Here is a 144,179-nt window from a genome sequence, read left to right as displayed (position 1 = left end):
ATCAAATAAAACGATATGTTTGCTTCTGATCATTTCCTGCTCCTGAATGTCAGAGATTTTGACTATCTGTGTCAAAAGTGTCTCTTGAAAGGTGCTAATTAGTTACCAAAAAAGGGAACAAACACATATTCCAAGTAATATGGAATAACAATAACCAAATCTGTAGATGTCTACATTGATCATAAATAACAAAAGCTATTTAATAAAATTATTAAAATAAACTAGAATAAATTTTTGCTATGATGAAAAAATATAGATGGATTTTATAGAAAAACTAAATTAGAATTTTTCTATCAAAACCATGTAATAATCCATACTAAAAATCATGAAAAATTTGTGCTGTGGAGGCTTACCTGGGCCATGCCAATGACCTTTTTTAGCCCAGGGAGCTTTGCCACCCGAGGAGGTGGGTGCCTGCAAACCATAAGAGCCCTAGGAGAGTTTGATATCCTTGCTCAGGGTGGTTGGGGACCTGTCTTGCGTGCAGCCACACTAGACTGGGCTCAGTGGGTTGGGGCCTGCCTGGAGCATGCTTGGTGGCTTCTTTCAGTTTGAGGAGCTTCGCTGCCAGAGGGTTGAGCTGTGCTGCTCAAGGAGGCTTTAGGCCTGCCTGAGCCATGCCTGGTAACCTTCTTTTAGTCTGGGGGCCTCGCTGCGCAAGGAGGGAGCTATGCTGCCAAAGGAGTTCCAGGAGCTCAAAATAAAGGAGACAATTTACAAGACACTCAGGGGAAGTTTTGGAACAAAATTGGAAACAGAGAAATACAAGAAAATGACAAAACCAAAGACCAAAATGCAATCTCAAACATTCACCCCATCCCAAGAAAGAATAGGAGCCATGTATATAGAAGAAAATATATGCCATACACCTGAAATATTGGACATGATAGCAACTGAAATAAAAAAGCAACTCCAGGAAGCTTTAAAGCAATTCAAACTAGAAATAATCTCCTAGGTAAAAGAAGAAATGATAAAAACAATGAAAGAGATGCTGAACACATTTAAAGAAGACACAGTTAAAAAATTAGAGAAACAAAACAAAAAGAATCCCTGGATGAACAATATAACAAACAAACAGAATACATAAAGCAGGTTCAAAGAGACATACAGGAAGTCAAAATTCCAATGAAAGTTTTCAAAACCACCTCAACAAAAGTGAAGATAGAGTTTCAGATCTTGAAGACAAGATTGCAGCTAATGAACACGAAAGGAAAGATCTCTTAAAAATAACAAGGGATCAGGAAATAACATTTCAACAGCTGCAAGATGAATCAAAGAAAAACAACGTAAGTTTGATAGGGATAAATAAAAAGAAGGGTATAGTACAAATGATATTAAGAGGCTATTTACGGAACTAATAGTTGAAAATTTCCCAAAGATGACAATGGAAAATGACATTATGATTAGTGAAGCACATAGAACTCCAAACAGCCATAACCAAAATAAAACAACACAGAGACATATAATAATCACCATCCCAGAAATCCAACATAAAAGTAGAATATTACAAGCTTTTAGAGAGAAGAGACAGATCACCTATAAAGGAAAGCCTATCAGAATCACAGCAGACTTCTAAAACAATGAAGTCAACAAGAGCATCGAGTGAAGTATTTCAGATCATAAAGGAAAATGATTTCCAACCTAGACTGATGTACAGTGAAAAACTGTCCCTCAAAATGGATGGAGAAATAAGATACTTCCATGACAAAAGAAGGGCTGAAGAACTTCATGATCACCAAGCCAACTCTGTGAAGAATATTGAAAGACAGTTTAGATACACATAGGAAAAAAAACACTAAATAATGCAGACAATTAAACAGAATGGAAAGATAAAGATGCAGCAGCAAAAAGATAACATGTCAACAATAAACCAATATGTAACAGTTATAACCATTAATGTAAATGGTCTCAATTCACCAATTTAAGAAACAGACTGGCAGAATGGATTATGAAACAACATTCAACCATATACTGTCTACAAGAAACCCATCTAACACAAAAGGAAACTCACAGACTGAAAGTCAAAGGTTGGAAAACAATACTTCAAGCAACAAGAACCCCCCCCCAAAAAAGTGGGGGTAGCTATTCTGTTTGCAGACAATGTGAGCTTCAAACCAAGAATGATCCTAAGAGATAAAGAAAGTCACTACATACTGGTTAGGAGAAAACTTCAAGAGGAAGAGATAACAATCTTAAATATATATGCACCAAATTCCAGAACATCCAGTTATACAAAGCAAATATTAATAGAAATGAAAAATCAAATTAGCAATAAAACAATTATAACAGGAGACCTTAACACACCCCGGACACCAAGGGACAGATCAACCAGACAGAAAATCAGCAAAGAAATAACAGAATTGAATCACACCTGTGAATAAATAGACTTGATAGATATCAGAATATACATTCTTCTCAGTGGTAAATGGGACATTCTCTGAAATAGATCACAGATTAACCCACAGAACATATTTAAATAAATGGAAAAGAGTTAAAATTATCCCATACATGTTATCAGATCATGGTGCCATGAAACTAGAAATTAATGATAAAAGAAACTGCAAAAACCCCACAAACACATGGAATTTGAGCAATCAGTGGGTCACAGGGGAAATTAAAGAAGAAATTAAACAATAACTACAAGCTAATGAAAATACAAATACAACTTACCAGAATCTTGGGATGCAATGAAAGCAGTTCTCAGAGAAAAATTTATTGCACTGAGTTCCCACATCAGAAAAAGAGAATGAATACAAAAAAAAATAACCTGATGCTACACCTCAAACATCTAGAAAAAGCAAAGCAAGTAAAGTCCAAAGCCAAAAGAAGAGAGGAAATTATAAAAATCAGAGCAGAAATTAATGCAATAGAGACTAAGAAAATAATCCAAGGAATCCATGAATTAAAGTGTTGGTTCTTTGAAAGAATAAATAAAATTTGTAAGGCCCTAGCCAACCTAATTTTAAAAAGGAAAGAAAAAACTAAAATTCATGCAATAAGGAACAAAAAATGCAAAATCACTACAGACTGTGAAAATACAAAAGATCATCAACTCCTGTTTCAAAAACCTCTACTCTCATAGATTTGATAACACAGAAAAATGGACAGAGTCCTAGAAACGTATAAAGTATCAAAGCTGGGTCAAGAAGATATAAAACCGCTGTATAACCCTATTTCTATTAACAAAATTGACAGTGTAATTAAGTCCTTACCTACAAAGAAGAGCCCAGGCCCATACAGGTTCACTGCAGAATTTTACAAGAAATACAAAGTAGATTTAGTGCTGACACTCCTCAAACTCTTCAATGAAATGGAAAGGGAATCAACTCTTTCTTACTCGTTCCTGGAGGCAAACATTACTCTAGTACCAAAACCTGAGAAATACTCAACTAAAAAAGAGAACTGCATGCCAATCTCCCTAATGAACACAGGTGCAAAAATCCTCAATAAAATGTTGCAAATAGGATGCAACAAATCATTAAGAAGATTATACACCATTACCAAGTGGGATTCATCCCAGTCATGGAGGGATGGTTTAACATACATAAATCAATAAATGTAATCCACCAGATCCATAAAACCAAAAAAGAATCACATGATCATTTCTATAGATGCAGAAAAAGCTTTTGAGAAGGTCCAATATTCATTTATGATAAGAACCTTAGAGAAAATTGGGATAAATGGTCTTTACCTCAATATAATAAATGCCATCTATGAAAAACCAACAGCCAGTATCATACTACATGGCTAAAAATTGAAGGCCTTTACTTTAAAATCTGGCACAAGACAAGGATGTCCCCTATCACTGCTCCTATTTAATATAGTGTTGGAAATACTAGCCAGAGCAATTAGAAAAGAGAGAGAAATAAAAGGGGTAAAGATAAGAAAAGAAGAAGTTAAATTATCATTAATTGCAGATTACATGATACTGTACATAGAAGACCCACAAAATTCCATTGAAAGACTCCTATATATAATAAATAAATTCAGCAATGTAACTGGATACAAAATCAATGCTCAAAAATCAATAGCATTTCTATACACTAACAACAAAATTATAGACATGGAAATCAGAGAAGCCACACAATTCACACTAACATCCAAAGAAATGAAATACTTATGAATTAATCTCATGAAGTAAATATCTATACAGAGAAAATTATAATACACTGAAAAAGAAATTGAAGATGATCTCAGAAAATGGAAAGACATCCCTTGTTCGTGGATAGGGAGAACAAATATTGTGAAAATGGCCATTCTCCCAAAATTGTTATACAGATTCGATGCAATCCCAATGATAATACCATCAAATGCCTCATAGACCTGGAGAAATCACTCCTAAAATTCACGTGGAACCATAGGAGACCTAGAATAGCAAAGTCAATTCTAAGCCGCAAAGGCAAGGCAGGAGGCATTACAGTCACTGACTTGAAATTATACTACAAAGCAATTGTAATAAAATCAACACGGTATTGGAATAAAAACAGATCTGAAGATCAATGGAATAGATTAGAAGATACAACCACAACTACAAACACATTCAACCACCTTATCTTTGATAAAGAGGCCAAACATGTATACTGCAGAAATGACAGATTCTTTAATAAATGCTGCTGAAAAAACTGGCTCTCCATATGCTGAAAACTAAATCTAGATCCATGCCTGTCACCATATACTAAACTAAAATCTAAATGGATCAAACATCTGAATATTAAAAAAGAAACACTAAATCTGTTGAAAGACAAAGTAGTTAAAAACCTTGAAAACATAGGGGTAGGTAGAGAATCCATGAACAGCAATCAAACCACATGGGAACTACTTCCCAGAATCAATAACTGGGATCACATCCTGTTAAAAAATTTTTGCATGTCAAAAGAAATCTACAGCATAGTGAAAAGAAAACCCATAAACTGGGAAAAAAATCTTAGTGAATTGTCCCTCAGACAAAGAACGTCTGTCTAAAACATATAAAGAATTTTAAAAAATGCAGCCCCCAAAATTCAAGGACCCAATCCAAAAATGGACATCTGAGATGAGTATACAAGTCTTAGATGAAGAAATACAAATGGCAAATAAATACATTAAAAATGTTCATTATCATTAGCCATTAGAGAAATGCAAATTAAAACAACACTGAGATTCCGTTCACTCCAGAAAGAATAGCAAGGATCAAGAAATCTACCAACAACAAATGCTGGAGGGGCTATAGGGAAAAAGAAACTCTCCTACAGTGTGGGTGGAAGTATAGACTGATGCAACCACTGTGGAAGTCAGTCTGGAGATTCCTCAAAAAACTGGTATTGGAGGTCCCATTAAACCTAGCTGTTCTGCTTCTTGGCATATTCCAAGAAGAACTGAAAACATCATACCACAGTGATATATGTGCACCAATGGTTATAGCAGCACAATTCGTAATAGCCAGATCATGGAAACAACCTAAGTGTCCATCAACTGAGGAATGGATAATAAAGTTGCGGTATTTTAATACAATGGAGTACAACTCAGCTATAAAGAATGATCACATTGAAATATTTACTAATAAATGGGCTCAACTTGAGACCATACTCATAAGCAAAATAAATCAAACTCACATGTACAAACACTGTATAGTCTCCCTACTGTAAGAAATAGTCAGAGTACCTAAGAGTTTATTGTAATCATGATTCCCCATTACATTGCTCTGAAGCCTTATAATGATTGCATTCAGTGGTTGAAATGGCTTTATCCTGGTATGTTTGAATTTTTTAATCTGTGATGGTATAAACAGCCATTTTGAAGAAAACAAGTCATTATAATAGCCCGTACTGATATAATATCATCTTACTCTAAAGTCCTACCATGCTTTTGCTCTTCTGTTTCCATTGGCTGGCTCAATCATGTTGTATCTTATTGGACTGTATTACGTGTGATAGCATAAACAAATTTTCTATGGAAAATGAGATAACATAGTAACTGTTGTAGTCAGGGGTTGTACACAGAGAACAATTAGCATTAGACATGGAGTTTATAATATTTTTATAATGGTCACCGAAAGTTAACACAGGAAATCTATCTGCAACACCAAAGACATAGATTATTTAGTTAAGAGCCTAAAACCCACACCAGGGCCCCCATGAGTGCAGATAAAAACCCAGAGCTCAGGACAATGCCTCCCATGAGTCCAACTGGAGGTCCACAGCCCACAAGAAGGACTCACACCAGTCTCTTCTACAGATCTATGCCAGAAAGACCCAAGAGTCATTGGTGGAAGCCAGAAAATCTACACCAGCAGGATGAAGGAGCTGTGCTAGTGGGATGAGGGTTCTATGCTGGAGACGAGAAGTCACACTCACAACAAAGACCAGGGCTATCCTGAAAGGCACCACAGCTGTCCTCAGCAACACGGAGGCCCCATGGGTTCCTTCGACGACAAGCACAGTCAGGTACGTGTCAGGAAGCAGCATGACGAGTTCATCCTGGAGACCAAGCAGCATATATCTTTCCCTCCGGAGCCAGAAAGCAATGCTCGATATGAGGACCAGAGCCTCTCCAGGAGAACCAACAGCTCAGACAACAACTTGTAGGAGAACCCATAATGCCTCCTTGACGCCTGGACCCTCAACACCTACCTTCTCCACCTATTTATCCTGGCAACTTTCCTCAGGTGGAGCATCTTCGCTCAATGCCTTGCTGATGTAATCCAGATGGCATTAAGTTGACCACCAGTTCTTAATCCATAACAGTAGCCATTGTTTGTTTTCTGTTATTTAGTTCAGAATTCCTTGTAATACCCTCATTCTCTTGAATGGTTTTATACTATTTTGTTATGTTTGATACAATTGTGTTTGATGTTATGCTCAACTATTTCAAAGAAAGAGACATTGTGGTAGTTACTGTTAATTACAGGCTGTCTTCTGGTAAAATAGTGTGTTGCTTACATTGTTCTGTTGTGATTTGCTTTGTTATGTCCTGTTTTGTCTTAATCTCTTTAAAATAAGAAAAGTCATGAAAAACCATAAAATTGGATAAATACTCATAAATTTGGCAATGATTGTTTACAATTGTGAAATATAATTAATAATAGAATTTTCCTCTGCATAATTTATTGTATGAGCAAGAAAACATTTTTAATTAAAGTCTGGATTTCCTTTATTTTAAGGGGAGATAAGAGATGCTGTATTTGAGGGTCAAAGAACCATTGGAGGAAAGGAAGACAGAAAAGCTTAAGTTGCTTAGAAATATCAATGACCAGCTTGGCTTTAGAAGAGGCCAGATAAATTGGAAAAATAAATATACCAAGTGAAAAGTAAGTCATACTGTGGGGTTCTGAATGTAAAGGTGACATGGTTTTTCTTGTTTTCATAGCTTCTAAAGCACTAACAAGTAGGGAATTGCTATTTAGGAAAAATTATGTGGCAGCAGCTCTTACAAAGATTTTCTGTGAGGAAAGCAGCATCTATGCAATTACAGAACAAACCAGAACTTGAGAGGAATAATTAATATCTGGGATGCAGAAATGTAAGTAGGGAAAAGATAGGAATTATGAGGTTTTTAAAATAAGCAGTGAGGGAATAGGAAGGGATGAAGAGCAAACAGTAGGTGACATGAGGTCAAATAAAAATCTTAGTTTGGGTTTCAGCCTAATAAGCCACTCACTCTGGATTGGACATTAAGTGGTTTCCTTCTGCCTAGCAAATTTTGAACTTCATTGCCAATGATTCCAGAGTTTCAATCCTGACCACCTCAGTGGCCACATAACACAGGCAGATCCTGTCCACAGGTTTCTCTGAAATCAGTAGGTGGTGTTCAAAGAATTTCTTCACGTATGGAATAGAACTTCTACAGTGGAACTAATGTCCAGCAGAAAAAGAAAATGAATTGTATTTAATGATCAGCTTGGCCTTAAAAAAACTTAGGCCTACTGCTCTTTAGTGATGTGAGTTGCTCATATTTTTTATGTCTATATACTAATACATTTCCTTATGAAAGTGTAATTTTAACATCTGCTGTTACTAGGAGAAGTTTCCTCAAACACTAAGTGGATGGAGCATTCTATGCATTCCTACAGTTGTTGCAAAGCTCAAGTAGAAACCAGTCACTAAACTATAAAATGCTCTTCAAAAAAAATCCTCTACTCTCAGTAGATGTTCATTCACTTAACAACAATTACTTGGAGATTTGTAGATGCACATGGTGGGTTTTATTTTGTTTTGTTGTTTTGGGGTATTAGGGATTGAACTCACAACCTCGTGCTGCTGAGCTAAACTCCAGTTTCTTTTTTTAAGGCCTTAATGTGCCTGATATAAAAGACTAAGATTGGTAATGATAGTGATGTATAGAGCTAGTTTTTATTTGCACAAAGTTTTATGAGAACATGCGGCTAAGACCTGGAACAGCTAGCACGGAAACTGAGGATGTTTAACCACAGCATCACGCGATTCAACCACCTTCAGATGCTCAGGTGTCTCTTTTCTTGTACATCCTGACTATATCATATAAATATGGCTCTACAGTCTACAGATTCGGTTCCTTAGAGATTAAAACAATTCTTATGTTTATGAGAAAAAGTTTATGGCAAATGGGGAAATAGCCTATTAATCAGTTTTCCAAACTGTTCTGGTATTTTGCAAGTAGGGGAGTCAGTTGGAGATTTAGCTATCTTAAGTCAATCTACTTTTTCTTTCCATATAAGAAGTTCCTTTACTAAGTATAAGAGATCAAAACATGGAAAATGGAATTTAAAATAGAATTTAATTAATCTAACATTGTACAAAACATTTTATTTAGAAGTGCAGGGAAGTCACCTTTTACACTTGTACTATCTAAATTTAGAGGACACAACTTTTTCTATTTGGTGAGTTTATAAAAAACTGTAGTGGGAAAAATAAACATTTTTCTCTTAATTTTGGAGCTTGCTTTGAGATCTAAGATAAGAGTTTTGATCAAATAGATATAAACTGTTGTATAGTCATAGTCCAAATTCAATAGAAGTATAATTTTTTTCAATCAAACATTAAAGCTCTTGTCTTTTATTCATTTACATGCTTGCACAGGCAAGAAAATTATGAAATATTATTTGAATTGCTAATATAGGCCAAGTAATTGCACTAAAAAGAACAAATCCAGTCCGATGGCAATTATTCATGTGAAAAATTAGTTTTCTTAGGAAATGGCATTGTGCAATTTGGCTTCCAATTGGTGTATGGTACCAATTAGTGTCTAACAATGTATCTAGTAATGAAAAAAATTATTGAAAATAAGTAAAGTGAAATGCTTTAGTAGAACAGAATAATGACACTGTTTGTGTCTTGCTCTTTTAAAAACAGGTACATCTTCCTTTTCCTCCAACCTGCTTAACGGTTACTTGTATTTTCTTCTGGATCTATCTTACTTACTTTCCCGCTCTGGTTTTCTAACTCTGGTCAATGAAGAATTAATAAGCACTCATCTGTGCTTCCCCCTGTAATGTGCTACATTAGGCAGTGAGGCTGAAAGCGGTTTTGTCAATATGTATTATTGTTGTGATGCTTCACAGTTTCAAACGTGATGTCTCTTTTTTACAGAAACTGTCTCTACCCAACTTCCTATAGTTAGTTCAGTTTTAATGTTTCCACATCAACTTACATGTTTATGTTTTGATGATGATGGTGGTGGTGGTGGTTGTGGTGTTGCCTCATACTCATTTTTAAAAGGTTTATTGTGTATCTGCTTTTTTTTTAAAATAACTTTACACATTATAACCTATTTCATCTTTATAAACTTGTTAAGGATTATTTTCACATCCTTACTCTGGAAAACTGTGACATTGGAAAGATTTGGTCCTTTCCTCAATAAAGGGTGAGAACCACATGTCGAACACAAAGTGTCTCCCGGAGGTGTCTTCTCTATGATGCTTTCCTCTGGTTCCTTCCCTTAACCAGTCTCCACCTAACTGGCTCAATACATACGTTTCAAAAGAATATACAAGAATATCAAAAACTATCACTTCCATGAGAATATAAATTATCACTAGTTCTTTAGAAAGGAAAACAAAGTGATTGATAAAAATATGCTGTAAAATTACAGTGAAGTAACTAAAACTGATGTGAAACTGAAGAATCATACTGAAAAATGCCAATTAACTGCATTTTTATTTTAATCTGAAGTGAAATATATCAAATGTAAGCTATACCTTAAAATATAGATCACTATAAAAGTATATTTATATAAAGATGAATATATTTATACATATATTGTTAAATATACATTTAAATATAATGTACATATATATTATGTATAATTTTTATATTATATATATCTTTTAATAAAAATAACACCTTTCTGGAAAATATCAGCTTTGAAAACAATAGATCAAAAATGTAAGCTCTAATGATATTATCTTTGCCTTAATACCATTACTATTTTCTGGTTCAGAAGCTGTTCTGTAAGGCAGGTATGCTGGACTGAACTGAACTGAATTAGCATGGTTCTGGGCCCAGAAGGCCCATCTGAGGGTTTCTGCCAACAGCATAAAAGAGAGAACTGGAGAGGAAGGTGGTGTGCTGTTGATGCTTGTGGGGAAACTTGTCACTCTGGTGTTCCTGATATGAACTCAGATGCTCTCATCACTGGAGGTGCTCAGGTCCTCATTGTCACAGGATGGCTGTGGTTCTATTCAGGGAAACTCTGGTCCTTACCTTGAGCATCACTTTCTGGCTCCAGTGCAGATCTCTCACGCTGGTGGCACAGATCCTTTATCCTGCTGGTGCAGACTTTTAGCTTCCACTGCTGAGTTTTGGACCTGCTGGGGGCAGATTTTCATGAAACAATGCCCTGGGATACAGGGCACTATACTGATCGCTCACAGGCCAATGTTGTGGGGTCCAGGACCTCAGATGGACTCTTGCACATGGACAGATTCCTTCATTCCTCTGCATTTGACTTTTTGGGTGAATATTATAAAATAATGCTGTAAACTATGTGCCCTATTTCAATCTGTTCCTTTACAAACCCTGACCACAACATCAGGTAAAACAACAATAGGCTGATTTGGTGTGGCTTTTAATATCTAGTCTTCGTGCTGATTATTTTTCAGCTAGGTCTTGTTGTTGAGGAGGCAACATGTTAGGTACACATCTTGGTTTTCTGAATATCTTCCTTAACCAAAATTTTATTCAATAACTGAGCTCTTATCCTGATAAAACCGACTAACAGTGTTCTCAACTTTTTTAAAGCTATCTGCTTGTATCTTTGCCCTCTAGGACTCCAAACTGCTCATTTTGTATCATGACCAGAATGGTACTTATATGTGATGCTAAGAAAAGAGTTCTTGGAAGGGTAAATGTGAGGATGGATGTTCTTTTTGTGGCTGAATAATATTCCATCATTTATATATACCACATTTTCTTTATCCATTTTCTGTTGATTGGCACCTAGTTTACTTATGTATCTTAACCATTGTGAACAATACTAATTACCATGGTTTTATGATTACACAGTGACCACACATACAGAAATATCTTACTGTGCACCAGAAATACATGCAATTATTATCTGTTAAATCTGTTAAAAATAATTTATTATGTGCATTTACAATTAAATACATTTTACTGAAAACAAAAGTACCAAATACTCAACATGTATCACTTCTTATTTTACTATATGTTTCTATTACTTGTATTCTTAAAATTATCTATTTTTAATAGTATAGGTACTGAATAATTATACACATGGCCTTATCAGTGGAAATTTATGTGAAATTCAGACAGGATCAGGCACATTTAAGGTGCCATATATTTTTTGCAGAAATCAATAAATGCTACAAATGAATCTTTGGGTTTATTTTTGTTTTAATCACCTCATTTCAGACACTCAGTTGTTAAACACTTTTTAGCACTTATCCACTTTTACATAGGAGACATTGTTTTAGCTTAGGAATTTACAGAAAATGAATTCAGAAGGAACACTATTGTAACATTAGGCAAAGTTGCAAGTACTCTGAAAATGAGAACATTGTTCATGGTATCTTTAAAGTTTCAATGGAAAGTGTAAGAGTAATAAGATACCTGATGCTTAAGCTTAATAAAACTTAATAAGTTAAATGCTAATAATGAGTGTGATAAAAATGAATCAAACACAATTTCAACATTGATTGACACTTGAAAACAGAAGCCCAGATTTGCTCATGATTACAGTTAAATGATAATGAAGATAGTATGAATTTTAAAAATTGAAATGAATCAAAAATAATTTGTGAAGCAGAAGGGTGATGTGAATTTAGTTTCCAAGCCACTATCTTTTCCCAGCATCTCATATTTGGTCTTTTGTCTAAATGGATGTTGCAATATAGTATTTTTATTTTGAGGAAAAAAATCAATATTGCTTTTGGACACATAATTTATTTCATTTCTATTTTCATACATCTTAACTTAGACATCTTATCTGTCAAGTTAAGGAATAAACTAAAACAGTGTTGTCTGAAATGTCTAGACATCCAGAGCTTCAGAACAAAAGTAATATAAATGTTTCTAAATAAAAACACTTGCGTTGAGATTCAGAATAAACTGTCCAGATTCAGAGATGTGTGACTAATGTTTTACATTTTATTTTCTTTAACAGAGAGACGAGTCACTGTTAGACTGATTCTCAGATTTTAGCTTGTAACACCTCTGTAATCTTCCTTGAAATTCTGAAAATAAAATTCACTTCATCTCCATTTAAAAAATACAGCACTTTTAGGGCAAATATAACTGGTAAAATAAGCACCTATTTTATTTGAATATTGAATAACCTAAATAACCTCCCTCAGTGTCAGAATTAAGGCTAGCAAAACAGTTAATGGATTCCTTCTAATTAGACCTACTTTGTCCCATGGCTTCTTCCTAAACCTCCAATTTCTCCCTGGATAAATCCAAATGTAAAGCAGTAGTGGTCTCTAGAGTCATGATATTCTAAGACCAGAAGCATCAGCTAATTGTTTAAAACACAGATTCTTGTCCCTGAACTCAGAAAAATTGAACCGGAAGTCTTAAAGACAGAATACAGCAATATACAGTAGAACAGTCCCCTGGGTTATATTGTCTCATGATAGAGAATAAGAACTATTGCTTGAATATTTAAAAATCTGATGGAATCTAAGAAATGAACTAAGAACTTGGAATCTTCCAAGAATGTGCTATTGCATAAGAAACAGGCATAACTTGGATCTGTTTTCTATGTAATGTATATTAGATAGCTATATAGATATATGATGATAATGTATTATATATTATATATATAATATAGATATATATGTATATTTCTGTGTCATATATACAGAAAAGTAGTAAACTAAACAATCCTTATGCTGCTAAGCACTTGTTTCTAAATATCCAGTTGTTCAGTTACCCTTAATTGGATAGTGTACACATATAGAAGGTGACATGGACTTTTGTTCTAAGAATTTCCTTCTTGTTCACCTGTTCATTGCAAAATCTACAACTATGTATATCCTGTGAGTGCTTGGTCAGAAGACAATCTTTTTTGAGAACTATGTAAAATTCTTGAGTACAAAAGATATGGTGGACTATAGGTAGCTCTCATACTTTTGCTTTCCTCTAGTTGACCTAAACTTAAAGATTCACAGAATTTCTACCCCATCACCTCTCAGCCCACTCTCTAACTTGGTCCCCATTGTACATCGGTGCTTACCAACCTTCATTCATTATCAAGCTTTCTTACTAAATTCTGTTTTTCCCTACAAATGACTCCAAATATGCAAGATGTTTTTTAGGAAAATCTATTAAGCAATACTAACTCTGTGTACTTGGGCATACTAAAGGTATAATGGAGAGGTCAACCCAAAGTTCTGATCAATACAAGTGATCGCTATTTCCCTAGCAATTTCTTTTGTAATTACAGATTTCTGTAGCCACTTCACGAATATATTTAATGTTAAGATAATTCCACTAGGTACTCAGAGTTCTTCCCCAGTCATTTTTCTTCCATTCTTACTATCTTCTCAACCACAGCATACTTAGGGTCTCAGACTATCATGCTCTGATCTTTGTCTCCTGTTCAAATCTACAGTAACCTCTTTCTGAAATATATACACTGAACTAAGAGAGGAATTCCCCACTTTCATTCACTGCAAGTCATAACAGGGCACTCAAATAATTATTTTCCTGCAGATCAATACTTTCAAGTACTGTGATAACTCCTTCTTACCTAATATGATCTCATAATCTCAAAAGAAATGTATCATTCTTCTTGTAATTGGGTTGACAGAATCTTGGGTAAGTATGCTTTTTAACTCAATTGCATAAGGCTTATATTTCTTAGCAAACAAAGTGAAGATCCTTTCAGAACTAAGAAAGCTTTTCTCCCTAACCTCATGTCCCTCACTAATCTCTTTCTGTCTCCTCTAATTCCCAACTATTTGGGCTTTTTTCTAGTTCTTAGACAGGTTTTCTACTTCTTACTTCAGGACACTTGTTCATGAACTACTCCCTACCAAAATCTTCTTCCTGACCTCTTTACATATTAATTATTGTTGATGTGTAATTCTCAGTCCAAATACCTTTTCTAGAGACATTTCTCTAAATTGTCTTTTCTTTACAGCGTCAAGAATATTTAAGTTGATGAAAGCATTGTCTTTTATTACTTTACTTTTTCTTCCTTACAAACTGTATTGTTATACTTATGTATTTATTTAACAAATCATTCTCTTCCAGAATTCAAGCTCTATGAAAGCACACCAAAAAAAAAATTCTAATATTTTACTCTATTTGTAACACCAGTATCTACCATGTAATCCAGGCAATAATAGGGCTCATTGTACATTAATTGAATGAATAGTTTCAGGGAAGTAGTAATTCTTGAGTAAATTCATATTGCAAATAGTTTCTTCCTTGAAAGCTGATCCTAGCCTAAAGTGATATGTACAACACCACTATTTCTCCATTGTGTCACTTCACGTGAGGATCTTTAGTGACATGAGGAGATAATCATAAAGATACCTAGGTAGAATTGATGAAGTACATTTTTATGACCAGAAGTTTGGCCTGAAACCTGTAAAAAAGGCATGTCAGAATAGTTTTCAGTCCTCTGTCCCATCCATATATCCTTCTCATCAGTCCTTGATGAGGAAGGAGATATGAAAACAATAACACATTAAATAGCACATTCAAATTATTAAAGACAATTTACAGTAAAGGCAACAGTGATGATAACAATAGCTTGTGGCTCTAGTAGCTGTTACTGAATCTATTTAACATGTGCTTACAATACACTTATGAGCTAAGTCCTATCTTAGTGTAGTTTATGCATGCTTCATTCTGAAAATTATAGGTATCCACCTAGTTTAGGAGACATAATGTAGTAAGAATTTATTCTAGACTTGAACAGGAGGTAGAGACTGGACATAATTGTATATGAGCCTTAGCATATTTTGAAGGAGGAGAAAGTAAGCAGTGAAGATTGATTAGGAAATGACTCCTGAGTACCACCTGAAAAGCTTGTAGGAGGGAAGAGATTCTTTTGTACCACACTTTAGGTGTTCTTTTATACCATAGTCTCAGAAAGTTGTCAGCTCCAGGAGGATGAGGATCATTCTTGCAATAGTTGTACTAGCATTAACTACCAGATTCTGTAAAAGAAAAGGAGACACACACTCACTCACGTGCACACGTACATTAGAAGGAAAATGAGCTAACTTACATACCATATACTCCTCAAGAAAGTTTCTAAAAGGCTGTTATTTTCATTTTTGTATAATATTAATAATTTTTTGAGTAAAACCAAAAATTACTGGAATATATATTTTGGTCAAATTTTATGTATCACTATTTATAAAATTCATTTAATATTTAGTTGACATATAATTGTACATAATTATGGCATATTGTGGGATATTTCAAACATGTATACAATGTGTAATGGTCAAATATGGGTGATTAGTATATTCATCACTTTAGATATTATATCTTTTTGTTGGGAATATGCCACTATTTGATTTATTAATATAAATAATTTGCTGTTGTGATTGTTTGTTTTGTTTTTGTATTAATTCCTTAGTTCCAAGAGCCCTTTATATCTATAGAATATATATAGGATATATATTCTATAGATATATCCTGAACATAACTGATTGTAAAAGAATGGTGCTGAGTCATTAAATCCATGCTTAATTTAAAGTACAGTTTAGGTTATGCTTGAATAGCAGCAAAAAGGATGAGAGTAAAGAGAATTCAAGTTCATTTAAATAATGCTGCACTTGAAAAGGTGAAGTTTTGCAGCGGATTTTATTTTTCATGCACTCAATCATGCATTCCATAAATATTCTGTACATAAATGTACAGAATGCCAACTCAGCTAAGGACTTCCAGGGAAAAACAAGTGAGACTTTAGTGGCCTTAGAGAATACATAATTTCTTGGATATCTACTGTTCGATCTACCCTGAATCATTTTTTTCTAACACAGTGCAGTGGTCTTTTGGAAAAATATCCCACCGCCACAACTACTACCAGTTGTACTCCTCCCAAATTCTTTGTGAAGTGCTGAGTGTTCTACAGATGCAAAAACGCAACCTAAGTCTCTCTAATGGTTAAAAACACACTTATCACACAGCAGAAACAACTGCTTCAGGACAGCAAAGCATCTAAACTAATGTATTCATAATGAATCCCACATCTATTACACACCATCGTGAAACTTGTTATTAAAAACTAACCCCAAAATGTGTAAAGATTTAAAAACTGTAAGTTATTTGTCAAGCCAAGTCTCAAAAATTATCCGTGGTCCTTCCCAAAGTTTGGATGCAGATCAGGCTCCATCCCTTGTTGAGGATTTGAATCCTTGTTTCCTATGCCATCCTGTGCGTCTCACTTCTCCTTACAGGCTCTGAACTATGAACCCACCGATGGAAACAGAGGTGTAAATGTAGCCTGTTCAAGGGGTCAAGAAGTGAAAGAATTGAATTTAGAAAACATCTAACCAGTCTTCAAAACAGACATTTTTCTAGATTTCCTGGGAATGAGGAACTTTTTGGACAGAGATACAGAGTTAGAAAGGATACATTCGAAGCCACCCCTAGCCATTGTCGTCATGTCTGCAGAAATGAGTTATTATCGGGCCTGAATGGAATATTCTTAGAAAATCATCCTGCAACATTAGCCCTCAGGAACTGGAAAACTATTGCACCTGGTAACTTAGATTTCAGAGGTCCCTACCACCTTAAAAGCTGGTTTGCTGTATTGTAACTATTTAAATAACCAATGGGGTTAAATAAACAATGCCCTACCTAGAATTATTTTCCTCTGAATTTTGTTGCATACCAGGCAGATGATACTTATGTGAACAGACCCCAATCAAATCTAAGGCATCAGGTCTTTAATAAGTTTCCTTAGTAGACAGGTTTAATACAAATTGTTGCAACTTGTTGCTATAGGAAATAAATGCATCCTAAGTGTCTGTACTTCAGAGGATTCTTGGCAATCAGAGGATAACTTGGACATTCTTATACCCCACCAAGTGAGAAGAGCCTTCCTGTGGTAAAAGCTAGCACACTGGAAAAGAAGAGGAATAAAGAGGCTGGTTTCTGATTGAATTTTTTTGGTAGACCCAGATCAAACTTGCAGTTGAAGATAAACAATTTCAGTTGTCTAAGCCAATAAATATTTTTTTTGTGTGCTCAAGTCAGCATGATGTGAGTTTTCCTTTATATGTAATAATGAACAGGATTGACTTATACAGAGGTTATATAGCACCATCTCTTAACATTTAAATTGTGGTTATTGGCTTTACTTAGCAGAAACAGACGTAAAGATACTAGAGCTCCCTGGAGCAGAGGCGTAGAAAAGCCCTGCAAGACAAGTTATATTTGTGGTAATGGAGAAAAAGATCAAGAACAGTTACAGAAAAATGAAGTCACTAAACATTGGAAGAATAGGAATTAACAATCAAAATCAAATCATACCAAAGCAAGCAAACAGGAGATGATCCCAGGGATTTGGGTAATTTATATATACATTATCTGAGAAACAAAGCTAAATTCACGAAACTATAAAGTTCTTTGAAGGCAGAAATGCTGATTTATTTTATTAGTACGTTTAACCCAATTGCCTAAAAGAGTGCATCCTACATACTAGGCATTCATTAACCATTCTGTATTTAAATAAATACGGAAAGCAGAATCTAATAAAACATGTAATTCCTTACTTACTTTGAAATCAGGAATTTATAGCTACCTGTTAATTGTCTAACGTTTTCAATGATAAAAATATCAGGTAATATCTAAACTACAGAGTTAGAATTACTTTTGAAATAGTTATTTAGGAAATAATAAAAGTGCAGAACAAATATGTGGTAAGAGAGAAGTCAATGTAATATGGGAATAAAGAATAATAAACCACTATCACTAGCTGTGTCTAGCTCCTTGAAATCAAAGCATGGCAAATGGTTTTATCAGTGAAATAAACCACTGAAATAATCTAATCCAGCAATTCCCAAATCAGAACACTCTCAGAACACTAAAAGAAAAAGTTGCAGGTATTTCTTGTTACATTTAATTAGTGGAATTTTCAGTTCTATGTTTTGTTCCTTTATTTAGAGCCTAATTTACTTGTCATAAGAACACATGTGCTCATGCATTTATTGACTGTGCTAAAAGCCTTGGAACCATTTGTCTGAGAATATTCCATTTCTTCTTCATAATTCACAAAGCTCTTGGATAAAATAAGGGACCCTTCACTCCTCAGTTTTGTATTTATGACCCATATCTGAGACAACATTCACATCCATCCAAAGTCATTTATAGTTGATGTATTTTCATATTCCATTGAGATTCCAATGTGATTTCTGATTCATCACTTACTATCTGCAAAATACATATTATAATGTGCTGTGTTATAATATTCTCATTATTTCACGTCTTTTTGTTTTGTTTTTTTATTTTTTGGCTCTAAGTAAATTTTAAACTCCTTGAGGACAACAAGTATTACTCTGACTCCTTTTCTAGATTCAGGCAAGTGCATTACACATATTAAAATGCCACTAGTTATTGTGTTCAAGTTCTATATTGATCTAGTTATTCACTGATTGAACAAACATTTTCTCAGCCAACTAAGAAGCAGGTTCTATTGTAAATCACTGGTTCTCAAATATCACCTAGGACTTCTGTGAAAATAATGATACTGAATAGTACTTCTGGATGAGTGCTTCAGCAAATAGTTTATGGGTCACACTTTGAATCCCAAGAAATTAGGTCAGAATGTGGCAAACATTTCCTATAAACAGTCAGAGATAATATTTCAAACTTATTAGGCTATATGTTTATAGGACAAAAACAAACATAACTAGTAAGTTAATGAATGAATCTGTGTTCTAATAAAACTTTACAAAAAATATTTACCTCAAGTCAGGGATTTAGCTCAGTGCCTAAGCACTTCCCTGGCAAAATGCAAGGTCGTGATTTTGATCCATGGTACACACACACACACACACACACACAGAAAAAATAGTAGTCACCCCAGAAATGGATATTAGGCAATAATTTGCCTACCTTTGACCTGTACAATATGTCCACATTAGCCATGGGTTTTATGCAGTTCAAGTAGAAAATGTCTATAAATACAATCACAAGTTTTCATACAAGAAAATACAGATTATTGGGGCACCTGAAGATTTTAATCTTGTCAGATAATTGGTAATTTGCTTCAGATTAGCAATTTATCTGCTGTAACTTAGCAGAATTGATCTCTCTCTGGTTCAATAGACTAGTGAAACAGAAAATTGATAATTGTCCAGTGTACCCAATCTATGATATAGCCAGCCCATGTTAGGTCATGTTAGATTTTGCCTTGTGATTGCTTTTAGTATTTTTTTTTTGTTGTTGTTATTTTGCTTTATTTTGTTATATAAATTAACATTTCTTTGACTCACCTATTACAAGAAGCTGTCTGATAGAATTGAGAAGATTCTGTGTTTTTTTCTGGTTCAGTTACTATACAATAAATTAGCTAAGAATCCAACTGGCTTGTTATCCTTTATTTTGTTCCTTGCCTTTTGCCATTTTTTCCAGATGATTTTTTCCCCTTTGAATCACATTTTCTAAAAACCCAGCAAGTGAATGTCAATACTAGTTCATATCTCTCTATTTCCTTATTGTGACAGTTTCCTAAACAATAATCAAATATGTAGATGGAAAATAATCTGAAGAAATGTTTTGCAAATAGGTAAAATTGTCCCTTAATATCCATTACTGATACTTGTTGCACTCATATATTTTCACAACGAATGACCATTAGAGACACACTACCCCTTAGGAGCACAGGACAGAGATAAAACCCATCAAATTAAGCACACCTGTATTCGCTTTAATTTCCCAATAACTACAAATTATTTACCTATCAGGGTGTAGCTGATGTTAGCGCCTTCCCCGGCACTTTGAACTGTCCTTACACAGCAATCTGTTTTGTCCTAACAGGTCTGATCATAACTCTGACTTCCAGCTCTTTCCTCTTACCACTCAGTCCATCTCACAATTTCTATCAGATGGTTCTATTTTCTGTTTAATCTGTTTTGACAAGAGTTTTCCTTGAATTCCTCAAACATCCTTCATGTGCGTAAAAGTTGTCAAAAATAAATAAGCATGCTAACAAAGGCAAAGGGTTTTGGTGTTTGGTGTTCTGACTGAGTATGTAGGGAGTTTTTGCTTCCAACTACCACCATTTAGATAATTTCATGTACCCTGTTTCTCTTTTAATTTGTTAAAACATTTAACTCATCATCAAATTTTATGTTTAAAACTAAACTAAAACTTTTTAAGTTTCTAAGTCTTTTCAAAGAAGACAGTGGATCATCCACAGATAAATTCCACGCAATAAGAAATTGGTGTTCTTTTTTTTTTTTAATTTTACTTTTTGTCTTTTTCTTTTTTATCAGTACTAGGGATCGAACTCACCACCACACACTTGCAAGTCAGTCGCTTATGCCACTGAGCTAAATCCCCAGCCCCAGCACCGGTATTCTTGATGTTGGAAGTGATATTTGAAATTCTTAGCATTTGAAAAAGATGGCACATAGATATGCAGCAGAATACAGAGGTTTCCTGAGACAGACAACTCAGATGCTGGAATAAACATTGTGAGGAGGTCTGTACAAAGGGAGATGTATTCTCTCGACACAGGAAGAAACTAAAGGGAAAAAAACTGTTCCAACATGCATCCCCAGGGCTACCATTGGAGCAGCTAGGTTAGTGGCCATGGTGCTCTTGCCACAGTGCCCGAACTCACATGGATGTGACCTGCCAAGCTGTCCAAACTCCTGCTACTTTGACTGAGCTGACTGAACTGCTGCTGCTGCAACTCACTGGAATCATGGTCCTGCTAAAGTCAGAGATTGGCACATCCAGTGGAGCAAGAAGCTGGCAAGGGACCTGCTTACCTGCGGTTAGTGCTGGGAATAAGATGCTCCCACAGGAAAGGAGCAACCAATTGGATGACATGTTGGAATCAAGCAGGATGGGCAAGAAAAAGTAACAGCAGTGACTTCAGTCAGTTGTTCCATTCCCAGACCAGATTGGTGGGATATGCTGGGCCTGGGTCACGCCCCTGGTTGAGACCCAATAAGTCGCCCCAAACCAATTCCTTATGTGTGGTGCACACTAATTCAGTGAAGGCCCCAGCAAGTTGACTGACCAGAGGGAAAGGCCTGCATATGCCACCCCTGCTTGCACCAGAATGACCAATAGTAAACTAGAGAGGGCTGAAAACACTAGCCAGTGCACTTCAGAAGAACCATGACCAACAAGGAAAGGGGCTGGGACCTCCTCTATACATCTGTTTGGGAGAAAACAAAAACATGACAAGAGAAAGAAGCAAGAAAAAGTCCCCAGCCCCAAGCTCTGAGAACACTGATAGAGGAGAGGTAAATACAGAAGAGACTGAGAGTAGCAAGCATGCAATATCAGACACAGCATCAGTGGACATAAAAAGATATTCTTGGGACCTCAAAGACAAGCTCAAAAATTAAATATTTAATCAAGTAAAATAAGACATAAGTATGTTAATGAAAGAAATGCTAAGCACCTCTCAAGAAGACACAGAAGGAAGAATGGAGGAATACAAAAAAAGAGAAACATTTGATGAAGAATATAAAGAAAACCTAGAATCATGAAGCAGGTTCAAAGAGATTACCAGGAAATAAAAAACTCCATGAAAAACTGGCAAAACTGCTTGAAAGAAACTAATGATAGACTATCAAAACATGAAGACAGGTTTGCAATATGTGATCATGAAAGATCTCTTAAAAATAACAAAGAAACAGGCAGTAACAATACAAAGGCTGGAAGACAAGAAGAAGATCTATAACTTAAGAATAAAAAATGTGAATGAAGAAGCAGGAGTAAAAACAAAGGAAATACAAAAGCTATTCACAGAAATAATCAAGGAAAAATTTACAAGCATAGGAAAAGAAAATTATATTCAGATGGATGAGCCATATAGAACTCCAACAACCTATAATCAAAACAGAAATATACCCAGACAAATAATAATCAAGAACCCAGAAATTCAATATAAGAACAGAATATTAAAAGTTGTCAGAGAAAAGAAACAGATCACCTATAAAGGAAAATTCATTAAAATCATGGCAGACATCTCAATATAGACCATCAAATCAAGAAGAGCTTGGAGTAAAGTATTTCAAGCCATAAAGAAAATAACATCCAGCCCAGATTGCTGTACCCTGAAAAACTGTCTCTAGAAATTAATGAAGAAACAAGATGCTTCCATGACAAAAAGGATCTGGGGGAATTTGTGACCACCAATCCAACCCTACACAGAATACTAAAGGACATTCTAGAGAGAGAGAAAAATATCAGGACATCCAGAACAGTGGCAGAGAGGTCTCAATGAATGGGGCAGACAGTGAAATGAAGGAGAAAAGTAGACAACCAAGGCAGAAAAATAACATAGCATAAATGAGGCAGAGAAGATTGGCTATAATCTCTAACATAGATGGCCTTGATATACTAAAAAGAAAGAAAAGAAAAAAAGAAACACAGGCTGAATAGATCAGGAGGCAGGATCCACCAAGATGCTCCATATAGGAAATATAATTAACCTGAAATAAAGTTTACAGACTCTGAAAAAGAGTTTACAGACCAAAAATCAAATATGAGAAAACAATGCTCACATAGTGACAGGGAACCAGAGAGTAATAGGGGCAACTAGACCAGCACCTGAAGATGGGTTGGAAAGCCAGGTTTTTTAGGTAAAGGAATACAACTTGAGATCATGTCCAGGAGTGAGAAGGTTGGAACCACTTAGGTAAATAGCAGGTTACCCTCTCAACCTAACAACTGATGGAGTTAGTGGGACCAAAAAATGCACAGTGCACCCTGGGGGAGTGAAAGGGGAGGAATAATCTAAAAAGAGAAGGCAGAGGATATTGTTAATAGTGTATCAGGATTTAAAACCCACATTACTCTCACTGCTCTGTTTAGACAGATTATGTTCTGTCCAAGATTGTCTACTTGTACTAGATCTGAGGGCACAGACAGCTATCCCCAAAACAGCAGGATATGGTAAAGTAATCATCCTTGATTCCCTATTAACTTAATCTGTATAACTTACATTGTTTTATCATGACTGATCTTAGTTGAATCTAGTTTGTTAGATTGCTGTTTGGCATCGATGAATTTTATTCAAAACTGTTATGATTGACAGTACCATGTCTGAGAGTATAGGGAACTACACTGAAGATGGCAAGATTCACTGCAATGCCCATTCTGGTTTGATTGTTACCTGCTTTTGAACTTTTATACTATCTACAATGTTTTGTTTTTATTAATATTGTTATGTACTGCCATATTGAATTATACTGTGCCTCATGATATAGATAATTCTATTGAAGATAACAAGAGACAACACAGTAACCACTGTAGAATGCCTTGTACTGTGATTTTTATATGGCTTTTTCATTTCCTGTTCATAGGAATATGTTTTTTTTTTTTTGTCTTGCTTTGCTTTGTTTCTCCCTCTTATATAGAAAGGATAGAAATACATGTAGAGACTCATGCATGCATAGAACCTATAAACAGTTTATGAGAACTGATCTTATAATACATGATCAAATGAACAAATACTGTGAAGAGAAAGACACTACAGTACCCAGTGCTGATCCCATAGTGTCATGATGTATCCAGCAATACTATTATTCTATGTTCAGAGTGATTTTAGCTTACTTTCATTTATTTAATCTTAACATACATGAAGATATGGATAACTCCATGTATGTTACTAAGTGTATAGGATTTTTAACCATATTACTAAGTTTTTGTTGGTTAGTGGAATAGAACTGTTTGCAGTCTTGCTGTTTGAATGTCTACTTTGTATGCTTCACTTTTGTAACTTGAACAACTATTTATAAGTGGACAATATGTAATTATCAACTAGTGATTTCTTACTGTTTATGTTTTCTTTGAAATTATATATTATTTCTACCATTTTTCTGTTTCGTTTATTCATTCTTTAAATAAAATTTTAAAAAAAGAAATTCTTAGCATTTGAAGCAAAGCATGATGGCAGTCTTCATTAGTTGATCCATTTGCTAATTCTCTAGCTGATCTTTTGTGCTGATTCTCTTACCAAAGCTGAGGGTACTCTGTAGTTGTTTTTAGAAAAGTCATATACATTAAAGAAGTCCAATAGAGGAGTATCTGTAAGTATGTGTTTTTTAAGCTGGGGACATTTGTTACATTCAATCCACAAAAATATGGAAATACTCACTGTTTAGATACCAGCTAGTGTACAAATATGATCTTAGTGATTTTCAGATATTAAACACATCCTGTTTCTCACACATCATGTTAGGAAACACAAGATTTTCTTAGATAATATCTTTCAGAAAAGACAGCAACTTTTGTTTCTCAAAGTTCCACTGACAATACAATAGAAATTGTCAATTTCTGAGTAGAGACAAGCCTCACGATACCTCTGTGTAGCAGGAGGGCAAAAGGCAATGTTATTTGCTTTAGCTTTTCTGAAAGAAAATAAAAAGTCACCCTGTATTTCACCTAGCTTTCAGGATAGTGTGGGTGAAAAGAGATAGCAACAGTCTACCTGTCATGATGGCCTGGGCAACAGAATCTTGTATTCATGACTGAGGAATTATTCTGTATTCTGCAAAGGGTGCAGTGTCAAAATAATGTCACTGGGCACAGAGACATAAGTTCTGCTCAGATATACCCTCACTGCTATATACAAGTTTCTAGGAGACTCTAATTAATCTACAATTGCTCATTTCAAAATACCTGCATTAAAAGCAAATTATGAAAGGGTTGGAAGACATTTCTTAGAAACCATAAATCAGAGCTTTAGATCACAGTTTGAATTATTCAACTGATTTTGAGTTTCAATTTTAACACATCTTTGTCTAGTAAGACGTGTGTGTGTGTGTGTGTGTGTGTGTGTGTGTGTGTGACCAACCAATATGCTATTCCAGTCAACACGTAGGAATCAAAAATAAGACAATTCAGTTAATATGGTAAATTCAAGAAAACTCATATTTGGCAAAAATGTAAATAGTCTTTGATGATAGAGAAAAAAATGCAAATTGTCATTCAATTACATAAATACTGGCAATTCCTGGTACTCTGATTCAAATAGTACATCATATAAAAGCAATTTATGCTTCCACTCATTGTTTCTTAAAGTGAATATCATGACTACTTTATCCTACTACCTATACCTTCTTAAGCTCAGGAAAACAATGAAGAATTAAAATCATCTTCCATTGGAAATTAGTAGTAAGGTTTCTACTTATTAGATAATCTACTTATAGAAAATCAGGAGACAATTTTATACGTTATTTAGCACATCAGAAGATTAAATACAAGCTCTTTTTAAAAATCTAATATATGCCCAGTTAAGAAGAAAAGCTGAAAGTGCATGAGTCTAAGCACCATAGTTTTTAGGGAAAAAATAAAGTATAATACTAATTGTCTTTATGGTTATAAAATGTGTTAAATTCATTTAATTTAAAACACTGAAAAAATTGTCATCAAAAAAGAATCACATAGTAGGCATTTAAAGTTATTTAAATTTATAATTGAATATCCATCTAAATAGAATTTAAAGTTTTACAGTGCTGCGTGTCAGAATGAAATACAAAAAATTATAAGATTTAGTCTTCTAAGTACCATAGGCTACAAAATGTGTTATTTGAATATACTGCTGGTTCTGAATTTGGAAGTTTTATTAACATTTTATGTTATTCACTGTGAACAGACCAATAATTTATATAGAACAAAGAACTTAAAGTGAGTCGTGTTCAAATGACTGCTTTAAGAATGCACTAAAGAAACAACATGCTCATATAAACATTCATATGTCTTTAAGGGATGCTTCCCATAACAACTCAGAGCTTCCTTTCATTATATTTTAACTTCATTCAATTAATCTAGCTTTAATTCTAAGTCATATTTTCTGTGTTGCTCAGAACTATTATATTGGGCACTGTTCCTTTATTTTTAACTTACACTGTTACCTGATTCTGAAATAGGCTTATTTGGATTAAGACTTCTTTATGCAAACCACGATGATGTTTTGGTAGCCACTCAGGAGCAATGAGGGAAATAAATGGTCAGGTTTCTAAGGTGATAAGCTCGGCTTTGCTTAACTTCTGCCAAAGCAAAAGTGGGAGTGACTGAGGATATAAATGAATTTGTAAGAAGTTCAAAAATGGTTTCAGTTGAGGTGGAATACATTTTCATTTTTAAGAGGTCGATATTCTCAAAGGCAGTATTGCTAGTATCAGTCAGATTTCAATGTTTTCTCAATCATTTGAAAATGAACCACTTGGGAACCAGCATAGCACTCAAGATTTGGCCTAGTTTCCAAGCAATCTGGCTTTGAATCCATAAGAACTACATGTGAACTCCTCAAGCTTCATTATTGACAGAGTGGGAATATAAATGGTACTTGACTCAGAAGATTTTTATGAAGATTAAATGTGGAAATGCATGTTAACATATTTAGCAACATGATTGGCACATATTTTAGTATCTAATAAATCTATGCTTATTTCAGAGTGTGCATAATCAATGAACTCTTTTAGATTTTATGTGACATATTTTGTACTATCACAAGGCTGTATTTCTTTTGCTCCAAATGTATGAGATATTATGTACTTAAAGACTAACAAATACAAATTAACCTGAATTATGTAAGGCAATGGTGGCAAAGCTATGATGCACATGCTACAGTGAGCTGTTTGTATCATTGTAAGCTCCAAAGGGTTCACAATCATTGGTATAAGCTGTTAATACTGTTGCCAAAATAGTAGTCATAAAATTCATTTAAAATAAAAGAAAGTGGATTCTAGAATAATCCTTATCTTATTAACTGTTAACCACAGCCATTAACTCCCATAGGAAATTGATAATACCACATTTCAACAGATATTCAGGCACATTTGACCCTGAGGGCAAAGACCGCTCAGCGCTATAGCACGCCCCTGTCTGACAAGAGCTCACCGATCTAGTGGAGTGCAGAGAGACCAATAAACTAGTAGTTGCATCCAGATAAGGGAGCAGTGAATGTGAGAGAGAAGTTAGGATTAGGAAGCTACTTTTAGAGAAAAGCACCAGGATACAAACACTGAGCTTTTTCTGAGTTTTTTGTTAACCCTTGGCATATAGACAGGTGGAGGGCAACTGTAGAAGCTTAAGGATTTATGTTTCCTGATGCTGACTGTGTCTGAATGAGCCAAATGTAGATGCTGACTGAAACAGACACTGGATCGGGAGTGGACACTTTCTATAAATCCTTTATTATAGCTGGCCATTATAAATCTTTTCTGGGAAGATGAATTAAAGAAACACAACAGGCACTGTGGATATCCATCAGCTGCACAAGCAGAGGAAAATAACAAAAGCCCTTCTGAGAAGGAAGAATGAAGAGCAGGGCTGACATGGGTGCAGAGAATTGGAAAGGAATCAACCTTTTGCCCCCAAGCCCCTGTTTCTTCTTCCTGACTGACAAGGGAACCATCCTCTCTCTTGTGTTGGTCTATTGGAGCAGCCTTAATTCCTTGCCAGAATTCACCCCCTCTTTTTTCCCCAGAACAATCTAAGTAAGTTACTATTTCAAGTTACAGAGAGAAGCTCATTGTTCATGCCACTTTTCCTTGTCTCCTGCTAGTTCTTGAAGATGCTTCCTTCTTTAAGCTCTTAGCTTCTCAGTCTCAGTCAGAATAAATTATGCTTTAGTTCCTACATAAAAAATCCAATGACTACTTTTACAAAAGAGAATAATGGTGACATGTCTGTAATCTGTGAGGAGAAAGGAGAAATATTGAGAAAGGAGAATAATTTGAGGCCTGGCCTAGGCAATTTAGCAAGACTTTGTCTCAAAATAAATGTTGTTGAAGGGCTGAGGAAGTATTTCAGTGACAGAGCACTTGTCTATCATGTGTGAGGCTCAGACATTGATCTCCAGAACAGTAAACAAAACAAAGAAGTACAAAAGAAAACAAGAGAGAGAAAAAAGAAAGAAGTGTGAATACCTGAGGGAGGGTTAGCCATTTGGTAACCACAGTAAAGAAGGGTGTAAAAAAATAGTACAATATACATGTAAATTTTTCCTTATTTTAAAATTTGGAAAAAATATATCACAAAAGAAAATTTATATAACCTGAAAATATGCAGGTTTATTATAGTGTGTCTCTTATTTATTACAGGTGACCATCATAATGACCTTAGAATGCACAACTTTTATACTTAATATAAGGAGGACAGAGGAAGACAAGTGAAGAGTCCAAAGTCATACATCAAATACATCTTATGTCATGAACGTGATTACAAAGGATGTGTCTTTGAACCTCAGTAGTTTCATTTTATGCTATTGTTTTCTCTCTTTCCCAAAATATAAAATGCATTCCATATATTTTACATGGGTTATTCTATAGTCCATTAAGTTTAGCAACTATTAAATATGCACTACTCTTTTTAGAGATTTACAGTATAAATCCTTGTATTTTATGCATAGCCTGTAAAGAAATGCATTCAACTTTAACACAAGTTTTAACAGTGTTTGAGGGATCATTTTAAAGCATTACTGAACTTGTGATGCCCAGAGATATTATTAAAGCTATTATTAAATCATCACTTGATTAAACATAGGAAAATACTTAAAACAATTTTGCACTTTTCTCATGTATAGCTGACATTTCTTCTTTTTTTAACTAAATAATTTTTTTAATGAATAAGGGAGAGATTGAGATAAAAGAGGACATAACAATATAACAATACAGGTCAAAGCATGACTGTTTCAGCAACCTAGTGCTTCATCACCAAATAACCCGACTTAATAGTTAGTTACCATAGTGTCTGTCTTTTTCCTTGAAATATTTGAATAAAACTTCATATACTATAGCTTCAAATATTTCCATATCAATAAGCCCAGAATAAAGCCTTTCCAATTAATAAGTGAAAACTTTATAAGGCTTCAAAGCCACATAATGGGGAATCATGATTACCACATATTTTTATGTATTTGAATCATTACTTACATTAGGGAAACTATTCGGTATTCACACATGCGAGATTGATTTATTTCACTTATGAGTATGGTCTCAAGCTGCGCCTCTGTTCTAACTGAAAAAACAGTGAAAGTACATTACAAAGAAAAATTAAAATCACCTAAAATTCAATGATTTTATGATAAATATTATCAACATTTCATTGACCATACTCTCATGTATCTTATTCATATAAACATGCAATTAAATAATTTTGCATACATATACTGACAGTATGATTTATCATGACTTCTTCCTGTGCTGTCTTACTCTAGCTCTACCTGAACAGTACTCGCCCGCAGATAACTAGTGTTAATTTTGGTGTATAGTATTTCATGGTTAGATAGATTGATTACAGGGTTGAGCAGAGTTGGACATTCATCATGTTGCAAATAATGGAATCCTAATGTATATATTATTCTGGATCTTTACTTTCAAATTTAACAATAAAAGTAAAAATTTTCTAATTTACTAGTCTAAAATTAAAAATAAAATAGTTTATTTGAAGGACTTCCCAAGCAATGTGCATTTTTTTCGTGAACTTTTTGCCTACCCCTGTCTTCATGATTTCTGCCTACCTTATCTTCCTTTAGATTTAGTGTTTCGGTTTTAATATTTAGATCTTTGATGCATTTAGACTTTAGTTTAGTACATGGTAATAGGCCTGGGTCTAGTTTCAGTCTTTGGCATACGGAGAGCCAATTTTTCCAGTGTCATTTATTAAAGAGGCTATCTTTCTTCTAGTGAATATGTTTAGTCTCTATATGCAGTACATTAACTAGTGTTAAATTATTACTATTTCTTGAAATTTTCTGTATTATTTTTATCCTTTCCTTCTGTTTTGCTTTTTAAAATAAATGAAAAAATTGGTTTATACACCCTAATAACCCAGGATATAATAAAGTGGCTATAGCAATAACTATCTTTCCTTTGTAGAATGATACTTTCCTTTGATCACTTTTCTTCTGAGGAAAGCAAAGTATAGTTATCACAACCCCACAACAACTTCTCTGCTGATTTAACATTCCCTAAATTTTCGTTCTGATTTTTCTGCTTGGACTGACTTAGTTCACTTATTTAACTCTCAACCAATCCATAGCATTAAAAAACTTTATGTAAGAATTGTGTCTTTGGATTGGAGTTTCAAGTTTCCCAAAATTAATAGATTAAGATGAAGATGATTCATCGTCAGTAAAATTGAGGGAGCAGGGGTTTACCCAGTAGTAGAGTAAATAAACACTAGGTTCCCAAAATTAACTAAGTCCTATAAACATACCAAAAGATGAAAGCCAAAATCGGAAAAGATAATGTTCTACTGAACATGAAGAATGCGTAGAATGGTTAAGCTTTTTATCTTTAGAGAGTATACTTTAACTCAGAATATTGAGACTAAATATAACTACTGGCCAAATTCTGTTCATGGATGTCTGGCAGAGTCATTATGTGACTGTAAGGAGCAGAAGGTATTTCAAGTTAGAGGGCATGTTCTGGTAGCAGGTGTGATTTGGTCTCACATTTGAATTGGAGTTTCTCAAGGAAATGGTCTAAAATTTTGCAGTCATCTATCTTTACTTGTGTCTTAGTATCTCTACCATTTTCTTCTGTGGTGGTCAACGTTTGCTCCATTTCTAGAAAATATTTACTCTCCTTTTGAAAAAATGAGCCTCTATCCTCTGTTATTCTATGTTTTAAATTGTTGTTGGAACTCTACTTACTTTCTGATACTTCTCCCTCCCTAAAATGTGCTTTTTAAAGTGACTTTCACTTACAAATATAGTGGATGTAACTCCGTGCCACATAATCTCAGAATGTCTGTTTTTTTTAAGTTATAAATTTATGACCATGAGAAGTAGAGTGGGACACAGCAAGTCAAGTACAGTGTTCCCAGTAAGGGAAATGGATACAGGGAAGGGCACAGGTAACACGGTGATGGAGAAGGGAAAGCTAGAGAAGAATGCTGTGGTGTGGCTGATCATTTCACATGGCTGTGTGCAGATGTTAGGGAACTAATCACTCTCAGACTGTATCTTGAGGCAGTGTGGCTAAGGCTGCTGGCACTGAAAAGAAAAAAAAAAAAACATTGCCTAAGTTTGAAGGTTGGGAAAATCACCTATTAACTTTGTGAATTTGGGAAATTCACTTAATTTCATCTCTAAAGTAGGCATAAGAATAACACTTATCTCATGAGGTTGCTTTGAGTAATAAAAACGCTATTAAAAGTTAAAACTCTTAGACCCTTGCTGGGCACACAGTAAACACTAAATAAACATTAACTCTCCTTAAAATGAGAGTCCACAGGCTCTGTGACCAAAGTGACATTTTTAGACAAGAACTCAGTTGATACTTTGAGTGCAATATAGAGCGACAGCTGCATAATTACATTACCCACTACCTCAGGTCTTAATAACAAGAAGGACAGGATCTGCAGACTGAATCTGTCATATACGTCACAGTTCTCTGGTCCCCACATTTATGAGCCCCTCGCTGCCCAAACTGCTGCCACTTTTTGCACTGGGAAAGCCTACTCTATACTGAAATAGATTTTTTTTTCAATATTCCTCTACTAAGGTAATGAGGCTTTTGTTTGATCAACTTTATATGGAATGAGAACCTGCCTCTTGAAAACTGGTTGGTGAATGAAACCCTACGTGGCCTGTTCTCATTAAGGTGTTGAGCAGGAGGTAATAAAGGCAATTATAGCAGCCTGAGGTCTTTTGGCAAGTACTGGCATCAAGGGCTGCCAACAACTTTGCCTCAGGGGACCAGATAATCACTTCAGAATCAGAACTTGGACAGCCAGTCAGGCTCAGCTTCTGCTTCATAGTGCAGGAATATGAAAGACAATTCCTTTCAGAAAAGCAAAAATATCATGAAAGCAGCTGGGAGATGGACAGTTTAATAGGTATGTCTTCCTGATAGGAAGGTGTTGAGGAAAATGGTCTCAGGTTGCTCATTAAATGTTACCAAGATGCTGAGGCAGAGATGGCACAGAAGGCCAAAGTAAAGCAGAAACACTGTGCATGGCTGGAACAAATGGGTGGGTTTTATGAGAACAAATTCTACTAACTCACGAAAGAGTCAGTGATCCAAGCACAGAACTGTTTTGAGATGAACCTATAAGGAAAATAAACAGGAATTCAATAAATTCACAAATTAGAAAACTTGGGCTCCACTTTCACTGAGTCTGTGGTCCTGCTTCCCAGAGGTTAATGATAATAAATTTTGCTCCTGATATAGAACATGTTATGGTTTATGTTCCAATGAGTAATCTTTCAAAAACCCACCAACCCAAAGGAACCAAATGATAATTTAAATAAAATATCAAACAACACCTGACATATTGTATCTATTCAACAGGTCTCTCTCTCTCTCCCTTCTGGAGTGTGATTATTTGTTTATTTATATTTATTTGAAATATATTTGACATAATTATATGCCAATATATGTCAAGCAATATTACCAGTAAGTCATTAAATCCTTACTGCAAATACATAGGATGTAATATTAGATTCCTTCCAAAAAATAGGAAGTTGAGTTTAGTGATATAAGAAATTAATAAATAGTGAAGCCAGTATCTGACACATAAAACAAGTGTTTTAGTTTCTAATGGTGGGCTCTTTCACAAAAGCAGAGGTTGTATATTTATTTCTGCTTTATCCAAATACAAGCAGTTTCTAACAAAGAAGAGACATGTTTTGTATAAGCTAATGAACTTCATGAAGAGCCAGTAATACACTTTCCTAAGTCCCTGATGCCTATCTTTACACTAGCCACTAAGGGGACATGGACTGCCATTTTAGGAACTTAGTAGAGAAGAAGGGGACAGGGATATAGCTCAGAGGTGCAGCACATACTTGACAATGGTAGGTCCTGTGTTCGAGTCCTGATTACCAGCCCCCCCCAAAACACTAGCGGTGGAAGAAATTCAGGGGAAAAGTAGCCTCTTGCCTTCCTGTTCCACAAATTCAGATGGAGACTGGAGAATCAGTACAATCACAGAAACCTGCAGAGACAAACATTCTGAAGCTCTGCATTCAAGCTACCAGATACAGGCATGTAAAACTGATCTAACAATGGAATTTCCCTTTAAGCACTTTGTTTCCTTTCCTGTTTCTTTGAGGATAACAATATGCAATACAACAACCATTGTTAATTCCTATCATCTTGTTTTGAAATCCTATATAAGCCATTGATTTTTTTATTGTTATTATTATTTTGCTTTTCTTTTCATTGTTGTTTTGTTGGATTTTTTTATTCTTGATTTTTAAAGTTATTTTCCTCCTTAAAATAAAATGTTCTATATTCAGTTATTCTTGTGAATCCTTAGACTGCTTCTTGCTTTGTTTTAGTTCCTGTTTCTGCCATAATAAGACAAAAATCACTTCAAATAGGATGATGTGTTTTCATGAGTGGATTAGTTACAAGGAAGTGATTCAATGTCAGCTGAATTTGGGGTTAGAATTCTGCTATCAGTATTTAAATATCCTTTCACCTTTCACAAAAACTTTTTAAATTCTGGATGAATTAACTGATTCCTCTGTCCAAAAGTAAAATGGCTTTATCAAATCAGGATTTTACATTTTCTCAGCTGTGGAAACCATAAGAATGATAGGTTTCTCAAAAATTTTAGCTGAAGATTTTTTTTTATTTTGTAAGTTTGGATTAGATTATATATCACGTATGAAAAAATCAAGATAATTGCTTTGAGTAAGAGGAATCTGATGTACTGATTGATTTAGACCAGGGCTGGGTGCTTTTCCTCTGGATAAAGGCATATAAATGGTTATATGCACAGACAAGTGCTACATAGCATAGACTTCAGAAATGTTCTTGCAGATGAAAGCAATTTTACATACACAAATTTAAGATCAATTTAAATGAATTTTGAAGAATTATAAAACAATTTTTTTTTCTCATCTTCTCCCTCCTCTAACTCCTCAAGGTTCATCTTAAGAACACTTACATTTGACTTTAAACTTGCCATTAACAGAAAATCTAATTGCCACAGGCAGAATCTTGAGACACAAGTAAAAGGATGTAGTTCTATCATCTTAAAATAATAATTATCCAAAGCCTGTTCTGTGAACTACTCAAAGCATGTTCTCTTTCTTCCAAAGCATCAAAATGAAATAATCTCCAGACAGAGATAACTACAATTGCCTCTTTGTTATACTCAAAGCTAAATCTCTTGATGGATTTTCCACTCCCACAGAAGAAAGAGACATTAAAGGAGTTGTCCTTGGGATGTCAGCTTGGGAAAGGATAAGAAATTATTATTGTATATGAGAAAAACTGAGCAGATATAAAAAACACTTGAACAGAAAAATTATTTATTCAAATGTTTAGGGATGAAATGATGCTGATTCAACATTTGTTACCCAACATATAGTCCAAAAAATGCTAACATTTACTTTGAATTGTTTCATGTGTCTCTCCTAGCCAATTCTTTTGGCCAGTTTCTGTTATTTTAATATTACCACATGCTGCTATCCTTCAATAATATATTAATTTGTATTTGTGGGTTAAAAGCTCACTTAATGAAACCTATACAATTATACTGTATAATTGTTCTGGCTCATTTTTTTCTGGTCATCCATTTGTATAGATTTATGCATAGTCATAGTTCATTCATTTTTACTAATGTACTCAGTCACTCAGTAAATCAGGGTTTACTCAGTCTACTCTTGATGGACACCTGTGCCGTTTTCATTATTTAACATTTACCAAAAACTCTTACATATGAGTCCTGACAGAAGAGTACAATCATCTCAGAGTCTGAATTTCCCCGTTATAGGTTTTGTCTATCTTCAACTTTATTAAATAGTACTAAGTTCTTGGCCAGGTTGGCTGAAACAATGTATATTCTCACCTACTCTGTGTGTGCACTGATAATCAAATACTTTTGTATATTAAATTTGTATTTTGTAACAGAAGTAAAGTGCCAATATGAAAGATACATGTTATCAATGTAACTTATCATTGTTGATAGGAACCTTGATCACTTGCCTGAGGTGGTGTTTGCTAGGCTTATTTTCTTTGAAGTTTCTATTCTGTTCTCACTCTCTATGCCGTTCTTCTTGTAAGTCATCCTAGTGCAGAGTATTCCTGTAGTACAGTTCATTCTTAAAAAGCATTGAAATACTCTCCATTTCATTAAGGGTGAAATACATACATGTTATTTGGAATTCAGTTATTTGGGAGATTTATCTAATCTGCTATTGACATATTTAATAAAATGTTGACCAAGATCTATATGGATTCTGTTATAACTTGAGCCCCGGTATAAAATCCAAGGAGGCAAGAGACCGAAAATTTAGTGGCAAAGGCTTTATTTTCAGGCCTGGCGACCAGTCTCCGGGAGCCAATTTGGAGACTGTCCCCTAGAAGCTGCAGGGAGGACTTTAAAAAGGGGCTGGAGGAAAGGGCGGGGGGAGAGAAACAAAGAAACCTGTAGAGCCATCAAACTTGTTGACCCGAGTCTGGAAACTGTATTGCTGTCCACTTAGCTCTGACAATCTAGGGAGTTTCTGGTGTTTTTTAAAAATTATTTTCATCCTGCAGACTGACATTATCTCAGAGTGGCACGTCTGCAGCAATATTTGGAGAAGAAAGTGGACAGTTAATTATCTCAGGACAGCTTGTCTTCGCTAGTGAGTGCGAAGGGGTCACAAGTTATGAGACGCTGGAACTTAAGTTTTACGAAGACCTGATATCTAACTCATTTGATATATACAGAACAAAAGGAAAGCACCGATTGGGGTTTGGGCCATAGTATTACCCGGTAATTTGTTTAAGCTAAGCAGTTCTTAAAATTGGGGCTGGCTCATTTTACAACAGATCATCACCGGGTCAGGGGGAGGTCACCAGAAACCCAAATTCTTTATGGCCTAGATAGATAGGTGAGGGGAGAGGGAGGCAATAAGGCGCCATACAGAACAGAAAACGGCGGTAATGTGTCAAGGTCAGGGTAAAGGGTTAAACTCACACGCAAATCTCTCTGCACACAAGCAGATTACTTTAAACAAATGTAAATTAATTGCCATTCTAGTTTTCCTTAGCTCTTTAGCGGAGAATAGAGGCTCCTAGCAGTGATTAACAACCCTTGTTAGCTTGTTTTAGCACAGCTTCTGTAGTTTGTAGAGAGCAACAATGGTTAACATATCAATTAGGTGAGATTTTTGCAATTCTTTACAGAGGAGAGTGTTGCTCAACAGATCAATTAGGTCCCTTAACATATCAGTTAGGGAAAAAGGATAAAACAAACACATTTAGTAAGCCCCTATACAGGTTTGCTATAATACACATATAACAAAGCTATTTTCTTAGGGTACAACAGATTCATAGATATTTATTTTATTTTTTAATGATAATTTATTTTGTTGCTTAAATTATTTCATGTTTGACTACTGGGAACCTCTGAAAGATTGGTTGGAAACATTTGCTATCTCCTTAGGGTTCCAATATGCATTTTGGTCATCTCTACTCCAAAAACTGGCTTTTACAGATTTCCCATTGGCATGAATTTTTCTCATTGATTTTTCTTTTATTATAATGGACACGTTTTTGTTTATTATGAATGTTGGAGATTTATAGGGATTCAGCTTGAAATAACAACATCTTAAATTATAACTTGAGTAATTCTGGTCAGTTTTCCTCCTATTTTCTCAGCACACTACCAAAAACCACAACCATTAAAGTGCTATGTGATCCTTAAGGTCTGGATCCTGGGCCTTCATTCAGCACCAGGACATCCTTGACATTAGCTTAGGATAAACCAGGTATTTTACAACTTGGACAAGATCACCTTTATCCTGACCATTATATCTGCCCTCTGCTTCAAACCATGGGCATCCACTGACTGTGACAATGCTTGTGACTACACTTCTGTCAATCAGTCCCCAGTCCATAGAGTCTGGTTTGCCTGCTTCTGTACAATATCACAACACCTTGTGATGGTTCACATACACGGGGGCCAGGATTTTCAGGAGCAGATACACTGTCTTACAAATATTGGCTCCTCTTGTGTTTATAGTCAATTGATAGAATAAAGCTTTCAGTATTACCAGGAATAAATATAGATCTCTTTGTGCTGAGAAACACTGAGCAATTATATAATAAATTCTTCACTTGATATCCTACAAGACATTCTTCCACAATTGCAGTTTCACCTAAGTAAAATTTCTTTTTGCATACAGTGTGAGGTTCAATTTCTTTTTGTCCTGTATAGATAAATTATATTTTAGCATCACTTATTGAAAAGTACATATTTCAATGATGATCTAAAATATTTGGATATGTTATCAACTGAGTCCACATGTGTAGGAGTTCATGTCAGGGATTTCTATTCTATTGCCTACTTCAATTGTCCATTGGAACATTACATGGCATCAATTAATAATTTTTTAAAAAATTATGTAGTAAAAAGTCCTCCACACTTGTTTTATTTTATTTTTTTCACGAGTAATTTGGATTAGTTTGGTCATTTAGTTTATCATATAAATTATATTATCTTTTTGTTAAGTTTTAAAAAAATAAGCTGAATGGAATAAACATAACAAAATTTAACTAAATTTATGAATCAGCTGGGGAAGAATTTATCTCAGAACAATATCCTACTCTTTACAATATTCTAATCCATGTAAATGGCATACTTCTGTACTAACTTAGTGTGTTCTGGTTTATGACAGAACTGTGGGGGACCAGCGGCGGCAGAAAAGATAAGAAGTATGAAATATAAATGACCTTCATTTTGAGAATGCGGGAAGAGACAACCCAGATCCCCTGGGGCGTGGCATCTCCACCCCGGGTTCAGCAATCTCTCAGTGGAACACGTGGAGTGGGGACCTATAAATAGCTTAGGTTAGGGTGGTGCCTGAGGGGGCATTAGGGATGCACAGGTAGCCCATTGGCACTAGTTTGGTGCCAGAAGTAGATTCCTAGGGGTGGGGAAGATAGAGCCCCTTGGCTTTACTGGCTACAGTGTCCTGTCTGGGCCAAAACTCTTTCAGTTTATATCAGAATTTTCCCCCAAAGTCTCACATACTGGTAGGTAGGACTTTTGGAAAGTGATTAGATCACCAGGCAAATGTTCAATTTGTTGTCTAAGTCATAATACTGTGTTCCATGGAAAAAAGAAAGTGAACGAAAAACAAGGAAACAAAATTTTGTAAAGAAGGGGAAAAGAAAGGTTGAAGTGAGGGGAGAGGAATGGGAAAAAAAGAAGAATCAAGATATACTCCCAAGAATTGGCCATGATGGGGCTGGGGGATCCAACAAGAAGCCAACTAACCTGCCTTTCTGGTGAACTGTGTAAGCCGCGCGGCTCCCAGGAAGAAAAAATTCCGCACCTACCATGAGCCTATCAGCACATGGGCTGAGGATCAAACATCCGCGATGCCACCAGCCCCAAGTAACCTGCTGGTTCAAAGGACAGGCTGAGTTGAGGTACATAAAGCAACTAAATGCTTGTATTGTCTGGTTGATCTTGCAAGCCTGAGGGGAGCAGTCTGACAACTCCCGGGATAGCATTGAGTGAATTATGGGGTGTTTCCTTCTCTCTTGTCTTTGACAAGAGAGTATTGTTCTCACCGTTTTTTTGCTTTGTTGTGATTGTTTTGATTTACTCAATATTCTGCTTTGATTGATTTTAGTTTGCTTTGTTTTTTATTTGATTTTGCTATATCTGATGGAATGGACAACTATTGTGAAGATAACAAGATATACTAAGGTAGCTACTGTTATTTTCCTAGTATCTTGCTTCAAAGTTCTGCACCAATTTTGCTGCTTTGTTTTGATTGCCTTTGTTCTGTTTTGTTTTGTTGGATTTTACTAGAAAAAAAGATATAGTATGTACAGAGTTTACTTCTCTATGTTGAATGTGACTCTTGTAATCCACACATGAGCCCCCAAACTTGAGTTTAAAAAATGAGGAAAAAACATGTTTTTAAAAGCAGCGCTGATTTATTTGACCCTGGGCCCAGCAACACAGTGCATTAGGAGACTGCAAAAGCTGTGTCCTTCCTCCTCACTTGTCGCCCCCCAGTACCTATCACCACTCACAAAGTAAAGGTCATGGGCGTGGATCAGGAGATAGGCTAATGGGGAAGATCCTGTTTTCCTCAGCAGAGAATAGAGAAGTCTAGCAGCAATTAACAACCTTTGTTTCCCTTCCGAGAGGACAGGGAAGTCTCTCAGGAATTTACAAATCTTTACAGAGGAGAGCATTGATTAACATATCAATTAGGTCACCCTCAAAAGGGGGAAGGGAAACATACATACAGTATGGCCACAGTAGATATTTTGCTATAATGTGAATATAACAGAGTTCTTTTTTCTAGGGTACAACAGTGACCACTATGCATACCAAAAATATATCAGTAAAAATAATTTAAAAAAAATAAATACAAAAAATTAAAAAGAAAAGAAAGTTGTTTGAAGAACAGAAAATGCTTTCATATAAAACATGCAACTTGGCTGATTCATTATCCCTGACTAGTATTTTAACACAAACACACTTAGTATAGTATCCATTGGAAATTCTTAATTAATGGATTTTTCAAATTCATTTTAATAATATGTATGCTTCCTCATTCACTCAATACTCACCTGGCATTACTAACCAGAATTAGACTAAGTATCTTTTATTCTCTCCAGGTTTTGCTCATTGATTTTTTCTCTGATGCTTAAAAGATATTACAATACAATATAAATACCAAAAAGTCTTCCTCCACACATTTTATGCTTCTATGCTCTGCCTTTCATGCTGGCATTTTAATTATTATGTACAGATTTTGCAAAGTATAATGTGTGTAATCTGATAACTTACTTTCTTCTCTATAATTATTAGGAGTTGTGGTTTTTAAGTAAAGTGAAGATAGCAAAATTAAGACAGAAAGTTAGGTTCTTGCTTCAAAAATCAATCTTCATGCAATAAGGCTCAGATAATCAGGGTTTTGAGGCTCGGGTTTTGGGGCTCATTGCTGACTACATTTGAAGTAACAACATGTTAATCTATGTCTTGGATGCCACCATTTTGATTCTCAATATAGCTTTCAGTTAGTATAGAATAAAATCTATTAATCTAATAAATTCCATTCAGAATCTCTAGATGAAGTTTTTTCCATTTACTCAATAATAGCTTTATACTGCATAAAATCTAATTTACCAGTTATGTGCAACAAATTATATTTAAATTTACTGTGAAGAGGAACATATGTTAATATTATAAAACCTGAAACCTATACTACAAGAGTATACAAATAAGGTATTATTTTAATTTCTTAGGACTATTGGAACAAATTATCACTCATTGGCTTAAAAATCAAAGGAGGTATGGAAAAATAACCACTCACAATTCTACAGGTCAAAAGTCTAAAGTCTGGGTATTAGAAAGCCAATTTTTCTTTCGGAGGCTCTAGCATCCTCTGTGGCTCCATTATTCTGATTTTTTTTTTTTTTTTTTTTTGTAACAGAGATTGTATTGAGGACCTCACACATGCCTGGCAGGGGCTTATACCACTGAGGTAAATCCCCAGCCCCAGTATACTGATTTCTGTCTCTCTTGAAACCTAACATAATTACTTATATAGCTAATTAGAAAGCCACATACATCAGAACATGATAAATTATATTTAATCAGAACAATAAAAACCCACTGTTGTCGAGTTATGTGAGCATGGATGACTATACTTTTATTTGTTAGACCATGACATCTAAATTGGCACCAAATATTGACTTACCATCTTTGTTTTTTCACATCCTCCTGAACTCCAGTATTTTGGGTCCTTCTGAGGTGCTTTAGACTATTTGATGTCATCAAATGGAAAGCTGAATTTAGTTATGATTTCAAATGCAAAGGTGAGGCAAGGTATGTTAGTGTAATGAAAACTGTGAGTCAAGCACAAAGATCTCTGAGACGTTGGGTAAATGAAATATCAAGTAGAAGTTGGTCCCTTGTATGTTCCACTCCAGGGTGCAAAGTGTGAATGGACAGAGGGATGTGTGGTAGGGAGTGGTGGTCAAAAAGAGGCTGAAAACATCCACAGTGAGTAGCTAGCCTTTTTTCCAAAGGGCACAAGAAAGCTTTAAATAAATGTGGTATTTGCAATTCCTTTTTTTTTTTTTTTAAATTCTGCAAAGCTAAACTATTTGCAATGAGGGAACATAGAATTTTATTTCTTTTATTTAAAGTAAATTAAAAGACATGTTTAAGGTACAGAGAGGCATATATTTATTTTAACTGTTAGACATAACTTATTGAGAGGGCTGCAGTTAACTTTCCTTAAGTAGTGCTTTGCACTGTCTCAGACACAAAGAAGCACAATCTGCATGTAGTAAAAAGAATATATTCATTTAAAAGTTGCTATGTAAGTGACTGTTATGAAGGACCAAAAATACAGGAGTTCAGGAGGATGTGAAAAACAAAGGTATTAAGTCAGTCTTTGGTACCAAAAAACTATCTTCACCTCTTCTACCCTGTCCTACTGATTTTTTGTGCAATAGTAAAGAACAAAGCAGGTGGTAGAATCATCAAGTAAATGGACCCATGAAAGTTCTTATTTTAGACTTGCTAAGACTTTTTAAATTCTATTTATAAAACTCAAAATTATCCAGATGATCTATGAGATCATCCCAAAATTTAGTGGCACACACTAAATGTTACCTAAAAATGGACAGAGGAAAATGAAGGGGATGGGTTTTGCATTCTGTGGACTCCAGATCACTCTTACATTGTTGTGTACAATCATAAATGGAGATGAGTTCTCTGAAGGATATGAACAAGGTACCATGAGATAATGACAGTGATGTCTCAGATGGACTAGAGTTAAGAAGATCTTTCATGTACATCTGAACTGGAAAAAAATGAGTAAAATTTACTAAGAAAAAGGATAGGAGAGCTGGAACTGAAGGTATATCCACTGGCAAGGACTTTCTGAACAGATCTCCAAAGGCATGAGAAATAGTACCATGATTCTGCAAATGGGGTAATATCAAATTAATAAGCTTCTGCAAAGGAGACAGCAAACAGAATAAAGAGACAATTTACAGATTGAGAAAAATATTGTCAGCTTTTTTTCAGACAAAGGACTAATATCTAGAATATATAAAGTATTCAAAAGAATTTTATGACCTCTTTAAAAATAAAAGAATCCAAATGAGGCAACCGAAATGAATAGACAATTCTCAGAAGTACAAATGGCCCACAGATACATGAAAAATGTTCAACACCACTGGCCATTAGAGCGATGTAAACTAAAACAACACTAAGCTTCCATTTTACTCAAGAAAGGATGGTTATCATCAAGAAACCAAGTAATAATAAATGCGGATGAGACTACAGGGAAAAAGGAACACTTCCACATTGCAAACTAGTGTAATTACTATGACAATCAGTATGGAAATTCCTCAAAAATTAAAACTATAAATTCCATTTGACCCAGCTCTTCCTTCTATGTACCTTTGTGAAAGAGTTTAGACATTATATTACAGTGATACATGCATACCTATGTTTATAGCAGCACAATTCATAATGACTAAGATTTCAAAGAGGGCTGTATGTCCATCTGCAGATGAATGGATAAAGAAAACATGACCTTTATATACTATGTACTATTGTGCCATAAAGATGGATAAATTTGAGTCATTTTAAGAAAATAAATGTATTTTGATATCATAATGTTAAGTGAAATGCATCAGACACACAAGCTTAACTACTGAACTGTTTCTATTACCCAAGAAACCTAAATCATAAATGAAGAGAAAAATAAATGACAGATAATGAGAAATGGGAAATTGTTTTGTTTTGTTTTTCTTCAAATGGGAAGAGGATCAAGAGATGGAGGCAAGAGACAAGGAGGGCAGGGAAACAGAATGAAAATAAAGAATTGAGATGTATTATATACAAAACCAACTCCCTAGAAAGAACATAATCATTATGAAATGCAAACTCGTACTGATAAAAAATAAAAATTGAGGACACAAAAGAGATAAGGGAATGAATATGATGGAATGAACATGTGCAAAACATTGGAAAAAGGTAGTCACCACTATAGTCAAAACTGAAGGGGACAATAAGAAGCAACGTGGTAATGAATGAGGCTAGGAACAGGCAAGGCCACATTTGCCCCTGCACTTTAACTTTTGAACATGAGCATCAGTGTCTAGGGAGGGTGCACATTTGGATGTACGTTCTCTTCAGTGAATAGCAGATAGGACAGTCTGGAAGAACAATAGCACTTGTTTGATACAACTTGTCAAATACACATTCCTTTTAGCAGGATATATTATAGCAACTTTTTTGATTTCTTATTAACTTGATTTGAAGTCCTATATTACTCCCACTATCTTGTGTTGACTGATTAGACTCTGTTCCGCTCTTTTTGATAGTATCAAGTTTGAGGGTACAGGCAACTACTTTGAAGGCAATAAGATTCACTATAATGCCCATTCTGGTTTGACTATTATCTTCTTTTGAAGTCCTGTAAGGTTTACAATGTTTGAGTTTTATTGGTCTTGTTCTGTACTGTTTTGTTCAACTTAATTATACCTAATGATATACGCAATTCTTTTTATGGAAGCAAGAGGCATTATGGTAACCATTGTTGATAACTTCGTACTCTGTTTTTACATCATGTACTATGTCTATCCTTGGTTTTGACTGACAGCTTTGTTTTGTCACATTTGGTTTTATTTTTTTCCAAAAAAAAGTAATAAGAACTATAGGAGTAATAAAACTCAAAATGTGTAACTTTTGTTGTAAAAAAAAAAAAGAGAGAGAGCAAAAAAGAGTACTCTAAAGGATACAACAGGAAGTGTGTTTAGGTGTGTTAGGATAGATGACCATATTAACGGGGTTTTCATTGGATCATTGAACACAACTGTTTGTAGTCTCATTCACTGAATGTCCACTTTGTATGCTTTGATTCTGTGACTTGAGCAACTATTTCTAAGATGACAATGTGTAATCTATTAATTGGTGATTTTTTACTGTTTTTTTTTTTTGTAGTCCTGAATTATTTGTACCCTTACACTGTTTTGTCTTGTTTTTTTTCCTTTTAAATAAATATTTTAAAAAATACACATTCTGCTTCTTTGGTCTTTATGAAACTCATATTTCTTTTAACTTAGTGCATTTACTTTAATCTTTCTGATGTATAGTTTTTGGTATCCTTGCCTAATTCTCTTTGTTAGATTATGAGCTTCTGGCCTACACTCATATAATAATATTTGCCAAGCTCAAAGCAAGGCATTACAAATACAAAGCTTATTTGTGGATTGGCAGATCACCACGTTCATTGGGCCCTGCCTTTTAACAGTGTGAAGTATACTTCTTATCATTGGAATATTTTGCCTCTTCACATAGCAGCATTTTCAGTTATTATTCTTCTATTTGTGAGGGATTTGGTATTTTATGACATTATTATACATACTCAGTACCAAGGACTTCATTAATTCATTCACATTTATCGATGTATTCATATGTACCACATTTGGTTCTAGAAAGTATTAAGAAATCATTTACAGGAATAGGTTAGTAGTTTTTCAATTAAAATGAGCATGTTACGCTGACTTTCTAAATTTCAATATCCTAATAGTAGCTATAATTATAACTATTTCTATTACATCTTGCAACATTTCCATAAAATCAATGCCATAAATCAAAATATCTGAAATATATAACATCTACTTCAATCTCAAAAATTTTTATTTTTTATGAATATAATTGTATTAGTTATCCAGGAAAATAGAACCTATAGTTGCATGTGTGTAGTTGAATTTTAGAGCTAGAGTAGATTCAAGAAATTGGCTAACATATAAGGAATATGGCTAAAATTTGGAAATCTGGGGACATGGAAAGATGTGATGTTGCAAATTCAAGTCTAAGAGTGATTTGCTGAAGAATTCCTTCCTGCTAGGAAGAGAATCATCATTCTGTTCCATTTAGGCCTTCAAATGATTGAATGAGGCCAACTTAATCATGAAGATCAGCCCAAACTCTAACAATTCAAATGTTAATATCATAAAATTCCCTCACAGAAATATCCACAATAATATTTGATTAAATGTGTGACCTGTGAGTCCACATAAGTTGACACATAAAATAAACCATCATAAGATTACCCCTTGACAGCTTGGCACCCATACATTTTGCTTAAATTACACATATTCTCTCAAAGGGAGTAAATAGACTGCACTCCATCTGCATCTTACACACATCCTGTATGCAGCTAACAATACACTGACCACTGAGAAGAGGATGAAACTCTTTGAATAATATACTTCTCTTATTGTCTTATAATTTAAACACTACTGCTTTAAGTTAGCACTAAATTCTGTTAAATAAAGTCATAATAAACCTTATATTGAGCTGAAAAGGATAATACAGAATAGAAAACAAGGTATTTGTTTAGAATACATATAATTTTAATAAAGATGTAGTCATACGATTATAATTGCCCCTCATGACACATGTGATTGAGTTGAGATCTACAACTATCTTCCCCCATACACATTCTACATTAGTTTTGCCCTCAGTTGGTCATGATCTGCATCTGATGAAACAGCCAGAATCATTGTTCCTGAAGGGACTGGGATATTCATTAGCCCCCATGGATAGGGTTGGTAATTTTTCATTGACCTTAATCAGCAGTCATGCCAATACTTTATAATGACCTAAGAGGGGTCTTCTAACTCAGAAATGCTTTTCTTTGTCTCTACGGGGAATCAGAGTTTAATCACTCCTTTGTTGTCAGAATTAATTACTCAGCCATAACAGTGAACAGTAAGTCCCTTGTTTTCCAATTGATTCTAAGGCCTTGCAGAACTCTTAACTTCCAGCTCAGGAGCATCATTGTTTTTTCTTCTGATGGAAGCTTCTTCACCTTGGAAAAATGATTTCTAAATCAGCAAAGCACACAGGTATAAGGTCAGTGATGGGAATGGTGGTGATAGTGATGCAACAGCAATGTCAGTCACAGAGTCTTATCTTACATGTTTTAATCTTGGTAATGAAATATGTAGTCTATCAGTAGTAATAAGTGCAACACTTTAAGTACTTTGAATCTTCAAGGAAAACTGCTACTAATAATAGCTACCATTTACTGAGTGTCCAGTAAATGCATTCCTTTTTTCAATGCTATATATTAATTTGCCTCATAAGTTGAGCCTGAAAGGCAGGCATTACTAACCTATTTTATAGTTGAGGAAGCACTATTCAGATATCAACATGCTAAAGGCACATGTCTCATCAATAACAGAGTTGGGACTGGAAATCATATGTAGATTCATTATCAAAAACTGAAAATATTAATTTTGTGACTTTTTAAAACTACTTCAGGAACAGCTATATGTTAAGTTTGGCAGAGTCATTCTCTGAAAGTTGCAGTGGAGAAAGAGAATGGAGGGTTTTGTACATATCAGTTTAACCTATTGTCATTAGAGATAGTCACACAGCTCCTAAATATCTATTAGATGGGCTTGGAGGTATACTGTTATGTATCCACAGAGAGTAGAGAAGAATTTATTTAAATTAGAGTATCATAAAATATTCAAACAAGCAGAGTATTTTTCCTATAGGAAACAACGCTAACCTTCAAAGCCAAGTAAGAAGAGGGAGTCATAAAGGGGAAGCAAATGAGAACTTTAGATGGTAAGAAACCTTCAGTAGATAGGCTCCAAACCAGTACCATGCCAGTTGCAAATACAGTACTATGTGTTCAGCTCAAGCTTTGGGGGAGACTGTTACTCAAGTACCAGCTTAACCTGAATATTACAGATATATCTTCAGTTTTTGTAATAATATTGCAAGTTTTTTCTTATCATTAATCTGGTGGTTGCTATTTTGTGCAACATAATATTGACAGTTAGTTCTTACTAACTAGAAGATTGCCAGACAAAAGATGAAGAAAGAGACTTTTAATAACTCTTAATAAGGAAAACTGAGTCACTGTCAGACTTCATGGGTTATCTCTAAAAGATCTTTCCAGAGCATTAAAGCAGGAAAAATGTGACCATTTCAGGTTATTTAAAAAGAATTGTAAAGCTACTTAGGTGAACCATAATTAATTCTTTCTGACATCAAGGCATGTGAGTTTTGTGTTTGTGTGTGTGTGTGTGTGTGCAAGTGTGTGCCCCAAGAAGTACTTTCATAAATCTACTGATAAGGTACCTCAATAAGCAAATTCCTATACCACAAGTAATAATGAATTGTTTATGAGACCAATATACAAGCTGTTGAAACAAAGCCCCTCTTTTGGCAATATGGCAGTGTCTGTCAACATCCACATCTTAAATTTCAAAAATTTAAGTATATTCTTCTTTATTCCACTTATAACTAAGAACCTCTCTCAACAACCTCTCTCAGGATCTTGGATTATGGAAATTCCTGAAACATGTATTTCTGTGGCAATAACAGCCAGAGTCTGTAAAAACACATAATGGTTCTCAAACCTTAGTGGTGTGTGCAAATGACACATAGAGCTTCTACTTACACTTTTTTCGAAAGAGCAAAGCAAGATGCCAAACCACACTACAGAAGATCTTTGACTTGCTACAGTTCCATCTTAAAATTTTTCAGCTAGAAGGTGGTGTAACAACATATTATGCATTCAGTAGACTATATAGTGTCCACATGACATTGTTTTTGGCTTTCAGTATGTAGTATTTAATAAAGTACATAACATATGCAATGTTTTTTTATAAAATAGTATTTGTATTAAATTACTTTGACCACTAAAGGTTAATATGAGTTATGGCATACTATGTTAAGCTCTGATGGTCAAAAAATTAAATGCATTATATGCATTTCCAATGTATGATGTTTTCAATTTATTTTGGATTTACTGGTGTATATTCCCATCATAAGGCAAAGGTCATCTGTAATATGAAAAAATGCAAGTTTCTCCAGTGTGCCATCATTAAACTGCCACCCCAAACCTTTCTCCAACCCTGTACATGCTACTTTCTCTTTGTAAGAGACCTACAAGGCTTTATCAATGACTTTCAATGTCATTTTGGAGACTAGAGTTCAGAAGCCAAATCAGGCCAGTGCATTTCATCTGCTAGCAACGTCTTTGTGAAGCCGGCTCCAGCTGGCTGATTCCCAACTTAAGGATTTCTTTCGCATCGATTCCCCTTTTTCTAGGTTCTTATTATATTTCCTGGTCTCATTCATTTGCTTTTAGATTAGTAAAACTCTTACCTTTTGAACCAGAAAAACTACATTCTACTCTGCCTTTTTAAATTGCACTTTTGCAAATAATACCTGTATTTGTACTAACTTAGATTATCACTCGTTCCTCTTGGAATTTTGAAAGGGTAACACATAATTATGAAGAATAATCATTACACTATCCTATGATACCAGGCTGAGTTGAGTAGAAAGGAGAGATTACCAAAAATACCTCACTGAATTTTATTAATACAATGCAGAACAATTCTATGTAAATACAGAATCTATTTGCCAGGTAACTAAAACCATTATTTCATACAGAAAGTTCTCTCAAACAATAGAAGCTCAAATATAAGGAAATATTTGTATATACATATATATACAAATTATATATATACATATTTATATATGTTCTTTTTTTTTTTTTTTTTTTTTGAATGGGAATTGAACTCACAACCTTGTGCAAGGCAGGTGCTGTGCCACTGAACTATATCCCCTACACTCCTTCCCAAATATTCTCTATAGCTAATTTTTCCAAACTAATTCTCATACATTTCAGTAGTACTAATCTAAGAAACATGTTTTTAGAAATGAAATACATTTAACATGGATTATATTAAAAGCTTTTATTGAAAAATTTCTTTACCATAGCCTGTCATACTATTAATATTGATTCGCTATTGGCTATTTCGCATTACAATGCTAGAGAGCAAGGAATTCATTTTTAGTGCTGTCTTTTAGCCACCAGGTTTTTATCGCCTAACAATACAATTCAAGGTCAAGGGGGTTTATTGAGTTTAGACAGAAAAGCAATCAAAGTATTTGGGTTTTAAAACACACAGAGAAAAAGAAATTTGAAGTTTTTTTCTTACCCTAAAGATTGCTACTTTGATCACAATATGCTATGTGAAGAGTCTCTGGATATTTGCTGAAGTTTCAAGTTTTATAGTAGGAAGGGTTTTTTACCCTTCTTTTTTTTTTTTTTTCTTCACTACTTGCAGAGTGATAGTAATTATTGCCATTTATTCCCAAGCAATTTTGCTTTCTGAATGACTGTATTTTAAATTCTGTGATCTATCTCCAAGGTAATCTTAAAGTCAACAGACTTCTAAATTCACCACTTTCTGGGGCAGAGGATTCTGTTTAGTAATTGATAAAAGCCAGTTTCTCACCTTAACTTAAAGTTATCCAGAGATAAATTGCATAGAAATTCTGTGCATATTTGACCTCATGAATCTGTGGATTTAAGTTAAAAGGGTAGGCTCTCTTTCCAGTTTCAACCTTGCTGTTTGCAGCTGCCATGAACTGTGGCCCCACCATGCTACCCTGCCTTACAGCCAAGTGAGTATGGACTGAAACTTCCAAAAACTTTTACTTCCATGCCTTCATGCTTGGCTAATATGATACTTGATGCCTGGAATTGACACATCTACTCCATCTTAGCTGAGTTAAAAATAAGATGAGAAGCATGTGTATATCCTTCATTATGAATCCATTTGATGGACAAAGAGAACCCCTTATGGCTTAGGTTTAATCCAAGAGATTATTTTATGGATTTGACTTCAGTGAAGGAAAGCATTCCCTTTTCAAGTTGACTGTACTCACCCACATGCCTCCAAGCCAGGCAATTGATTCTTCATTCTCTTTCTGGAACCAGCAACAAGGTACCAATGTTAGAAACCAGCACTGCGGACTGAACCCAGAACTCTGAGCCCAATCATGGAGCTACTCAGGCTTCCAGTATTCTACATGACACTTGGTAAACTAGTTGAGGACCTGTGCTGTAGTTTCACACAGCTTCCGGTAAAGGTGGTAGATAGATAAGAGCAGAATACAGAGGCTCCCTGAGACAGACAACTCAGACACTGAAATAACACACCATGGGGAGTACCAGACAGAAGGAGAAGGACCCTCTTGACCCAAGAAGAAACTAAAGCAAAAAGAATCAGTCAAAATGCAGTCCCAGGGCTACTATTGAGACAGCTAAGATTCTGTGCTTTTGCACACCCAAATTCCTGCCACCTCAACTCACTGGAATTGCAGTCACACTGAGGTCAGAGGTCAATGAGCTCAACAGACAACAGAACCAGCAAGGGACCTGCATCAACCTGCGGCGACTGCTGGAAATAAAACCCTTCCATGGGAAAGGGGAACCAAAGGGATGACATTTTGGAATTGGGCAATATTGGCAAGAACAAGGAACAGCAGTGACTTCAGTCAGTTGTTCCCTTCCTAGATGAGACTGGTGAGGTATGCTCCACCTGAGTCATGCCCCTGACTGACACCCAATAAGTTGTGCCAAACCAATTCCCTAAGCATGGTGCATACTAACGCAGTGAAGGCACCTGTAGGTTGACTGCCTCAGAGAGGAGGAGCCAGCTTACACCGCCCTATTTGCACCTCAGTAGCATACTGCAGTGGGCAGGATTACCTAGCCAGCACACTTCAGAAGAACCATAACTAACTAGGAAGGGGACTGGGACCTTCTCTATATTCCAGTATGGAAGAAACCAAAATATGAGAAGAGGAAGCAACAAGAAAATGTCCCCAAACCCCAACTCTGAGAACATTGATTCAGGGGAGGTAAATACAAAAGAGGTTGAGGACAGCAAACATGCAATATCAGACATGACATCAATGTACATAAAAAGATATCTTTGAGACTTCATAGATGAGTTCAAAAGTGAAATATTTAACCAAGTAAAGTAAGATATAAGTAGATTAATAAAATAAATTCCAAGAACCTCTCAAGAAGACACAGATGGAAGAATGGAGGATCACAAAAAAAAGGAGAGAAACATTTGATGAAGAATATAAAGAAAACATAGAATACATGAAGCAGGTTCAAAGAGATTACCAGGAAATAAAAAACTCAATTGAAAGCAGGCATATTGTGTGAAAGAAACTAAGGATAGATTATCCAAACTGGAAGACAGGTTTCCAATGTGTGATTATGACAGGAAAATTTTCTTAAAAATAAGAAGGAAACAGGAAGTAACAATGCAAAGGCTAGAAGAGAACAACAGGATTTTATAACAAGAACAAAGAATGTGAATAAAGAAGTAGGGGTACAAACAATGGAACTACAAAGCCTATTCACAGAAATAATCAAGGAAAACCTTCCAAGCATAGGAAAAGGAAATGATGTTCAGATGTTTGAGGCATACAGAACTCCAGCCACCTACAACCAAAACAGAGCTACACCCAGGCATGTAATAATCAAGATCCCAGAAATTCAATATAAGAAGAGAATATTAAAAGCCATCAGAGAAAAGAAACATCACGTATAAAAGAAAACCCATCAAAATTGCAGCAGACTTCTCAACACAAACCATCAAATCAAGAAGAGCTTGGATCAAACTGGGGGAGTTAGCTACCACCAATCCAACTCTACAAAGAATACTGAAGGACATATTAGAGAGAGAGAAAAGTACCAGGATTCTAGGAATAGTGGCAGAGAGACCTCAATGAATGGGGCAGACAGTGAAATGAAGAAGAAAAGCAAACAAATAATGGCAGAAAAAGAGCACAACAGAAATGAGGCAGAGAATATTGGATAATACCTCTAATACAGAATGGCCTTGACACACACACAAAAAAAGAGAGAGAAACACAGGCAGAGTAAATCAGTAGATAGGATCCACAGAGATGCTCTTTATAGGAAATATAATTAACCTAAAAAAGGATTTATGGACTGAAAATCAAATATGAGAAAACAATGCTCTATGTGACAGGGAACCAGAGGAGTAACAAGAACACCTAGACCAGTATTTGTAGATATGTTGGAAAGACAGGCTTTAATGGGTAAAGGAATACAACTAGAAATCAAGTACAAGAGGGAGCAGGTTTGGAACCATTTAGGTAAATAGCAAGTTGACCCCCAATCTAAAAACCGAGGGTGTTGGTGAGACCTAAAAATTCACAGATCATCCTGTGAGAGTGAAAGGGGAGGAATAGTCTTTAAAAAAGATAGCAGAGGATATTATTAATAGTGTATCAGGATTTAAAACCCACATTATTTGCACTGCTCTGCTTATATAGATTTTATTCTGTCCCAGTTTGTTGACTTGCACTAGATTGAGGGCACAGACAGCTATCCCAAAAACAATAGGATATAGAACAATAATCATGTTTAATTTCCTATTAACTTAATCTTGAGCCCTGTATAACCTATACTGTTTTATCATGAGTGATCTTAATTAAAGCTGGTTTGTCTGATTGTTGTTTGGTATCAACAGATTTATTCAAAACTGTTTTGGTGGATAGTATCAAGACTGACAAAACTCACTACAATATCCATTATGGTTTGATTATTACCTGTTTTTGAAGTTTTACATCCTCTACAATGTTTTGTTATTATTAATATTGTTATGTACTGCTATATTACATTATACTATGTCTGAGATGTAGACAAATTCTATTGAAGATAACAAGAGAAAACACACTAACCATTGTAGATCACCTTGTACTGTGGCTTTATATGACTTTTTCATTTCATGTTTTTATAGCAATATGTTTTGTTATGTACTACTGTACTCAATTATACTATGTCTGATGATACAGACAATTCTATTGAAGATAACAAGAGACAACACAGTAACCATTGTAGAACTTCTTCTACAGTGGTTTTATATGTCTTTTTTGTTTCATGTGTTTATAGGAATATGTTTCGTTTTGTTCTGCTTTGTTTTGTTTCTCCCCCTAAAATAGAAAGGATAGAAATACAATTTAAGACTCATGCATGCGTAGAACCTATAAACAGTTTACGAGAACTGATCTTATAATGCATGATGAAATGAACAAATACTTTGAAGAAAAAGAGACACTAAAATACCCAGTGCTGATCCCGTAGTGTCATGTTGTGAAATCTAGCAATACTATTATTCTTTGTTCAGAGTGATTTTAGCCTGCTATGGTTTGTTTAATCTCAACATAAATAAAGATATGGATAACTGCATGTATGTTTAAGTGTATAAGATTGATAACCATATTACTAATTTTTTGTTGGATAGTTGAACAGAACCATTTGCAGGTTTGCTGTTTGAATCCCCACTTCGTATGTTTCAGTTTGTATAACTATTTGTAAGAACACAATATGTAATTATCAACTAGTGATTTTTTACTGTTTATTTTTTCTTTTAAAGTATGTATTATTTCTATTCATTCTATGTTTTGTTTAGTCTTTCTTTAAAAAAATTTTTAAAAAGGGATATTAAGTGGCTACTACTAGTCTCTTGAAGAGATAATAGTATAAACTTCCCAAGGTAAGCTATGAGGCAAATACCAGACATTCCCATAAACTGATGAAAAAAGCCACTATCCTGTGGAGAGATTATATGTAGACAATTTTTGAAAGAAGGCATAAAGTCAATATGCATAAGTGCTTAAGGTCACTAATAGATTTAAGATCACTAATAAATTTAAAAATTAGGGAGTGTTTCTCTTGCCTATCAGAAAAACAAGGATTATATACATTACATTCCAGTTCTGAGACAGACATGGGAAAATATGCATTATTAGTACAAAGTAAATGTCCCTATTTTGAAATCCTGTAATTACGGAAAGAGAAAAACTAAACACATGTTTTTGATTAGGTACTCTTGCTGTATAAAAATGAAGTCACAAATATGCATAAGTGTTTCTACCAGAATATGTACTTCTTTTTAATGATAGAAACATTGAGCATCGATAGGGTAGAATAAGTCAATTGATTATAACATCAACTATATGTCAAAGAATTTTTTAGATCCATCTGTGTTTCCTAATCTGAAAAAGGAGTAGTGACATGATTTTATGTGAAAACAGATTGCAAATAAACAGTTTATATAGCTTTACTATGTTTTTATAAATACAGTACTGAAAACTCTCTATAGGTGGTAGCTAGCCAGCCTCCAAAATGTCTCTCAGTGACACTTGTCTGTTGGTACTCATATCTCCAAAGCTCTATCAGTGTCATTTCTGGAACCAAAAAGATATAGCAGAAATAATGTCATACGACATTCAAGATAGGTCATAAAAGACATTGCCATTTACAGTTTGTTCCTATAACTGAACTTCTTTTCCTGGAGGAAGGTAACTTTCATGTGGGAAAAAAGATCAAGCAGCTCTCTATAGAGGGTTATTGTGGTGAAGATCTGAGGCCTCGTGTTGAGAACAAGAAAGAGACTGAGACCTAAGCCAGTAACTTCTTGAGTTAGTTTTCTAAGAAGTTAAATTCTCACATGATTGCAACCCCAGGGAGAATTTTAACTTGTCCTAATGAAAGCCTCTGTAACAGAATCACCCATCTAAGCTGCTGCTAGATTTCTGATTCTGAACTGTGGTGTAATAAGTATTTTTGTAAGTACTAATAAGATTCTGAATTATTTGTTAAATAGCAACAGTTACTATTATATGGAAAAAATTGTTGAAGAGCACACATGCTAATGAAAATGAATCCCTGATAATGTAATAATTGTTTAATTCATGATTTTGAAAGAAGTTTTAATTTCTAGTTTTAAAATTTAATGTTTCACAGTTACCAATGCAGAAGTAGTTAAAATCTCCACATAACATCCCAGTGATCTATTTATTAAACCAATAGAAAGAGGCATAACAACAGGAACACATTATGAGAAATGTGTTCAGGGATTTCACAAGTGGGTAAAAATCCCAGAATGTGCTTACACAAAAATACATGGCATTGGTCAACTGCTCAATGTGGCCTCTTCCTGCAATTAAGAGATGTGGTAAACATGAGATATTTGAGCCTGCTGCCTACATGACATGATATCCTATATTAATGTAAACATAAAAAATTTGAGAAATATACTGTAAAACAGTAATAAAAAGTATAATATAGAAACATGTCTTAGTTATTTTTATCTTATTGAAGAAAAAAATACTCTATCCAACACCTAAATCTGAAGGGGTAAAAGATTATTTAGCTTACATTTATAGAGGTTTCAGCTCATAATGGGCTGGCTATAAGGCAGGGTAGCACAGCAGAGAGACATGACAGAAGAGAACCAGTTAATGGTAGGCAGAAGACAACTAGAGGAAGCAGACAAGGAAGGAAGACAAGCCTCCTTCTGACTCTTATATTGAATCCAGGCTCCTGGGATTAGGGTGGTGCCAAACCAATCAGTGGGTTGATTTACTAATCACTCACCCTTAATCCTAGCACTCTTAATCCTAGCATTGCACTATGAATCAGTCACATTCTCTGTATTTAGCTACTTCTGAACAAGCCCCTCTATGACAGCATGAGGCTTTGGTGGGACATCTAGGCACAACTCATAGCAACATATAGACTAGCACAAAATAATGTAATTTATTATCATTATTTATTAAGTCACTTTCATAGCTGACTCCTACTGTATGTGCTCTTTTTATATGTACTGTAGATTCATTTACACTAGCATTATACAAGTATGGGAACGTTGCATTGTGTTAACGAGGTTATGACACCTTTGTTATAACTTTACAGTGTTCACCTTTGTTATAACTTTACAGCACTACTAGCATATAGGTAATCCACTGTTGGCTCAGAGATCATTCTATGGTACATGAAAGCAATTACTTTGAGTCAGAGACTGTTATAACATGCTATGTCCTCAATTAGATCAAATTTTGGTTTAGGAAGTAAAAAAAATTGTAATTATCCTCTTCTATTTTAATATTTTAAAATGTTATAATAAATATTCACACAGAATTTAATTTAATTGGAACTTAATAAGAAAAGAGGGTAATTCTTATTACGCTCAAGACAATGCAAAGAATTTTACTGAGAACCTGAACTCTGAGATAGAGCTTGAGGAATCAAGAATTTTATGGAAGTGAAAAGAGAGAAGAAGAGAAAAAACAAATTAGAAAATATTGTACATTTGAGATTTATTAAAGTTCTGCTGATCTTTCAGTACACACTTCTGCTAATGTTTTAAACAACCATAGAAAGTAAAAGTTAAGACCCTTTATTAAACAGCAGGTGAGAGTTATTTAATTGCACATTAATTTACTATGAGTATCAGCATTAAGGAAGATATTTTTCTCGATTACTCAGCTTCAAAATCCACTTTGGTGAACTTGACAGTCTAAAGCAGAATGCGAGGACATGGATGCTTGCCAAGACTTCAACCCATATATAATACATGGCAATATCTAAATAGCCTGTAAAAGTGGTATAACACTGGATATTTTAGCCCCCGTGACATGGTTTTGTTTTCCCTTGAATGTTTACGTATCACCAATGTGATAGTACTAGTAAGTAGCATCTTCAAGTCATGATTAGGCCAAAAGACCTTCATTGTTATGAGTCAGTTTAGAGCCTTTGTAATCAGAGTTTGATAGGAGTCTAAGCTACTGGACTCTTTCCTCCTCTCTTGTGAGGTCACAGTCTTCTCTTCCAGTGGATGCTGTATTCAAGGGTCCAAACCTCACCAAACACAACCTGCTTGCAACTTATTCACTGCCTTCCCATTTACTTCATCTGCAAAGGCCTAAATTTCAAATGCTTAGTAAATTTTCCAGATGGCCTAAGACCAACCCACTTTTAGGGTGAGTGGAGGTACTTCACACCTGGTGTCAATTTAATTGTGCTTGAAAAGGCAGGTTGCTTGAATTACCTGTGTCTTCTACTTTCCATGGGCATGCTCATTTTGAATACATCACTCTTATGACTGTTCCTAAAGTTACAAATAATAATTACAAATGAAAAAAATTTTAAAGCCCTCATGTATGCAGAGAAACATTAGGCTTTGCTCTTATAAAACAGGATCATGCACATAATACAAGACAAATATGACTTAATCTCCTCTTTTCTCCCAGATTTCACCTGTGATAATTAGAATCACAAAGTACCAAAACAATAGGAAAATTGACATCCTTTCCTTCAGTGTATTATTACCTTTATATCTATTAAATGCTGCCCATTTAAACCCAGGCCGGTGCGGCAGGGCAAAGCTGATTTTGTGGGCAAGACATTTTCATAGCTGACTCCAATGATAAAAAATTTTACAGTGTTTGAACCAGAAGTCAGTTAAAGAAATCAGGAAGTTATAGGTTATAAGTAACAGGAAAATCAAACTACGCTAGCTCATACAGAATTGATTAGTAGGAAATGTACCCAGTATAGTAAACAAGTATCTTGGGGAATATAATCAATTCAACTTGTAGGAAAACAAAGCTATGTACAGAAAGGACCATGAGATTGAAGGAAAACCTTCCTTGAAGTGATACCTATCTTTAGATAAGTCCATAGAGTTATGAGTTAGCAAGCACTTTTACATTTTAAATGACTTAAAAAAATAAAACAAAGAATTTTTCTCCTGCTTGATGACACAAGAAACAAATACATGAAAGTCACATATCAGGGAATCATATTCACATGGGAATGCAGCTACATCCAATGACAAAATTGAGTAGTTGAGACAGAGAAAGCATCATTCAGTAAAGCTGAAAGTGATCACTTACTGGCCCTGTACAAAGAGAGTGTACTGGACCTAGGTCAAGTGATACTTTCCTCACACTTTAGTTATACCAATTCCTGAGGTGCAACAATCTGAGTCCAACAATCTGGATAACACTGGCCCAGGAATCTGCAATACAAAGCTTCTCTAAAGCTCCCATATCAGTAAAAAACAAAAAACATGTGTTCCTCCTGGTATATCCTAGAAAGGACTATCTTGATACCATAACTGAAGGCATTCTGAAAATATGAACACCAAATTAAAAGTCAAAGTTTTTTGTTTGTTTGTTTTAGTAAGAGCAGCTCTTCAAAAGAAGAAAATTATTGGATTCTTTCCTGTGTAATTCAGAGGAGTTTTTAGGAATGAGATGCAGACAGACTGGGATTTTCAAAATCAATTTTTATGCATCACAGGAGTCAGAGGTTAAATGTACAGGGCAAGAGAAAAGATGACACAATAACCACAGAATAGAGAATGGAGCTGAAGACAAAGCATGTCAGTCAAGAGTCAGGATAAGGAATCTGAGCCCAGCTTACCCAGCAAATATATCAAGGAAGAGACTATTAAGTCAATAGCTACCTGCAATGACAATTGACCTTGGGTAACTTAAAGAGCAGGTATCAATAGTAAGAAGTAAACTAGAGGCTAAGAAACTAGAAATCAATGGAACTTCGACATTAACATTCCATTCAGAAGCACATAATTTACTCACAGGCAATAGCAGAATTTTAAACTATATATCTGACTGGGACATATTCTCATGCAACAGATATTTTGGGATGTTTTGCCAGTTTCTGAGCTACATAAAGATCACTGGGTAAAAAAAAAAATGGCCCATTGTGTTGTGATCATCTATCTACAATGACAAATATTAAGTAAAATGTTTCATATAATATTTCATTAGTTCTCAAAGTGTGGTGTATGGATGAACAATATCACTTTTACCTGATAACTCATTAGAAATTCAAATTATCAAATCAAAACTGAGGAGTCAGAGACTGAAAATGGGGCCCATTCATTTGTGTTTAATGAGTTCAGCAGGTGATTCTGATGCATGGAACAGTGTTCTTGTCCTCATTTATGAAAGAAGTTAATAACATTGCACATACCTATTGCTTCATTCCACATTATATTCAGAACAATGTATATTGTAACAGTCTTAAGATGTCCTTTAGCCATGTAGGCAAACAGTAAGGAGAGATGGCTCATGGTGCTGTATAATACTGTCCAAAGCAGTGTGGAGAAAGAGATCATTTTCAATTTTCCTCTGATGCAAATAACTACTGCCTACCTCACAAAATTCAAAACAGTATCCCATGGACACCTCATTTGAAGATCACAGTAACAGTGCAGAACAACTCTGATACATGCAGAGAGAACACAAGGGACACCAGGTATGGCTTTGTGCTAAAAAAAAAAAAAAAAAAAAATAATAATAGAGTAAGAGCTCTTCTAGGATCATTCCTGAGCCTCACCACACAAAGAAGATGCTCTAATGCACACTTCTAGAGAAAACAGAAGAAACAAATTTCTAAGTGAATTCTTCTCTGCCGGACAAATAAGTGGGAAGGCATTGGAAACTGGTAAACTGGTTAAGGTTCCTCTATAAAGCCAACATGGTATTGCATTCTCTGTAATGGTTAGATTATGATTCTTAGAATTTTCCTTGCAGATTGACTCTTTCTTAAAAATGTTTTTATCATAAAGACCTCAGTAGACACTGTTCATGACTATAGAAAAATCCCCTGGCCACCCATGAGAACTTCTGTGTACTGACCACTCCCCCTATCAAGGGTCAATCTCTCTGATTCCTTGCCTATATGATTTCAGGGAGTTTATGCAGCTCTTGGGTAGACAGTTGGCAGAATTTGGAATTTAACATCTCAGCAAGAACTTTCAGTGCATATTGAACAGAGGTGGCTAGGTACGTAGTACAGCTTTCCAATCCCTCCATGGGGAAATTCCACAGAATTATAGAGAAACTCAGACCCTGTCTGGATTAAGCTCCAGTTGCTCATAACATTAACTAGACATCTCCATTGGATTTGCACTCTTACCTCTCTCTCAACTGTGTTTCCTATGACTATTTCCAAGGTTAAATCCCTGCACTCAAGTCTCTATCTAAGGTCAGCCCTCAGGAGAACACAAGTTTAAATGGCTAGAATTCAGTGGAGCTGTGATACAAACAAATGAAGCTCTATCCTGCAGCCTATAATCTTTTCCACTTCTCATATCTTAGTGTCTCAACTTCTTTAGTTTTCAAAGGCACTGATCTTGTCCTACAAAATCCAGGAGCTCAAAAATTCTGTACCAAGTAATGTAGTCCTCAAAACCTCATATATTAAATAAAAAGTCAATAGGAGAATAGAACTAGTTACTTCATCATGAAAACTAAATTTGCATTTCTCATTTATCAAACCCCTGAAAAACTTCAAACACAAGAATTATTCAGTGGCATCAAATCAGAGAACCCACAATACCCCTGTTGGATGTATGTCTCTTGGGATACAGGCACTGTAATGGATTTGAGCTCTTAAAAGATGCCCACTGTAACAAAGGAATATTCAATATTTCTACAGCCTTAAACATTATTGATTTTCTATTGTGCATTTCTTCATTTCAGAGACAATCAATTGAAAAGCCAAATTGAATTACACATAGCTAGGGAGGCGCACTTCAGTTCACTTAAATAGCCTTATTGCACAATCTATAAAGAAAATAACAGATTTTAGCAAGCACAGTAATCCACAGGAAAATGCTGGTAGGAAATATGGCTCCCAGCATCTCTCAATGAAAAGTAGAGAGACTAAAATGCCTTCGGCAATGCCTTTCATCTCAATGATTGTGTGAAAAAAAAAAAAAGTAGGTGGAAGAGTAATCCTCCACATCCATCCATTAGCTCTGTTCAAATCTCTATTCCTCGGAAATCTTTCATCCAGAGATTTAATGAACATCATTAGTCCACAATAATGAATTTGGCTTACACTTGGGAAGGACATATAGAAAAATGTTAATGGTAGTTCTCTCCTTTAAATATTTACTAATTATCATCTATATCATCATCACCATCCTTATTGAAATAGCTTACCATTTAATTTTACTCTACCACATTATTTTTCTATATTAACTTATGTCTCACATACAGATCCCATTAACTAGAGTGGTAGAAATCAATTTAAATCTTGTTAGAAGGTGATACTTCCTCGTCTTAGGTTGTCTAAGTATATAGGGAGACAATGAGTGTCTGCAAAACGTGTGCTGTCTTTATTCAGTCATGGTCAACATCAATATGTAAACTGTCCAGCAAAGTCCACTGGAGATAGCCTGACCATCTTTGCCCAGAAATGGCTTCATACCTATATCGCTTGAAAGCCAGATTTCCAGCCTACTCGAGGCTATGTTTCTCTTTTGAAATGTATGGGATTGGGGTCTGATGTTTACCCTGTCTAGCAGCGCTTCCATAGTCTGCAGAGTATGTAGAGATTTTGCTTCATTTTTCTGCTTCAGAGGACTCTTCCTTCAGTATAGTAGACTCTTCCTTCATCAAGTTTGCCTCTAGAAAAACATCTCTCCCTCCTTTGTGAGCTTCTAGAAACACAGGTGGTAGTTCTCTTTTCTGTGGGCATGAATAGGTAAAAAACTTAAAAATAATCTTTTCCTTCCAATTTGCTAAATATACCTTGAATATCTAATGATAGCCAAGAATAATGTCTCAAATTTATTGATTCATGCCATTTTACAAATTACAATCTACCTTCTAGAGAAATTGAAATATTTTCCTGGTATACAAGATTCTCAGCTGGAATTTTATCCATATACTTCCTGTTTTACCAATTCATCAAATTGGGCCAATAATTAATGATAAAATAATATTTTAATAATTAATATGTATAAGCACTTAATATACCCAAATATTCTATAGACTCTAAAAATAAAACACACTCTCAAAAAGAACACTTTTCTGATTTTTCAGAAATAAGATGTGAAAATTCTAATCAAACATCTACAGGCCCAGCCCCCATGATCTCTCCTGTCTTGCGTCAAATATAGGAAAATATCAAAGATATATGCAAAAAACAATTAAGAAAGTTCCCTGGGATGCTGCTTCCAAGAAATGAATACCAAAGAGGAGGAAATAAATGATGGCATTCACAGATAGCACCATTCATTCAGTTTTCTATTTTTACATTTTTCCCTCCAGCCATTAAAAGTTTAAAATGTCTAGTGTTTCTGCCTTTCTCAATACAAAATCCCACATCATTCCATTTAATTTAAAATTAAATTAAAATTCTCTGCAGTGTCCTCTCAGACCCTACAGGCACTTGTCTCCACCTTTCATTTTCAACCTAGCATCAACTTCATCCCTCAAATTCCAAATGCAGCTGCCTCACACTGATTTTCTAAAACAAAGCAAACTCCTTTTCTCTCTACAACATGGACATTTTTATTTACTCAGTATGGAATTTCACCTCAGTTTTGGGTTTTTTTGATCACCTTCTTCTCATGAGTTAAATCTCAACTCAGATGTTAGAGAAATCTCTCTTGATCACCTGGTCAATGATATTATTCCTTCTCTCATCACACTTTCATCTGAGCAATGCTGAGCATTGATGTTCCAGTGTAGAAGATAAAGGGTGAACGAACTTGCACAAATACTTTCTCTCATGATCTTATCTTCCAGTAGAAGTGCCAGAATGCAGGCAGAGGAGGGAGGATACTCAAATATATTATTTTCCTCCCCATCACTCTGGCATTACATGAATTCCCTGCCTGTCTGTATGGAAGTCAGAACTTTTGAATAGTCTTCACTGTATAGCCTTGCTCCAAATTTCTGTAAATGATTTTTTTTTATTCCATCCCAATTAATCTCAGAGTACTCTATTTTACTCTGAGATGTTTCTATAACCTGACTGCACCTTTACGATACTTTATTCAAATACTTACATTACCCAGTTTAGGCACCCCAGACCCATAAGAGGTAAAGAAGACTTAGTTGGAAAAATGAAAATCAGTCAGAAACCTGCAGACAGTGAGAGAGCAAGACAATGAATCCTCCAGGGTAAACAGAAGAAACACCCTAGGAAAGAGCAAGAGCAAATATGTATGAGCAAAGACTATGAATTTTGTATTGCTGAATAACAAATTGCCCCTAAGCCACCCCTCTTGAAACAACATACATCTATTATTTCCCAATTCTTATCAATACTGAATCCTAGCACAACATAACTGAGTTCTCTGCTCGAGATCTCACAGAGCTGAAAAGAAAGCATTACTGAGTTGCCAGCAAGGTCATCCGGGGCTCAGGATAATAATCTAAATCTTCCCAAACTGTGAATTCAGTTTTGTGGCAATCAGACTGATGTTTCCATATCCTTGAGGGCTGTCAGCTTGTGGGTGCTCTCAGTTTCTAGAAACCACTTTTATTCATTGCTATGTGACCAATTCCATCTTCAAGCTAGGATTATGGAACTCCTCAATTATATCTCTGGTGAAATCAATCTCTGACTTTTTGTGCCTTTGAAGAAAGGAAGGCCTCCAATTTAAGGCTTGTGGAATTAAGCAAGTTCCATCTCCACTTCCCCAAGTATAATCACTTGATTTAAGTCAACTTCTGTTGAATTTCATTACTCTTGAAAAATTCCTTCACAGTAAGATCTAGATATTTACTTGATTATACAACTATTTGCTGGTGTGTGTACCACATTGAAATTATGCTGACTGCAGACACTAAAGCAGGAGCACTACTGGCCTGCTTGAGGCAGCAGTCTATAGTGGTGTGAGCAATGACTTGGGAATTGGGAAATCTCGTGATCCGGGTGGAGGGACGGCAACATATGAAGAATCTTGAAAGAAGGAATTGTAGCAATTTTGGCTTATATTCTCATTAGGCCACTAAACCCAGGGACCTAATCTGATTCATGGATTGAAAGCCTTCATGGGTTCATGAAAACAAACTATAAGGAAGACAAAGGATGATGTTGATAAATCAGAGGTCACTGTGATAACACAGGAAAAAGGTGATACAGGCTTGGCAAGGGTGAGATGATCAGAATTTAGAAGCTGTATGACTCTGGTTGTATTATGGAAGAAGAACAACAGATTTTGCTAACAGATAATGTACACTCTGAGGTTAAGGAAGGAGGAAATGCTTTCTTTTAAAAATCTAATTTATGCACTTATCACTCTCTTAAAAATACTTTATATGCTTATTTAATTATCATTTATTGGCTCCTACTACAAAAGAAACTCCACTAATCCAAGGATATTGTTGTCCACTCCAGAGCCCCAGAGCCGAACACAAAACAAGCATTTAACAGGTACATGATGAATGAATGAGTGAATGCATGCATGAATGAATTTTCAAGTTGCACACACTCACCTTCCTTTCACAACTTACTACAATACAGCAGGAATAGAAGGTAAATACATCCTTTAAGGACTAAGGTTAAACTATACACCTCGCTGGATCAGATCCAAACTTAATCAAGTGTCATGTTCCAACAGGTTAGTCTCATTGTGGAAAAATAACTGATTTTGACAAAGGTTTACTTGATATACATTTTAATTTCTTTAAATTGTATTGGAGGTAATTCACATCGCAGTTTTTTCTTGCATCCTCTATAGTATAAAGGTTTCAATTATGAGGTTTCTTTTGCTCTCTAATTTATTTTCCTTTTTAATCTGTGTTATTTTTGTTTGCAAAAAGCATGGTTTTCAGTGTTCAATTCTGTAGCAGCTCTGGAAGACAGTTCTGTTCAGCTACTAGCCATAATGTATTGATAGTTTTTCAGATAATGTTCATTTGTTCAGTTCTTGAGCAATATGAGCTTGGTAGACATCTCATATTGCTGTCTGCATAGTAACCTGTGTGAAGGGCATTTAGAAAACCACTGAGACTTAAAGACATGATGAATTCAAAGAGGCCAGGGACTGACATAAGCATCAGAAACAAAGAAGCGTGGTAAATTGTAGCAATAATTGCATGCAAAATCAAGTTTAGTGAAGCGTATTAATTGCAACATATGTAAGTCATTAAAATCATGAAATGTTTATCATGAGGAAATTCATAATAAATAAGTAAAGTGGATTCTTTTTAATGAAAATAAAGTATACATAAGTTTTTGCTCATTTTTGCAAATTTTTGTGTGGTTTTCTGACAAAAATAAAACAAACACTTGAAGGATAAAATATGGTTCAGAGTCCAGATGTAAAATAATTAAAAAATGAGTAAACATATACTACTTTTTATTTATGGAAGCATTCAATGGGTTGTAGTCTTTTCTATAACTGGTGTCTTATTTACTTTTCTCACTGCTGAGACAAAATTCTTAACACCCAAAGTGAAAGGGGGAAATGTTTATTTAGCTCACATTTTGTACAGGTTTTTGTCCATAATTAGCTCACTCCAAGACAGGATGGCACATGACAGAGGGGCAGCAGAAGAGAGCAAAAGCAGCAAGCAGAAGGAAAAAAGTGGAAGCAAGCTATTTTCAGCTCCATTTATCCCATCCAGACTTCTGGGATTGGGCAGTGCCAATCCAATCTATGAGGTGTTCCAGCCATCACCCAATCTTATTCCCAGCATTGCACGATAAATCAATTCAAACTCTAGATTCAGCTGCCTCTGATAAAGCCTGGCCCCTTATAATTTCATGAGGTTTTGAGAGGGATCCCATAGACACAAACTTTAATATCTGGTGACTGATGAAACATTTTCTATTCTTTATGGCTTAGGTTACAATAACATTGACCTATATTAAAAAAAAAGGTAAGATTATTTTATATGCTGAGTTGCTAGATTATTTTCTGGTTTAACTGACTGAACAGCATGCCTACATAATTCTGTCTTAAAAGTTGCGTGAGTTCTATCTCAGTGTGCTATACCATATAGGTACTTGGAAAGTAATTCATTAATAAGTCATTCATCTAAGCAAAAGAGTTCTGCCTGAAGGCAATATTAAGCCATCTCACCCTGGTGGGCTGGGAATCTTCTTATCACTTTGTGTATATGTAGTTTGTAAGCTTTTCTACTTGCTCTTATTTTTATAAGTTCCTCATATAGGACTAATCACTGAGAGCAGAAGAGGAGATAGGCGGAAGGAGAGGAAAAGGGAAAAAGTCTATGACTCAAATAAAAAAAGAAGTCTAAAACTTCAAAATTCTCAAAGAATTTCAGAATATTATTCACCTCTTAAGGTTATTAGCTTTTATATTGGAAATTAAACTCAGGACCTTGCACTTGCCAGGCAGGTGCTTATGTCACTAAGCTATATCCCCAGCCTTCCCAAATTAGTTCTCAACTAACTGAAAAATCAGCATCTGAATGATGCATTTTGAGAAGAAATCACAAGCATCACCTTTGCCTTATATTTGGTTGTCTAGAAAAAGCAAAGAACATTTTTAATGTGCCTTTAATCCTCCAAAGCCAACTAAATGTTGTTTAGGAAATGTGTTATTTGGAAACTTGTAGGGTTGTTGATTTCTTTCCAGAGAGCATCTTTGAGTATCTCCCTGTATGATTCTTTCTGCATTGTAGAGATCACATAAGATGAACTATGTTTAAAAAACAAACAAACAAAAAATTCTCTTATTTTTAGGACCCACAAAGGTGTAGAACCTAGTAGGGTCCTGCCTGGTGACCCCAAGCAGGCAAGGAGCTTCAATGGGTCTCATGGTTTGTGCTAAAGTCCTCCCTCTCTCCATCTATGGAGCCTTTGAGCACCATTAGGGACCTGATAAGCACTGACTAACATCCCCCTTGCAACAGGGGAACCTCCTACAGTACACATAGCCATCTTCAATCCAAAAAAACTAAGACTTTGCATTCCAATACCACAGGGGAATACAGGAAAATGACAAAACAAAAGAGAAAAATGAAATAAAAACCTCCAGCACATCCCAAACAAGCCTAGCAGACAAGGATATACAAGAAAATATAAGCCATATATCTGAAATTTCTGAAATGATAACAACTGAAGTAAAGAAACAACTCCTTGAAGCTATAAAGGAATACAGATCACAAATAATCCCCCAGGTAAAGCAAGAAATGATAAACATAATGAAAGAAATGCTGAATACATCTAAAGATGTCATAGTTAAAAACATAGAGGAACATAGTAAAACAACTGAAACCTTGAGTAAACAATATAAGAAAGAACTGGAATGCATGAAAGAGATTCAAAAAGACGTCCAGGAAATCAAAAATTCCATTGAAACCTGGTAAAACTGCCAGGATGATTGTGAAGATAGACTTTCAAACCTCAAAGACACAATTGCAACTAGTGAACAGAAAAGGAAAGATCTTTTAAAAATAACAAGGAATCAGGAAATAATTCAATAGTTGCAAGGTGATGCAACGAAAAACAATATAACATTGATAGGTATAAATGAAAAAGAAGGTGACAGCACAGATGATATCAAGAGGCTATTAACAAAAGTAATAGCTGGAAATTTCCCAAATATAAGAAAGGAAACCGACACACAAATAGGTGAAGCAAATCAGCCATAACCAAAATAAATCTACATCCAGACATATAATAATCATACCCCAAATATTCAACATTAAGAGCAGAATATTTATTTTAATTTTATTTAAAGAAAGAAAATAAAATTAAAGAAAAAAGAGAAAAAATGAGAAAAAAGTAGAATTTTAAAAAATTAACATAAACTCACTAGTTGATACATTATATATTGTCTCTTAACAATAGTTGTTACAGTTACAAAATCAAAGCATAAAAAGTGGCTAGACACTTAAACATTGGCAGTGCAAACCCTTCTGTTAAAGATCTACCAGAAATTTAGTAATATGAACATCATTCGTACACACTATACATACCATTATATCCTTTAGAACACTTTCCTTCCCTTTCACTTACACAATATATATTATATCTATTATACTTTTACATCTATTATAGTTTTAGATTTATTACGCTTTTTGGAGACCATTATTCTGCCAGTTCTTATCATATTTTGCACTAGAGAGACTATGTGATATTTACTAATGTGAATCTTGTTTTTTCAGTAATGAGGATATTCTTAAATTGTCTCCATTTACCAATAAAGGCCTCAAGATCATCCTTTTTATAGCTGAATAGTATTCCATTGTATAAAAACACCACAATTTTTCATCCACTCTGCATTTGATAGGGATTTTGGTTGTTTCCAAGATTTAGCTATCACAAATTGTGCTGCTATGATCATGGGTGCACATCTATCACTGTGACATGACCTTTTCAAATTTTCTGGGAAACTACCCAGGAAGGGAATAGCTAGATTGAATGTAACTTCCAATCCTAGTTTTTTGAGGAATCTCCAAACTGATGTCCACAGTGGTTGCACCAGTCTGCACTCCCACCAACAGCGGAGAACTGTTCCTTTTTCCCTGCAGCCTCACCAACATTTGTTACAAGTTGTTTCTGACCGCAGCCATTCTTTCTGGGGTGAGATGAAATCTCAACGCTGTTTTAACTTGTTTTTCTCCAATGATGAGAGATGGTGAACATTTCTTCATATATTTTTTGCCATTTGTGCATCTTCATCTGAGAACTGTGTGTTCATCTCCGATACCCATTTTTGAACTTGTGGGGCTTGATCTTTTTCAATTATTTATATGAAGAATAGAATATTAAAAGCTGTTAAAGAAAAGAAACAGATTATCTATATAGGAAAGCCCATCAGAATCACATCAGACTTTGCAGCACAAACAATGAAATCAAGACAAGCATGGAATGCAGCATTTCAGATCCTGTTGTAATCAGAGGTTGTGAAGAGAACATTTAGAATTAGAACACGAATTTATAAAGTTGTTTTATGATGGTCACCCACAATAAAACACAAAAAACACAGGAAATCTGTCCACAACTCTAAAGACTCAGAATATTCAGCAAAGGCGTGGATCCCACAGCAATGTCCTGCATGAGTCCAGATGAAAACATAGAGCCCATGACAATGCCTCTCACAAGTGCAACTGGGATCTAAGGCTCAAGAAAAGGACTAATGCCAATCTGTTTTGTGGATCTGCACTGGGAAGGTACAAAGGTCAACAGTGAAAGCTAGAAAGTCTATGCCAGCAGAGTGAAGGAGCTGTGATGGTAGGTTGAGGGTTCTGTGCTGGAGCCAAAAAGTCATACTCACAATAAAGACTAAGGCTGTCCTGACAAGCACCACAGCCATCCTCAGCAATGTAGAAGTCCCAAGCTCCTCTGATAATAAGCACAGACGACTACATGCCAGAAAGCCAGCATGATGAGTTTGTCCTGGAGATCAAAGAGCACATGTCTTCCCCTCTAGAGCCAGGAAGCAATGCTCAAGTAAGGACCAGAGCTCCCCCAAAATGAACCACATGTACTCTTACCAACAAAGTCCCGAGCTTCTCCAATGACAATGGTTGAACCTACATTGGGGAGGTTCAACCTACACTGAGTCATCACAGGCTCCTCCAGGAGAACCAATGGCTCAAACAGTAATACTTACAGAAACCTACAACACTTCCTCATCTTCTCCATGTCTCTATTTATGCTGGCAACTTTCCTCAGGTGTAACATCTATACTCAGTACAATGCTGATTTAATTCAGCTGGTATTAAGTTGACCACCAGTTTTTAATACAGAAACAGATCCTAAAGGAAAATGATTTCCAACACAGACTGATGTATCCTGCAAAACAATCCTTCAAAATTGAGGGAGAAATAAGATATTTCCATCATAAAGAACAGATGAAGAGCTTCATGACTACCAAACAAATCTTGCAAAGAATACTGAAAGATAACTATGACTTCAAGAACAGCAACAGAAAAAAATCACCAAGCAGTGCAAACAGTTAAATAGGGAGAAGGTGAAGAATCAAAAGCAGAAGGATAAGATGGCAAAAAAATAAGCCAATATATATCACTTATAACCATTAAGGCAAATAGTCTAAATTCACCAATTAAAAGAAACAGACTGGTAGAATGGATCAAGAAACAATATCGAACCAAATGCTATATACAAGAAACCCATCTAATCCAAAAGGAAATTTTTAGACTGAAAATCAAAGGATGGAAAACAATACTTCAGGCAACAGGAACCCACAGAAAAATCAGGGGTAGCTATTCTGTTTGAAGAAAATGTGAACTTCAAACTAAGAATAATTAACAACAGATAAAGAAGATCACTACATATATAAGAAATGAGGAAGTTAAATTATCATTATTTGCAGATGATGTGATACTCTACATAGAAGGCCCACAAAAATCCATTGAAATATTTCTACATATAATAACCAAATTCAGTAATATAGCTAGATACAAAATCAACACTCAAAAATCAATAGCATTCCTCTACACAAACAACAAACTCACTGAAGGAGAAGCCACATCCTTCACAATAGCATCCAAAAAAATGAAATACTCAGGAATCAATCTAACAAAGGAAGTAAAAGATGTATTCAGTGAAAATTACAGTACTCTGAAAAAAAGACATTAAAGAAGATCTCAGAAAATGGAAAGACACCCCTTGTTCATAGGTAGGAAGAATAAACATTGTGAAAATGGCCATTCTCCCAAAATTGTTATACAGATTTAATGCAATTCCCATTAAAATATCATTATCATACCTCACAGATCTAGAGAAATCATCCCTACAATTAATCTGGAACCACTAAAAACAATTCTGTCCAACAAAGGCAAGGCAGGGGGCACCACAATTCTTGATTTGAAGTTATACTATAAAGATACTGTGATAAAATCAGCATGGTACTGGATTAAAAACATACCTGAAAATCAATGGAATAGATTAGAAGATACAACTACAACTACACACTCAGCCACCTTATATGATATGAATGCACACTACTCAGATGAAGAAATGCAAATGGCAAATACATGAAAAAGTGTTCAACATCACTGGTCTCTAGATAAATGCAAATTAAAACACTGAGATTGCATCTCACTCCCAAAAGAATAGCCAGAATCAAGAAAACCATCAATAACAAATGCTGGAGAGGCTGTGGGGAAAAGGAACACTTCTGCACTGTTAGTAGGAGTGGCAATGGGTGCAAAAACTGGAAATCAGTATAGAAGTTCCTTAAAAAGATGGGATTGGATGTCCCATTTGGCCAGCTATTACACTACTGGGCATATTCCTGGAAAAAATTGAAAACATCATACCACAGTGATATATGTGCACTCATCATTCTTAGAAGCATTATTTGTAACAGCTGAATCTTGGAAGCAACTCAAATGCCCCTCAATGAGGAATGGATAAAAAAAGATGTAGTATTTTTATACAATGCAATACTATTCAGCTATAAGCAAGGATCACATTGAAGCTTTTATAGGTAAATGGATGCAACTGGAGACCGTACTCATAGGTGAAATAAATCAAATATGCATACCATATTGTCTCCTTGTGTAAGAAACTGAAAGAGTAAATACAATCTGCTTTGTTATGTCCTCTTTTGTCTTAATCTCTTTAAAATAAAAAATAAAAAAATACAAATCTTTAATGAATACTGTGAAAGGGTAAGAAACTGCTCAAAGCAGAAAAAATAACTCATAGGGAAAAGGAGAGCAGAAAGGAGAAAAAATAAAAAAGGTATAAATTTGTATATAAACACTTAAGATTACTAAGATGATTGTACTACTAATTCTACTAGCTCTTGAAACAAAACTGTCAGCATCCATAGGATTAGAGGAATTTTGCATGATTGTATCTGATAATTCAAGCAAGGATTTTGAAGATAACAATGCAAAACAACAAAATTTGTTATGTTCCTACCACCTCGTCTTGAAAGCCTTCATTGTTATTGTTCGGGGTTCTGTGATATTTTTATTTGACTCTTGTTTCTTATTTTTCCTTTACTTTGTTTTGCTTTTCTCTCTAAATAGAAAGAGTAGATGTACAAGTATAGGCTTATAAATGCCTAGAACTTCACCTAAAGAGTTTAGAAGAATTGATTTTATTAAGTGTTATGCTATGAACAGCTACATTGAAGAAAATGAGACATCATGGAAACCATTGATATTTTGCTATCATTTTGTTTTGAAATGCAGTGATGCTTTTATTCTTGTTTGATTGGTTTTAGTCTGTTTTCAATTATTTGATTTCAATATGTGTGAATCTATTGTGAAGAAAACAAGAGACATTATGGTATCCATTATAGAATTCCTAGTTTCTGGTTTTAAAGGCCCATAAGGCTCTCAGTCTTCTATTTTGATGGCTTTTATACTATGGATTTTACTTTTATTTGTATTAACTTATTGCGCATGGAGGTATGGACAATTATTTTGAAGAAGGCAAGAGATATTATGGAAGCCGTTTTTTATTCACTGTTGTCATGTTTTGAAATACTATGCTATTTACAATGTTTCACTCTGATCTTTTTTGTTATGTTTTGTTTTGTTTTATTCTCTTTAAAACAAAAAAGAAAAAAGTATTCAGTTGAATAAACACCTAGTACTTGATTCATGAGGCAGCATCCTCAATTGTCTGTGATGCCTAGAACAAATGGGGAATCTCCTATCTCTCATCTGGCTCTACTTACTATTTATCATCCTACTCAGTTTCTCACCAAAGTGTGTCTTTTGTTGGTCACCAATGCCACTACCTTAGTGGGATTCCCAACATTATCTAATAATGATGCTTCTAAAACTTACAAATTTTTTAAATACATATTTCTAAGCAAATGTATTTCTAATATATTTGTTTCCTTAGGTATTATATTCTCCTGTTTTCTCTTTTCCAATGATTCTATCCAGATATTCACCATCTCTCCTAAATGTTAATGATCTTTGGAATTCTATTCCAGGCTTTTTATCTAACCCTCTATATTTAGTTTGGCATATCTCTTGTATTACCAGTTTCTGTTATGTTCTGTATATTGGTAGCTTTTGGATTCATTTTTCACATTTTTTATTTGTGAATATTGGTCATACAGATTAATGGATTTCATTTTGGAAGATACTGACATATATATATATATATATATATATATATATATATATATAACATTCTTTAATCATTTCCCCCTTATCACTTCCCTTTCCCTCACTCCCTCACTAGTTTCACATGATTTTTTTTATTGGAAGGGGATTCAAGGTTTTTAGTGCATTTTAATCATATTTGTGACTCTAGTCTTTATATTCCCTCTTCCTCCATCTCTTCCCTTCCACAGTCTGTTCCACATTGCTGAGTTTCAGTTCCATATATGGAACCTCTTATTTAGCTACAGTGATTGCATGCTGGCATTCCTTTTGAATAGCCCAGTATGTTACAGAAGCTTCCAGTCCAGCAGGATTCATACTATACCAGTTATCTTATGTCTAGAGCCAAATTCATTCCGAAGAAAAGTTGTACTTCTTTAATGGTACCATATCAGTCACTCGCCCAGTCATAAAGAGATCTTGCCACTTCATAAAGAGATCTGTAACTTACCCTGACTTTTCTATTTTTCCCATTCCTGAATGTCAGCTTTGAAATAAATCCTCCATCTCTATTGTACCTTCAGATTTTAAAAACTACCAATTTTACTTCTCTCTGGTGGCATCTTCATCTAAGCCATTATGATTTCTGGCCAGAACTGTACCAGATGCCATTTCACATGGCTTCTGAGTCTAGGCTTTCTTCATAAAGATTTATTCATTGCCCTTCAGCCAGATGAGTCAGTCTATAGAGTCTTCTCATTATCCCTGTGATGCTTCATCTGCTTAGCGCTTCTGCTTTTCCCTTGGACCCTGACTATATTTCCAGGTTGATTTCGAATATTGTCTTCATTCTGGTCATCACTGTTTTCACATTGTTCCTTTTAATTTCTCAGAAGTGTGGACCATTCTCTCCCTCAACTTTTCCAACCTGCCTTCCCACTTAACTTGAGTTCTATACAAAGTCTTTCTTCATTTGACTGACAATGGTATGCAGGCTTCAGACTTAAAAATTATTCCTCAAATTCTTGCTCCAACTCTGCACTATTGTTATTTATCATTTGGTTTTTCTGTCCACACCCCTAATCTCTAGGATAAAGGCTGCCTCTTTTTAATTTTTTGTTTTACTTTTATATTTTTATTTATTTATTTTTAATGTGTTAGCACCAGAAGCTGCATGATGATGGAAATATACTGGGAGCTTAATCAATGATTGTTAAACAAATTAATTTGCTTATGTTATTGCCTTTCTTTTTTCATGAGATTGGAAACAGCAAGGCAAGTCATCTAATTCTCACCACTGGTCTCCAGTACCACATACTTGATACATATATGTTAAGTGAATAGAGACATGAATGGTTGGGTAAATGGACTGTCCTAGCAGAAACAGTTACTTTGGGAAAATGTTCCAAATGGCCCTTTAAAAAATTTTATACTAAACTTACTTTACTGAAGCAACAATAATAATAAAAACAGCTTGAGAAAGAAAAATTGTCCATACACTCTATTAACAGATAAACTGATGATAAAATATCTGTATATTGCCAATAAATTACAAAGCAGGTCATAAAACATACTAAAATACATATGATGTGAAATGTGTTTTGAGGTTATTTTCTACTTCTCACAGAACACTTTTGTCAGATGCCACACTGTCCTTTTGCAGAGAAAATGGGACTTTTGAAATTACAATTTTTTCTTGCATCTTTGTAAAAAAAAAAAAAAACTTAAAAAAGAATTCCCATTGATAGAAAAGGACATGAGCAGAAAAGAAACTTGAATTTATAATTAGCAAAAGAATTTAATATTTTCCCCAAGGATGAAATCCAAATACATTGCATTGAACATAACATCTTTTTATTTAAAAAATCAATCAAAATTTCTCCAGTTACATATTGCTCCAAACTTTGTGACTTAGAGTGACATTGGCTTGAAATCTATAATCTGGGGACTAGTTAGAACTAAGCTTTGTTCCCCTGGTGTCAGCTGGGGTCACAAAAAGTCTTTGTGCCCTAATTATGTGAAAGTTCTTATAATCTTACAGTCAATAAGAAGTTCTTATAATCTTACAGTCAATGGTTTCTTTTGGGACCTTGACCAGGAATATGAAGGGACAATTACACATGGCTTCTCCAAGTTGTCTAGGGCTCCACACGACATAGTAGCTAAAATCAAAAGTCTCAAGAAATAAATCTAGGACAAATCTGTATTTTTTTTTTTGACCTGGCCAAAAGCATCATGTAATGCCACTTATGCTTCATTCCATTCACTAAGACAGGGACAAAAAAAAAAACATCTAGTTTAACAGAGAATGAAAAATTATCTCATCCCTTAAAGGAAAAGTAGTTAAGTCCAGAAAAAAAATATGGGTTGTATTTCTGTAATCATTTTTGGAAAGTATTTTGCAAATACATTCACTAAATCATTATATTATTATCATATTATGATTATATTATTTTAATCACCATAAATATAAAAGTTTACCCTTAATCAAAGTTACAAGAAACTCAATAGAATGTTATGACTTCACACACTACATGTGCAACTGTTAATACTCTTTGATGGCCCTAAAAATGATAGTCTGATCTAATCTAGCAAGTCATAAGCACATACTTCTTTTCAGATTTTTCTGAAAAAATCTGTCAATCAGCATTCTGTTTCAAATAATTCACTTCCAATCAGGGAAAATTTACACAGTGGGACACTGGAACCATCTTGAAAGCAGAACCTTTGGTATAAAACAGACTAGTAAATCCAAATAAGTCTGTCTCCTAACTGATTTTTCAAGGATAGAATTTAAAGTAGATTCCATGAGGATTTGCACAATGATAAAGGAAGTCCATCATAGCTTTGAGAGTAATCAGTATTCAGCACAGGTTTACTTCTGCTTCTACTTCTGCCCATCCTGATAATAGAATGACATACATTACATTTTCTTCTCTGGCTTTTTCCAGGTATATCTTAAAGGCAAAGAGCATTGAAACAAGATAAATCTCTTTTCTGCTACCTAAAGGAAATAAAACACAGACAACCACCAGGAAAGAATCACATAGCTTTGGTCCACCATGATATAGTTTGGCAGGTGATGTCCATAGAAGATAGACATATAAAATAGAAATGCCAAGGCCAAGAAAAAATGCAGAAAGACATAGGAAGAGTCAATCTTGAATGTGACAAGGAAAGACAGATCAGTATGTCCTTGCAACAATCTTCATTATGCTATTGGTTCAAGACAGATATCAGAAAGTTGTGATAAGCATAAAGAAAAATTGTGTTTATCCTTAGCCCTTTGGAAAGAATCAGTCTTCTTACTGAATGCTGTACCTCTGGCATTAGTCAGTGCTATCAGAGGCAGTCAACTGCAGAAGGCTCCTCTCTGTGACTTAAATCTAGTTCATTTACAATTTCACACTACATATTTAAGCCACAGTCTTATTTTTCATAACAATGCCATTGATAGCTTTTTCTATATTTTAAAAATAAAATAAAGCACATTTTAACTGTTTTTAAATGTTTTTATTAAAACGTGCTTGCAGACATGCATTTTACAATCATTTATAAGGATCGGGTACATGTACATACTGCAGTTCCTTTTATTTAAATCTCCATCTCTCCCCCTTTAATTCCCATTTCCCACTATTCATTTTTTTGTTAATATTATTTTAGTTGATGTTATAGTACATAATACTTATATTCATAGAGGTTACCAGGTTCCTATACATGGTACCTCTTCATTCTGCTTATATTCCTGTCTCCTCATCCTTTGCTCTTATTTTCTTGACCCTTTCCCTACTGCAAGGGCTATATTTCCTTGTCCTTTTCTATCCATCCTTTATTCCTGTCATTTGTACTTTGCCTAATGAAAATGAGAAATACCATATGGCACTTAAGCTTGTGTTTATTTCACTCAATATTATATTTTCCTGTAAATTTCTCAAATTTGTCATTCTTTATATCCAATTGGTATTCCATTATAGAATATTTTCTTTATCCAATTGACTATTGATAGGTATACAGGCTATTTCAAGGATTTAGCTATTATGAATTGTGCTATTATAAACATTGCTGTGAATGTATTTGTGTAAAAGGATGTCTTAAGCTCTTTGGAGAAGACATCTAGAAGAGAGATACCTGGGTCAAATGGGATTTCTAATGTCAGTTCTTTGAGAAATCTCCAAACTGTTTTTCATAATAGCTTTATTAGTTTAGATTTTCACCAACAATATAGGAGTCTGCCTTCTTCATCACAGTCATGCTAACATTTGTTATTGTTTGACTTCTTAGAGCTTGCCATACTTTAAGATGCTATTCTTTAAGACAGTAAATTGGAATTTTCACATTATTTTAATTTGATTCTTTAGTACCTAGAGATGTTGACCATTGTTTCATATATTTGTTGACCTTTCATATTTTCTCCTCTGCAGTGTCTGTTTATTTTTCTTGCCCATTTCTTAACTGGGTCTTTAATTTTAGGTGGTTTAATTGTTCTTGAATTCTTTATATATTCTAAATATTATATCTGTGTTTGTTAAAGGTATATAAAGGTATATACCTTTATATATTCTAAATATTATACCTGTAGCTGAAAATATTTTTATTATTCTATATGTTGTCTCTTCATTCTACTGCTTGATTGCTTTGCTCTATAAAAGTTGTTACAGTTTGATATAATCCCATTTGTTGATTTTTGCTATTAATTCTTGAGCAATTGAACTTCTGTTTAGAAAATCCTTTCCTACACCTATGGTTTCAAGTGATTTACCCATTTGATCTTCCAGTAGGTTTAGTGCTTCTGCTTTAATGTTTAGCTCTTTCATTCATTTTGATTTTAATTTAGTATATGTTCACAGGTAATAGCTCAGTTTCAGTCTTCTGCAAATAGATAATCAGTTTTCCATGCACTGCTTGTTAAATAGATTATCTTTTCTCCAATATATATTTTTGGCTTCTTTGTCAGATCAAATAGTTTAATGTGTCTGTGGATGTTTCTGTATTGTCTGTTTTGTTCTAATCATCTGCATATCTGTTTTGTTTGTTTGTTTGTTTGTTTTATTTTTCCCCCCAGGACCATGTCTTTGTATCACTATTTCTTTATAGTACATTATGAAGCCAGGTATTGAAAGGTCTCTTAATATGCTCTAACATTATAAAATTACTCTAGCTATTCTGGATCTCTTCAGGTTCTATATGAATTTCAGCATTGATACAATAGTAATTATGATGGAGTACTCAAAGAATTCATAAAGAAAATAAGAGAACAAGAAACAATTGTTAAACAGCTACTAGATAAAAATAAGAATCTAAGGCTAACTATTGGAGTTAGAGAAAAGCTAGAGGATAACACAGGTAGATTTACAAACATGTTTACAGAAATCATGGAAAAAAATTCCCAAATGTAAGAAAATAGTTTAAAGTATAAGTAAGCAATGCTTATAGAAACCCAAGCTAATATGATAAAAAAGCTCACCAAAGCACAACTTTATTAAATTACCAGATATCTAACAAAAAACCCAAATTTTAAAAGCAGGCATAATTAAAGACACAAAACATATGTAAAGGTAAACTAAAGTCACATCAGATTTCTCAACTCAACAAAAGAGATTAGAGTGAAATGTTCTAAGTCCGTCGATCAAATTACTGTCAACCAAGATTACCCAGCAAAGCTGTCTTCTAAAATAGATAGAGAAATAAGGTATTTGCATGAAAAATGCCAGCTCGAAAGTGCTAAAGCAACACTCAAGAAAAGATAAAAATATTCTCAACAGAAAAAATGCAGCTGATACAGCTAAAATAAAAAGGAAATGGAATCTCCAAGTAAGGTCAAAGGTAAAACACACACACAAAAAAAATGTCTGAAAAAGAAAAATAATGGATTCAAGAACAGATAAAGAAGACAGTGATAGTACATGTCTTCTTCAATATATCTCAGTAATATCTCTGAACTACTGAATTAAAAGAATGGAAAGACTGAATCAAAAAACATAATGAATATTCTGTTGCACTGAAGAAACAAATCTAATCCAAAAATATATTCATAGACTAAAGTTTAAAGTATGGAATGTAGTTCATGTACCAGAAACCAAAACAAGCAGGAGTCACAATTTTAATATCAGGGATGGCAAATGTCAAGCTAAAACTGATTAAGGAGACAAAGAATGTCACTATATACTAGTTAATGAAACTATCAAGAAGAGATAACATTGATAAACATATATGCACCAAATACTGCACCACCTTTCATAAAACAAACACTGCTGAATTTGAAAGACTACATCAACACTAATACCATTGTAGTAGGAGCTTTTTACACACCACTTTCAAAAATAGATAGATCAAAGAAATAAAAAATCAATAAAGAAATATCAAAGCTAAGTCACACCATTGAAAATAAAGTATTTTAGATAGTTAGAGATATTCTATCCCTTACATTAGTATATACATTCTTTTCAACAACACATGCTATTTTTGCAAAAAAAGGATTAAGTACTAGTCCAGAAAACTTGCATGAGAATATATAAAAGAATTGAAATTATTCTATGCATACTATCAGACCATTGTGTGAGGAAAATACTAACCAAAGACAGAAATTTTAGAGAAGGCAAAATGTCTTAGAGAATTAACAACATACTCCTAAACAACCAATGGGTCACAAAATAAATCAAAGAAGAAATTTGAACATTTCTGGAAATTAATGACAACGACTATACAACTCTCTAAAAATTCTGGGACACTATGAAAGCCACTGTAAGAAGAAAATTCACCACAATCAATGCTTACATTAAGAAAACAAACAAGCCCAAATAAATAACTGTATGAGAAACCTGAAGAAATTTGACATACAATAATAAGACCCAAACCAAAATTAAAGTGGGATATTACAAAGATGAGAGCAGAAATCAATGAAGTTAGACTGAACAAATTTAAAATATCAACAAATAAAGAGTTTGTTGTTTGAAAGAATTAATAAATTAGATAAGCCCTTAGCAGGCTTACCAAGGCAAAGAGAGAAAAGATTCACAACAATGTAATCAGAAATGAAAAAGGTAAAGTCACAACATACTACAAAAATCCAGAAGATAGTAACTACTTTGAAAAATTATATTTCAACAAGTTTGTGAATTTTCAAGAAATATACCAGTTCCTAGACACATAAAAATTGCCAAAAACTAACCCAAAAAGACATTGTTAACAACCCACTAACAAGAAATAAAATTAATTCAGTAATAATGAATCTATCAGTTTAAAAAAAATACCTGATACCTGATCGATTCATTGCTAAATTCTACAAAACCTTTAAGGGTGGTAAGTCACCAATATTCCTTGAACTCTTTAAAGAAATTAAAAGGGATAGAGTGATCTCAAGTTCTTTTGTAGAAGCGAGTATCATTCTGAAGCCAAAACTGAGCAAAAATTCAACTAAATTCAAAATTACAGGCCAGTCTGATGAACATAGATGAAAAGTGAGCATAGATGCAAAAATCTTCAACATAATAGGAAAATAATGCAGCAAATCATAAAATTGATTATATTTCATTACCAAATAGATTTTCATCCCTGCTATACAAGGATGATTCAGAACACATAAGTCAATGAATGTAACACATACATCACAAAAGAAAAGCAAGGTTAAAAATCTTATGATCAAATATTTCTAAGATAACAATATGCAATATATTAACTAGTGTCAACTTCATTCTATTTTTTAATTCTGTGTTATTTCTACTCTTTTCTGTTTTTTTAAATTAAAAAATTTTTAAATTATCATGTCAACAGATGCAGAAAAGGTTTTGACAAAATCCAACACTCATGATAAGAATCCAAAGAAAATAGATATAGAAGGACTATATCTGAATATGAAAAAAGACACATATGAAAATCAAGAATCATTAGCTCACTAAAAGTGGAAAAGCTAAAAAGCATTTCTCCTAAAATCATGAACAAGACAAAGATGTGTTGAAACATCAACCAGAGAAATTAGGCAAGAGAAGGAAATAAAAGAGATACATACAAAGGAAGAACTCAAATTATGCTCATTTGTAGATGACATGATGCTCAGTTAGCTGACATTTACTACAGACTTCAAGATTTCCAGAGCCTCTATACAATAACATGTGTGTGTGTACATGTAAGTATGAGTGTACATAAAGAGAAAAAAACAGCTACACATCCTGTTACATTTCTCTGAAAAACTACATTACAGGCACAATACTTCTTTGAAATGGATTCAAAGCATGAGGATAACTGGAATGAAATTAATCTTGTGTGAATGATTTGTTAGTTTTAATATGCTACATAGATCAAGCATTAAGATTTTCTACCTGGATTGGAGGCAAATATAGTTTAAATGAAAATCAAGACGGATGGACTTCCGGGAGAACATGGCGGACAGATAACAGCAACTACCAGAGGCTCTCTGAAAGGCTCGGCTCAGAAGTCAGGAATGATGCGGACTAAGGAGACATGAGCCGGTAGAGATATGCTCTGCTGACTCAGGAACGAACTGGGCTGAGAGAAACCAACTTGGAATGCAGTCCTGGCGCTAAAATAAGAACAGAAAAGACTCGGTGTGGAGACTGGACCCCACACCATTGGAAACCACGATTTGGGTTTCCCGCCGCTCGGCGGCTGGCTGCCTCCACAGCGGCTCGGCAAGGAGAGACGCGCAGAAGCTCTGGGAACGGGGGTCTGTGAACGGAGTCGAAAACAGGATGGACAAGGAGGCGTACACTGACTTGTGGCTAGGTGAGTGAGAGAAACTGACACTCTACCACAGTTTGACTCCAGCAGAGGACATTCTGGGCTTGGGCAGTCCTGTAAGAGCAGGGCACGGTGGCGACTCCAACCACACATTCCCCTCTCGGACGGGATTGGTGAAAAGTGCCTGGCCTGCGTGACGCTGCAGGCGGACTTGGTAGGCTGGCCTAACCCAGATCGCAGAGCCTGACGGTGGCCCGGAGGGGCGACTGACTCCCGCATAGGCTGCCTAGTCCGTAACTCCCTGGTGCGCAGCGGTGGGCGGGAACACCTAGCCAGCGCAATTTGATCAGGCTGTGGCTGACAGGCAGGGAAGCTGGGCCTCCTATGTAAGCTTGCATATATATAAGGAACAGAGAATATGGGGAAGGGAAGCAACAAGAAAGGCTCCTCGGCCCCCAATTCTGAGAAACAGGCAATAGCGGACACCGCACCAGTAGACATTAAGCGCCATATAGAGAGCCTCATAGACCAATTCAGGAATGAAGTTATCAACGACCTGAAGCTAGAAGTATGCAGAATAGTTAGAGAAATGCTAAGCACCACCCAGGAAAAAACAGATGGTGGAATGGAAGAACAGAAAAAGAGGGAGAATTGTTTGATGGAGAAAACAGAGAAAGCATAGAGTACGTGAAGCAGGTTCAAAGGGACTATCAAGAAATTAAGAAGTCTATCCAAGACTGGCATAACAGCTTGAAAGAAACTAAGGACAGACTATCTGAACTGGAGGGCAGACTTGTAATATGGGAGAATGAAATGAAAAACTTCTTAAAAATAACAAAGAAACAAACAGCAATAATACAAAACAAGAAGATGATAAGAGGAGCCATAACTTAAGGATTAAGAATATAAAAGAAGAAGTAGGGACACAAACAAGTGAACTACAAAAGCTACTCACAGAAATAATCCAGGAGAATTTTCCTAATTTAGCAAAAGGTAAAGATACTCAGATGTATGAGGCATACAGGACCCCAGCTACCTACAACCCTAACAGAGAAACACCCAGGCATATAATAATAAAAATTCCAGAAATTCAATACAAGAACAGAATATTAAAAGCTGTAAGAGACAAGAAAGAGACCACTTACAAGGGAACACCCATCAGAATTACAGCAGATTTCTCTGCACAAACCATCAAATCACGAAGAGCATGGGGGGAAATAATTCAAGCTTTGAAATTAAATCTCCAGCCAAGATTGAGATATCCTGCACAACTGTCCCTGGAAATTGATGGAAAAACAAGGTGTTTCCAGGATAAAGAGGAACTGGGGGAATTTGCAACCACCAATTCAACCCTACAGAAAGTATTGCAGGATATTCTAAAAAAAGAAAAATACAAAGAACCCAGAAATAGTGGTGGGAGGCCACAATGAATGGAGCAGAGAACAAAATGAAGAAGACAAACTGACAGCTACTGACAGAAAAAGAGCTCAACAGAAATGAGACAGAGAAGATTGGATGATAGGAACAGCTATTTTGGAGAAAATGACATCTTAATAGGTAATACTGATCTAGTATCATCTTGTATTGAAGTCTCATCTAGCTTTTGTTCTTCTGTCTCCAATGGTCTAAACAGGTTGTATCTTATTGGATTTTATTATGTATGATAGTATAAGCAAAAACCTTTTAAAGACAAGGAGATTATACAGAAACCATTGTTCATTTTCTGTTAGTCGATTCTAAATACTCTGTAATGCTGTCATTCTCTTAAATGGTTTTACATTGTTTTGATATACTTAATGCTACAGTATATGAAGTTGTACTCAAGGACTTCAAGGAAAGAGTCAATATGGTAACTACTTTTGGGTTGGAATTATCTGGTGATGAAACACTATTCTGCTTAAATGGTTATGTTTTGATCTGCGCTGTTTCACTGTTATGCCCTCTTTTTTCTCAATCTCCACTCCATTATTTACTTTTTTATCCATTTAATTAAAGGGAAAAAATAGCAGGATATAATATAGTAACCCACTTTGACTTTCTATTATCTTGATTTGAAGCCCTGTATTACTCTCACCATCTTGTTTTTTACTGAGGTTCCCCTATTCTGTTTTGCTGGATAGTATCAGGTTCGAAAGTTTAGGCATCAGCTGTGAAGATAATGAGATTCATTATAACGCCCATTCTCATTGACTTTTATCTACTTTTGAAAACCTACAATGTCTCCAATGTTTTGGTTTTGTTGGTTTTGTTCTTTACTGTTTTGTTCAATTGTATTATAACTAATGATATAGGCAATTCTATTAGAGATAGCAGGAGGCATTATGGTAACCATTGTTGATCACCTTGTATTATGTTTTTATATTATCTATTATGTCCACCCTTTTGACTTGACCGATTCTGTTCTGTTATGTCTCATTTGGTTTTACTCTCTTCCAAAAAAGCAATAAGAACCGTGGGAGCAATGAAACCCAAAATGTGTAATAGTCATTGTACAAAAGAGAGGAAAAGAAAGTGCTCTAAACTATATAACTGCATGTATATTTAAGTGTATAAGATAGAAAATGATATCACAGAGTTTTATTGGATCATTGAACAGAACTGTTTGCAGTATCATTGTTGGAATGTCCACTCTACAAGCTTTAATTTTGTGACTTGAACAATTATTTCTAAGATGGCAATATGTAATCCATTAACTAATGATTTCCTACTGTTCATTTTTTTCTTCTGTAAATCTGTATAACTTGTACCCTTTCACTATTTTTTTTCTTTTCTCCTTGAATAAAGAAAATAAAATTAAAAAAAAAAAAAAAGAAAATCAAGATGGATTTATTTTGATGTCTTTGTGATTCCTTTTTAATGTCTACGCCCCAAATGTGTGAGGTGGTCCCTTTGGTTCAGTTACTGAGATTCCCATGATGTCTACAGTAGGAGCCTCATAAAAAACAGCAATTGAATTCAGACCATCTTAACTATTAACTACAAAAAGAAGAACAATATGCAACAAAGACAGTGCCTATAGATATGAAACTTACATTCTGCTATTGGGTGGTTCATATACCCAAAGAAGAAAAACCTGCAGATAATAAAAAAAGAAAAGAAAAATTGAGTTGAAAATCTTGATTAAGATAATTTCTCCTCAACTGTCTGCAAGAAAACAAAGATAATATTGAGGAAAATACTTGACTAAAAAAGATGCTAGGAAATGAGCAAGATAATAAGACTCTTGGTAGCAAGTAACAGTTTGTGTCAAAGAGAAGGGCTTCATTTATGATAACCACATAGAAGCATGTGTAAACTATGATTTTTTTTTATTTTTTTGAAATCTCAGTCATCACTGAGGATGAATTTTTAAATAAATGTTATGTATCAGATTTTCTTAACACACAATTAAATAGCACTGAAGGAAGTTCCTTTTATGTTCCCAAAAGACTATTCAAGTGGAGGAACCAAATAAAATGTCCTAAAAACTTTGAAATACATTATCACAAGATTCAAACTTTCAAGAAGAAAGTAGATTTTATGACACTTTCCCTATATTTTAACTCAATTTGTCCTCAAATGTACAGAATTTAAGAACCTTCAATCTGGTGTCTCTGGTAAGAAGCTATCCTCATTTACAAGATTTTAACCAACCTACAATGGTTGATTTGGCTTTGGGGAATATAACAGTTTGGCAAATCTACTCCTTTATCAATGATTCTGGAATATCATATTGAGCTCCAGAAGCAAATGGTAAGAAAAGAAGCAATTACACAGATTTTTCAGAAAAGATGCCAGATTTTTTTCTTGTCTTTACAAATTTAAGTGCAGGTTTTCTTCTACCTAAGTGTAGTGAGATTGAAAAGAATATAAAATAAAGTAGAGCACAATGCACTGATAAAAATGGAATTCAGATTTTGCAACCAAATATCATAATTATATTAATTGATTAACTGGTTAACTGATTAGCCAGTTGGAGTTTTATCAAAGAGAGATTAGTAGTGCTACAAAGCACATATTCAATATTAAACTATTATTTTCTCATTTTCTTTGTCAATTACCCTGACATGTGCTCTCTTCTGATAAATTTCAACTATATCAACAAAGAATAACTTTTTCTAAATAATTTAATACGAAATCAATTTAAAAATCAAAACATAAATAAAACAAGTGTTTTGATTTGTTTCAGTAATTCTTAAAGATTTTATCTGTATCTCTAGGGAATTACATTTTTATGTGGAATATGTTAACTTAGTAATTTATTTTAATTATATATTAGAAAAATATATAACTATATGCTATGTGCAATATTGTAGCTTTCTTTCAAAATAAACCCAGACAACTGAAAACATAAGCTAGTTTATTTTTATGTTGGTAATTGTGGTATTGGCATAGAAGAATGAGTGTGGAACAATGATTTAATGCAAATAAACATAATATTTGCTTTTAGACAGAGTCTTTTCTTTTTGTTACTATTGTTGCTATAAAGAAGCACTCAAGGTTGACTGTAACTAAATACATTTATTTAATTTAGCTCTGAAAGTTCAATATCATAGTTCTTTTCTTTGCCCCTGGAGATAGTCTTCTCACTATGTGATAATATAGCAAAGCAAATTTCCAGAAACCCAACCATCCAGTTTCAGAAGGAGACCTTCCACCCTTGATATGACTGTGAATATTGAAGAAACTTGTGATTCATTTCCATTTTCAACAGCTGCAGTTCAATGGCATTTCTGTGTACTCAGGCACCTGGCAGGAAGCATGCCCATCATGTCCTAGACCTAATGCAGGACAGAGACTTCAGTTATAATCCCAGACACTGAAGGAACCATATGACTCAGTTTCATGCCTTCTCTTGCCCTTTCAATCATGGTCTGGGGCAAATGCTACTCAGAAAATTACTCTGTTCCTTAGCAAACACTATTTGAAACCTAGTAGGAGCAAAAACCTTCCACCATCTTCTATCAAACCCATTTGATGCAGATCTAAGTGATGACTATACAACAGACCCTTGTCAAAGCACCAACTCTACTAACTGAGATGCTATAGACAGTCATGCACACCCAGGAAACAGTCAGGATCCACATAGGCCTAAAACTCTGATAAGAGACCTAGCAACCATGGAATCTATACCTAGCAGTGAACATGTGACCTAGCTCTATCTACCACCACTGCAACCCTTGTGACAATTTCCTCATCCCAAAAACTTACAGGACAGGATATATCTTTGCCCAAATCAGTCTGTAACAATTGGAAAACATATTTGCTCCCTTTAATATACAGACATTAACACACAACTACAGAGAAAATGAAGAATCTGGAAAGCATCCCACAAAAAGAGATTTATAAAATTCTAGTAACCAATCCTAAAGAAGTGAAGATATTCAAAATAATTTAAGATAATCACTTACACTCAATAAAGCACAAGGAACACAGATTAATAATTGTTTTAGTTTGGATCTGAAATGTCTCCCAAGGCCCATATAGTAAATGTGTGATCCTAAACTTTGTGCCATTCAGAGTTGGTGGAAACTTTAAAAGTTGGGACTGGTTGTGGGCACTGAGATCACGCCATGAAAGGGGATGAGCTGTTCTACGCTTCGCTGCCTGAATGCCTGGTTGTCATGAGGTAAACAGCTAACCCCACCACATACTCTTACCATGAGACACAACCTCCCTGCTGACCTAAAACTAACAGGCTCATCTGACCATGGTTTAAAAATCCCAAAATTTGAGACAAAATAATCCTTTTAAATTTATTATCTCACGTATTTTGTTACAGTATTGGGAACCTGGCTAACACAATAAAATATATAAATAAAAAATGTGAACAAAATGAATAGTTTAAAGAGAAAATAAAAACATAAAGCTACAGAAGACTTAGAACTAAAAAAAAATTAATAGAAATTTTAAATTAACAAAGACCTTTACCAGAAAATTTAATTGTGCATAAAAGAGAACCAATGAAGATAAATACAACTCATTCAAAGTTGGGTAGAGAAACAAAACGAAAAAAAAATTATAGAAAGTAGAAAACTGATAGGGAAACTATTGGAAAATGTGTACATATAGTGAAAATTGTAGAAGGAGAACACAGGGAAAGGAAGTTTATTTAAGAAATGGTGGCTGAAAAACATATAAATCTTGGAAGACTATGTCCACAGAGGTTCACTAAACGAACAGCAATATCATCACAAAGATTACTTTGACATAGTGTAGGCAAATTGTCAAAAATCAATAATTTGAATTTACTTCTAAAAGAACTTCAAGATAAACAGGAGAAAAATGACCTGCAACATATAGATGAACAAGATTCATAAAATGTTTGCCTACACATATGTATTCAAGAGTTTTACCTAGTCTATCTTCCAGCAAATTGTCTTTATTTTAATATTTAGAATTTGGATCTATTTCAATTTTGGTTTAATGCATGGTGAGTCTAGTTTTAATCTTTGGCATATAGGAAAGCCAGTTTTCCCAGCATCATTTATTAAAGGGATTTTTTTCCCCAGTGAAGGAAAAAAAAAGCTTTTTCAAATATAAGGTAGCTGAGTATGTTTAGAGTTGTCCCTCCAATTTTGTTCTGTTCCACTGATCATCAGATCTGTGTTTTCTCCCCCAATATTACGCTGCGTTTATCACTACAGTTTTTTAATGTAACTGAAATTTGAAGCTCGTGATGTTCCCTGCTTTGCCCTTGTTACTAAGAACTACTTTTGCCATTCTAGGTCTCTTCTAATTCAATATGAATTTTAGGATTGCTTTTTCTAGTTCTATGAGGAATGCTATTAGTATTTTTATTGGGACTGTCTTAAATCTGGGTAACAATGTTGGAGGTATGGCAAATTTCACTATATTGCTTTTGCCTATCCAAGAACAGTAATCTTTCCATTTTCCGATGCTCATTTTGATCTCCCTTTTCAGAGTATTGTAGTTTTCAGTGTAAGGTCTTTTACTTCCTTCTTTAGAGATATCTTCCTGCAAGAGTTTTTAAAAAGCATCCTACAACACTGAAACATGCATATTTATGTTTATATCAACACAATTGTAGCTAAATATTACAAACAGCCCATATACCCATAACAAGAGAAGGGATAAAGAAAACATGGTATTTATATACAATGGAGTACTACTCTTCCACAAAGAAGGATAAATTTCAAACAATTTTAGATAAATGGATGAATTTTAAAGCCATAGTTTTGTGAACTGAATCAGACACTCAAGTTTAAATTTTGTCTTATTTTTTTATGAGAAACTCAAAGAGTAAATGAGAAGGAAAATGGAGAACACATATTGATAAGTAGGAATAACTTGTTCAAGCGGGAGGGGAACAAGGGAGACAAAAGAACGAAATGAATTAAGGTTCTAGAAAAGAGAATGGATGGAAAAGTGGTGGCAAAGCTTTTGTCATAGAGGAGGCAAAGAAGGGTTGAAAGAAGAGGAGATGGATGGGAAAAAAGGCAAATTAAGATACGTTATGTACAAATTCCCTATGATGATCATCATGTATGAGAAACACTAATAAAAGTATTTTTAAAAGAGATGCCTTAGCACACATCTTGCATGTCAGAAGGAACAAATTATAAATATGAAGAATTAAAAAGAAAGCAAATAAAAATTGCCATCAAATGCACAGTCCTTTTTCAGAAAACTCATTATCAACATTCAAGAATACATATGTGTAGGCAAACGTTTTATGAATCTTGTTCATCTTTCACACTGTTACTTAGGTTAACTCATGTGTTTATTTTTCTTAATGCCATTTTGAAAGGTATTGTTTCCCTAATTTGTCTCACAGTGATCTTGATATTGGCATAAAAGAATAATATGTTATTTGAGTGTTTAATTTGTATCCTGCTACATTACTGAATCTGGTCACTAATCCTCGGAATTTCTTCATGGAATTTGGGGGTCTTCTTTATAGAGGATTCTGTCATATTCAAATACTAATAATTTAACTTCTTCCTTTCATATCCCTTCCTTTTTATTTCTTTTTCATATCTGCATGCTCTAGCAAGCACTATACTGAACAGGAATTCTGATGCCGTCATTTAGAGGAAAATCTTCAGCTTTTCTCCTTTAGCGTTGGTCTTTTATTTGTCATAAATGCCTTTTATCAGATAGAGACAAAGACCTTCTATTTCTATTTTTTAAGAGTTTTTATCATGAATAATGTTAAATTTTTCTGCACCTACTGATATGATTATGTGATTTTTGTCTTTGCTTATGCTTATGTGGTGTATTACATTTCTTATTTGTGTATATTGAACTATCCCTGCCTTCCTGGAATGAATTCTATTCAGGCATGATGTGTGATTTTTCTGATGATATACTACATTCTTTTTGCCAGTATCTTTTTGAGGAGTTGTGCATCTATGTTCATTAAAGGGATTGGCCTGCAGCTCTCTTTTTTTGTTGGAATTTTTTATGGTTTTGGAATGAGAATAATGCTTGCTTCCATGTGTACCTGGGAGTATAACCTCCATTTCTATTTCATTAAAGGATTTGAGGAATTTCAGCATTAGATCTTCTCTAAAAATCTTATAGAGTTCATCAGTGAGCCCACAGAGAACTAGCTTGAATATATAAATTAATTGCAAAATAAAAGATAGGGGGAAAATAAGTTATTCTAATGCAGCACGGACAATGTATCTAAAAGCAACACTAGATTTGGTGTAATTGTGTTTTTTTTTGTTTTGTTTTGTTTTGTTTTTGGCCTACTAGTCTGGCATTTAATCTTTATGTATGATAAAGCTTTATAAGGACTTGAAAGATAAATTTATGAATCTAAAGCTGAAAAAAATTGCAGGGGTTGAGGGAAAAACAGAAACAGAATTGAGATGTGTTGTATCCATGCACCAATTCTCCACAATAAATGTAATTATTATGCACTGTACTAATTAAAATTTTAAATTAAAAAAAAGCTTTTGACAATATCACACTCAATAATGAACATTGAAACATTTTTTCCAAAGAAACAAGTTAAAGATTAATAGATAATATTCAACATACTACTTGCAGTCGTAGCCAGAACAATTAGCAAATGAAAAAAGATAAAAGATAACCAAATGAGAAATGAAAAAGTTACTTTGACTTTGTTTACTTGACTTTGTTTGTGACATTAACTTTTACAGAGAAAGCATCAAGAGTCAATCAAACAGCTGTTAGAATTAATAAATTAACTCAGAAAAGTTCCAAGATACAAAACAAGTACATAGAGTTAGTTTTCTTTAAAGGAACTCTCTGGAAAAGAAATCAGAAAAATTTTAGTTGCAATAGCTACAAAAAAGTAATTGCAAATAAATTATCCAATAAAACACTGATGAAAGAGTGAATATTACACAATCATGTAAAGATATTCTGTCTTCATGGATTGGAAGAGTTCATCTCAAATGTCCATATCACCTAAAGTGAAACAATTGCTCAATACAGTCCTTATCAACATTCCAATGGCATTTCCCAAAGAAGTATTTAAAAGATTTCTAAAATTCATACTGAAACATAAAATGTCATCAAGAGATAAAGCAATTTTAAGAAAAGCATCAATGGAGGCATCAGATTACCTAATTTCATACTATATTATGGTGGTATGAAGCCAGGAAGAGCACGACCTTCCTGTACAAACTCACACATAGCCTAATGGAACACATACATGGACACATATATGTTCATCTCATCTTTGAGAAGGTCAAAAAATAATACATGAAGGGGAAATGTGTTCTCTTCAATAAATGTTTTGAAAACTAGATGTCTATATGCAAAAGATTCAAATTGGATCCAGATATTAAACCATACACAAAAACTACTGTCAAAAGAATATATATGTTAAATTTGAATCCTCGATTCATGAACCCCCTTGAAAAATATATAAAAGTAAATTCCTTAATATTGTTCTTGGTGACGCTGTTTTTGGATACACCAAAAGCACATGGAATAAAAGCAAAAACGAATAAGACTATTTCCAACTGAAAACACTCTGCATATCATGATAGACAAAATGAAAGGGAAGCCAGGAAATAGGAGCAAATATTTGCATAGTATATATCAAAAAAGGATTAATAAGCAAAAGATATAAGGTAATCACAATTGAAATGCAGACAGCGCACACACATATAAAAAATAATACAGGGCTAAAGATGTAGCTCAGGGGTAGGATGCTTGCCTAGCATTCACAAGGTCCTGTGTTCAATCCTCAGTCCCCCCCACACACACAAGGAAACAAATAATTAAAAATGAGTAAATAATCCAAATAGCAACATCACTAATCATCAAAGAAATCTAAAACATAATCAGATCTCACCACACAGCTTTTACAGTGGCTACTATCAAAAGAAAAGATATGCAAATGTGGATAAAGATGTGAAGAAAAGAGAACACTAATGATATCAGTGTGAACTGTTATATATTAGGAAAACAGTATGGAAGTTCCTCAAAAACAAAATCTAAAACTACAGTATTATCAACCAATTCCACTTCTGGGACTATAACGATAAGAAATAAAAGATTTCCTGATGAAACATCTGCACTCCCATATTTACTGCAGCACTATTCTTGACAGCCAAGAAATAAAAACAACTCAAGTGGATACCAAAAGATGATAGGTAAAGGAAATATGGAATAAAAAATTACTGCTATTTGTGGCAATGTGAGTGAAATTTGACATTATACTAGTGAAAATAAAGCCTGACCCAGAAAGAAAAATTGTGTGTGGTTTAACTTTGTGTATAATTTTTAAAAATCTAGCTCTCAGAATCACTGAAAAGAATTATGGTTGTTAGAAATGGAGTGAGTAGGAAATAAGAGGGCATGTTTTCCAAAGGGTAAAAATTTTCATTTATAAGAGTAAATTTGAGTGATCTAACATGCAGACAAACTATGGGGGTCTATGGTTAATTATATTATATGGTCTACATGAAATTTGAGAATAGACCTAATGTGCACATTTGCAAAAATGGCTATACAATGTAATGGATGTTAACATGAATTGTGATAATGTCTTAAACAAATACAATTTCTACTTATTTTAAAAATCATTTTAAATGTGTTGTGATTGTTATGATTTCAAGGAGCACTAAAATGACTTTGCATTTTGCTACAGAATATTAACTTCACAGACATTCCATTAAATGATATATTTGCATCTTTTGGGTTGGTCATTAGTAAGTGAATTATGGAAAGATTCATGTATCACAAAAAATATGTAGATTTAGAGTTGGGGTTTCTAATGAAGGGAGCCTCTAGAATGACACTGGTCACATAAAGCAGATTAAATTAAACGATAAATCAAATAATAGCTGAATATTTCTCCAACTCTAAAGGTTGGTGGACTTCCTCAAGCTTTTCTTTACTGAAAATGAAAAGTAGACTTAGACAGCATCCTCTGATAAAGGCTATGAAGCAAAAGGACAATACTGCACAGTTCATACAAACTGTAATGACAATATTTTCAAACTTTCTCTCAGAGGTAATTAGTTAGAATTAGAATCACTGACAGAAATATGGAATTAAATAGCACATAATTAGGAACTTTGTACATTATTTTGAGAATAAGAAAAACACAATTAAGTAAAAGTTGAGAATGAAGGTTTCCTAATGTAACTAGAAGCAAATTTATATTGAAAGCCTCCAAAATATTGTTCCTTTATTTTTGTGCCCCTCGCCCATACTAGAAATCAAACCCAGAGACTCCCAAAAGCAAGGCAAGTGCTCTATCATTGAGCTCCACCTCCAGAGCATTTTGTATTTTATTTCCAGATACAGAATCACTGAAATTCCCCAGCTGGCCTTGAACTTGCAATCCTCTTGCCTCAGCCTCCCAGGAAGTTAACATTTTGACTTACAGATGTGCATTGCCACACCAGCTAATTATGGTGATTTTGAGTACAACTTGCACCCTTTTGAATGGGATGCAGGGTCCTGGTTGCTCACTATGTGCACTTTCAGTTAACTTAGTAATCCCTGTATAGACATTTATTATGCAATGTGGAAGCACTGCCTCAGTTAAACACAGGTTATCATCCTTTTCGTGAACTCTTTTAGCACATTAACATTGAATGCAATGTCTATTAGATAAAATGTAGATTATAATTCTGCTATAGGTTTCAAGTCTTAAAAATTCAGAATAATATTCTAGTTTGGATCAGACAATTACTTTAAAATAAACCTCATACTCATTAATTGCACTAACAGGAGGACTACAGATTTTGAGGTAAGAAAGGGATGTCTTATTCTGCTCACAAACTTGGCCTAGGGTAGGTAAGTAGCAAACCAAGTATCAGAATATGCTAATGGGATATGGGCAGACTCATTGCCCTATAAATATCTACTGATGTCTTCTGTGAATCAAGCAACTAGAAGAACATTTCTCATAGATGATAAACTCAAGTGTCACACTGGTTGGTTGATAGTGGTTTTGTGGTAAAAACTGGTGAAAAATTGTCTCAGATTGAACCTGGTTTACTTTGGAATGAATGCTAAAGCAGACTGACAGTATCGTTTGACAAGGTACAGGGGAAATCAGAATTCCAGAACCATGAACTTGCCATTCTTGTTCTAGCTAGGGTACTGAGGAGCTATAGAAAAGATACTATGCCAAGTCCTTAATTTTAACAGATTCTAATTTATCAGTTCCATATGAATCCAAACACAAATATTTTTGTAAAATGCCAGATAACTGATGATCAACATGAAGGAACAACCATGGTTAAGGATCATACAAACTTCATAAAGTCTCTAGTCTACAGGGTCAATTTAGGTCATTTATATGTGCTTCAAAAAGAAACCTTAATTCTTAGAGTTCTGGGAGACCACTGAAAAATTACAATTTATATTAGCTTCTAAGATTTATTCTATTCCTATAAATGAATATGTTATTAAAAGATTATATGAAAACATATTCTAGTAGCATGCATTATATTGCCATGTGCTGTCACAATTTTTAAACAGAATGTCTTAATAGTGACTCAAGTTTTTTGCATTTATTAACCTCTCTTATTTAAAAAAGTAAGTTTTAATTCTCAAGTAGTGATTATTAGAAAACAATTTTGACACGAGTATTTTCAAAGGAATCTATTATTAAGGGACTCATTTAGCATTTACTCAATCTACTATATTCTTCTGGGAATGCCACATTCCTAAAATAGCTTCCAGATTGTGCTAAGAATTTTTTAAAATGACTTTAAAATAGCCTTCCTCATCTTCTTTGAAAATTATATACTAAAATGGAAAAGAGGAAAGTCAGTTGCAACTAAAAATGTTTTTATTAGTCAATGAAACTATAAAAATAAATTAGAAAAAATAAAACAATTCCTGGAAAGGATTTAATCATTGATGCATGATCTATATTTACTCAGAAATGTGCACAAGGATATAATTAGACCATTTGCATTTTTGAAGCGATAAATATTTAACAAAGACTTGCAATGGAAATTAATTGGAGGAGGCATTTTTAAAAGGTGGCAAGGCCTTCCGAAATATAACTTACACTACATGTACACATACCTCCTGTCTATTGACCAATAAAATGTATTTACAAGAGGAGTAACTTCAATTCTAGGCTTGTCATTTTGATAAAACATAGTGTCATAACTCTCTCTCTCTCTCTCTCTCTCTATATATATATATATATATATATATATACACACATATACACACACACACACACACAAAGACACACACCCACAAAATTTTACTGCTGCTTATTTCATAGGCAAAAAATCTGAACCTCATAGAAGTTGGATGATTTACTAAAATCACAGTTAGGATGACTAGATCATTTCTGAAGACATGCATAGCATCTTACTGGGTACTGACTCCACAGAGATGTCCATAAAGGATGAAGCATCTGTCATGAGCACTACTGCAAGAGCAACAGTCACATTAACACCATTTACCAATCACAGTATGATGTACATAAATGCAAGTCAACGTGTATGCAATGATAAACTAAAGAGGAAAAGAAATATACATCTCCAGATAACCGTATGTCTATATCTATATCTATCTATATATAGATATAGATATAGATATAGATATATAGATATATATAGTCTGTTTATCTAAAATGTTAATTTTGCCTACACACTATTACACATGTTGATAAGAAGAAATAGTTATTACCTGGGTTGATTTACTGAAAGGTTACAAGATAAACTTTTCTTTGTGCTGAATTGTTCATATTAACCGCCCATTTATTTTCATCTCTGAACCCCTACCATGTCAAACTATATTAATACCATGAATCTTTTATTAGAACATTTTTTCTTCTTCTAGCATTAAAACTTCTAATATTTTTTGAACCTTGTGAAGAATGGGCTCTGGAATCATATTTTTCTTGGAGACCTGAATATAATAGTAGTATAAAACACATTTGAATTGATAAATATACTTGGATTTCATTCGTATGGTTAGATATTTAACTAAGCAAGAAAATTTTTCTCAATAATTTCCTAATCACAACAGAACAGGGACAGCTGTTACTTTGAAACAATATTGTAGTTCATATAGGAGTCTGAAAAGGGGTAGATGACATAAGAAGTATACAAGCTTCTAATGTTTTCATTCAGTTTAGATCATCTCACTTGCATGCACCTTATTACTAAGCTAATGTGAAAGGCTGTAGCCACCTCTCCCTTGTCCTCAGTGAACAGACAAGTTCCAAACAGGAATTCAGAAAAAGACAATAATTCTTAGATAGAGAAGTACCAATAACTAAGTCTGATCTGCTTAAAATGGTATTTTAGATTTAATTAATGATATTAACATAGTATCTTCACAAACCATAAAATTTGGGAAATAGCTGATAATAAAGGAGAGTTACAGTATAAAAAATTAAGCAACAGGAAATATGAGGGATGATACTTCCAGATTTTCTTTCTCTTCTAGCAAGAAGAGTCTCACAGTTCATAAGCAAAAATAAAAGTAGCTGATTTTGCCCATTAATCTGTGGTAAAAAAAATTGGAAATATATGTGACATTTTTATATTATTCTAATCGTGGGTCAGGAATTTGTTGTTTGTTTGTATTTATATTTGTATTTGCTTTTGTTTCTTGAAGACAAGCTCTCACTATATAATCCAGGCTGGTCTTAAACTCAGGCTGGCTTTGAACTCAACAAGATCCTCCTGCCTCAGTTTCCCAGATGCTAGAATTATAGGCATGTGCCACCATGCTTGGCTGAGGGATTATTTTTGAAGCATTAATGCATTTAATGTTGTAATTTACACAGAACTATATAAATATGTAGCCCATTTCAAAAGCTTCTGTAGATATTGTAGACATATTCTAATTCAAGGCACAACAGGAAATTATAGACATTCTAATTCAAAACAAATGTAATTCCTTTACTATAATTATAATCTCCCACAGCATGATCTCTCTGAAATGAAAAATGTTTATGTACAGTTTATGTACAGTTTATGTTTACAATGATGTATTTAAAATGCTATTTTAGATTTAATTAACCATATTAACATAGTACCTTCACAAACCATAGAATTTGGGAAATGGCTGATCAGTAAATAAAGGAGAGTTGCAGGATAGACAACTGATCTTAAATTCAATAGCTTTCCTATATGCCAAATATGAATTAGCTAAGAAAGAAAGCAGGAAAACAATTCCATTCAAACTAGTGTATCTAGAGATCAACCTAACCAAGGAGGTGAAAGGCTTTCAATGAAAATTACAAAACCCTAAATAAAGAAGTTAAAGACAACAAAATAGGAATAGACTCTTATATTCATGAGTTTGCAGAACTGGTGTGGTTAAAATAGCTATTTGACCAAAAGTGATCTACAGATCAATGCAATCCTCATTAAAATTCTGATGACATTCTTCACAGAATTTTTTAAAAAATCCTAAAATTCATATGAAAACACAAAAGACTCAGAATAGCCAAATAAATCCTAAGTAAAAGAACAAAAAAACAATACCTGATTTCAAGTTATAGTACCAAGACATAGCAAAAAGTTTATGTCACCAGAACAAAAATAGACACATAAAAGACAGAGAAAGAAACCCACTCAACTACAGCCATCTGCTGCTTGACAAAAGAGCCAGATATATATGCTACAGAAAGAAACCCTCTTTAACAAGTGGTGCTAAGAAAGCTGAATATCCATAGGCAGAAAATGGAAACTAGATTGTTATCTGCCACCTCATATGACCAATTCCAATACATCAAAGACCTGAACTGAAAACTTTAAAACTTCTAGACACAAACACAGAGCAAACATTTGAAGCTACAGTTATGGACCTAGATTAGTAAATCTAGGACTTCATAGCATAGGTAATAATAGCCAGAATCAGTAAATGAGACTACACAAAATTTAAATGTTGCTCCACAGTAAGGGAAATAAATAATAGAGTGAAGAGAAAACCTATTCAATAGGAGAAAACCTTTGCCAGATGCTATTTTGACAGACAAGTCATACCTAGAATATATAAAAACTGTAAAAGTTTAATATCAAAAAATCATATATCCCAATCAATACAGTAAATGAATTAATATGAGATTTCTTGAAAGCAGTAAAAATGGCCAATAAATATGTGAAAAATTGTCAACATTTTATCCATTAGGAATTGCAAATCAAAGCTGTTTTGTGATTCCATTGCACTCCAGTCAGAATGGTTATCATCAAAAACATGTTGAACAGTAAATGGAAGTGAGAATGCCAGGGGGAGATTGCCAAGTAGGGTTACAAATTTCAGGACAGAACCAATGAACATTGTTTAGGCCTACCCACAAAAATGTGGGACAGGTGTCAATCGTAAAGTCTTCATGGATTTACTTTTCAAATTCATGTTCTCTGACATGACTCACAGATCCCACTCTATCTCAGCTACTTCTTGCAGTTCAATTTTTAAAATTCTCTCCCTTGACCCAAATGCTCCAGCTCTAAAAATCTTTTTGTTCCTCCATCATGGCAGGGCCTGCACTTCTGTAGTTCAGTCTGACAAGCTGGAGAAATGCTTTTTCCTTGTCATTGTAATTCTTCGGTTTTACTTAAAGTTTCAAAATATTCTTAATCTCTGCCCATCCTTCCAAATCATGCAGAGATTAATTCCAGTTCTGCCATCTTGAAACTCTTCATTTTTTAATACCAGTGACTAAATTTTTATTTTTCACTGGTCTCCTCAAATTATGTTTCTTTTCCTCACATTTTATGTCTTTGAGTTTGGTGGGTGTGTCTGTCTGGTCTTTGGATCATGTATAAACATACAGTTACTTGTTTATTTCTGCCTCATTCTACTAAATTATAAACTCCTTAAGAGTAAATGTGGACAAAGTATTTGTTATATGGAACTTTAACAATTAACTAAGAGAAGTTTGCTTTATTTGTAATATAATCCCACACCCACCACTTTAGGCTTAGAAACAAAGACTGCATAAGTATTTGCCATTGATAAATACTGAAGGAAAATCTATGGCTTTCCCTGTATTAACAGTAAGTGATACCAGATTTCAGATTGGTACCAAGGAATACAGAGAGTAATTGAAATGTAGTTTAAAATCTCCTAAGTCACTCAATACTAAAGGGACACCTAAGCAGTATATATCGTTAGTGGTAATAGGATATCTGTGGAGATGAAAAAAACATATAATGAGTTATTCAAGGAAAAATAGCCTGACACTTTGTACACTCATGGTAATACACTTATCTTACAGTGTACAGGTGGGCTAGAACAGTATCAGGTAAGAGTAAACAAAAGTTGTTAGGGTTCCAAAAATTAAAAGAGAAAAACAATGGCTTATTAATTAAGAAAGCAATTTTTTATTTATTAGTATAGAAGAAATGTTAATTTTCAAAGTGAAAATGGAACATGGAACTTTACTCCAAACTATATATCACAATAATTATGTATAGTGGGGTTGTTAAATATTCTTACTCTACATAGTAATTATGTAATCTTATTATGTGCTTTAGGAAATACCATCAATAGAGCCAAAATATTTAATGACTTTACACCTTACTCACACTATGAAAATTTGTTATATATATTTTTCAAAACACTACTTAGTTTTCCCTGTCATTGTAGACTTATTGCTGAGTCAATTTCAGACCAGGACAAATGCCAATGGCTAAATTATATACTGACTAATTTAAGTAGATATGCCATATGCAAGTAGGTTCATGAGTACTTCATTAATTAAATCTAGAGTTCTGTTTTTCAACACAGTTGATTGACATAGTGTATAGGAAATAAAATGAAAGACTGTAAGCATCTGGCGATGGTAGGCCTACTTGCCTATCTGCTAGCAAGAGTGACATGAGACTCTCACTTCAGGAAGCAAGTCACAGTAAAGGCATAAAATATGTGGTAGTCATCTCAGCTAAGTGGGTAGCCATGGTTAGAACCTAAGGTGCTTGAGTCTACATGTCAACAGATCTTTGTGTGACATTAGAGTCTGGACCACACTCTGCTGGTAGTGAGCTTCTATTTATGTTGACCTTTTCCCACATTGCAACTAAGTGTCTGCTATTTTACATGCCCTTAATAAATAGTTTGGTAGGCTATATCTGAAGGAAATGGGTTGCTGGGTATGTGACTTGCAAGCATTTATGTCCTTATCCCCTTCCTCTGTCTTTTGGTTCTTCCTCTGCTCTTTTTACATATTTCATGTGTTGCCAGTTTCTCTATCACATACTTCTTCCACGACATGTCTTTTCTACAGGTACCCAACTATGGGCTGAAACCTCTGACCTGTGTATTAAAATAAACATCTCCTCTTTAAGTTGCAGGTGTCAAACATTTTCTTCTCACAACAGGAAAGAACACTAACATATCTAAACTAAGCAATAACAGAAGATCAATGATTTCCTAAGAAGAGAAGTGTGTGGCAGAGAAGGAGAGTTTGCAAAAGCAAAAGAAAACTTTTGAGGGTGATGGAAATATTTATAGTCTTGATCGTTGCAAGAGACTTTATATTTAGTAAATCCATCAAAGTTTACCAAATACATGTATATTTTAATAAATATGTAAAGTTTAACAAATAAATATATAATATAAATATAGGATGTTAATGTTATGTTGTGTTCCTCAAAACCACTATAATACTTTAAGTAAATTAAAGTAATACTTTAAGTAATTTTCTTTAAAAACTTTCTACAGAAAAACACTTACAAAATACTACAAATTGTATCCCATGTAATTGTACGCATTGATGGTTTATCCTTGAATCGCAGAAGTGAGGCAGTTATACCCAAACTATTTCTATTCACATTATTCAAGGGCATTAAGCTACTGCAATAATGTAAGGAAAATTAATAAAAACCATATAAACTGCAAGAAGGAAAATATTCTATTTATAGATGACAAGACTCAGTATTTAGAAAGCCCAAGAGGGGCTGAGGATTTAGCCCTGCAGCACAAGCACCTGCATGACAAGTGGAAGGTTGAAAGTTTGATTCCCAGTAGCAAAAAAAAAAGGAAATGAAACCCCAAAGAGAATGTATAGAACTAAGGAATGAATTTAACAAACTCAAATATTACTAGAGTTATAATGTGATAATTAGTTTTTCTGTAAACCAAAACTAGCATTCAGAAAGTGAGATTTAAAATAACAATAGTATTATAATAGTGCTAAACAATGTCAAATTCTTAGCAGTAAATTTAACATACACTTCAAGTCAATTTATATGAAGTTCAAAAAAAGGCAAAACTGGCCCCTGGAGATGAATGATTTTCTTTTCTGGTATAGCTGAGTAAAATATTGATTGGGAAGAGGCATGCAGAAATTTTCTAGGTAGTGGAAATATTATTACTGTGAACCAGTTGGTTGTTTTCTATTACATTCATAGTATAAAACTCTTCAAATTACTTTTTAAATGTTGTACATTTTATTCTATATAAATGTATTAATTTAATAAAAAAGACTGTATAAAAGAAAATAAATATCTTCTGATGTTTTTTACCACTTCATATAGGCAGAAAGAAGAAATGTATGATTCAGTAGTCATTCTATTTGTCTGTCAACTCCACATGTGAAAGGCATGGCTTATTGTTGGAGGAGCAGGCATTTGGTTGCCTTTATTGGACTAGAATAGAAACCTTGCAAAGCCCAACATTCAGCAAAGCGAGGGTGACACCTAGAATGCAAAATATAGGACAGTTTTACTCTCAGTTTGTTTTTTTTTTTTAAGTGCTAAGCCTTAATGTCAGTACCTCTTAGAATATTGTCCCCTACCTGCCGCTTGACTCACCTTCTGCTATTATATAGCCAAAGTAGACACAAGTTACTTTCTGGAAATTCTTGATACTTTTTTCCATCCTAGGTAAGTACTTTGGAAATCAAATTAGACATTTATTTATAAGTCAAAACTGAGGCTCACTTCTATGTTCTGATTCATGATTTGGGTTTGACTTATTAAGAAGTGCTGTTGTTAATCCCAAAGGATCCAATTTTTGAAAATCATGGATGAATGAGAATAGTGTTTTCCATTTCAAATATATAATTTCTTTTTAAAAATAAGAAGAGTGCACTTTCATCAAACATTTAATATATGCCCTGTTCTGCAATATATCATTTGACAGTCTTAATAACCTTATTACTATCAACATTCTCTCACTATAAATTTTTACAATCATAGGGCTATTATGCAACACAGTCGAATTTCAAGTCCAGAAAGTAACCAAGTTTCCAGAAGTTGGCAGGCTGAGGGAGGAGATCACCAAGTTTAACATCAGTTTTGCCTTCATAGTGAGATCAAGACCAGACTACAATATATAGTGAGAACCTGTGTCAAGCAAACAAGCAAATTAAAAATAATTATGAGATAATAATGTAGAATTTATTTTCTAATGTAAGAGTTTTATATTTTACAGTAATAACTGCTAATTCATATCACTGAGCTATGATCAATAAATCTAAAAAAAATTTAATTTAAATAGTATGTCCTCCAAGTCTAGGGGTGAACCACAGTGATAAAGCACATGTTTAGCCTATAAGAAGCCAGGGCAATATTTCTAGCAATACGAAAAGAAAGGGGATAGGGGGAGGGTTGAAGAGAGACAGAGAGACAGAGAGAGAGAGAGAGAGAGAGAGAGAGATTTCTTGTTGGTAGAGATAGGCAGTCAAAAATTAATGCAGGATTTCAATGCATTTATTAAAGGCCCAGTCATCAGTTTTTTATTAAAAATAAAAGACAAATGAATCAAAGAAAATAATAAAGATCAGAAAACACAATCCATTATCAAACTGTCAACATCATTTTTCATATAGATTAACATTTTGATTCTTACATTTCTGTAGAAATACAAAAGGTTCAGAGCAGTCTAAACAGCTTTGATAAAGGAACAAAATTAGAGCTCCAACCCTCCCTAATCCCACTACCTATCACAGAGTTATACCAATCATGACAAAATGGCATTGATATCAAGATAGACAGACCACCAAAATACCAATATGATGTCTCAAAATAGATGTCCACATAACAGACATTTGATTTCTGGCAAAGATGCAAAACTAATTAAGTGGAGAAAGGATTGTACCCTCAGTAAACATCCTGGAACAACTGAATATCCACATATCCAAACCTTATAGCACATCAGAAGTTTCTTAAAACATCCAATAGACAACTCAAAATGGCTCATTTTGGTTAGTTAAAGTGAAGGCTGGTGAGGCCTGAGTCACTGCTTGGCTGAAGTTTCTGGGACAAAATACATGTTTTTCCCTTGCCATATTAATGAAACAATTCAATGATTATGCATGTGTGACATATTTATTTCACTAATAAATATGTTTTCAAGGTGCATCCATTTACTTATAAAAATGTCTAGTTTATCAATCCTTATGGAATAGTATTCCACAGTATAGAATTCCACAGTATAGACTTGATAGTATTCCCTTATATAGAAATATCATATCTTTTTTTCCACTCCTCAGTCAACGGGCATTTAGTTTGTTTCCAAGATCTGGCTATTATAAACTGTGCTGACATAAACATGATTGCTCATATTGCTGTAATATGATGTTTTTAATTATTTTGGAAAGATACCCATTAGGGGAATAGCTGGGTCAAATGGGATCTCATCCCAGATTTTGAGTAATCTCCACACTGATTTTCATAGTGGTCACACCAGTCTGCATTCCCACCAATAAGAGAGGAGGGTTTCTTTTTCCCCACAGTTCCTCCAGCTTTTGTTATTCGTTGATTTCTTAATACTAGCCATTTTTTCTGGAGTGAGATGAAATCTCAGTGTTGTCTTAATTTTCATCTCTCAAATGACTCATGCTGTTGAAGACATATTTATTTGCTGTTTACTTCATCTGAGAAATGTGTGTTCAACTCAGATACCCATTTTTGGATTGGGTCTTTAAATCTGAGAGAACTGATATTTTTTTGTTCTCTATACATTCTCAATAATAATCCTTTATCTGAGGTACAGCTGGCAAACATTTTTTCTCACACTGTAGGTTGTTGCTTCATTCTGTTGATGGTTTCTCTTGCTATGCAAAATCTTTTCAATAGGATGAGGTCCATTTGTTGATTCTTTGCAATAAGTCCTGTGCACCCTGGTTTATTCACAGTCTTTGCCTATACCAATGTGTTAAGGAGTTTTACCTACTCTATCTTCCAGCAGATTTAATGTTTCTGTTTTAATATTAAGATCTTTAACCCATACTGGTTTTAGCTTAATACAAGATGAAAGGTATGGGTCCAGTTTTAATCTTATGCATATGAAAAACCAGTTTTTCCAACACCGTTTATTAATGAGACTATCTCTCTTCCAATGAGTGTGTTTGACACCTTTGTCAAAGACAAGTTAGCTCAGTGTGTCTGCAGTTATTTCTGTACCTTTCTTTTTACTTCTACTTTCTTAGTATTCTGTGTCCTTGGCTTCCACCACTAAGTAGTCTTCATGGTTCAAGATGGATTCATAACCTCACATTATCTGTTCTGCTCTCCAGATAGTAGTATATAAGAAGGGAAAAGAGAAATATTCTCTTTTGCTATTTTAAAGAACATTCCTGTAAAGACCATACTGCATATACTTTTGCTTCTATGCCTTTGAATAAAACTTACATAATCACATCAGCACAAATGGAATCTAGCACATGCAGTCTTTCAAGTGAAAAAATTGTCATTAAGAAATGAGGGGAAGATATACACTGGGAGATATAAGAACTCTGGTTACAACATTAGTCTCTCATGCACATGAGACCAAGAACACATACTTTAAAAAGAAATATTACAGGGCTTTTAAATTACTTTGGGAACAGATTCTGTCAATAATCCCCATGAAACCATGTATTTCTTCATTTCAATATAAAGTCAAAAAGTGAAAGCACAGTGTCTGAAAAGAGGAGGAAGTAAACCTTGTTGTTTTGTTCTCTCATTTTATGTTATCACTCAAAGTTTTATTTTTATTCAAAATCTGAACTTTATTATAAAATAGAGTTGCTATGAACCTTTAAAAATATGTCTCCTTGTATTGAAGACTTATCCCAGTGGTGTCCTTATGTTTCCTGTGAAAATATCTCAAAATGAGAATTAATTTCCAAATGTGTTTATCAGCCATGAGTGAAGATAGATTATATATTTTGTTTTACTGTCTTCAGAATATGAATATGCAAAAATCAGTTTTAATAAAGTTATTTACAAATCTGTTCAACTCTCAAAAACTGAGACTTATTTATTTATAAGTGCAAGAATCCAATATTAGCCATAAGATTACCCTTTTAAAATGTTATTGTGATTAAAAGATATGAATTCTTTATCTCTTTTGTTTTCTTTTTGTGTTCTTTTACTATTATTTTCAGTTTTATATTATTATTTTGTAATTTCAATCATGGAACACGTTCACTGTCTGCATTTCTTTTCTAGTTATGATTAATTGGTTCGCTAAAATTTACTACTGAAAATAAATCTCCATTTCTTTTGATACCAGGGATTGAACTCACAACCTAAATTTACTAGCCTGGTGCTCATGCTGTTGAGCTAAATCCCTGGCCTGAAGTAAGTCTCATAATGAAAAGACAGAATATTTAAAATTTGTCTGTTCTCATCATCAAATATATTACTGATACATAAAAAGTATGGTAATTTTCATTTTTCTTTAAAATAAAAGAGTTATTTTTTTCCATCCTAGGTAGCAGTAGAGTGGTTATGAGTGAAAATGAGTTCTAACTTTAATACTCAAATCTGTCATTGAGTATATAATCTACTGGAATCTAGTTAATTTTCTTGATCTTTATTTATTCACAATAAAAATTGAAATACTTACTAAACAAGGTGTTATAAAATGCAAAGCGGGGCTGGGGATTTAGCTAAGCAGCATAAGCACCTGCCTTGCAAGCAGGCAGTCATGAGTTCGATCCCTGGTACCGATAAAAATGAAAAAGACAAAAAACAAAAAAACAAAAAAACATGCAAATGCTATCAGAGTAAATGAAATCCTTAGAGAAATTACAGAAGAACAATGTATTATCTTTCAATTCATCTACTCATTGTCCTGTGTTGTCCTAAAATGCTTATCAAAATGATTAGTTTTAGAGATTTGAAATTCCACAGGAAATTGAAGAACATATGTACAGCATGGAAAGCATATTCATTGTCTAACTCACTGCATCATTTATTCCAATATTTAGTTCTGCCCACAACAATGGCAAAACAACAAGAATCACCTGGCACAGCCACATGGTACTTCAAACAATGAAAATACCAGTAATCGTAAGGAAAGGAACCCAGAGTCCCTAACATGCAGAATGTGTGGAAGAACTAAAGCTAACCAGATCTAGAACAAGGTTAAGTTCAACTTTTGCTTTGTCTTGTGTTGTTTCTCTTTGCTCTGGCACAGGGCACATGTGTGTACTGGTCCTGGAATGACTACTTATTGTTTACTTCCCTTTTTCTGCAGTTCTGTGATATGGTTTGAGGAGATATTTCTGAAACACTTTCCATAGCCTGTCTTGGCCTACTTTTTTATTAGTATTCTCATCTAAAGTTCAAAATACTACAATATATGAAGCTTTCTGAGAACCAGATTTACACTGCAAATAGAAAATCTCACACCTGACCTCATGTGACAATCTACTGTAAAAACAGATGCACAATATCATATAAAACTACCTTTAAGGAATCTGGAAAGATGGTGGATCAATAAGCAGCAAAATAAAAAGCCTCTGTGAAAGAAACAGCTCAGATGCTGGAATATAGCATCCTGGTGAAGATCAGATGAAAATAGATGGATCCTCTCAACCCAGGAAAAAGCTAAAGTGGAAAAAAAAAAAAAAAAGAAAAAGGTGGACAGAAGGCTGTAGCCAAATGTTCTCTCACTGGAGCAAGTGCTACTATGTGTGAAACACAACTGGAATCTGAAGACTCATGGTCATGATGAAGTTGGGGGTTGGCAAGCCCAAGGGCCTTGGGGGATGGACATGGTCACTGAGTGGAACTGTGGAGCAGAGAACTACACCAGCTCGCGGTGAGTGTGGGGAACTCAGTTCTCCCATGAGAGTGGGTGATTGGCTGGGTGACATTTTGGAGTCAGGCAGGATAAGCCCAGAATGAGAACTACAGCCAGCTTCATTCAGGCACTCCTACTGCAGAGCAGATTCATGAGAATTGCTTGGACTGAGTCCTGCCCCTGTGTGCAATCCAACAGCCAAGACCAACATTTCCTTGAAGATATCCCTAACTGGCTCTGACTGTGCAGCACACTAATATGGTGAACACTCAGTGGTTGACCAGCTGAGAAAGAAGGGGACAGCCTGTACCACTGTTTGTACTGAGAAAGAAGGGGACAGCCTGTACCACCTGTTTGTACTCCAGTGGTAACCAGCAGACTGGTGAAGGGCAGCAATCCCTAGTCAGCATGCTTCAGAGTAACTATAAGCAACACAGAAAGTGCTGGTCACCCCACTATCCACTTGTCTGGAAGATATCAGAAACATGACAAGACTAAGAAACAAAAGGAAGTCTCTAGGCTCCATCACAAGCAGTGCTGACCCAGGAGAGTTAAGAAGTGATCAGAGGTTGCACACCTGCAATTTCTGAAGAAACAGCATTTGATATAATGAAATATCTTCAAGAAAATATAAAAGAACTTAAAATAGAAATACTCATACAGTAAAGAAACATATTAGAAAAATAATAAAAGAAATACTGAGCACCTTTCAAGAAGACACAGAAGGAAGAGTGGAGGAGCATAGAAAAAGGAGCAAAACATTTGATGAAGAATATAAAACAATCTAGAATGTATGAAACAGAGTCAAAGAGACTACCAGGAAATTAAAAACTCCATTGAAAGCTGGAAAAACTGCTTGAAAAAAAACTAAAGATAGATTATCAAACCTTGAAGACAGGTGTGAAACTTGTGACTGTGAAAGGAAATATCTCTTAAAAATAACAGGGAACCAGGAAGTAACAATACAAAGGCTAGAAGATGACGGAGGATCTATAACTTAAGAATAAAAAATGTGAGTGAAGAAGCAGGGGTAAACACAAATGAAATACAAAAGGCTATATTAAGAAATTATTTTAAAAAACTTCCCAAGCATAGGAAAAGGAAACTATATTCAGGTATGTGAGGCATACAGAACTCCAGCTGGCTATAACCAAAACAGATCTATACCCAGACATATAATAATCAAAATCCCAGAAGCTCAACAGAAGAACAGAATTTTGAAAGGTGTCAGAGAAAAGAAACAGATCACCTATAACAGAAAACCCATCAGAATCATGATAGACTTCTCAACACAAACCATCAAATCAAGAAGAACTTGGAGTGAAGTATTCCAAGCCCTAAAAGAAAATAACCTCCAACCCAGATTGATGTGTCCTACAAACTATCTCTCAAAATTAAAAAAAAAAAAAAACTATCTCTCAAAATTAATGGAGAAACAAGATGGTTCCATAACAAAGAATACTGGGGGAGTTCATGACCACCAATCCAATGATACAAAAAATACTGAAGGACATTCTAGAGAAAGAGAAAAATGACCATGGCTTCAGGAACAGTGGCAGCGGGGGCTTACTGAATGTGACAGACATTGGAATGAAGGGGAAAAGTAGACACTGAAAGAAAAATAGCATGGCAGAGATGAGGCAGAGAAGGTTGGCCAAAGTCACTAACATGGATGGCCTCAATACATTAATAAAAAGAAACACAGGCAGAGTGGATCAAGAGATAGGGCCCATTAAGATGCTCCATATAAAAAATATAATTAATCTGAAAGAGGGTTTATAAACTGAAAGTCAAGATGAGAAAATAATACTCTATGTGGCAGGGAACCAGAAAAATGTGGGGATAGCTCACCCATCAGCTGCAGATTGATTGGAAAGACATAACACTTTTATGCAACGGAGAACTACTCAGCTCAAGGAAAACCTTGAGGCTCTTGTAAGTGAATGGATACAACTTGAGACCAAGCTAAGGGGTAAAAACGTTCAGAACCACATAAGTAAATAGCCAGTTGCCTCCCTAATTTAAAAACTAAAGGAGTTAATGGGATACAAAATGTACAATGCACCCTGTGAAAGTGAAAGGGCAAGAATTGTCTAAAAAGGGAGGGAAGTGGACATTGTTAATCTCGTATCATGATTTGAAACCAATATTGATTTTCATCACTCTCCTTAGTTTGGTTATATTCTGTTCCAGTTTGTCTACTTGTACTAGATTTGATTCCATGGAAAACTATTCCAAAGGTAGCAAGATATATATAGTAACCATTTTAAAATTTCTATTAACTTAATCTGAAGCCTTGTATTGCTTTCACTGTCTTGTTTTGATTAATTTTATTTGAATGCTTTGTTTCATCACTATCTTGTTTTGACTGATTTTACTTGAATCTGTTATATTTGATAGTATCAAGTCTGAGAATATAGGCAACTACTCTGAAGACAATAAGATTCACTATGATGTTCATTCTGGTTTGACTTTTACCTTCTTTTGAAGTCTTATAATGTCTCCAATGTTTTGTTTGTATTGTTTTTGTTTTGTACTGCTATATTCAATTTTATTGTGCCTGATGATATGGACTATTGTACTGGAGATAACAAAAGACATCATGGTAACCATTATAGATCACCTTGCATTTTGGTTTTAAGTCATGTACTATGTCCAACTTTTTTTTTTTGACTGATTCCATTTTGCTTTTTCTCATTTTGTTTTATTCTCTTCAAAATAAAAAAAAAAAAAACCTACCTTTATCTGTGTACAAAATATCCATGAAATATAAATGAATTTTAGGTAGACTGAGGCCCTGCTCTCAAAGACATTTTGCTGTGCAACTATTCAAACCTTCCAATATATGGAAGGCATATTCAACCTGCATGTAATGCTCTCTCAAAATCTTTTTGCTGAAAATAAAATAGAGTGGATTCTGTCAGTTGCAATTAAATATAGCTCTAACAAATACAAACTTTAATAGTTGTTGCCCATATTATTGCTACCACTAATTTACAAGGCAGATTTAGCACTACAGAAGAATTTTCAAGCAATTAATTTAAAAGGGAATGCGTTACCTCTATAGATTATGAGTTTACCTCCTCCAGAGGTTTTTAAATTCTTAAGACATAGAGTTACAAGAGATTCCTCTTAAGGCATATTGGCTTTTGCTGTGACCCCTGAAACTGTTTGCAGTGCTGAGATTCAGTAATTCTATTTTTAAAAGGTGCAGCTATTGAAACCACAGGAGCTATAAGGCTGTGAATCATTTTATTCAAAGAAACAGAAAGAGTGAAAATGAATCCCTTCTTCTCTTTGCACTTCCAACCCATTATAACACTTGCTGATGGGGTATCTCAACCTACAGTTAGCAGTTAGAATATCATCAGCTAGAGAAGCTGAAAAATTACTTTTTAACAGTACCATATAATTTTTATCTCCATGAAGATTTGGGTGATTTTTAACATTTTAAAATGTTTCTAAGATAATTTAGATGATAGCAAAAACACTTCATTATACCAACAAATTGCATACAATGAGATATAAGTAAATGAACTTCACTCATTATATAGAAAAATTAACAGATGTAGGCACTTAGAAACATGAAAGCACAACTTTATATGTTTCACTACATTTAAAATTATTAGAGGGTTGGGGATTTAGCTCAGCAGCACAAGGGCCTGCTTGGCAAGCATGAAATTGGGAGTCCAATCTCAGGTACAACAAAAAAATTAGAAAAAACTAAAAGAAAATAATCTTAATAAAATTCCATTTAACAAATATTTCCTATTAACCAGAATCCCTTGTCAAAACTCCATGTCAAAATAAAAAATACATAATGACAAAAATAGATTGGAGAAATACAGACAAAGGTACAGATATAAGCAGAATCAGTACCCAATTAACAAGGGTTCAATTAATGATTTTTTAAATTTAATGGAAAAATGGAAAACATCTAATAGAAAAAATATTTCAGATATTGGATGTTGCTGTATTCTTGAGCTGGTGATACATAATAGTTTTTCATGGTGCTGGGCAGGGCAGTGAAACACAGATCTTATTCATGCATGGGATTTTAAGAGTAAAACATCAGTACTACAGAATACTGTCTTCCTATGGTTTTGGTAAGTTGTGAGTATTATATGTAGTTTGTATCACTATATTTTTGATTTATGACAGATGTATTATAATATGACACCATCAAAGTCAGAAAGTATGGCTACATGCACATGTCAGCTCCTGGTCATCAATTTATGCTAATTCCTCCATATTTAGATTTTTTGGTGTTATGAATTATATGATTTTCCTAGTTTGTTTTTCAGCAGGGTCATTATTAGTGTATAAGAATGCTATTGAATTTTGAGTGTTGTTTTTGTCTCCTTCTATATTACTTAATTTGGCTACTGCTTCAAGGAATCTTATGGTAGAATTTTTTGGGTCTGCTATTTAAATGATCATATCACCTGCACATAATTACAATTTTATTTCTTCCTTTACTGTACACACACCATTTATTTCTCTTGCTAAGGTTTCAAGTACTGTATTGAGCATGAATAGCAAAAGTGGACATCTTTGTCTTCTGAAGTATTAGAAGTATTTCCTGAAGTATTCCTGAAGTATTAGAAGTATTTCCCTATTTATTATAATGGTGGCAGTACATTTGTCATAAAGGCTTTTATAAGATTCAGGTAAGTTTCTACAACTATTTTCTTAAGTGTTTTTTATCATGAAAGATGTTGGATTTTATCAAAGACATTTTCTGCATCAAGATGATCACATGATTTTTTTCTTGCTTCTGTTTATGTGATATATTAATTTATTGACTTTCATATTTTGTATGATCTTTGTATCCCTGGCATGAAGCCTGCTTTGTCATGAATATTTTCACTTTGGTGATTTGTTGCATTTTGTTTGCCAGTATCTTAGAATTTTTGCACCTCTATTTTAAAGAGAATGAGCTACAGTTCTATTTTTTGATTGTGTCTTTGTCTGGTTCTGAAATCAAGGTAATGCCACATTCAAAAATGACTTTAGGAACATTAAAAAGATTGAGGAATATTGGTTTTAGAAAATCTCTGAAGTTTTTATAGGATTCAGCAGTAAACCATTGTGGACCTAGCCTTTTCTTACTATTTTTTGGTATTATTTTTTTTTTATTACAGGTTTGAGTTTGTTACCTGTTGTTGGATTGTTCAGAGCTTTTAAATTTTCTTTTTTTTTTTTTTTTTTCAGAGCTTTTAAATTTTCTTGTTTAAATGGTGGTAAGTCAGATGAGTCTAGGCATCTTCCCATTTCATCTAAATTTTCAATTTTATTGACATACAAATTTATAAAGTAATTATTATTAATATTTTTCATATTGGATGTGTCCATAGTGATCTCACTTTTTAAATTTCTAGTTACAGTGATTTGTGTCTTTTTTTCTCCTTTGTTTGTTAGGCTGGCTAAGTATTTGTGTATTTTAATTTTTTTTCAAAGAACCAACTATTTAATCTTTGCAATTTTTTCATCTTAATTTCATTGATTTTTCTCTTGTCTTTATAATATCCTTCCTTATACTTGCTCTGATCTACTTCTAGAAGCATGAGGCGCATCTTTAGGTTGCTTATTTGGGCTCATTCTGGTTTTGTGATGTGGTCATTCACAGATATAAACTATCTATTAGGTCTGCTTTCATCGTATTGCATGAGTCCCGGTATATTGTACTATCATTATCAATTAGTTCTAGAAACTGTCCAATCTGTTCCTTCATTTCTTCTGAAACTCATTCTTTAGAGAGTTTACTTCTCTTGCATTTACATAATTCCTGTGGGAGTTTTTTCTTGTTATTGTTTTTTAACTTCATTTGCTATGGACTGATAATATTCATGGCATAATTTCAATACTTTTACATTGACCTAAGCTACTTTATTTGCTAATACATGGGCTATTAGGAGAAAGTTCCATGTGCTGCTTAAAAAAAAACTTGCTTCCTCTTTTTTACTAGAAGACTCTGTAGGTAATATATTAAGTTCATTTGTTTGAAGGTTGGCACAACTTTGACATTTCTTTGTTGATTTTTTTGTCCAGTTGATTTATCTGTGATAGTTGGGTATTGTGGTCTCCCACTATAATTGTGTTTATGTTTACCCAATCTTTTTTTGTCTAGTAGTACCTATTTTATAAAGTTGGGTGTGCCATCATTTGCTGAATGTACGTAAATAATTGCATCGCATCTGTTGGGTTGTTTCCATAACCACTATGTAATGACATTCTTTGCCTCTTTTGATTAGTTATGTCTGAAAGTTTCACACGTTATTAATTTATTTGATTCTTAAAGTAATCATAGTGAATAATCAAATATCCACTTACAGAGAAGCAAATAAAAGTCTAAAAAGATAATTTACCCACAGCAAGCAAATTCATCAAGTAGGTATTATTGTATTTGCACCTTAAAATGAGGAAATTGCATCTGTAAAGATTTAAGTAATTCATTTTAAACTGTTATTTAAGCCTGATTTATCCAACTATAATATCACACAATAGTACTACATATATATCACATGGATAATTACTCTGGACTTCCTGATCACAGTCTCTCTTTTCCTACTTCCTCCAGGTAGGTAAATCATTATAAAATACATATTTGAATGTAGTCCTAATAACATTACATGTTAACAATACATAATCCTGCATAATAATCCTATACAACTTGTTAGGCAGATGCTCCCAAAGGCCTAGTATGAGCCCTTTCACTCACTGGTCCATAGATATGGAAGGTGTAGCCTGTGAATGCTGCCATCACCCTTGCAGAGCCACCTGCCACAAATCACTACTTTTAGCCCTCAATATTTTGTCCAACATCAAAAGAGTTTGTTCATCCCACATACATGGAAAAGTTGGTATTTAATACTTTTATAAGCATCTTAAGCAATAAATAAAGCTAAAAATAAATGCTTCAATCTGCCTTTCTTTAAAAAAGCAAATTTTTGGCAATCTTTCATCATTCTTGTTATAGATATGGAATATACTCTTGGACCTTTAGTTAATGGACTGAGGACACCCAGCTGTTGTGCTCTGAGATTCATCTCCATATTTATAATGTGTCCACAGTCTCCACTGGCTTCTCTTTTTTTATGCTCCTATTCAATGAGTAAATACAGAACTATTTTTGAGAGTCAAGGGAATTCTATGATAGAGTACAGTGATTCTACAGCATCACAAATGATTTATTGAAATCTCGAATTGTATGACAATCTAGAATGCTTCTATACCATCATTTTATCCTACAGACATTTTCTCTAAAAATGTATTTCATATTTAATGTAATCTCAGGATCCTTGTCCTATACAACCTAGGCTAACACAGCTCCTGATTTCATTACAATTGAGTTGAGCTAAAAAGCACTGAGATGTAGTAAGCATCTCCATTATGCACCTCTTACAGGCTACCTTGCTTAATATTTTTCCTTGTCTTATATTTCTATGGGCCACATCTCAAAGAATCTGTTTATGGTACTCAGTGCTCCACTTACAGGGAGACATAACTTAAAACCATCCAGTTCTCACAGTATAATATCACTATCTAAATATCTCAATCAGACCCTTAGCTTGATAGAATTTGTACAAACACTACTAGTGAACTTTCTTTCCATTTGTATGCCACCTTAGCATCCAGCCAACACTCTTATTTTCTTACTTTTCTGGACCATCTTTGGTTGTACTTGTTTCTGTTATCATTCATTGTTCATCAATATTCATTATTCCTCCATAAAACAAGATTTTTCTTCTCACCCTTTTCACTATGATAGGAACATCTTATTTGTAATGGTTAAAAATGTGTAACATAAATAGTAAGTGGGTAGAAGCTTTAGGAACTAGAACTTTCTTCATTGTGGTCAATTCTCTATTTTGGTGAAGACTGGCAATGTTTGAAAGAGAATCTTCATCATTTTGAGACCCAGGAAGACAATGATGCAAATCAAGCAGTGATATCTAAACCTCCAAAAACATGAAACACAATTGGTAAAGATTAGTTGGCACAGTCACTGAGAACGGTGGTCATTTGTCACTACAGGAAGCTAAGTCTGTCTTGAGAAATAGATCATATTCTATTTGGCCTGGAAAATGCATTACAGACTAGTCCACCTAGCTCCCAAGTCATGTGGGAAGTATAGTTGTCCTTAGATCATTGCTAACTTCCTATATCCCTTGAAAACTTTCTCTTTATTTGCATTCTATCTGCTTTTTTTTTAGTAATGTATCCCTGCATGATGGCTTTTAATTTTGCTTCAAATATTCATTCTAAAAAGTCAGGTGCCCTGTGTCTCTTACAATGAGTTTCCTTGGTTGTACTAAATTTTGGTAGAAAGTTATTTTATCCTGCTTGTATTCAAGTCATAATGAAAGTTGTCAAAATCAAAGCAAATACCTTTATTTGGAAAAATAGAACACAACAAAAATATTCTTCTATTTGTCAGCTTGTGGAAGAATTGTAAGAGGTAATGGTAATGCAATCAATGAAATAACTACTAGCTTAGGATTAATTATGAATATGCCACGACACAAAATCATAAAAAAATTCTGAAACACATTTCCATATCTCTATGTAGTTGTCAACAGTACGCATAGAATTAAATTGTGAAGCAAATACCTGGTATTATTTTCATTGCTTCCAATCACTAAATATGGTTTATTATAACCTAATTGAAATCACATTATTTCTGCAGTATCACTTCAGATTCCCATTTTGTTAATTTTGTTTTTAAAAGTACTACCAAAAGGAGAATATGTGATTAAAAAAGAAAAACAGTTTAACTGCCAAAAGGAAACAGAAGTCATTTAATATATGCATGTGTGTGATAATTCCTGTTATATGTGTTTTAATCCATAGTTTTATTCAAAGTAGACTATATGAACTTGAATTTTATACAACCAAGATCAATCAGTATTTACTGTAATAAATGTTCCCATATACTTTGATTAAGGTAGGTTTTTGAAAGGTTACACTAGCCCTTTTCAGTGATGATTTTTGATCTCTTTCTAACAGTGTTGTATCAACATTTCTACACAGACTGTATAATTCACAGAAAATATTCTGCCCACAGATGATAAATAGTAACCATGTTTCAGCCAGAAATATTTTAATAAAACAACTCCTGTGCTTAGGATATATTTTTTTTTTTTTGGTCTTTTTTGAGACTATGCAGTTCACTGGCCTTGAGCTCACTTTGTAGCCCAGGCTGGTGTCAAACTTGCAACAATTCTCCCACCTTGGCCTCCTGAGTGCTGGGATTACAGGCGTGAGCCACCATGCCTGGCATTTTTTCTTTTTTTTTTTTTTTTTATGACAATTTTAAATTCACTATTTAATTTGTAGACTTACACATAGTCAACAATAAACTAATAATTTCTCGCCATTTGCAAAACTCTCAAATACTTTTAAGAGATAGAAAATACCTTGAAATATAATTACCTAGCTATTAAAATATATATGACCAATTAATAAAAACACATAAGCACATGATATATTTTAAAAATATATAGTGTATGCAGATACTTCTATGTATAGAACTACAAATATGGGTATCTCTATATGTAAGTATACATGTATAAATTATCTACATGTTGAATATTTATTGTTTGAAGCAGTAATTTCTTATTTGATCACTTACTTATAATGTTCACTGTTCTGCCTAATATTTAACACAGTGTTTGGAAAAAAGTAGAAACTCAATAAATTTTTATGTAAAAATAGATTGAATTGGACCTTAAAGTATAGAATCAAATTTTATAGGACTTTTAGCAGATTTTACTCCCAAGATTTGCACAATTTTATCTGTATTATTGCCACAATATGGACTGGATAACTTCAGGCTATTTCTGTAAATTAATTCAACCTTCAAGGAAGAAGATTTGCACTACCAAGCACGTTTGCAATAATATATTTGTTCTGTGCACCATAGGGAATGTAAACTTTATTTTGATTTTAAAATGTTAGGGAAATGAATGGACTAGTCAACTATCTACACATAATATTTTTGCTATGTTTTTTTAAGTTTTTATTCTTTATTAGTCCATGTTTGCACTATATAATCACATTCCTTGTGAGGAATTCATACAGGCATCTAGTAAATCTCAATTGTTTTTAACCCAACTTTCCTCCTGTCCCTCACCCTCTCTCCATCACTTCATCCCCTTCTCAAATGAAAAAAAAAAAAGACCTATGTCTCTGCTTCCCAATGAATAGTGTCTATTCATTTTTTTCTTTATTAATGTTTTGGGTTTCTCATATAAAAGAAACATGGTATATATGCTTACATGTTTGACCCTTTAACTTAATATTAGAGTTCCAAGATACATCTATTTGCCTACAAATGACTCAAAACTGCATTTCAAAACCAATTTCAAATACTCTAAAATGTTCCAAACATCAAACAGAAGTACTGGAATAAATATTTAACATTCTGAAACACTGTTTGAACAGGATACATTTTCACTGAAAGTTAAATTTAGGCATGTTTAACATTTACTCAATCGTAAATTTTAGTTTTCTATTTATGAAAATCATGTAATAATCTGTGAGTTTACCAGAAATAAAATGAATATTTTCATGATTTAATAAAGAGTATCATAGATAATGTCTATGCTGTAAATTACTGCAATTATCAGGGCAGACAGGGGCCACTGATAATTTAGAAAGTAGTCTGTCAGAAACAAACACAGTCTACATGAAAGTTTAAAATCTTCTTCAGAATGAGAATCACCCAAGTTCCTTGGCTTTAGCACTTAAGAAAATTGGGCAAAGACAAAGAATTCTTCTTTTTGTTGATCATGGAGAAGTTTATTACAGATAAGTCTCTTAAGAACTAGAAATTTTGTACAAAAGTTTTTGAATGTGTTTAAAGTTAAAAAAGCCAAAGCATGGCACCTAGTTCTTGAAGACTCACATCACAGGAAAGGAGGCAAAGGATTGAATCTATGCTGATTTTCCCTTGCATCATTTACAGTATATAAGTACCACAGAGCTAGGGGCCTATGAGCTAGAGTAGAAAGCAGGGATAATGGTCCAAATCTCTCACCAAGCACAAGCATTGTAGAAATCACCTCCCAAACCCTAAGCTCCCTGGATTGAAAGAAGGTCCCTAGGCCTGGTCCAGACAAGCCCACAGGACCTTTGCTGCCTCCGCAGCTATTTCAGGAATCTGGGTGGGGTCCTGCAGGCTTGAGTGGGCCACCCAGTGAGCTCTATTCAGTCCCAGGGGCCAAGAGTCCACAAGGTGATTTACAGCATGCCTGGGGGAAGCTTTGGAATATCGATTGATACACAAAAATATGGAAAATGACAAAATAAAAGACCAAAATGGAATCTCAAACCTCCAACCCATCCCAAGAAAGCCTAAGAGCCATTTAAATAGAAGAAGATATAAGCAATACACCTGAAACACCTGAAATGATATCAGCTGGAATGAAAAAACAAATCCAGGAAGATATAAAAAAAAAAAAAAATCAGAAATAATCTTCCAGGTAAAAGAAGAAAAGATAAATGTAATGAAAAAATATTGAACACATCTAAAGAAGACACAGTTAAAAAATTAGAGGAACAATGCAAAAAGACGGAAGCCCTGAATGAACAATACAAGAAACAAAAGGAATGCAAGAACTCAAAAATTCCATTGAAAGCTGTCAAAACTGCATTAACAAAAGTGAAGATAGAGTTACAGACCTTGAAGACAAGATTGCAGCTAGTGAACAGGCAAGGAAAGATCTTTTAAAAATAACAAAGAATCAGTAAATAACAATTCAACAGTTGCAAGATGAAGCAAAGAAAAACAAGATTGATAGGGATAAAGGAAAAAAAAAAGGGAGACAACACAAATTATATAAAGAGGCTATTTACAGAAATAATAGCTGAAAATTTCCCAAACATGAGAATGGAAACTGACATTAGGATCAGTGAGGAATATAGAACTCCAAATAGCCATAGCCAAAATAAAACTATATTCAGACATATTGTTATAGCCTAAGCTCTAACTATTGCACTTCATTGTCTGTTCTGTATGCCTCCCCCTCCCCTTTCCCCCTTCAAATCTATCTAGGTTAAGTTTTAATTTCCTGAAAGGCTGTAAAAGCCTTAGGTTTCAGTTTCTGGTAACCCTCCCCCTAACCCCTCATCTGGCTATCTGTAATAAAATTTGCTGTTCTTTAAGAAACGTTCTTCTCTGTAAAAATTGTAAAATCTTACCTAGTTGATGTATTAACCATTGTTGCCCTCTGAAAATAACAGATGTGATAATAAAATAAGCTAACAGGGGTTGTTAATTACTGCTAGACTTTTCTGTTCTCTGCTAAGGGAAAGAAGATGTTTGCCCAATCTAAACTTGCTTGATTGCAGGGAGACTTGCTTGTTAGCCCAACCCTTATCTGAACTTTGCTCTACCCAATGTAATCACAGTGTTCCTGTCCTATAGTGCACCCCAGCCCCCCTCCTTGCATTGTGAGACCAGCAGCAATTTGTGGTTTTTACAAGATAAATCCCTGACTTTTAGCTGTGAGCCATGCAGTCTTTGGGTCAATCCTGGAGAGAATGTGCCACTAGGCCTGGAAATAAAGTCTTTGCTCCCCAAATTTCAATCTCTTGCTTCTTTGGATTTTTTTTCCAGGGTCTGAGCTATCACACATATAATAATCACCATCCCAGAAATCCAAATAAGAATAGAATAATAGTTTGCTCTTTTTTTTTTTTTTTAACTATTTATCGGTACCAGGGATTGAACTCATGACCACGTGCTTGCAAGGTAGGTGCTAATGCCACTGAGCTAAATCCCCAGCCCAAGAATAGAATATTTAAAGCTGTCAGACAGAAAAGACAAAGTACCTATATAAAGGAAATCCTATCAAAATTACAGCAGACTTCTCAAAACAAAAAATGAAGAAGAGCATGGAGTGAAGTATTTCTGATGCTAAAGGAAAACGACTTCCAACCCAGACTGCTGTAACCTGCAACACTGTCCTTCAAAATAGATAGAGAAATAAGATACTTCAATGACAAAGAACAGCTGAAGAACTTCATGATAACCAAACCAACGCTGCCAAGATTACTGAAAGATATTCTATATAGGAAAAAAAGCACAAGCAATGCAGACAATTAAAGAATGGAACAGTAAAAAAGCAGAAAGATAAAATGTCAAAAATAAACCAGTATTAACAGTTATAACCATTAATGTAAATGGTCTCAGTTCACCAATTAAAGAAACTGACTGGCAGAATGGATCAAGAAGCAACATCCACCATATGCTGTCTACAAGAAAGCCATCTAACCCAAAAGGAAACTGAAACACTGAAAGTAAAAGGATGGAAAACAAAACCTCATGCAATAGGACCCCCCCAAAAAAAAGCAGGGGTAGCTATTCTTTTGCAGGAAATGTGAATTTCAAACCAAGAATGATCCAAGGAGATAAAGAAGGTCATTACATATTAGAGAGGGGAAAACTTCAATAGAAAGAGAGAGAAATCTTAAATATAAATGCACCAAATTCAGAAGCACCCAGATATACGAAACAAATATTAACAAAAATGTAATATAAAATAAGCAATAGCACAATTATAAAACAGGAGACCTTAACATGCCATTGACACCAAGGGACAGATAAACCAGACAAAAAATCAGCAAAGAAATATCAGAACTGAATCACACCTGTGAACAAATGGACTTGATGGATGATTACAGAGTATTTCACACAATATCAGAATATGCATTCTTCTCAGCAGTACATGGAACATTCTCTAAAATAGAACATATAATAGCCCACAGAACATGCTTAAGTAAATGCAAAAGAACTGAACTTATGGATGTTATCGGATCAAAACTCCATGAAACTTGTGAAGCAATTCTTCCTAACTCATTCCTGGAAGCAAGTATTACTCTAGTACCAAAACCTGAGAAATACCCAACTAAAAAAGAGAACTATAGGCCAATCTCCCTAATGAGCATAGATGCAAAAATTCTCAATAAAAACTGGCAAACAGAATGCAGCAAATCATCAAGAATTTTATATACCATAAACAAGTGGGATTCATCCCAAGAGTTCAGGGATGGTTCAACATACATAAATCAATAAATGTAATCCACCATATCAATAAGCAAAAAATAAGAATCACATGATCATTTCTATTGATGCAGAAAAAGTTTTTGATAAGGTCCAACACTTACTCATGATAAAAAAAAAAAAAAAACTTACAGAGAATTGGAATAGACGGTCTTTACCTCAATGTGATAAAGGCCACCTATGACAAACCAACAGCCAGCATCATATTAAATGTTCAAAAACTGAAAGTCTTTACCCGAAAATCAGGCACAACATAAGGATATCCATTATGACAACTCCTATTTAACATAGAACTGGAAATATTCACCAAAGCAATTAGATAAGAGAGAAATAAAAGAAGTAAAGATAGAAAAACAGGAAGTGAAATTATCATTATTTGCAGATGATATGATACTCTACATAGAAGACCCCAAAATTCCATTGCAAGACTCCTAGATATAATAAATAAATTCAATAATATAGCTAGATACAATGTCAACACTCAAAAATCAACAACATTCCTAAACACTAACAACAAAATAACTGAGAGAGAAATAAGAGAAGCTACACTATTCACAGTAGCATCCAAAATATGAAATATTTAGGAATCAATCTAACAAAAAAAGTAAAAGATCTGTTCAAGGAAAAGTATAATACCCTGAAAAAGAAATCAAAGAGGCCCTCAGAAAATGAAAGGACACCCCTTCCTTGTGCATGGATAGGAAGAATAAATATTGTGAAATTGGCCATTCTCCCAAAATTGTTATACAGATTTGATGCAATCCCAATCAAAATACCACTAGCATACCTCATAGATCTAGTGAAATGACACCTGAAAGTCATCTGGAGCCAGAAGAGACCTACAATAGCAAAGGCAATTCTAAGCAAGAAAGGCAAGGCAGGAGGCATCACAATCCCTGACTTAAAGTTGTACTAGAAAGCTACTATAAAAAACATCAACATGGTACTGCAATAAAAACAGACCTGAAGATGAATGAAATATATTAGACAGTACAACTACAACTACAAGCACTTTTAGTCACCTTATCCTTCATAAAGGGGCCAAACACATTCACTGGAAAAAGATAGTCTCTTTAATAAATGGTGCTAGAAAAACAGGCTCTCCATATGCCAAAAATTAAAACTTGACCCATGCCTATCACCATGCACTAAACTAAATTCTAACTGTATCAAAGATCTAAATAATAAAACAGAAACACTAAATCTGGTGGAGGACAAAGAAGGTAAATATCTTCAAGACATAGGGGTAGGTAGCAAATTCATGAACAGAATCAAACCTTATGGGAAATATTTCCAAGAATCAATAACTGGGTTCTCATCTTATTAAAGAATTTTTGCATGTCAAAAGAAATCTCCAGCATAGTGAAAAGAAAACTCACAAATTGGCAAAAATTGTTAGTGAACAGTCCCTCAGACAAAGGACTTCTGTCTAGAACATATAAAGATTTTTAAAAAATTAGACCCCAAAATTCAAAGACCCAATCCAAAAATGGTCATCTGAGATGAATACACAGTTCTCAGATGAAAAAATACAAATGACAAATAAATACATTTTAAAAATGTTCAGCATCATTTGTCATTACTGAAATGTAAATTAAAAACACACTGAGATTACAATTCATTCCAGAAAGAATCATTGGAATAAAGAAAACTACCAACAACATATGCTGGAGAGGCTACAGGGAAAAGGGAACTCTTCTGCACTGTTGGTGGGAGTGTGGATGGGGGCAACTACTGTGGAGGTCAGTCTCGAGATTCCTCAAAAAGCTGGTGTTGGAAGTCCAATTAGACCCAGCTATTTTACTTCTGGACATATATCTCATTTATGATATATGTGCACTCATCTTTATAGCAGCACAATTTGTAATAGCCAGATCTTGGAAACAACCTAAGTGCCCATCAACTGAGGAATGGATAAAAAGGATGAGGTACTTTTTTACTACAGAGTATACTCAACTATAAAGAATGATCACATTGAGATATTTATAGATAAATGGAAGCGACTTGAGACCATACTCATAAATGAAATAAATCAACTCACATATGTAAATACCATATATAAGTTTCCCTACTGTAAGCAATAGTAAGAGTACATAAGATTTTATGGTAATCACAGTTCCCCATTACATTGCTTTGAAGTCTTATAATGTTTTCATTCATTGGTTAGAATGGTTTTATTCTCTTTTGTTTGATTTTATTATGTGTGATGGTGTTAGCAGCTACATTGAAGAAAACAAGATATCATGACCACCATTGCTGATTTAATATGATCTTGCCTTGAAGTCCTACCATGCTTTTGTTCTCCTGTTTTCATTGGTTCTATCATGCTGTGTCTTATTGAATTTTAATATGCATGATAGTATAAACAAAATTTTTATGGAAGATAAGACACTATAGTAGCCATTGTTCATTTTATGTTATTTTGTTTTAAATGTCCTGTAATACTTTCATTCTCTTGAATGGCCTTATACTATTTTTTTATGTTTGATATTAATGTGTAATGTCTAGTGCAGAGCACAGAAAGTAACACATACAGGCAGATTATAAAATAATAAATGAATAATCAAGTAAGAATATGTAACAAAAAATGTGTAGCACTGAACAACAGAGAAGCAAAACATGGGAAGAAAAATGTAAAAACCTCACTTTAAATATCCACTATTATTTATGGAAACTTTAATACTCCACTCTCACCAACAAACAGAAAAACTAGACTGAAAATTATCAACAGAAAACTAAGTAGCATCACCAACTAAGAAGAGTTAATCAGCATTTCTGCAGCAACAATAGACCATAGTAGAGTACACTTAGATATATCACTTGAATAGATCAAGGTAGAAGTACAGCACAAATGTTTTTAAGACTATGGAACTGAATTAGAAATTCAAATAAAAGACAAGAGGAAAATCTCCAAACATTTGGAAATGAAGGAATCTTTTAAATAACTGATAGATAAAATAATGTGTTTCAGGAACGTTTCTTAAAATACATTGAATGGAATGAACATAAAGTATAACATAATGAAATTTCTATAATATAGTTAAGGCAGGGCTCAGAGGAAAACTAACAGTACTAATGTAATAGATTTGTTTTTAGGAATGGATAACAGAGTGGGGTAAAAGAGCTAATTCAAGCAAGTGTTTACCCAGCCAGCTGCTTAGTCAAGTAGCTGGTTGAGCGTAGAAATATGGAAGAAAACACAAGAACAGCAGATAAAAGGTTAGGATAAGAGTAAACAGATACAGCCTCAACCTTCCAGGAAGAAGACTCTTACCCAACATACGCCTAGTTAAAAGCCCTACCAGCTCCTCCCTACCTCTGAGCAGGGGTTCAGTGTTCTGTGACAAATACTAGAAACATAAGGTAGTCAATGCTTTCTGAAGTCTTTTGAACTCATTTTCTTTAAAACAGCCCTCTTCCTGTGCTCCATACATTCATATTTAGAGCAGAGTGAGGACCACAATTTGAATTTCCATTCAATATTTCCTAGTGTTAAGCTTCTATCATAAGCTACTTCTTACTGTTTTTGACAAAACACTTTCCCCCTTTTGATTCATGACTCCTTTCAACATCTTTGTGACTCCAGAAGCTGGATTTGTACAGAATTTAGTCATTTGCTAGCAGCATGTGTTAGAAAAGAAGAAATCAATCCCAAGAATAATCTGAGGGAATAATGATGATATAAGAAGAAATCAATGAGAGTAAAAACAGGAAAGCAGTAGAAAAGGTCTACTAAAGAAAATGTTAATACTTAAAAAAGAGCAAGAGAAACCAAGAGCCTCTGGCAGGAGTTTTAAAGGAAGGGAGGACGAGAAAGAAAACATTATTGTCAACATAGACTTATACAAGGAGTAACTGAACAATATTATGAATGTTTAATTTTGTAAAAAAATCTACAGTAAAAGACATGTTGCCAATAATAAGGAAACAAGTGACTCTGGTGTCATGGTAAACACGTGGGTTGAACATTTTGAGGGGTATTAATAGCAATATGTATTTTACCCTAAAAACTTTTAAATTTGATTCTTCACCATATTTTATGATCATTCCTTGGTCGTTGTCTCTATTGTCACATTTGTCTAATAAAAATATTATGGTATTCCTTATTCACCCAATTTGGCATTGTCCCCAACATCAAAAGAACCATTTTTGAATCCATTTTTGAATCCATTCAGTCATTTAGGCAGTCAGCACAGTTTAAATGGGAACTCACAAAATTGGGCTTCCACACTGCTTTCAGAAAGTGGTCAGAAAAACAATAAATGTTCTCAAATGAGGAGGAATGTCTTCGGGGGAAGTTAATGGTAACATTTTCTTATTGTCATGTTTATCAAAAATTTCAGCTGCTAGTGTATTTTTAGATTATAACGTACATAGTAAAATATTGCAAAAATTATATGTGTATGTGTGTGTGTGTATGACATCTTACATGAAGAAAGGTAATTCCTAGGAAATTTATCATTCATAAATCACTCAACACAAAACAATTTTAGTACTCCTGACGCTAGTAAGTTGAATTCTGAAAATATAATAAATAAAAATCTCTCCAAAAAGAAATGTGTAGATCAGAATGTTTCAGTGAAGAATTCCCCCAAATGTCCAGAAAATACCCAAATCTAAGCAATCTGTTCCAAAAAATATAAGAAGGAATATTTTCCAATTGGTTTTTTTTGAAACCTATATTACTCTAATACTAAAATCAAAGTCAAAAAGGAAATTAAAGAACAGTATATCTTAGGAAGATAAATATTGAGTCCATGATGAAAGAAGCAATAAGAAATAGGATTCAGCCACACATACAGAATCAAACCGATGAGGGTGGTACTTGCTGTGAGAGACACCACTGTAGTAAGTGAAAATCAGTCAATGTGATCCACCTTGTTAAGAGATTCAAAAGGACAAAAATCAAAGATTAAATCAAGCCAAACAAGAAAACCACTCAACATCATGTAAAGCCTACTCCTTATCAAAATTCTCAGAAAAATACCAAGAGATGGGCATTTCTTCAATTTAGCGAAGATCACAGACTTCTCAAAATGTTACTACCTACATATAGGGAATTGAGTGAGAGATCTGCTATCGATACTTATCCTCAGCTTCATAGTGTAGGTTCTAGTCTGTGGAACAAAGCAGAGAAACAAATGACATAACTGGCTATGCAGAACTCAGAGACTATACAGAATCTCCTAGATCAATGAGTTTAGTGAGGTGACAGAGGACAAGATCAGCATGCAATAATGTATTACATTTCCACATGGTAGCAATAAACACACAGAGACTGAAGTAAGACAGTGCTAACTTTAATTGTTCCACAGAAATGAAATTCTTCTCCATGCACACCATACCTGTGCAGTGAAAATTAAACAATGATGATGAAGAAAAGCTTAGAGAAAAATAATGAAGAAAATAAATGGAAAAAGACTAGGTTCATGAATCAAAGGTTCAAATAAGATGTCCGTTCTCCCCAAATTAACATTGATTTAATAAAATTCCTAACAAAATCCCACTACATATTTTTACTGTGCACAGTATTATTCTAGAATTTATAAGAAAAGGCAAAAGAGTTAGAAAAAAGTACTTCTGAAAAGAGGAGTAATAAGGGAGGAGTTTGTCTATGTGATTTCATCATGCTGCAAAAATAACCAAAGCAGGGAGACAGACACATAGATTCAGGGGGAAAAATAGCTCAGAGGAAGGTCTATGTCTGTCCAGCAGAAGTTCTTTTCTGGTGCTGGGAATTAACCCCACAGGTGCTCTGCCACTGTGCTACATCCGCCCCATTTTTTAAATTTTTTTTTTTAATTTTTAGACAAGGCTGCTTCCACTTGCATGAATAATCAGTGTTATAATAATGGACTCAGAGAAACTCAAAATTTGATGCCACATTAATGGGCATCTATTACAATTTAAACTTCAAAAGTACCAGTAATATATCAATAGGCATTCCTAATGGAAGTGCAAACAACAGACATAAAATTAAAGCTTTACTTGAAGACACAAAATCTTAACTTCTCGATTGCATTTGTCCATCCAGAGAAAAATCATATTAATTTAGAGCACGGTTTCCTAATCTAAGCGACACTGATTCAGTGGGTGGAACAAGTTTTTGTTGCTCAGCTCTTACGAAGGCTGTTTGGAAGCATCCATGACTTTCATTTCCTAAATGCCACTAATCTTTCTCTTGCCCTTTCCCATGTGAGAAAAATGTTTTTGTTATTGTCACCTGTTCCTTGAGAGGCAAAATTAGTCATGATTTTGGGGCTGCCTTCTAGGTAGTATCATTTGAGACCTTTATCATAGGTTTACAGATAGCATTTTAGTATATACATATTAAAATATATGCAGCCTTGGATATACATTTTTAAATGTGTGGTATCACAATGTACCTATTATTCTGCATCCATTTTTAATAGTACACTTATAAATATTTCAACATAAGTACTTTTATTATTTTACTTGGTATTATTATTTATTTAATAATATTATTATATATATTTAAACTCTGCTGTTTTTAATATTTCAACTGACTTGGCTACATTCAACTTGCTATGAAAACATATGTTTCACATTTTTGCTGCTAGTTGTGTCCAAAATCAATGCTTTTGCAGTCTGAGTAATCGTTTGCTTTCTGTTTCTACGTAGAAGAATACAAATGTGCAATACTAGTATTCAATATGCCCTCAGAATCTCACTCAGTACTTCCAAACTATTCTCCACCCATATTCTCCTTTCTGATGAATAAGCCACAATGTCTGGTGTAAACAGTTCTTGGGTTTCAGTTACGCAGTGCCCATCACAGTCTGATTGTCTTCCTTGAGCATTTTGAGGCTGAGCATTATTGCAGCCATAAATCACCCATTCTCAGATTCATTTCTCCTGAAAGGGTGTAAGAGCCTCTCACATACACTGTCTTTGAGAAAATATTAATCTGAGCTGGAAGCTGTGTGGAAGAGTGCGAAAGATTCTGCATCCAAAGAGAAAAGAATAGGTGTGTGCTCTCCTTTGTTCCAGAAAAGTTTCTTCCTATCGTAAGCCTCAATTTCCTCATCAGTGTGATAAGGATTTGAGTCTCACATTCCTTAGGGAGAAGCTCTAAATTTTCCTAATTTCTTATAGATCAAAAGATGGATGTTTGCATAGATTTCCTTTGGCTGCCTGTGAATTACCACATTAAGTATTTCTCAGGCACTCCGTATTGACAAAGGAAAGTTGGAAGTTTGAGCAGTTTCCTATGTAAATCAGACAAAGGGCCTAAAGTTGAAAAATAAACCACAATATATGATCTCGTAAGTGAAATAGTGAGATTTTGTCTCAACTCAATTTAGACTTTAGCAGACAATAGCATCCTAGATTATTCAGAAAGTATGTTATTGTTGTATCATAGCAGAGGCTATTTCTTTGTGGGGTTTTGTTTGTTAGTTTTTATTTTTGTTTTCAAAACAGAGTCTCATTATGTAGTTCAAATTGGCCTTTAACTCACTTTGTAGCTCAGGCTTGTCTTGAACTCACAATGGTCCTCCCGCCTCAGCCTCTCAAATGCTGGGATTATAGGTGTGCACCACACCTGGCTAGATGTTGCTTCTTTACATGTAAACTACAGGGATATTTTGAAAGTTAAACTAAGGCCATTATTTCTTTCTTTCTTTCTTTCTTTCTTTTTTTTTTTTTTGAATGAACAGAAACTTGGTTATTGATCTCAATTCATTTCATCGGGTATTTTACAAATAATATTGAATGGTATACATACAAGCTCATGTCAGTTACAAAATACAGTTTGTTCTTCAAAACAAAAGCAAAAACGTATGCCCATAATAGATCCTTAACTCCTCTTCCATATTCTATCAACTGCGACAGTCAATTTTTAGGTCACACTAAGAAAAGTATTCTAACAGCATGCTTCTGCAAAATATTCAGAAGAAATTATCCCTAGGGAATTTTAGGGGAGGGAGACATTATAATTTTGATTCTGTAACTCTAACTCTGAGGACAAATGATTGTGTTTGTTGTTCATTTGAGGTACTATAATAGAGAATGATAAGTATAGTGGGATATAGTAATTATAGTAGAATATGGTGGATATTGTAGGTTATTTTTTGTTATTTCAAAAAGCTAGAAAAGTTTCAAGATTTATAACACATAGAAATAACAAATATATGAGATGAAAATGTTAAGTACTTGATTTAATGATCACACATTGTAATATATATCAAATTTCATAACACACATAAATTTTATGTACAAATATGTCACATAAAAATAAATAATAAAATTAGAAAAAAAATTTCAGTTATCTTATTAACTAGATAAATTAAATACTAAAGTAACTATAACTAGACTTTGGGGGTGGGGCATTGGGAATTGAAATCTGGATCTTGGTACTGAACTACATCCTCAGCTCTATTTATTTATTTATTTATTTTTATTTTGAGACAGGGCATCACTATGATTTGCTATGTTACCTAGGCTGTAGTGTAATGTAATCCTCTTTCTTCAGCCTCCAAGAGTGCTGGGATTACATGTATGTACCACCATGACTGGTGACAAAATGGTCTTTTTAAAAAGAAATAAAATGGGAAATGAAACAACTGAAATAAAAAATTTAGTAAGCAAACTAAACCAAGCAACTGAAGTGTGACAGATGAAGGAAACAGGAGAATTCCAGCCTTCTAAAAATTTTAAGAAAGAAGTTCAAACATAAAATCGTGGCATCATTTAAAATAATAATAATGCCACTCTCTTCATGTTTTCCTATTACTGCTTCATACTAAAAACAACAAGAATGTAGCCAAATCCTGAAACAAAGAATGTAAAAGTTTCGTCTTCTCTTTCTCTAGCTGTAATAAGACAATTCCATGGAGAAGTATACAAATAATGCAGTCTTTAATTCCTTCTAAAAAATAAGTCACTACATTTTCATGTCTTCTCAAGCACCATAAAGATCATAGAATTTCAGTAGCCATTTGGTTGAAGCAATCAGCTCAGATTTTTTCTTAAACAATCATAGCAGGTATCTATTTTAGGATCTGAAAAGCACTGTGGCTCCTGTTGAAAGTACAAAAAACCTATACCTACACATTTCATGCTTGCACTTCAGAGCACCCACAGGCTCTGTGAAACTGAACCACTGGTACATGATGACAGTTTCACAAAGATTGATTTTCCTCCAAATAGTGCGATTTGGTTTCCAAACTAGTCCCAGCTGTGTCTTCCCCATTACATAGAAAATGTTACCCTCAAGTACTTTTACAGGTACCTGAGGACACAGTGTAATCACAAACATCAGAGCTATGTGTCAAGTATGACACAGAGAACCAATAACTGGAAGACATGTTGTTGATAAGGAAAACAAATGTCCTACACAAGAGCCTCGATTAGCCAAATCATTATCTGAGTCACATGAGAATCTGCATAAATGATGCACAGAAACATACTTATCATGGACAGCCATCGAGCATTCTTTATCCGAGAGAACACCATTTCAAGGTAGGAAAAATGAATCTGGCTCCATGTCTTTGCCACTGTGGAGCTGCTGTCTGCCACCAAACTTGTATTTTTTCCACTCCAGTTTGAAACACCTAAGGTGACAGTGATTCTGTCACTTGCCTCAGCAGATGAGTCTGTCATCTATCTAGCACTGCCAGCGTGAGGTTGCTGAGAAGAAGCCTAAATGTTTCCATTATTTTCATCCCATTACTCCTAGTTATCCCCTACTGGGCCATTCTAAATACTGTAATTTCACTCTCATCTGTTTTTATTTCTTTCAAATATTCTCAGGCTATCATTATTTCCCCCTGTATTTATCCCTAAGGTCTTTTAATCTTTCCTCCTAAGTAACTCTCTCCCTCATGTCTTTGGCTCTAAAGACATAGTAGAGATTATAAGGGTGCCTTTCATTTTTCTTCATTGTATGGCAAAAAATATGACCCACTTACAAAAGTTACTCAGGAGATAAACCGCCTACGTCTAGAGGAGCTGGAAGGTTTTGACAATGCATTATTTGCTCTGCAGGGATGTTTGAATTTGGGGACTGTTCACATACAACTGGGCCCACTGGGTCATTTGACACAGCCCATGATGCAGGCAGTTTTCAAAGAATCCCTCGCTGGCTGGCTTTGTTGATGCTGACGACAGCAATTCTATGATCCAAGCAAGCTGCAGTAAAGTTATGAATGTCCAAGTGCAAACAGAGTTCATGAGATGTGTCACTGATGAGAACTGAAAGTCTACTGAGAGGACTTGCTTTGAAATCTGTATTTCTTTAAATTGTTTTTTTAACTGTTTTGTTCTGTTTTGATATGTTTAATCCTTCCCTCTTTGAGATGTAAAACAAGTGTGTAGGACTGATAACCATATTACTGAGTTTTCATTCGATCATTGAGCAGAACTGTTTGCAGTGTCACTTTTTGAATGTCATTTTAAATACTTTAATTTTGTAACCTGAACAGTTATTTCTAAGATGACAATATGTAACTTATCAACCAGCGATTTCTTACCATTTATTTTTCTGTAATTTTGTATTATTTCTACCCTTTTTTATCTCCGTGTATTTTTTTGTTTCCTTTTCTTTAAATAAAAAAAGAAAGAAAGTCTACTGGGAAATGATGAGTTCAAGTTTAATTATTCAACTATTTACAATGAGCTCTGATCAAACACTTACCCATAAAACATACACTTTGCAGCTAGCTGGGAAGTATCCATGCTTTCTCACTCATTTGAAATGCTCTAAGACATGCTATTGATGATGATAAACTAATGCTTTAAATGCTCTCTAGCTAGAAGAGATCATTACTGTTCCGTTTACCAATTCAAATTAGGGATTAGCTGCTTGTTTATCAAGACGGTACAGAACTCCCTTATGTCAATGAATTGCAGAGCTGACCGAGCATTCCTCTAACTTCATGTTTTTTTCCGTTTGGGTCACAGAAATGTACCCACTGGCACCATGCTTTTCCTGAGTTACTTCATAATTTACAATGCAGCAGGGGTCTTTAGAACAAGCCATATTTCAAATTCCTAAGCCAATATGTTGAAGAGAAAAGTGATTTTCAAAATAAAACAGAAATCTCCTGAGAATAGAGAGGCGCATTCATCTTCAGCTATCCCTCAACATCCCTTATTCTTCTTTTAGATGAGCGCCTGATGTTTGTTTTTGTTTCTGTCTTTTTTGCTCTTATTTTTTATTCTGCTGTATTTTGCTTCCCTAGTTTATTCATTTATTTTTTTCTGTCCCTGAAGCTGTAGATATTCCTAAAGAAATATTTTAAACTGGATGTTAGATTTTCTTATTTTCTCATTCAAAGGTGTACTCACTCCCATCAACTAGCTTTATATAAATAACACCCAAATTCCCATTTCCTTTCTGAGCTGTAGATATGTGAGTCCAGCTGTTTGCTGGAAATCACCTGGAATTCTGAGTGGTGACTTAAGTCTAGGCTATTTTAAAAATCAAATTTCCTTCTTTATCTTCCTTATTTTTGCTTAATGGACTCATTTTTTCCATATCACATGTCAAAACTCAGTATCATATTAAACTCTAATTTTCTTTTCTGTTTTGTTTCTCTTCCTTCCATAATAAAACAATTTACTGCTCAGTAACATTAATTTTCAAAGTGACATTCTTCCACACATTTTCAAAGGTTTATTAAGTTTTCAGTTTGACATGTGTTTGACAAATGTGAACTATAAAGAATGTTTAATTTCAAGGTATTCTTTTCAAGTGCTAGAGAGCATTCTACTACTGGGATCAAACCTTAGGTTTTTCTTTGTCTTTGTATTTTATTTTGTTTTTATTTGTATTTTATTTTGAGACAGAATATTGCTCATTTGCCCAGATTTCACCCAGACATGTGATCCTCAATAACTGGAATTATAGCAATGCCCTGATTAAATTCAAGAATTCTTAGAGTTTTAATGTCAAAATATCATTCGTGGGATACAATATTAAGTGTTTACCATACTTGTTGAAAACAAAACTACATTTTAAGAGATGCATTTACTTTTTGGAACACACAGCATGATACCACATCTGTCTACCATGAATATTTACTTCAAAAGCACAATTGAAGTAACGTTTCTTCCTAGAATCATTATTCTGAAACAAAATATTCCAAGCTACAATACCAGTAGGTTTACTTGACATTATTATTTTCCTGTATACGTATTTTATTCACATTTTGGATACCCATGTATTTCCGTAAATATTTGTGTATTTTCTTTTCCAAGTTAATTTCAGTCTCTCTGCAGATCTGAAAGGTATGTTCCACATTCTGAAGTTCATAAAGTCTTCTCAAAACAGTCTGAGGAATCATTTGATAAAATAAATAAATTAATGATTTACAAATGTTCTGGATTAGGAAGCAGAGGCAGGAGAATCATGGTGCGTTCAAGGACAGCCTGAACAAAATTGCAAGACCCTGTCTCAGAAAATTAATTAGTTAATAATAATAATAATAATAATAATAATAAACTAATAATAAAAGGTCCTAGAAACATAATCAAATGTCTTTAAATTGATGTTTCTGTTAAATAACAGTAACAAACAATATCCTAAATGAGTGAATGTTGGAAGTATTTTCTTTAAATTAGAACTAAAATAAATTCACATTCAGTTCAACATCACATCAGATGTTTAAACTAGCAAAGTTAGACAGGAAAACATTTAAGGAAAAATATTAAGAAGGATAAAATAACATTTTCACTATTTACAGATAATATAGGAATCTTTATGGAAGCCAGGTGTGGCAGTGCACACCTGTAATCCCAGAACTCAGGAAGCTGAGACAGGAGAATTGCAGTGAGTTCAAGATCAGCACAAAACTATACAGTAGGACTGTCTGAGAAAAAAATCCTTATGGAAAACTCAGAAATAATCTCCAGCTTGAGAGCTGAGCAGTACTTCACAGAGAAACAAACACATATTCTAGTAAACACATGAATAAGTAAACAGTAATAGGTGAAACAAAACAAAATCATAGTAAGGAATCATTTCATGCAAGTTCTAGGGGTAAAAAATGAAAAACAAAAACCCAAATACCAAGTGTCAAAAAGAACATAAATACAAAGGAAGTGAATGATACCTTGATGATAAAAGTGTAAACTGGAAACAGCAACTTAGAACAGATTTATAAAAATGAATCTTCATATACCCTAAAACCAAGGAATACTTCTGCAGGGACATCCAAAAGACACTCATACATGCACATAGTAAATATATACAAGAACATACATAATTATCATGTTTGCTATAGCAGCCTAAACACTAAATGAAATGGGAATATGTAAAGTATAATATATTTGAAATGGTATATAACAATCTATATTCTTAAAAACTATAGTTACATGCAATAATATAGGGAAATATTAACTTTACAATAGTGAATAAAAAGTGAAGTTCTAGAGACATTACATTAGCTTAACTCTTTCTTTATAAACATGCTTTATAAGCATTCTAAAGACAAAATATATAAATGACCTAGTCCGTAGAGTGAGGGAAGGGACACTTAGTGAACAGTCTATTATAGTAGTTCTGCCTACTATGCTTAGGATAATACTTTAATACTTTATTACAAAAAAAGTATGAGGTTCCTCAAAAAGCAAAATTATCATGTGGTCCAGCAATTCTTCAAACTAACAGTGCTAATGACTAGAAATAGAATTAATGATAAAAATCATTTGGTAATCTCAACAGATTAAAAAATCCTTAACAAAATTCAATATCACTTGATTGTAAAAGCCTTGAGAATAATTCAGAGGGAAGGACTTTGCCATAAACCAATAAAATCAACCCACTGTCAATATAGCACTAAATGAGGAAAAATTGAAAGCATTCCATCTAAAATCAGGAAAAGACCAGAGTATCCACTTTCACCAACCCTGTTCAATATAGTACTCCAAACTTTACCCAGTGCAATCACATATGAGAAAGAAATAAAAAAGAATCCACATAGAAAGAAGTCAAATCACTTTTATGAAAATGACAGAATCCTTTATGTAGAAAATGCAGAAGTATTTACCAGTAAAATGCTGAAGTTAATAAACAAACTCATCAAATTTGAAGGGAAAAAAATCAATAAACAAAAATCAATAGTCTTCAGGGATATCAATAACTAACTTACTGAAAAAGGAATCATGAAAACAAACCCATTCATGAAAGCTTCAAAAATGTTAATACGTCAGAACCAACAAAACCTGGTATCAAAATGCTGCTATTATGAAACTATAGTTCTCTGAAGAAAGATAATGAAGACATCCCTAGAAAATCCATGTTCCCAGATAGATGGAAGCAATGTTGTCATAATGACCATATCCACATTCAGCTGTCTGATCTTGTCACAGAGAGCAATGAAGGAGAGAGAGCCTCTTTAGAATATAGCACTGGGAAAAGTTCTACATATGCAGAAGGTTAAATCTTAGACCCCTGTCTCTCACCATGTGCTAGACTAAAAATCAAAATAAGTCAAAGACATTAAAACAAAAACACTGCTGGAAGATAAAATAGGTAAAACTATTGAAGATGTAGGCATAAGCAAGAACAGAACTCAATAGAACTCCAATTGCCCAAGAAATAACATCAAGAATCAACAAATGAGATAGTAACAAATGATAAGCTTTTGTACAGGAAAAGATAACAACAACAAAGTACATGCCAATAGGCATGGCAAGGAGAGCGGTGCGAAAGCCCTGAGAGTGGGAAGCGGAGAATGGAGCTGAGAGCAGGACTGGCCGGGAGTTCTACATTTACCTGTGGTGAGTGAGCGGATTGGAAACCCTTCCACAAAGCAGGAGGCTTCAGCACAGGATGTACTGGGACCAGGCAGATTAGCCGGAACAGGAGGCTACAATGTCCTTAGGCGTATATTCCTCTCTCAAGCGGGATTGGTGGGAAGTGCCTGGCCTGGGTGTCACTGCTGACTTAAAACCCAGTAGGCTAGCCCAAACCAGGACCCAGTACTAGAGGTGCTCCCTAGCAGTGAAAGCTTCAGGAGGTTGACCTGAAGGGGTGGGCCCAGCAGAGGCTTCCCAGGTCTGTGTTTCCCTCGTACACTGCAGTGGGTGGGAACACCTAGCCGGTGCAGTTCAAAAAACTGTAACTGATAAAAACAAGAAACTGGGCCTCCTATATATGCTCGTATAGCAGGAACAAAAATATGGGAAGAGGGAGCAACAAGAAAGGGTCCTCAGCCCCCAATCTTGAGATACATGAAATAACAGACACAGCACCAAGAGACATAAAGCGGTATCTCCAGAGCCTCATAGACAAGTTTAGGAATGAAGTTATTAACGACCTAAAGCAAGATATAAGTAGAATAGTTAGAGAAATGCTAAGCACCCAAGAAAAAACAGATGGTGGAATGGAAGCACAGAAAAAAAGGGGAGAATTGTTTGATGGAGAAAACAGAGAAAACACAGTATACGTGAAGCAGGTTCAAAGAGATTACCAGGAAACCAAAAACTCTATCAAAAGCTAGCATAACAGCTTGAAAGAAACTAAGGATAGATTATCTGAAATGGAAGGCAGATTCATAATATGGGAATATGAAATGAAAAGCTTCTTAAAAATAACAAAAAAAAATAAACAGTAATAATACAAAGGCTAGACGATGATAAGAGGATCTATAACTTAAGAATTAAGAACATAAAAGAAGAAGTAGGGACACAAACAAATGGACTACAAAAGCTATTCACAGAAATAATCCAAGAGAATTTCCCTAATTTAGCAAAAGGTAAAGATACTTAGATGTATGAGGCATACAGGACCCCAGCCACCTACAACCCAAACAGAGCTACACCCAGGCATATAATAATTAAAATTCCAGAAATACAATATAAGAACAGAATATTGAAAGCCGTCAGAGACAAGAAACAGATCACTTACAAGGGAACACCCATCAGAATTATAGCAGACTTCTCGGCACAAACCATCAAATCATGAAGAGCATGGGGGGAAATAATTCAAGCTTTGAAAGATAATAACCTCCAGCCAAGATTGATATATCCTGCACAACTGTCCCTAGAAATTGATGGAAAAACAAGGTGCTTCCAGGATAAAGTGGAACTAGGGGAATTTGCAATCACCAATTCAACTCTACACAGAATATTGCAGGATATTCTAAAAAAGGAAAATACCAAGATTCCAGAAATAATGACAGAGAGGCCACAATGAATGGAGCAGAAAGTGAAATGAAGAAGACAAACTGACAACAAACGACAGAAAAAGATCTCAACAGAAATGAGGCAGAGAAGATTGGATGGTAAGAAAGCTATTTTGGAGAAAATAAGACATCATAGTAGCTAGCTCTGATTTAGAATCATCCTGTTTTGAAGTCCCATCAAGCTTGTATTCTTCTGTCTCCATCGGTCTTGACAGGTTGTATCTTACTGGATTTTATTATATGTGATAATATAAGCAAAACTTTTATAGACAAGGAGATTATACAGAAACCATTGTTCATTTTCTGTTAGCTGGTTCTAAATACCCTGTAATAATGTCATTCTCTTGAATGGTTTTACAGTGTCTTGATATGTTTGGAGCTACAGTATAGTAAGTTATATTCAAGGATTTCAAGGAAGGAGTCACTATGGTAACTACATTTATGTCAGGACATCTTGAGGTGAAACACTATTTTGCTTAAATGGTTATGTTTTGACCTGCGCTGTTCTGTTGTTATGCCCTCTTTTATCTCAATCCCCTTTTTTTCTTTCTTTATAAAAATTATTTACTTCTTTACTTTATCTTTTTAATTAAGGGAAAAATAAATTTAAAATAGCAGGATACATTATAGTAACCTACTGTCATTTCCTATTAACTTGATTTGAAACCCTGTATTGCCCTCACCATCTTGCTTTGACTGATTTTCCCCTATTCTGCTTTGCTAGATAGTACCAAGTTCAAAAGTATAGGCAACAACTGTGAAGACAATAAGATTCATTATGACGCCCATTCTGGTTGACTATTATCTTCTTTTAAAGTCCTGTAAAGTCTCCAGTGTTTTAGTTGTATTCTCTACTGTTTTGTTCAATTATATTATAACTAATGATACAGGCAATTCTTCTTAAAATAGCAAGAGGCAGTATGGTAACCATTGTTGATCGCCTTCTATTTTGTTTTTACATTATCTATTATGTCCATCCTTTTGATTTGACTGATTCTGTTCTGATATGTCACATTTGGTTTTACTCTCTTCAAAAAAGTAATAAGAACTGTGGAAGTAATAAAACCAAAAATGTGTAATTGTCATTATACAAAAGAAAAGAAGGTGCTCTAAAGGTTATAACTGCATATACGTTTGAGTGTATAAGATAGATAACCATATTACTGAGCTTTTTTGGATCATTGAACGAAACTGTTTGCACTCTCACTGTTTAAAAGTCCACTTTATATGCTTTAATTTTGTAACTTGAAAAAACTGTTTCTAAGATGAGAATATGTAATCTATCAACTAATGATTTCTTACTGTTTATTTTTTAAAATTTTGTATTACTTGTACCCTTTCTCTGTTTTTTTTTTTCGTTTTCTCCTTAAATAAAAAAAGGTTAAATTTGAGTCATTTTTAGGAAATGAATGCACCTTAAGACCACAGTGCTAAATGAATTAAATCAGACACCAAAACTTAAATACCATATGGTTTCTTACATGAGAAACTCAAGCTATAAATCAGTTAAAGAGAAAAATAGGAAAGGAGATAGATTTTCGTCAAAAGGAAAGATGAAAAGATACAGGGAGGGGAGAGTGAAGGAGTAAAGGATTAAAAAAGATTTAAGGTATTTTATGTGCATGTACCCACTCTCACAATGAATGTAATCATTATGTACTGCAAAGATACTAATATAAATTAAAATGTAAAAAACCCAAAGAGTCACATAAGCAAAAACAGTACGTGGATTTAAGGCAACTCCAATAAAGCACTAACAGTATTCTTTATAGGACTAGGAAAAACAATTCTAAAATTTATGTGGAACCAAAAGAGATGCAGAATAGCCAAAGCAATCTACAGCAGTAAGAGCAAATCAGGAAGTAAAACAATTTTGGATTTTAAATTATACTACAGAGCTATAATAATAGAAACATCATGATGCATCAAAACAGACATGTATACCAATGGAGTAGAATAAAAGACACAGAAACAGTCATATGCTACTTTAGGAATCTTTGAAAAATGCTATAAAAAGAGATTGTATAAAAACTACTGTCTTCAACAAATTGAAAGAAAAACTGGTTATCCATATACAGAGAATAAATCTACAGCCATGTTTCTTACCCTAATTTAAAATCAAATCAAAATTGAATAAAGATCTAGATACTTAAAAAATCCAGAAACTTTGAATCTGCTGGAAGACAAAATAGCTAAAACTCTTGAAGACATGGTTATAAGCAAGGACTTTTAAACTAGAACATCAACCAACAGGATGTTGTACCAAGAGTCAAAAATATGGCATTATCTCAAATTCTTCAGCAAAGCAAAGAAACAGTGCGAAGAGTAAAGGAACGGAATGGGAGAACTTTCTGCCAGGAACTTGTATGATGAAAAGCTAATATCTAGGCTATCTTTTCCTAAAGAACAAAATATTTAGACCTCAAAAGCAAAAGATTTAATTAAAAAGTCAATTAAAATGAATAGGTGTTTCTTAAAGGAACATAAACATCAGATAAATAACTGAAAAAGTCAGGGTCTGGTATTTAGGAGTAATTCAAAACAACAGCGAGGGTCCTTGTTACTCCCATAATGATGGCTATTATTAAGGATTTAAAAAACAACAAATGCTTATGAAGAATGGAGGGAAGTATTCTTTCTATATTTTTAATGGAAATGTAAACTGATGCAACCAATGTGGAAATTAATGCAGAGATTTCTTAGAAACCTAAAAATGTAAATTCCACTGGACCAGTTGTCCCTCTTTTTGGTATCTTCCCCAGAGTGTTAAAAATGTCATATCACAGTTGTCCACAGTATGATCATGATTATACCTGGGTGATGAGTGGGTAAAGGCTGTGTGGCATAACAATACACAATGGAATACTGGTCAGTCACACTGAGTGGTAAATTTAAGTAATCTATAGGAAAATGAAGGATTTGAGACCATCATGTTAAGCAAAATAAATCAGACACAGAAGGTTAAAATATTGCATGGTTTCTCTTATATGAGAAACTCAAAATATAAATAATATAAAGAGTAAAGCAGAGATGTTGGGAAATGGAAAGGTAAGCTTTGGGCAACTGTTAAAGGAAATTGGAAGAAGGAAGAGTATGATGGTAAGTTGAATGAATCACAAATATGTAATAATGAAAAATTCAAAAATAGAAAGTGCTATTTATTCACAGTAGAATACTGTCCTGTCTTTAAAAGATGGAAATGTTGTCACATGTGGCAAAATAGAAAAAAATTGAAGAATAGGATGCTAACTGAAATGATCCAGAAACAGAAAGTTAAATACTACATATTTTATTATCTATAAAATTTTTACCAATCATATTCATAAAAGCAGAGAGTGGAATGGTAATTCTACATAGGAGAATACTCCTATTATTGAAAAAAACAAAGAAAATTGGAACAAAACTTTAGGAGAAAAATGTTTTGGGTTGTTCCAGTGACCTATTGCAAAACAGAGAGATCTTTACATTTCAAAATTGCTAAAAGAATAAATTTCAGATATTCATGACACAAAAATGTGAGTATCTGAGTAATGTATACAGTAAGTTGGTGTGATTATTCCATGTTATATTAATAAATCATAGTATCACTTTTTATTCCACAAATACCCAAAATTACAAATTGTCCCTTTACAATATAAAAAGATATGAAATTGATATATTAAACAAGATTATGTGAAGTTTGAAAACAACTGACTTTCCTTAGATATTTTCCTCTACTTCTCCATTCTAACAAACACTTCACATACTCAGAATTATGCACAGGCTAGCTAAATATGCAAGATGTAAATGACATTTTTCTGATTTTAAGGAGCTCAAAGGTCTTCAAGGAAATAAATAAGATGCTTAAAATAACAACTATAACACAGTAAATGGTTCAGCTAACATCAGCCTTCAAATGTGATTCCTGACTTTTCTTTAGGGTTTCTATATACAATGACAATGACAAACTCAAATGCCACCCATAACTTTTGTGTATTAAATACATTGTATTTCATCCTTGTCTCACATCTGTTAGATGATGGTGAAGGGATATACTAAGGGGGAGGTTCTACTAATTGCTTGGGGAGGTTCTATCAAAAGGCAATTTGCCTTGGATGTTTTTCCTTCACAACCAACATGGCAGGGCTCAGATCCATGCGCAACACTTTCTATGGATGTGTCACTGACTAAGTTCCCTAATGTTCCAAAGAGGACATGCCATTTATTTTATTTTGTTTTATTTTATTTGGTATGAGGGATCAAACTCATGACCTTGTACTTCTCCAGCAGGTGCTTATGCTGAAGAGCTAAATCCCTGGCCAAGAGACATGCCGTTTTAAGATTCTGTGAATGTATGTTCTAATAGTGGTAAGATGAATTTAGTCCAAGAATCATAACTGCTCAATAGGGCCAATCTTCTTATAGACAGAACAACCAGAAATAGAAAACTGCTGTCATTTTTCATCTACTAAGTACTCCCATTTACTAAGCACTTAGCATGAGCTAAGTAATATATTCATGCGTTATATACAATATTTTATTTAGCCTCCAATACCATTACAAATTTTCTGTTGCTTACTCTATTACACAAAATTAGAAATTTGAGGCTCAGAAAAGAGAAATGTCTCTGAAACCAGAGTCACAAACTTAGTATAAATGCAAGATGGGAGTCAAGGAAATTTCTATGACCTTAAAAATATTGTGATCATGTTTTCAAGGTTTGTAGATTTAAAACTGTCTTCAAGGAGAACTTACTAGGCACAAAGGTAATGCACAAGCTACAACACTGGTCAGTCTATTGTTATTAGCCAGTACCATACAACAAAGCACTGTATCATTCAGGGACTTACATGGTTCCTTTGCACCAAATCCTGTGGGCTAAGAATCTAGGAAGGGCTCCACTGTGTGGTTTAAATCTAAATCATGTGTTATCAGTGGTAAAAGCTGAGGAAGGAGCATCCACTGACAGGGTTACACTCACATGTGTGACATTCTGATTGATTTCTCTATGTGGGGCTACACTGAATATCCACAGTAGCTTGAAGCTTTCTCAGCTCATCCAAGTCATACCAGATTGCTGGTATCTAGAATATAAATATAGAGATTTCAGGACATCTCTTGGCTATGTTCATAATAGATGCTGCATCACTTTTACCAGATCTGTCATTCAAAGCTAAACAGAAAGTTCTAGAATCAGTGAGATGAAGAAACAAGCATGGTGTTTGATCATAGAGTAAAAGGCCAAACTGCAGTGTACCAAGACATACGAAAAGTGAGTGGCTCACTTTGCAAAGGACAACCTTCCCGATAGTCTTGACACTAGCAGTCAGCGAAGCAGGCCAGGTGGGAAATGAGAACAGTGGAGGAAGTTTATCACCCTGAAAACAAAAGTCTTCCTGCCCATATAGACCTCCTATCTTACTTATGGCCAAGTAAGCAACTATAAAGGGAAGAAATAGAAGCACAGATTAAAAACATACTGTCTGTGTGAATTTTCTGAATCGAAATGCAGTCACATTTGTCAATCCTAAGAAAAATAGAGCTAATACATTATGCAGATTGAGATGTGAGAGAAAACCGCCTGATGGTAACTATGTCAAGAGGCTCTCTTAGAGCCAAATCTTGAACAAAGTCTACCACAACATAACACAAATAAATACACCTATAAGAACAGCTGCACAACAACTATCTGTTAAACTTTAGACAGATGCCACTCACATTGCAAATCCTTGATGACCAAGATTATTGTTTCATTTTGTTTTTTAGCTCCCTTTGTCTTAGCCTCTCATGTTTATGACATGTTTACCATGTCATACGTGTTTCCATTGCAGTGTTCTGCTATTCCCAAATAGGCATTATCATCCCCTGAAGAATCTCTTTGTTTTATGTACAGTGTAGATTAGAAACCGAGCTAGACTGAAGTCACCCAAATGAACTAACTACAGTTATCCCTTGGTATCTTTCAGAGGATTGGTCCAGAAGCATCTCAAAAACACCAACTCTATGGATGCTGTTATGTTAATCAGTACGGTATTTGTATATAACCTACACACATTCTCTAATACTTTAACACATCTGTGGATTACTTATATCACCTAATTAAATATTAAAATACTTTTCACATAGTTGTTTTCTGTTTTGTCTGGGGAATAATGACAAGAAAAAGGTGTGTATCTATTCTGGGCAGATCCATTTTTAAAAACTTTTTTCATCTACAAAAATTAACCCATGGATGCAGAAACTGTGCTGGTACCAGTGGTACAAAGATTATGAAACACAGTCCTCCACTGCAAAAAATTTGAAGTCCAAATGAAGATCTTTTAATAAGTATTGTCTGCTGATACCAGTGAATGCAGATATTGTATAGACTGAGAAAAAGAAGAAGCAGAAAATTATCAGGGCAAAGAAAAGTTGCAATTCAAACAGAGTAGAGGATGAGTATGATAATTTCTTTATGAACTTGAATAATTTACCAAACATAAACCCCACCAGAATTAAAAGTGGTTTAAATACTTCTATATCACAGATTCCAGATTAGGCAATACAAGGCATTTAAAACACCATTCATTCTTTCAGTGCCTGGTAATCACAGCATCATTTCCCACTGAGGCCACCTATAGCTTCAATATCGTACTCCAGGCACTACCAGTCTATCACCTTGCTTTACAAGAGGAAACTTACTTATCATCATGTAAATGTGTAGAATTTCTCAACTAATGCCTTTGATTCCATTCCTCTGAGTTGACTACTGAACATACATAAAGAAAGGTCACCATTCAGTTAGAATATTGGTCCTTACAGTAAAATTACCTGTTTTTATTTGAATTTTATTGCCTAACGTCACTGTAAACCGAATAAATAGAAATC

The sequence above is a fragment of the Cavia porcellus genome, unplaced genomic scaffold, assembly GCF_034190915.1.
Source record: "Cavia porcellus strain 051 isolate PalLab524CR breed Dunkin Hartley unplaced genomic scaffold, mCavPor4.1 scaffold_13, whole genome shotgun sequence".
Taxonomy (NCBI): domain Eukaryota; kingdom Metazoa; phylum Chordata; class Mammalia; order Rodentia; family Caviidae; genus Cavia; species Cavia porcellus.
This window is presented reverse-complemented; position numbering follows the sequence as displayed.